Here is a 144,179-nt window from a genome sequence, read left to right as displayed (position 1 = left end):
AACCAGCACTCTTCATCCAGCAGGGCAAGAATGCCAGGGGGCCTGCGTTGAGGGGGACACAGTATCCCACAGATGAGCTTGACCTGCAAACCTACCCATTGTCACCAGAAACTCCAGATTTTCACCAGAATGTGGGCAGTTCTTCCCTCACCAAGGGAGAAAAAAGAAACATTACTGAAAGCACTCAGTTTAAGAGCTCTAGTTTAAAAAGGAACTTCTGGTATCCAGGCTACAGCCAACACAACTGAACCCAATGATCCATGACAGTGGTTCTCCAGTGAGTGCACTGGAAATCCTCTGGTGGGGTTGACTGGCTGTGAGGACCCCTGACCTATGTCCAGAGACTGCCCTCAGTTGGTGCTCCAGGCCCTGGAGTTCCTCTCAGACCCCCTGCCACAAGCTCTATGGCTGCACAACTATGTGGTAAGTGGTGACATTAGAACAAAATTCTGGAAGTGCCCCAGAGCCCCAGAACCTTCTGTGCATGGAGTTTACAAGACAAGAGACCGACTCAGACAATGTGGGGACTGGCTGACAGGCCAGGAGCCACATGGGTTCTTAAAAAGACTCATCAGAGAAGTGAATCATTCCATGTTAGGACTGTGGGCAGTTCCAGCCCCACCCTCACCCTTATCCCACCTCAGGTAATGTTACCAAAAGGTATGTATGGGAGGGTCCCTCTGCTCGCCACTCAAAAGCCAGTAAACAGGCAATTTGGTGGAAAGGAAAGTTTGCTTTATTTCAGATGCTGGCAACTCCAGGGGAGGGTGGTGGACATCTGTCCTGACTCCCCACACCCCCCTGACAAGCAGGGGGTGAGAGCATTTATAGACAGAGTTGGGGGGGGGTGGGGTTACATGCAGAAACAGCACAGTCATCTCTAACAGTCATCTTCAATTGGTCATCAGTGGTCTGGCTTGCATCATCTTGGTTGTTTTAGGTACAGTTAATCTTCAGTTCCAGGGTGCACTTGTTCCCGTTTCTTTGTGGTCAGTTCTCGGAATTGTGGCAGCTCAAGTCCTGGGTATAGCCTGGTCATCATGTAGTTAACTTCTCCACCTGGTGTTTTAGTATCTGTAAGACAGCTCACAGGATAAGGCTTAGAATATTATCTATAGCCCTTCAGAAAGAACTAAAGGTCCTTGAAAATCCTTAATGACTACATTATCTATCTCCTTATTTTGTTTTCCTTTGTTTCAGCATTTCTCACTTCTCTGATGAAATGTATTCACTGATTAAGTTTTCCACAGGCAAAAGGTAGCAGAGGATATATTGGGGCGTGGGGGGATGGGGAGTGGGAGGCAAGGACCATAGGGTCCTGTTCCATTTCAGTAATACTTCAAAATGCACGAACTCTTCCTAGGCCACCTGATTAACTAACATTCAGTTCAGTTCAATTCAGTTTAGTCGCTCAGTCATGTTCGACTTTGCGACCCCATGGACTGCAGCACGCCAGGCTTTCCTGTCCATCACCAGCTCCTGGAGTCCACCCAAACTCATGTCCATTGAGTCAGTGATGCCATCCAACCATCTCATCCTCTGTCATCCTCTTGTTCTCCTGCCCTCAATCTTTTCCAGCATCAGGGTCTTTTCAAATGAGTCGGCTCTCCGCATCAGGTGGCCAAAGTATTGGAATTCCAGCTTCAGCATCAGTCCTTCCAATGAACACCCAGGACTGATCTCCTTTAGGATGGACTGGTTGGATCTCCTTGCAGTACAAGGGACTCTCAAGAGTCTTCTCCAACACCACAGTTTAAAAGCATCAATTCTTCTGTGCTCAGCTTTCTTTACAGTCCAACTCTCACATCCATGCACAACCACTGGAAAAACCATAGCCTTGACTGACCGACCTTTGTTGGCAAAGTAATGTCTCTGCTTTTGAATATGCTTTCTAGATTGGCCATAACTTTCCTTCAAATGAGCAAGTGTCTTTTAATTTCATGGCTGCAATCACCATCTGCAATGATTTTGTAGCACCAAATATAAAACCAACCCATGTTTCCACTGTTTCCCCATCAATCTGCCATGAAGTGATGGGACCAGATGCCATGATCTTCGTTTTCTGAATGTTGAACCTTAAGCCAACTTTTTCACTCTCCTCTTTCACTTTCATCAAGAGGCTCTTTAGTTCCTCCTCACTTTCGGCTATAAGGGTGGTGTCATCTGCATATCTGAGGTTACTGATATTTCTCCTGGAAACCTTGATTCCATCTTGTGCTTCATCTAGCCCAGCATTTCTCATGATGTACTCTGCACTCTGCATAGAAGTTAAATAAGCAGGGTGACAATATACAGCCTTGACGTACTCCTTTTCCTATTTGGAACCAGCCTGTTGTTCCATGTCCAGTTCTAACTCTTGCTTCCTGACCTGCATACAGATTTCTCAAGAGGCAGATCAGGTGGTCTGGTATTCCCATCTCTTTCAGAATTTTCCACAGTTTCTTGTGATCCACACAGTCAAAGGCTTTGGCATAGTCAATAAAGCAGAAATAGATGTTTTTCTGGAACTCTCTTCCTTTTTCCAGCAGATGTTGGCAATTTGATCTCTGGTTCCTCTGCCTTTTCTAAGACCAGCTTGAACATCTGGAAGTTCATGGTTCACGTACTGCTGAAGCCTGGCTTGGAGAATTTTGAGCACTACTTTACTAGCATGTGAGATGAGTGCAATTGTGCAGTAGTTTGAACATTCTTTGGCATTGCCTTTCTTTGGGATTGGAATGAAAACTGACCTTTTCCAGTCCTGTGTCCACTGCTGAGTTTTCCAAATTTGCTGGCATATTGAGTGCAGCATCATCTTTTAGGATTTGGAATAGCTCAACTGGAATTCCATCACCTCCACTAGCTTTGTTGGTAGTGATGCTTCCTAAGGCCCACTTGACTGCACATTCCAGGATGTCTGGCTCTAGGTGAGTGATCACACCATCATGAATATCTGGGTTGTACCTTTTTGGTATAGTTTTTCTGTGTATTCTTGCCACCTCTTCTTAATATCTTCTGCTTCTGTTAGGTCCATACCATTTCTGTCCTTTATTGAGCTCATCTTTGCATGAAATGTTCCCTTGGTATCTCTAATTTTCTTGAAGAGATCTCTAGTCTTTCCCATTTTATTATTTTCCTCTATTTCTTTGCACAGATCACTGAGGAAGGCTTTCTTATCTCTCCTTGCTATTCTTTGGAACTCTACATTCAAATAGGTATATCTTTCCTTTTTTCCTTTGCTTTGTGCTTCTCTTCTTTTCACAGCTATTTGTAAGGCCTCCTCAGACAGTCGTTGTGCTCTTTTGCATTTCTTTTTCTTGGGGATAGTCTTGATCCCTGCCTCCTGTACAATGTCACAAACCTCAGTCCATAGTTCATCAGGCACTGTACCAGATATAGTACCTTAATTTATTTGTCACTTCCACTGTATAATCATAAGGGATTTGATTTAGGTCATACCTGAATGTTCTAGTAGTTTTCCCTACTTTCTTCAATTTAAGTCTGAATTAGGCAATAAGGAGTTCATGGTCAGAGCCACAGTCAGCTCCCGGTCCTGTTTTTGCCCAGTGTATAGAGCTTCCCAACCTTTTGCTGCAAGGAATACAATCAATCTGATTTCCGTGTTGGCCATCTGGTGATGTCCATGTGTAGAGTCTTCTCTTGTGTTGTTTAAAGAGGTTGTTTGCTGTGACCGGTGCGTTCTCTTGGCAGAACTCTGTTAGCCTTTGCCCTGCTTCATTCTGTACTCCAAGGCGGAATTTGACTGCTACTCCAGGTGTTTCTTGACTTCTTAATTTGCATTCCAGTCCCCTATCATGAAAAGGGCATCTTTTTGGGGTGTTAGTTCTAAAAGGTCTTGGAACACAAAGTGATGTTGCTGTCAGGGTTTTCTGACCTGTAGCAAAGGAAGTCTGGCTTGGTTCTTATCTCTAAGGAAAGAACTTTGATCCCATCTCTTCACAACAAGTTTTTTAAAAGTTAGCATTAATTGAGCGCCTACTCTATGTCAGCCATCATGTGAAGCACTTTGCATGCATGATCTCAGTGTTCTCCACAATAAAATTGAACAGATGAAGAAACTAAGGCCAAAAGTAGTTCAATAACTTGTCCAAGGTCATGTAACCTGCCCCTTCCTTACAGGTTTCATCTCTTCTCAACCTGAGGCCGTTCACTGCCAGCAAATGACATGGAGGAAACATTCCTGATGGGATCTTGAGAAGGAATAACCTCGATCCCAACCTTAGGATCCTGCCTGGAGGAGGTGTGTCTGCCAGGAGAAAGCTAGCCTGGGGGGATCTTCCCAAGAGGATCTGGGTAAAATTCTTGGCACACTTGTGTGGTTTACCTGGACAATTTGGCCTCAGCCACAAAACTCTCCCAGGCATTGTCTTCAGTGAGCAGGAACTGCAGTTCCTCCCTGTTACTCTCTCTGGGAAATGATCACTGACGATGTCAGTAAAGTTTTGACTCTCTACACAGGAAAAAAGGAAAAAAGATTGCAAGAAATTATGGTGGAACATAAACGGTATTGATTTTCAAATGGCTCATCAGTAAAGCATCTGCCTGCAATTCAGGAGACACATGAGACGCAGGTTCCATCCCCAGGTCAGGAGTATCCCCTGGAGGAGGAACTGGCAGCCCACTGCAGTATTCTCGACTGGAGAATCCCATGGAGAGAGGAGCCTGGCAGGCTACAGTCCACGAGGTTGCACAGTTTGGACACGACTGAGTGACTGAGCAAGCAAGAACTCACATAAAGTGGCTCAGGTTCACCTTCCTGAGCAAAAGTCATCTGGGGTACTGTTAATGGATTCACCTGGGCTTACAGGTAGACCGTTCCCCTGCTCCTAATTCATAAGTTGAAATCCTGATGCATCCTTCCCCCTGCAATGACTGTATTAGGAGATAGGGCCTTTAAGGCAGTAATTAGGTAAAAAGAGACCATAAGTGCAGAGCCCTAATCCAATAAGATTGGTGCCCTTATTAGAAGAGACATCAGATTTCTTTCTCTCTCTCTCTCTACCCCCTCAGCAGGAAGGCTTCTAAATTTTTCCCTTTTTCCTGCATCACTTAGGGAGAAAGGAAACGAACTTGCCTAGGGGGAACCCACAGAAGTAACTCTGTATTGATTGATTGGGTGGGGGGGCGGTGGCTGCGGGAAACAAGGGAACTTCTGGGTATCTGCAGGGGTGCTTGAGATCAATAGGAGCAGTATCTGCCTGAGGCAGTCACACCTGGTAAGCATGTGTTTATATATGGGAGCACTGGGCAAATGCCCTAACACAGCATGGGGGAGGGGCGATGCTAGAGAAAGAGGTTTCCACCTGAAACTAACACATTCCAGGTAGAGGGGACAGCAGCACATTGGGCAGGACCTACTGTGTGGCAGGCACTGGCCCAGGACATGGACACACATGATATTTCACCCTCATGAACACATAGGGAAACATTTATTTCCATTTTACAGGTGAAGTCAGTTAAGGAGCTCCAGGTCACACAGGTGGGATGCGGCAAAGGTCAGGGGTTTAGTTCAGGGTCCGCTGACCCTTGCAGAGCAGCTGGGTGGACAGCAGGGCAAGAGCTGGAGGAAGCACCCTCTGTGGTGACGCCCCAGGGCCTGGGAGCAGGAGGAGGCTGAAACCAAGGGAGAGAGTATGAGAAGCTCCGGGATGCTGGGAGGCCACCTTCCCTGCCCCTCCTGGCCTTGGGGACTCCCCCTGCTGTCCCCCCTCCCTGTCCTGCCCGCACTTCTGGGTCAGTTGCTAATGACAGTGGGAGAGGAAGTGAGCACCTTAACTGATGCTCTCTTGAGAGAACCAACCGTATTTCCTTGTAGGTTCCCCAGAAAAGAGTCATCATGGGAGAGGAAACAGGGTTGGCCCTCTCTTGTAGACTTTCCTGAGTTACTAAGACTCTGGACTTCCTATCAAGTCCTCCAAAATAGACCTATTGTCAAGTGGAAATAAGTTGAGGTAGAAAAGAGCAGTGTGCTCTCAGCCCTTCCTGGGAACTCTGCATCCATCCAAATGGTCTTGATCACCCAGCCTGGGCCACTGGGACCAAAGTCACTGGTGTCATTGTTTCCTTCATAGACAAGACTAGAGGGACCTAGACATCACCAACTCAATGGACATGAGTTTGAGCAAGCTCCAGGAGTTGGTGATGGACAAGAAAGCATGGTGTGCTGCAATCCATGGGATTGCAAGGAGTTGGACACACGACTGAGTGACTGAACGGAACTGAACTGAGACTATAAGGGTTGTAGGTGACATGCACAGAATGGCTAAGCAGTGGACTTAGGGCCCTCTCCAAGGTACCACAGGAGCAGAGCAGGGGACTTCCTGGGGATTTCTCAGGCCAAGTGTTGCCAGGATTGGGCTTTGAAAGATGAGCATAACTTTGCTATGTGGTAGGAGCAGGTGATTCTGGAAGAAGGATCTGAGGGAGGAAGCGCCTGGAACCCACATGAGTGTGCTCCTCAGCAGCAGGAGTATGACCAGTATTCAGTGAGCAGCTGGTATCTTCTGGGACTGTGCCAAGTGCTGGCTTGTGAGGTTGGATGGATTGGGTGGAGGGGCTGGGAAGAAGGCCATGGAGTAGACGGAGCACTATTGGCAAAGGCCCTCACAGTCTATTGATGGCGGGTCGTCCTTCACAGAGCCCAAGGCACAATGTACTCAGCCATGAGGACTCCACAGGATAGGACTGGGTTTGTTTATCTAAAGGAGTCAACAGGGAGGATGGGATTAGCTCAGGGTGGGGCCCAGTGGGCAGGTTGTGGGTTTATCTGAGCAACCCAGATGTAAGGGCATTCACTTTCCCTTTTGCTTCTCCAGGTATATCTGGGCCCAGAGGGGGTGTGTGGTTTATTGCACAGCTGGTGGCTGCATCTGCAGAGCTGAGAACAAGTGGATCTTGTTCACACTCAGCCAGAGGAAGACTCCTGGGTGAGCAGGGGAGTAGGACCCCGCCCATCTCCCTATCCTCAGGACAACTGCCTGAGAAAAGGATGATTGTCACTAGTTGAGAGAAGAAGGAAACAGAAGCTCAGAGAGATAGGTCATGGCCAGAGGGGCAAGTTAAGCAGGGGCAGAGCCTGGATGTGGGGGCAGGTGTATCTGAGGGCTTCCTCCCACCCCTGAGACCCCTAAATGGTGTAGAGGGAGGGCGACACTTGCTCAGGTGGGCTCAGCTCAGGAAGTGGACTCCTGAGATGTGAGCGGTGACCCCAGAAGGAAGGTGGGTGTTGGGGGTGCTCAGCCCTTTGGGAAATCTGGAGGAAGCAACTGGGGTAGAGGACAGGAGAATCAAAGCCTCTACTCCTATGGCCTGGCCACCTTGAGGCTGCCCCCAGGGTGCTGTGCTGAGGCTGATGGGGTAAACGGTTCCTTTTGAGATACAAGGATTCCAGGTTCATCACCACCCTGTCTCTGAGTGCCTGCTCAGTGCCAGGTCCTAGAGGGAAACTGAGGCCTGACATGGGAAGGGCAGGAGAGCAAGTGGGGAAATGCAGGGCATTGCCTTCCTCTGCTCTCTGGGCCTTCAGCTCAGGGCTGCCCATGATGGTTGATCATGTCTGAGGAAGATGGTCCAGATGGAGGAAGTGAGAAGGGCTTACTACGCAATGTCTGTATTATGATCCTGGTTTTGCAATATTAAGATACAAAGTCAAACTGTAGACACTTTAGTGTAACAGGAGGGGTGTAGGCTTAGATCTATGTGTTTAGACAGGCAGAGATAAACTTAGGAACTTTGGAGTTATTAAAATCATATTCCTGGGACTTCCTTGGTGGTCCAGTGGTTAAGACTACCTGCTTCCACTGAAGGGGTTGTGGGTTCAGTCCCTGGTTTGGGAATTAAGATCCCACATAGTGGGCAATGCAGCTAAAAAAAGAAAAAAATAAATAAAAACAGAGTGTACATTTGAATAGTTAAAATAAAATAAAATAAAATAAAATCACATTTCCTACTTACATACCATTGTCAGAAGGCCTGGAGTTGGCCTCTACCCTGCCCATGGAGAGCTGTGTGACCCTCGACAAGCCACCTCCCCAGGGAGTGTTTGTTCAGTTCTCTTACCCATTTTTAAAAGCTGGTTTCAGTCTGTTCATATGGGTTTGTAGCTCCTCTGTGTGTTGGGGACATTCTCCTTTGTCTTCTCTAAGTATTGCAGACATTGTCTCCAGATCTCTGGCATTTTGATTTGGTTTACGGTGTCCTTAGCAACTTCTAATTTTTAAGAGGTCCAATGATTTCTGGGATTTGTGTCTTGGTGAGACAGTTTTCCTCAAGTTAGCAGTATTTTTCCAGTATGTTTTACATAATGTTTTCATTCCTTCCAGTACGTTTGTAGGTTTTTTTTCATTCTGCTTTACCTTTAGATCCCTTTAGGTTTCACTAATTGATTAGAGCGTTTTGTTTCTTCTTCCTCCTTTTCTTCTGCCTTCTACCTTCTCCCTCTTTCCTTTTTTCTCCTCCTCCTCTCCTGCTCTCCCAGACTCCCTACCTTCCTTCCTGCATGTCTGCTGCTTTATCTCCTTAAAGCAGGATTTACTTAACAGGTACCTACTGCAATAAAAAAGGAATACACTGTTTTTTCCTGCCTTTAAAGGAGCCCCCAGTGCAGTAAGGCATTACTCAGATTTTAGCAGGAGCCCATGTCTTTCCACAATTCTCTCTTCCTCTTTCTCCTGCTGTAAAAATATGGCTGGAGTAAGGAAACATGAGGAAGTACAGGTGTTTCCTGCCACCTGAAAGTACAGCTTTCCTACAAAAGCTTTCCTCAACCAAGATGGCCTAGTGTGAAGACGATATAGGCCTCACTTCACAGTTTACTGGCAGAGGGTGATTTTTTGGAAAGCAAGGGACACCCATAAATAGAAATACTCAGAAATCTGATGGAACTCTCTGTCAGAAAGAGCTTCTATCAAGACAGATAAGGAAAACAATTGGAATTACCCAATTGCAGGTAAAAGAGGTGTGGTGCTGTGTCTTCACGAAGCTGGTTGCTTCATGTCCCAGTAATGGGTCCCGCACCTCGTATTCTAGCCAGGCTGTGCCTGGGAGGGTGAAGGGAGCCCCGGAGGCCCTGGAGCAGGAGGAGCAGCAGAAAAGAAACAGGGCACCTGCCCAGTGCTAGGAGTTGTAGAATCTGCACACAAACAGATCCGCAACTAGGAAAGTGCAAGATTCCAGGGGGGCCTGGAGAGGAACTGGGGAAGACAGCAGGGGGAGGAGGCTTTGGAGTGGGAACTCTAATTACAGGTAACATTTCACCTGGTGAGGCAGGTGGGGAAAGGCCTTGCAGGGGGAGGGGCAGCCTGAGCAAAGGCCTGGAGGCTGGGGGGGAATCAGAGTCCAGGCATCTGGGAGTCCTCCAGGACCCCTGGTCCAGGCCCCATGGAGTCAGGAGGGTGAGGAAGACAGGAGTAGGAGCATCAGGAGGGCCTGGCGATGGGCTAAGGACTCTGCACTTGGTCCTGCCCTAACCCCTCCTTTCCCTGCCCAAGGTGGATAACTTGCAGCCACATGGAGCGAGATGTTTGGTGAGAATCTCTGCCCACATAGAGAGGAGGCCTCTGCATCTGGCCATATAGTTGGGCGGGGAGTCTTTTCAGGGTTCTCCTTGCTCCCACTGATAGGCTTTTTGGGCAGTGACCTATCAGAGGCTAACAGAGGAGGATGCCCTGGATACTAATCCAGCAGTGGAAGCACTGTCCAGCATCCACACCCAGCTGAGGCCCCAGACCAGAGTTAGGACCAGGACAAGAATGGCAGAGAAGGATGGAAGGATGAGGTGGAGGGTCCAAATGCATTTTCAAGTGTTTGGCATCATCCAGGATCAGCCCTTTCTGCCCAAGCTCTCCTCCTCTCTCTGCCTTGGCCCTTGGTCCTTGTGTTTCCCAATTTCAATTGGCTGCCCTGGCTCCTGGGGTCCTACAGTTTTGAGGCAGAGAAAGAGGCAGGGGACCAGCCAGCTCTCCTCTCCCACATGCCTGGAGATGGGTCTTTCTATGTAAATTCTCTCCCATCCACACAGTCAGTGCCCACAGCCTTCACCACCTGGCATACTCGCTAGTAATCACGCTGATGGTTACTATTCTTGAGGGGGACCCTGGGCATTGCAGAGGGAAGGTGATAGAAAGATTCTAGGATCAGGGCTCAGGTTAGGGGGTTTGGGGGAAACTCTAAGGAAGTTGGGCCACTCTAGACTGGGTGCTGTAGAGAATAGCAGGGGTGGTTTTACCAGTGACTCTATCTACTGAGAGGAGAGACAAGAGCAAGGATAAAGGTGCAATTGGTAAATAAAAAGCAGTCATGATTTTCAGCCAAGGGAGGGAGTGTGAAGATTCTGGGTTCCTGTTGCCACCATCCCTGCTCTTTATTTATTATTACTGTTAGCAGCAAAGTGAGAAGAAGCTGGGTATGGGATCTTAAGCCCAGAGAGTGGGGTGGAATCCAGTTCTCCATGAAGAAGGTTTCTGACCTTGAGCAAATCACAGAACATCTATGCTTCAGCTTCCTTAGCTGTAAACGGGGATAAAGTGGTACACACCTCCTGATTATCAGAACAATATGGATTATAATTTATAAAGTCTTAGAGTAACTACCAGTGCAGAGCAAACTCAGAAATACAAGCCACTCTCACGAGTAGCAGTTACTGTAACTATAAGGACCTTTACTATCACTTCAGTCAGGTCTCAGCAAGAATACTTAAATAAGTATTCTTTTGCCTTCTTAAAATACTGCCTTAGTATAATTAACACGCTTATTTTCTCATCTCCTAACACAAGATAGTCACAACCGGAACCAAAAGAAGTTTTCTCTATATAAGGATCTGCGGTTTAAAAAAATAACAGAGAACTGGCAAAACAAAGGATAGACACCATCGCATATGATACGTGTGAATGTAAATTTCTACAGTTTCTTTGCATAACGAAGTAGCTTAAGTATGAAAAAATGTTAGGTGCTGATACCCTTGGATCCAGTCATTCTACTTCTAGAAATAGCTTAATGAAAGAATCTTAAATGGAGGCAAAGTTTTATGCAAGAAGAGTGTTCTTTGCACTACTATTTACATAAAAAATTAAAAACAGCCTGAAGTCCAACAATCAGGAGTGGACAGCAAAGATGACACCATTCAGGTCCTCAACTGACCAAGTCAGGGCTGCAGGGATTGGAGTGTGGCTGGTGGGAGTCCAGAAAAAAGGTTTGTGGGATAAAGGCTATTGCAGAAGCGAGGAAGATGTGGGCTGTGGGAGCTACAGCACTGGGAATTTTATCAGGGCAGAGACTCGAGCACAGGGTGCATGACATCATTTTACAATAAAAAGAGTCATTTTCTGATTAGCATGCATCCACAAAGAGACATTTTTGTACATCAAAGCAAGTAGAGCATAGTCATCAGAAACCTGGAATTTGGATCAGAAAGACTTGGGTTCAAGGCTGGGCTCCAGCAGAATGTGAAAACTTGGACTGACCTAAGTTTACGTGAGTTTCAGGAGCCTGCATGTCATAGACAGTGGATCAATATCACCTATAATCAATTAGTAACACAAGCGTTCCAAACCTCATATAATTTCCAGAGGATTCCCTTCCTACCTGATCTTCTGTCTCTGGTTTTATTGCTCCTATAACTTCACAGATGGCTCTCTTCTGTCTGATTATCCTCTCTTGTACCCCAACAGGAGAGCAGAACTCTGACTGGGGAGGACGGCGGGAGGACGAGTAACTTTCCTTAACATGTGATCTGCAGAGCCCAGGGGACAGAGAACCACGCTGGGTTAAATCCATGGTGACACTGGTGGCTGTCCCAAGCGACACCACCCAGGACCTCGCCCCTCGCTGCCCCCTCAGCCACTGCTCACGCGTGATCAAGCCCACAATCTGTTTTCTCTTCCCCAGGGTGAAACGACACCTCCTTCCAGCCTGACATGGACGGGTGAGCTGAAGGGAGATCTCTGAGACCCTGCTGCTGCCACCATGAGCTCAGAAGATCCCAGGGACCGCTCAGATAGTCAGCCACCTCGTCTCTGGCAGATTCCTACTTGTGACCCAGAATTGAGGCCAAATTAACCTGCCAAGTAATCAAGAACCAAGAAAGGCGTGGATAAGCATCCCCCAGAGAGGCAATGGGGAGTCCCCTAACATTTGGTGGTCTGTCCCCACAGCCTCTTTCCTGGTCCTCTCCTCAGGGAGCCACAGACAAGATGCTAACTTCCTCCCCCTGCCTCCTGACCTCCAGCTAATGACTCAGAAATGTGGCAGGGCAGCCCATGATGGGGGGCCGGCACAGCAGAGCAAGTCCCCAAGGCCAGGTGGGACAGAGAGAGGAGGTCCCCTCGAGCTTCTCCTGCCCTCTCCCTTGGTCCAAGCCTCCTTCTGCTCCCAGACCCTGGGGTGTCAACACAGAGGCTGTTTCCTCCACCTCTTGCCCTGCTGCCCACCCAGCTGCTCTGTGAGGGTCAGTGGACTCTAAACTGAACCCCAATCTGGCCTTTGCCGCCTCCCACACCTGCCTCCGAGATCTGGAGCACCTTACCTGACCTAACCTGTAAAATGAGAGGAATATTTCCCTATGTTGTGATGAGGACCAAATATAATGTGTGTCCATGGCCTGGGCCAGGGACTACCACATAGTAGGTCCTGCCTAGTGCCGTGCTGTCCCCTCTACCTGGAATGTGTTAGTTCCAAGTAGAAACCTCTCCCCTTCTCTAGAATCCCCTCTCTCCTGTGCTGTGCTAGGGCACCTGCCCAGTGCTCCCATATATAAACACCTGATTACCAGGTGACTGCCTCAGGCCGGTAGCAGTTCTCCTGTTCTCAAACGCCCATGCAGACACCCAGGTGCTCAGTTATTTCCTCCACCCACACCACCCTAATCAGTCAACACATAGATCTACTGCTGTGGATTCCCTCCATGTGAGCCCTGAGTACATTTCTCCCTTCATGATGCATGAGAAAAAGAAAACCTAAGAACACTTAATATTTCAGGGAAGAGAGAGAGAGGAAGAGATCTGACATCTCTTCATTTAATAAGGACAGTGATATTACTGAATTAAGGCCCCACACTTAAGTCCTCATTTCACCTAATTACTGCCTTAAAGCCCCCAATCTTCTAATACAGTCATTGCACAGTGGGTGGGTCTGGGCATTAACTTATGAATTGGGGCTGGTGCACACAGTCCACCTGAGACCCCAGATAAATCCATCAACAGCATGCCAGATGAATGCTGCTCAGAAAGGTAAACTTTAACCACTTATACTCGATATCATTTACATCACACCATAGATTACTCGAATCTTCAATTTTTATTTTCCTGTCTAGAGAGCCAAAGCTTTTTTGAGGATGTCATTGAGTATTTCCAGGGCAGTGTGAGATGGGAACACTTGCAATTCCTGCTCAGTGAAGACAAACCCTGGGAGAATTTTGTGACCGAGGCCGATTTGTCCAGGTAACCGTGCAGGTACACCAGGAATGTCACCAACATGCCCCCAGGAAGATTTTCCCAGGCTACTTTCCTCCAGGAAGATCCTCTGGTTAGGCGCAAGGATGTTCCTCCTCAAGATCCTATGTGCAATGTTTCCTCTGTGTTATTTGTTGGCATTGATGGCGCTGGGTTGAGAAGAGACAAAACCTGCAAGGAAGGGCAGGTTATATGACCTTGGACAAGTTACTGAACTACTCTCTGCTTCATCCTCTGTTCAGTTTTATTGTGAGGACACTGAGATCATGCACGCAAGTGCTTTTCATGATTGCTGACACAGAGTAGGTGCTCAGTCAATGTTAATTTAAAATAAGCTTGTTGGGACGAATTAGGGACCTTCTTCCTGGAGATGAGAACGAAGAAGGACTTCCTTTAGGTCAAGTCAGAAAATCCTGACCCAAACATCATTTTGTGTTCCTGGGAATTTTGACTAAAACTCTTTCATTCCCCATCTTAGGAATTATACCAACACTGCAGCTTCCTGCTAGCCATTAAGGCATAGAGGCTGGAGGGGAACTGGTTGGACCTGGTGGGATCCTGGATCTAGCCCTGCCCAACTCTGGGCCTGTGGGTTTCAGACTTTGAGTCTCAGATTTGTTATGTGTTATGTCTCCAGTGGGAATACCAGTTTAAACTGATGGATTGTAGTGATGGCCTCAGAGTGAACTGCAGAGTCAGAGGTGGCGAACCAAGTGCAATCATCTCGTCCAAAGGCCTAGGGAGGCCTGGACTAGGGTCAGACCTAGGGGTCAGGGTGGAGCAGAGGGTCCAGGTTGGAGGACTAGTAGGCAGGCTTGGGCAGCAGGCCAGGACTAGAGTGAGGAGAGTGGGCCCTAAGGACACAGAACTGAACGGGCAGTGACTCTAACACAGGTCCTGTGAGTGGGAGAGGGAACATTTTTTCCCTTCCTGATGGGATCCCCTCAAGCTGGGCTAGAGGGCCCTGGGTGACCATGTCCTCCACACCCTGCCTGGGACCTGGCTTCTCACTCCATCTGGGACCCTCTTCTAGTCTACATAGAGCTGCCCTGACAGTGGGAAGGCCATGTGGCTCAGTGAGCCCTCCAGGGTCATAGTAAGTGGCTGCAACTGTGTGTCATTTGAGGGATCCTGAGGAGCCTCAGGCATCCCAGTAAAGAGGAAAACACTTCCTCCACCAGCTGTGCAAGTGCCAGTCTCTTCAGGCTTAGCCATTCAGATGGGTATTTCCTCAAGTCTCTTGACTCTTTAGAGGTTCCATAAAGTTGCACACAGCCTTGGGGTGCAGGCTCATGAAGCTGTCACAAATTAACATGTGACCCCTGAGAGGTCAGGGGCCCTGGGTGCTGGGTCAGGAGTCAATGAGGTGGGCTGGAGGGCCCACAAGGAACAGGGCTCACAGCACATCTCCTGCTTCCTAGTCAATATGGGCAGTGGACAGACCCAGTGTCCTTTTGCTGAGAAGGCCAAGGGTATCAGGCTTGGGTGAGAGAGCAGATGCCAGACAAAATGATTGTTAAGGGTTCTAGCTGAGCTTTGATTAAAAAATAAATAAAATTCTAGGTGCACAGTTAGCCAATCTCAAAAGTATGAGGGCACAGTCCTGGGACTGTTCTTACATTTCCCATCATGGGCAAATTTGGGGTATCCCACAACCACCCTCAGATTCTAGAACTCTGTAGAAGGATGCCCAGACTCACTTAAACCTTCAGGATCCCAGCTATGGTTTATTACAGGGAAGGATGCAGTTTCCCATCAGCCACAGGGCAGATCTGGGCAGGTTTCACACACGAAGCTTCCACTGTCCCCAGGATGCATTACTGTCCTGGATCCAGTGTGGCAGGACACATAGAGCACTGCCCACCAGGGTGCTCACCCTATTTAACAAAAAATTACCCTGACCCGTCATCTCCAGCACCTCCCAGAGCTCAGACTATTGTCCTAGAGCCCAGCTCCTCCAGAGGTCAGAACTGATACCACATGACCCAGAGACCCACCACATGTCAACTTGTCAGACTCTCCAGTGACCAAAGTCCCAGGCAGACGAGGACATTCTTATCAGCCAGAGTATTCTTGGGGCCTAGGGACCACATCCTAGCAGCCAAGAGCAAAAACAAGTGAACTCTTCACTATACATTAAGGTCCCTGAATGAAGGGTTTTCTGCTCTAATACCAATTCTCTTTGTTTATCTGTGAAGTTCCCATTTTACACACAGTCTGGAAGTGACAGTATTGGTCTGCTTTGACGTGTCTTTATCAAATATCTCTCTTAAGTTATAGGTATCTGAAGATGGCCTTTGCTTATGTATTCCATGTTTGAATAAGTACATGGAGCACTAACAATATACAAATGAGTGTTTAAGGTTGGAAAAAATTTTACATTAGTAAACTTGTGATTTACAATAAAATCTCTGCGGTTTATGCAGGATAGAGCTTGTTGAGCCTGTTTCATAGACAAGCAAACTGTCTTTCTAAGGCTTTAATGTTCATTGTTACAGGGAAGAGGCAGATGTACTCCGTGAATGTCTGATCAAGCTGCAAACAGACTTGGCTGGGGAGGACCAAGACAGGCTCCAAAAATACCAGCAGGAAAAGGAGAGGTTTTTGAAGGAGTTTCCTCAGGTAAAACAGGAGCTGAAGGAGAGCATAAGAAAGCTCCATGAGCTCGCAGACAATGTTGACAAGGTGCACAGCGACTGCACCATCTCCCATGTGGTAGCTTCCTCCACCGGCATTGCGTCTGGCACCCTGAGCATCCTTGGGCTGGTTCTGGCACCCTTTACAGCAGGCCTCAGTCTGGGACTCTCAGCCGCTGGAATAGGGCTGGGAGCAGCAGCTGCTGTAACAGGTTTGTCCACCATGGTGGTAGAAAACGTACACATGTCATCAGCAGAATCCCAGGCCAGTCTCCTTGACATAGCCAAAATAATTTCCTATGTATATGATCTCTACCAAGTTAAAGTCTTTGGGAGCCATATCCGTGCCATCAGGGTGGCCAGAGGCAACCCTTGATTAGTAGCCACTGCTCAGCGCTACATAACCACTGGGCGAGTCTCTCTCCAAAGTGCCCGGCAGGTGAGAAGACATTTCAGAGGCAAACCTCTGGCAATGACTAGAGCAGCTCGCATCAGGAGAGGAGTCCTGTCAGGTTTATTCATGGGGCTGGACGTGTATTCCCTGGTGAAAGGCGCACAGGACTTGCAGGAGGGTGCAAAGACAGCATTGGCTGAGAACATGAGGCAGAAAGCCTGGGAGCTGGAGAAGAAGTTGGAGGAGCTCACCTGGATCTATGAGAGTCTGCAATAGGGCCCGACTGGGCAACCCCTAGGACAATGCAGGGACCAGGGACATGTGCAGGGTCAAGGGGAGAAAGCACTTATTTTGGACTGAAGAAGACACTGAGGGCAGAATAAGGGAGAGACAGGGAGACTAGCAATGAGAGGCCAGGAATAGGGGAGCTTTGAAAATGGGAGAAAGCCAAAGTAATCCAGCACAAGTAGCAGAGCTCCTCTATCGCCCTCCCCGGGGTCTGATATTCCAGCAAGAAGGGTTTCCCCTGGTGATGGTCTCTAACTCTACTTCTCCAGCATCAACTCACCTTTGAACTCAGTGGGTAGTGACTTGTTTGTTCCCATGTTTTATTAAAGTATAGTTGATTTACAATATTGTATTAGCTTCAGGTGTGTGGCAAAGTGTTTCAATTATATGTGTATCTGTGTTCATATTTCTCCCTTTTAAATTTTTTATAAGTTCTTCAGTTCAGTTCAGTCGCTCAGTCATGTCTGACTCTTTGAGACTGCATGCACCACAGCATGCCAGGCCTCCCTGTCCATCACCAACTCCCAGAGTTTACTCAAACTCATGTCCATTGAGTCGGTGATGCCATCCAACCATCTCATCCTCTGTCGTCCCCTTCTCCTGCCTTCAATCTTTCCCAGCATCAGGGTCTTTTCAAATGAGTCAGCTCTTCACATCAGGTGGCCAAAGTATTGGAGTTTCAGCTTCAGCATCAGTCCTTCCAATGAATATTCAGGACTGATTTCCTTTAGGATGGACTGCTTGGATCTCCTTGCAGTCCAAGGAACTCTCAAGAGTCTTCTACAACATCACAATTCAAAAGCATCAATTTTTCAATGCCCAGCTTTTCTTATGGTCCAACAGTCACATTCGTACATGACCACTGGAAAAACCAGAGCCTTGACTAAACGGACCTTTGTGGACAAAGTAATATCTCTGCTTTTTAATATGCTGTCTAGGTTGGTCACAACTTTCCTTCCAAGGAACTAGGGTCTTTAATTTCATGGTTGCAATTACCATCTGCAGTGATTTTGGAGCCCAGAAAAATAAAGTCAGCAGCAGTTTCCACTGTGTTCCCATCTATTTGCCATGAAGTAATGGGACCGGATGCCATGATCTTAGTTTTCTGAATGTTGAGCTTTAAGCCAACTTTTTCACTCTCCTTTTTCACTTTCATCAAGAGGCTCTTTAGTTCTTCTTCACTTTCTGCCATAAGGTTGGTGTCATCTGCATATATGAGGTTATGGATATTTTCCCAGCAATCTTGATTCCAGCTTATGCTTCTTCCAGCCCAGCGTTTCTCATGATGTACTCTGCATAGAAGTTAAATAAGCAGGGCAACAATATACAGCCTTTGTATATTTGTATATCCCCAAAAGTACTGCTTTCCGGATTTGGAACCAGTCTGTTGATGCATGTCCAGTTCTAACTATTTCTTCCTGACCTGCATACAGATTTCTCAGGAGGCACGTCAGGTGTTCTGGTATTCCCATCTCTTGAAGAATTTTCCACAGTTTGTTATGATCCACACAAAATTTTTGGCATAGTCAATAAAGCAGAGGTAGATGTTTTTCTGGAACTCTCTTGCTTTTTCAATGATCCAACAGATGTTGGCAATTTGATCTCTGGTTCCTCTGTCTTTTCTAAAACCAGCTTGAACATCAGGAAGTTCACATTTCACATATTGCTGAAGCCTGGCTTGGAGAATGTTAAGCGTTACTTTCCTAGCCTGAGAGATGACTGCAATTGTGTGGTAATTTGAATGTTCTTTGGCATTGCCTTTCTCTGAGATTGGAATGAAAACCAACTTTTTCCAGTCCAGTATGAAAAGGCAAAATATAGGACACTGAAAGTTGAACTCCCCTGGTTGGTAGGTGCCCAATATGCCTCTGGAGATCAGTGGAGAAATAACTCCAGAAAGAATGAAAAGGTGGAGCCACAGCAACAACAACACTCAGTTGTCGATGTGACTGTTGTTGGAAATAACGTCCGATGCTGTAAAGAGCAATATTGCATAGGAACCCGGAATGTTAGGTTTATGAATCAAGGCAAATTGTAAGTGGTCAAACAGGAGATGGCAAGAGTGAATGTCGACATTTTATGAATCAGCGAACTAAAATGGACTGAAACGGGTGAATTTAACTCAGAGGACCATTATATCTACTACTGTGGGCAAGAATCCTTTAGAAGAAATGGAGTAGCCATCATAGTCAACAAGAGTCTGAAATGCAGTACTTGGATACAATCTCAAAAACAGTAGAATGATCTCTCTTCATTTCCAAGGCAAACCATTCACTATCATAGTATCCAAGTCTATGTCCTGACCAGTAATGCTGAAGAAGCTGAAGGTGATCGGTTCTATGAAGACCTACAAGACCTTCTAGAACTAACACCTAAAAAAGATGTCCTTTTTATTATAGGGGACTGGAATGCAAAAGTAGGAAGTCAAGAAATACCTGGAGTAACAGGCAAATTTGTCCTTGGAGTACAGAATGAAGCAGGGTGAAGGCTAACAGAGTTTTGCCAAGAGAACACACTGGTTTTACCAAACACCCTCTTCCAACAACACAAGAGAAGACTTTACACATGGACATCACCAGCTGGTCGATACAGAAATCAGATTGATTATATTCTTTGCAGCCAAAGGAGAAGTTCTGTACAGTCAGCAAAAACAAGACTGGGAGCTGACTGTGGCTCAGATCATGAACTCCTTATTGCCAAAATCAGACTTGAATTTGCAGAAAGTAGGGATAACCACTAGACCATTCAGGTATGACCTAAATCAAATCCCTAACGATTATACAGTGGAAGTGAAAAATAGATTTAAGGGACTAGATCCGATAGAGTGCCTGATGAACTATGGAAGGAGGTTTGTGACATTGTACAGGAGATAGGGATCAAGACCTTCCCCAAGGAAAAGAAATGCAAAAAGGGAAAATGGTTGTCTGAGGAGGCCTTACAAATAGCTGTGAAAAGAAGAGAAGCAAAAGGCAAAGGAGAAAACGAAAGATATTTAAACTCTGCACTAAAGGGAGGAGGAGAATTAATATCTCAGTTTACAATGCTAAGAATCAAGAAATGGTGGGACCAGTTGAAAGCATAAGAAATGGAGATGTAAATAAGGTGCTTACAAGTACAAAGCTTCCTAATAGGGGATATCAAATTAGTGAAATAATGATATAAACAGACGATGGGGCAAGGTATAAGAAAAAGTAAAAAATAAATGAAATCCTTATTTTTCCCAGTCAGAAGTAATTAAATAATATCAAAATTTTAAGTCAAGAGAAGGAAAAATGCTATCCTAAATATTGATTAGCTATTGTTGTTGATGACTCCCCACTTAGCACCAGGCACCTTCCCAATTGCATGGTAGGCATTCACTTCCTTTTAGTTCTCACAATGATCCTGTAAGAAAATAAACTGAAGCTCAGAGAGGTGAAGCAATTTACTCAAAGCACACAGCTAGTGCTAGAGCCAGACTCCAAGTCCAGGTTCCTGTCTCCTGAGCACACATTCTCACACCATTCCAGCTCCCAATGTAGTAATATCACTTAAAGACATTGATTAACTATCTAAGCTTTTCCTTGGGAAGGAAAGAGCAGAACCCTCTGTACAAATTGATCTGTTTTAACCATATGCACTTAGGACTGGATTGTTTTAACTCTAAGACAGCAGCAGTCTTTATAGCAGTCAGTAATCCACAAGAATGGGGTGGTTTCTAGTGCCAGCACCCTCAAGATGACGGAAGCGGTTGAATTTAATGCCAACAAGAAATAAGTGTGACTCCTGTGTGACAGATTTCAGTATGGGAGACGTGTTCGTTTTGATGAAACCAAGTTCTCTAAGAAAGCGAAGGTGAAAGTGCAAGTGTTAGTCACTCAGTCGTGTCTGACTCTGTGACCCCAGGGACTCTAGCCCTCTAAGCTCTTCTGGAGGAAATTCTCCAGGCGAGAATACTGGTGGGCATTACCTCCTCCAGGAGATCTTCCCAACCCAGGGATGGAACCAGGTCTCCTGCATTGCGAGCAGATTCTTTACCTTCTGAGCCACTAAGGAAGCGCTCTAAATTCTCTAAGTAGGGATGGTAACTGGGGCTTAACCAAAATAATCAGAATGAACAGTAACCCTAAACAGACACACTGTCCAGCAGCATCTTGCCCACCCACATGTGCACCCATGGGCTTCTGTCCACTCACAGGAAGGAAGACCCCTTGCAGGGGAGGTGAATCCCACAGGCTGGCATCTCTGCTCCAGCAAAGGCAAGGATGCTCTTGAAGATGATCAGAGAAGAGGTCAGAAGGGACACCTACATAAATAACAATAATAAAAGATAATGATTACTATAAAGGTGTTTCATTGGGCCAAGCTAAGTCTGTGAAAGGCCATGAGTTCAAAACAATATTACATTGAGAGGACTTTAAATAAAGTGTGGTCAAAAAGGGAGACATAAGGGTTAAAAAGTGTGCTAGTGGAAATGCAGGTGATGCAAGACTCAAGAGACAGGGGTTCAGTCCTGGGGTTGGGAAGATCCCCTGGAGAAGGAAATGGAAACCCACTCCAGTATTCTTGCCTGGGAAATCCAATGGACAGAGCAGCCCGGTGGGCTACAGTCCATAGGGTCACAAAGAGTTGGACACGACTGAGTCGATATCTTTCTTTTCTTTCTATGTTGCCAAGAAGAGTAAGTATAATGGGAAATATTTCATTGTTAACTAAGTTTAAAAAGAAGAGGAGTCTTGATGTCCGTAGGTATATTCCTTTCTGTTTATTTACATGAATGTTTATAAAGGATTGAGAAAGAAAGAACAAGCCCTGACATCCTGAGGCTGGCCTGGTATCACAACAGGGTGCTGCTCTTCTCCCGCTGGATGTAAAGGCTCTCACAGAACTCCAGCCTCACACAGGGTCACCCTGAGAGCAGGAGCAAAGGAGACAACAAACACCCGTCACTACTCCCCCACCAACACCACACCCCCTCCCCTGGCTGAAAAGCAGGACTGCTCCTTCTTACCAATCACACCTTCATCCTCGCTCTGGTCTCCATACAGGGAGTTACTGAGACTCACACTGGTAGAACTGACCCCAATTCTCTGCAGCACCCAATCTAGAGTGGCCCCATTTCCTTAGAGTCTCCCTCAAATCCCCTCACCTAAGCCCCATCCTAGCATCTTTCTTTCTAACAGCTTCTCTCTCCGGTCCCCAGGGTTGTCCCTCAGGAAGAGCGACAATCAGGTTGCTCAATAGGGAGTGTGCCCAGTGGCAGAGGCTGGAGGCACTGACTGTGTGGGTGGGAGAGAATTCACACAGGCAGACCCACCTCCAAGTAGGTGAGAGAGGAGAGCTCACTGGTCTCCTACCTCCTTCTCTGCCTAGAAGCTGCAGGAGCCCAGGAGCCAGGGCAGCCAATTGCAATCATGAAACATGAAGATGAAGAGTCAAGTCAGAGAGAAGAGGTCGGCTCGGGCAGAAAGGGCTGCATCCTGGATGATGCCAAACACTTCTAAGTGCATCATGACCCTTGACTTATTCTTCCGTCCTTCCCTGCCATTCTTGTCCTGGTCCTGACCCTTGTCTGGGGCCTTAGCTGGGTGTGGATGCTGGATGGTTCTCCCTTCTGCTGGATTACTATCTGGATGTCCTCCTCTGTTAGCCTCTGATGGGTCACTTCCTGGAAAGGCTGCCAGTGGGAGAGGGGAGGACCCTAGAGAAGCTGTCCCTGCCCAACTGCATGGCCAGACACAGAGACCTTCCCTCCATGTGGGCAGACAGAGATTCTACCAAACCTCTCCCTCCACATGGTACAGCTCATACTCTATGGGCAGGGACAGCAGGGGTAAAGGCAGTGTCAGATTCAAAGTCCGTAGCCCATCGCCAGGCCCTCCTGATGCTCCTACTCCTGTCTTTCGCACCCTCCTAACTCCACGGGCCCTGGACCAGGGGCCTGGAGGACTCCCAGCTGCCTGGACTCTGATTCCCACCCAGCCTCCAGGCCTTCGCTCAGGCTACCCCTCCAAGGCCTTTCCCCACCTGCCTCACCAGGTGAAATGTTACTTGTCCCTGGAGGCCCATCTCAAAAGCTTCCTCCGCCTGCTGTCTTCCTCTAATTCCCTTCCGGTCTCCCTTGGAATCTTGCACTTTCCTGCCTGTGGGTCTGTTTGTGTGGAGTTTCTGCAGCTCCCAGCACCGGGCGGGGGCTCTGTCTCTTCTCTGCTGCTCCTCCTGCTCCAGGGCTTCTGGGGCTCCCTCCACCCTCCTGGGCACAGCCTGGCTAAAACATGAGGTGTGGGACCTGTTACTGGGGCATGAATCAACCATATTCTCAAAGACATAGCACTACACCTCTTTTACCTACAGTTAGTAATTCCATTTATTTTCCTTGTCTGTCTTCATAAAAGCTCTTTCTGATAGTGCCATCAGATTTCTGAGCATTTCCATTTATGGGCATCCCACGCTTTTCCAGAAGATCACCCTCTGCCAGTAAAAGAAGATGTGAGACCTACATGGTCTATGCTGTCCACCATCTTGGTTTAAGAAAGCTTTTGTATGAACACTGTACTCTCAAGTAGCAGGAAACACCTGCATTTTTTCATGTCTCCTTACCAGAGCCATGATATTTTTATAAGAGGAGAAAGAGGAAGAGAGAACTGTGGAAAAACATGAGGCTTACCTAAAACCTGATATACTATCCTGAGACTTGAAGACTTGAGCAGGACATTCCTAAACCTCCCCTCCCACAGGATGTCCAGTCCAGGTCTGGTCGGGGTGTGGGGCCCAGCTTCCTCCAGCCTCTCGCTCTCTGCTCCCAAACTGCTGCCTGGGACTTTGAGGGGAAAAGCGTGGAGTTATTTCCTGACTGCAATGGAGGCACTTTTGAAAGCACAGAAATGGGTGTGCTACTCTTGAACTGAAAAAGTACCACTTAAACATGTCCTGCTTGAATGAGAAGAAGGAGAAGGAAAAAAGGAAGGGGGGATGAAGAGAAAGAGGAAGAAACAAAAAGAGTCTAATCAATCTATCAATTCCAAAGGATCTAAATGAAAATGGAGAAGAAAAAGAACGAGAAACATATTATAAAAAATGTTAAAAATAATTTTGAGTTGGGGAAATCATTCTCATCAAGACCAATTGCCGGAGCCATAAGGAAGGTCTGATTTATTTGACCTCTTGAAAACTAAATATTTCAAAAGGATGCCGCAAACCAAATCAGAAAAGAATGAGAGACCGGAAGACACTGTTTGCAATATTTATAGTAGACAAAGATGAACATTCCCAACACAGAGAGAGCCTAAAATCCACATGAAAAGACTGAATGCCATTTTCCACAAATGGGTAAGAGATGTGAACGAACAATTCCCGGGGAGGCAACTTGCCCAGGGTCACACAGCTCTCCGTGGACAGAGTGGGGCCAAGTCCAGACCTTCTGACATGTGTATGTAAGGGAGGGGAATGGAATGTGATTTAATAACCCAGAAATTTCTAGGATGCCTCTACCTTTATAAACACATAGATCTAATCTCATGCCCCTGTTGTTATACTTATGTATCTACAGTTTTGTTAGGGGAAGCACACTGATTGAAACCGCCCACTCTGGCCAGGCACCATAGTAACCATTTGCATGAGTTGTTTCATGAGAGGAGATCCTTATAAGGAATACGGAACTAATAAGCCACCACCAACCGAAGAGCTCGAGAACGGTCTAAAGCGGACACTGCGTGTCCGTCCACTTCCCAGAATCCCTCTCGCTAGCATCCATCTTGGCTGAGCGATGCGTGCGCCACCACAAAAGATGCTGAATTAGAATGATTGGCCAAAGACCACCCAGAAACTAATCCCATCACCATAAAACCCGAGACTGTGAGCCCACGTACGTGGCAGAGCAGTTCTCCTGGGTTCCCTTACCCTACTGCTCTCAACCCGGGTGCCCTTTCACAATAAAATCTCTTTGTCAGCACATGTGTCTCCTCGGACATTCATTTCCAAGTGTTAGAAGAGCCCAGTTTTGCGCCCTGGCAGGGGTCCTCCTTCCTGCAACAGTTTGGCCTCTTGTCTTAAGATCATAAACCCTGTAATATCATGTGGGCGTTGCACAGCAGGGCCTGCGTCTTGTCACTTGGTCTCCTGTCCTTCCTCTCTCAGGCCTTCATTTTTCCCCAGGACCTGGCACTGAGCAGGCACTCAGGACAGCATGGGTGATGAAACCTGATTCTTTGTATCTCAAAAGAAACTTTTTACCGCATCAGGCCCTGCACAGCACCCAGAGGCAGACTCAAGGCGGCCAGGCCACAAGGAGGAAGGACTCTAGCCCCCCTGGCCTTCTCCATCCCCGCAGTTTTCTTGAAATTTCCCAAAGGACTGAGCACCCACAACATACACCTTCCTTCTGGGGTCGCTGCTCTTGTCTCAGGGGTCCACATCCCAAGCTGAGACCACCTGAGCAGGCGTCTACCTCCCTCTGCACTGTTTAGGGGTCCCGGGGGTGGGAGGAAGCCATCAGAAACACCTGCTTCCACATCCAGGCTCTGTCCTTCGGGGCATGGTCTCACGTCTCTGAGCTTCCATTTCCCTTCTTTTGTCAACTAGTGACAATCAAGGTTTTCTCAGACAGTTATCATGAGGATGGGGAGATGGGCGGGGGTCCTACCCACCCTGCTTACCCAGGAGTCTTCCTCTGGCTGAGTGTGAACAAGATCCAGCTGTTCTCAGCTCTGTAGATACAGCCACCTTCTGTGTGTCTCTGCAATAAACTACGCACACCTTCTGGTCCCAGATATATTCAGAGAACCAAAAGGGAAGTGGAACCCTCACTTCTGAGTGGCTCAAGTTACCAACATCCTGAGCACCAGGCCCCGCCCAGAACTATTTCCACCCTCCTGCTGTCCCCTTAGAGAAACAACCCCAGCCCTGACATCTAACGTCCTTCTGACACAGCCCACCCTGCCTTGGCTCCTTGAAGGAGACCTGCCACCAACACACCATGAGCCCCTTGGCCAACCACTCCCCCACCCCATGGCCGTCGTTCCACCCCCTCAGCCCTCTCCACCCACCCACTCACAAGCCTGCCTGCTTTATTCACCCTCATGCCACCAGCAAGTGGCACAGTTGCACAACACACCAGCTCTAGAAGAACACACCAACCCTAGAAGCCATGTGGATGTGACCCTCGGCAGCAACATACTGGTCATATTGCTGCTGCCGAGGGTCACATCCACGTGGCTTCTAGGGTTTGTTCATGCAGGTCCTTCTGCCAGGGACACCTGCTGCATCGAACCTGGAGAAATCCTACTCACCCTGTAAAGCCAAAGTCTGGCATCACCTCCTCTGAGAAGCCCTCAAGGACCTCCCCTGCAGAGTCCCCTGTCCCTGCTCTGCTCCCTTGGTACCTGGAAGAGGGGCTAAGGTCACCCCTCAGCCTCTCTGTCCACACCACACCCAACTCCTTTTGATCAAGTCCTTCTGGACTTGGCCCTGATGACAGGCACAGAACTAGTGCCTTCAGGTCCAGCAACTCGCCTGAGGAGGCCCAGCCTTGGTGGTCAAGGTCATTTGGATGAATGCCAAGTTTGTGGGAAGGGCTGAGACATGTTGCTATTTTCTACCCTGGATTATTTCCAGTTGCAGTTTCTTTTGTCGAAATGGAGGACCTTTACAGGAAGGCTGATGATCTGGCAACTCAAAAGTCAACAACAGAAAACCAGTCTTCTTTTCTGTTTGGTTCCTGAGCAAAGAGCCACCGTGTATGGAGGGCTGAGCATTAGCCACCCTCTGTGCAGGCTCTGTCCATACCTTTCCTGTTGTACTCTCACATCAGCTCTAGGAAGTGTCGGCTCCATTTCTCAGATAAAGAAACAGAAGAAAAGGTCTTAGAGCCTGAGAGTCCTGGTGGTCTTTTCTTTTTTGCCCCCACCACAAGAGGCAGCAGTGGGGCTGGACCCCTATGGAGGCCCACCTGCCCTTCCATCAGGGGTGCTTCATCCCAGAAAATGGCCCTGATCATCATGGTCACCTTCCCCTTCCAGAGGGAGGGACAGAGGAGTGATGGGTATTACTCCATGAGGACCACACTCTACAGTTTGGTCTGACAATTACCCTGGAACGCTGACCAGGAATCTGACCTGATTTTTGCAGTAAGGTAGCTGATGGCAGGGGCGAGGAGGGGGCTTTCTTCTAGGGAAGAAACTCAGGGGAGGAACCAAGATTCAAACCAAGTTTGTCACTGCCTATTGTAAACGTCACTCCTTGTTTAAAGTTCCTTTTTTTCCCCTTTAAATCATTTTTCCCCAGTAAACTCCCTCCTACTGATTCTTCTCTCTTCCACTAGCATGAGTTTATCTGGAAGTTAAACAAAACCACCCTGAGATGCAGGACTCAGCTAATCCAGAGGAGCTGTGTCCAGTTGTCATGAAGGTCCTCTGCTGAGAATGCCTAATAGATGCCAGACCATCATGGACTCAATAACACAAGCTCATGGGAGAGCAAGCAAGGGAGCTGCAGACTCAAATCAAGGTGAGGATTCAGCAAGACTTAAATCCAGGGACGTGAGCTGAGACCACCCCATTTGGATATCCTAAAGATTCAATGAAAATAAAATTGGGCTCCACTTGACCCCAACATCACAAGAGAAGTACCCCAGGATGGCTACAGCGACCCACCTGCCTGTCCTCCTCCCTTTGTATAGGATCAGTGGGAGTGAGTAGGGAGCTTCAGACTGAGCATGTGACCCGAGGGCTTTACAGTCATCAGAGTTGCTGATGGAGATGGGCACCAGGGGGCAGAGCACAGGGGATCCCCTCCAGGCTGACAGCACAGGTGACCTCAGGGGAACTGGTCTCGGCCACTCACTGCCAGGCTGCTCTCATCACAATGGTCAAAGTGTGGAAGAAAGGAAAATAATATAAGAAAAATCCTGTCTATACATACCACAGACTACTACTTAAAAAAGGAAGAATGTTCTTTAAAAAATTATTTTAAAGGGAAGAAAATTCAGAATCATGCTATAGCCTGGATGCGCCTTGAAGACAATGTGTTCAGTAAAATAAAAATTACAAAAAACTTATTCTATTTTCTGTTTTTATTAGGTTTCAGAGTAGGCAAATCGATAAAGACAGAAAGCAGGGTGGTGGTCGTCAGGGGCTGTGGGGGGGGGAGGGGAGCTGCGGGCCAGCGGAGTCTCAGGTTTCAGGAAGAAAGAATGTGGAGATGCACGGTGGTGATGGCTGCAGAATAGATGAATGTATTCGATACCACTCACCTGTACACTTGCAAACGGTTAAGTGGTCAATTGTATGCTGTGTATATTTTACCACAGGAAGTAAAAAAGAAAGAAAAAAATCCCGTCACAAAGGACAAATATTGTATGATTCCACTCACATGAGGTCCTGAGAGGAGGCAAATTCATAAAGATCAGGGGTACACTGGTGCTTGCCAGGGGTGGAGAGGAGGGAGAATGAGGTATTAGTATATAATTGAGACAGAGTTTTATTTTTGATATAAAACATTCTGTGGATGGATGGTGATGCTGGTTGTACAATGACGTGAGTGTCCTTAATACCACTGAACTGTACACTTAAAAGTGGGTAAAATGGTACATTTGATGATTTTCAAAAATTGAAACAAATTGTTAAAAAGCTGAACCTTTGTAGGAAAACATAGCAGCACCTGAACGCTTTACAGTCTGTAAAACACTTTCACACTCAACATCGTGCAAGCTACCACAGCCCTGCGATGGAAGCATTTACTATCCTAATGGCACCTGGGAAAACTAAGGTTCAGACTAGCCCCAAAATGGGAAAACTGGCAGGTCTGTTTGTTTTCTGGACTATGCTATTTCCTTAGAGGAAGAGAAATCCTTCAACCTTCCAGTAGTCTAAAAATGTACTTTCCTTCCATAAATGCTCCCTGTTAGCTCAAGATGAGTCATAAACATCAATTACCACTTGTCCAAGAAGTGCGCTCAAGGCCCAAGTCCCTAGGGGCCACAGGGAGCTGAGTCTGGCGGGGCCAACGGGGACCCTCTGAGACTGGCATCAAGTGTAAACTCCCTTCTGGAACAGCCCCACCTCAGGGGGAAAGCTGCCTGAACTCTTCCTTCACAGAGACTCTGGGACCCACTCTGCTGTGTCCACGTCTCTCTGTCTTCCATGAGTGGGGAGAGAATTTGGCATCATGAAGCCCTCCTTGATGGGGATAAAATGGAAGTAGTGCCAGACTTCATTTTCTTGGGCTCCAAAATCACTGTGGTTGGTGACCGCAGCCATGAAATTTAAAGACATTTGCTTCTTGGAAGAAAAATTATGACCAACCTAGATAGCATATTTGAAAGCAGAGACATCATTTGCTGACAAATTCTGCTATAGTCAAAGCTATGATTTTTCCATTAGTTATGTACGGATGTGAGAGTTGGACCATAAAGAAGGCTGAGCACTGAAGAAGTGATGCTTTTGAACTGTGGTATTGGCAAAGACTCTTGAGAGTCCCTTGGACAGCAAGGAGATCCAACAGTCCACCCTAAAGGAAATCAGTCGTGAATATTCATTGGAAGGACAGATGCTGAAGCTGAAACTCCAATACTTTGGCCACCTGATGCAGAGAGCTGACTCATTTGAAAAGTCCCTGATGGTGGGAAAGATGGAAGGAGAATGGGACGACAAAGGATGAACTGGTTGGATGGCATAACTGGCTCAATGGACATGAGTTTGGGTAAACTCCGGGAGTTGGTGATGGACAGGGAGGCCTGGCGTGCTGCAGTCCATGGGGTTGCAAAGAGTCGGACATGACTGAACAACTAACTGAACTGAGCTGAAGAACTTATACAAAATTTTAAAAGGATAAATATGTACATAGATACACGTATAATGGAATCATTTGCTATACACCTGAAGCTAATACAATATTGTAAATCAACTATACTTTAATAAAACGTGGAAACAAACAAGTCACTCCCTACTGAGTTTAAAGGTGAGTTGATGCTGGAGAAGTAGGGCTAGACACCATCACCAGGGGAAACCCTTCTTGCTGGAATATTGGACCCTGGGGAGGGCAATAGAGGAGCCCCTGCTACTTGTGCTGGATCTCTACAATCCTAACTCTTTGGCTTTCTCCCATTTTCAAAGCTCCCCTATTCCTGGCCTCTCATTGCTAGTCTCCCTGTCTCTCCCTTATTCTGCCCTCAGTGTCTTCCTCAGTCCAATATAAGTGCTTTCTCCCCTTGACCCTGCACACGTCCCTGGTCCCTGCACTGCTCTAGGGGTGGCCCAGTCGGGCCCTATTGCAGACTCTCATAGATCCAGGTGAGCTTCTCCAACTTCTTCTCCAGCTCCCGGGCTTTCTGCCTCATGTTCTCAGCCGATGCTGTCTTTGCCCCCTCCTGCAAGTCCTGTGCATCTTTCGCCAGGGAGTACACATCCAGCCCCATGGATAAAGCTGACAGAACTCCACTCCTGATGTGGGCTGTTCTAATTGCTGCCAGAGCTGTGCCTCCGAAATGTGTACTCACCTGCTGGTCACTTTGGACAAGGACTTGCCCGGTGGTTATGCAGTGCTGAGCAGTGGGTAGTAATTCAGGGTTGCCTCTGGCCACCCTGATGGCACGAATATGCCTCCCAAAATCTTTAACTTTGTAGAGATCATTTACATAGGATTTTATTTCGGCTGTGTTAAGGTGACTGGCCTGGGTTCTGCTGATGACAGGTTTACATTTTCCATCACCATGGTGGAAATACCTGTTACAGCAGATGCTGCTCCCAGCCCTATTCCAGTGGCTGAGAGTCCCAGACTGAGGCCTACCATAAAGGGTGCCAGAACCAGCCCAAGGATGCTCAGGGTGCCAGACGCAATGCCGGTGGAGGAAGCTACCACATTGGAGATGGTGCAGTCCCTGTGCACCTTGTCAACATTGTCTGCGAGCAAATGGAGCTTTTTTATCTTCTCCTTCAGCTCCTGTTTTACCTGAGGAAACTCCTTCAAAAACCTCTCCTTTTTCTGCTGTTATTTTTGGAGCCTGTCTTGGTCCTCCCTGGCCAAGACTGTTTGCACCTTGGTCAGATATTCACGGAGTACATCTGCCTCTTCCCTGTAACAATGAACATTAAAGCCTTAGAAAGACAGTTTGCTTGTCTATGAAACAGGCTCAACAAGGTCTATCCTGCATAAACCACAGAGATTTTATTATAAATCACAAGAATTTTACTAATGTAATAATTTTTCCAACCTTCCTGGATTGTGTCACCATGCCTTTCTCCAATATGCATATGATTATACATGCAAAAAATAAATTATTTTCTAAAGATATGCAGACTAGATTGGAGTTTTTACTTTCAGCTTGTGCTTCTGTTTGAATTTTTTTTATCATATACCTTTTTTTTCAAAATCGAAAACAAACTTTAAAAGATTAGGATCCATTATAATTGATTTGACCATTGGATGAGAGCCAGAGAGCTTGTTTTAGTCTGTGACTTTAATTCATAATGTGCTTTTTGGTAAGTCCCTTTCATTTCTCAATTAATAAACTTAAGATAATATAACACAAAAGATAATCTTTGAGGCTTTTGGATGAATAATGACCGATGTATGAGTCTTACACCCCAAAGACTGTTTAAAGCAGTTTGGGAATCCACTGTTTTACTTTCTCAAGGGGAAAATGGAATTTGGCCATGGAACTTTTAGCTACTGACAGATCTGGTGGACCATGATGTTTATAGGCCAATGCAGAAGTCATAAAACGGGTTGTCACCTTTGTTCTTCAATCGACCAAACAAGCAAAAATCACAGCAAATCTTGCCAAAGTTTCCTTTCTAGTTACTCTGAAATATAAAGGGCTGTGTTCCAAAAGAGATTAAAAGCCCTGGCAGTATCATTTTATTTCACAGCAATGAAAAACATCACCATGCTCGTTGTCATTTCTCATTAATAATGTCAGAATGTCATGAAGATATTTTGGCATTTCAACTTTGCTTTTTTTCTATTTTTTTCAAGTAATTATGCAGAACCAGAGTTAGCATTTTTACATAAGTCTATTACTAATTTCAGGAGAAGGCAATGGCACCCCACTCCGGTACTATTGCCTCAAAAAACCCATGGATGGAGGAGCCTGGAAAGCTGCGGTCCATGGGGTCGCTGGGGGTCGGACATGACTGAGCGACTTCACTTTCCCTTTCATGCATTGGAGAAGGAAATGGCAACCCACTCCAGTGTTCTTGCCTGGAAAATCCCAGGGACTGGGGAGCCTGGTGGGTTGCCATCTGTGGGATCACACAGAGTCTGACACGACTGAAGTGACTTAGCAGTAGCAGCAGCAAACCCTCATTTGGATATTGTTAGTGCTCCATATACTTATTCAATCATGGAATAAGTAAGCGAAGGTCATCTTAGGATACCTTTAACTTAAGAGAGATATTTGATAAAGACACCTCAAAGGCAGACCAATACCATCACTTCCAGAATGTGTGTAAAATGGGAACTTCACAGATAAACAAAGAGAATTGATTGGGATTAGAGCAGAAAACCCTTCATTCAAGGACCTTAGTGTATTGTGAGGAGCCCTCTTGTTCTTTGCTCTTGGCTGCTAGGATATGGTCACTAGGCCCCAAGAATATTCTGGCTGATAAGAATGTCCTCTTCTGCCTGGGACTTTGGCCATTGGACAGTATGATGAGTTGACATGTGGTGGGCCTCTGGGCCACGTGGTATCAGTTCTGGCCTCTGGAGGAGCTGGGCTCTAGGGCAATAGTCTGAGCTCTGGGAGGGGCTGGAGATGACAGGTCAGGGTAATTTTTTGTTAAATAGGGTGAGCACCCTGGTGGGCAGTGCTCCATGTGTCCTGCCACACTGGATCCAGGACAGTAATGCATCCTGGGGACAATGGAAGCTTCGTGTGTGAAACCTGCCTAGACTTTGCCCTGTGGCTGATGGGAAACTTCATCCTTCCCTGTAATAAACCATAACTGGAATCCTGAAGCTTTAAGTGAGTCTGTGCATCCTTCTACAGAGTTCTAGAGTCTGAGAGTGGTTGTGGGATCCCCCAAATTTGCCCTTGATGGGAAAAGTAAGAACAGTCCCAGGACTGTGCCCTCACACTTTTCAGATTGGCTAACTGTGCACCTAGAATTCTATTTCTTTTTAATCAAAACTCAGCTAGAAGGACCCTTAACGATCATTTTGCCTGGATTCTGCTCTCACCCAAGCCTGATACCCTTGGCCTTCTCAGCAGAAAGACACTGGGTCTGTCCACTGCCCATATTGACTGGGAAGCAGGAGATGTGCTGTGAGCCCTGTTCTTTGTGGGCCCTCCAGCCCACCTCACTGACTCCTGACCCAGCGCCGAGCACCCCTGACCTCTCAGGGGTTACATGTTAATTTGTGACAGCTTCATGAGCCTGCATCCCAAGGCTGTGTGCAACTTTATGGAACCTCTAAAGAGTCAAGAGACTTGAGGAAACACCCATCTGAACGGCTGAGCCTGAAGAGACCAGCACTTGCACAGCTGGTGGAGGAAGTGTTTTCCTCTTTGGTGGGGATGAGTGAGGCTCCTCAGAATCGCTCAAATGACACACAATCGCAGCCACTTACTATGACCCTGGAGGGCTCACTGAGCCACATGGCCTTCCCAGTGACAGGGCGGCTCCATGTAGACTAGAAGAGGGTCCCAGATGGAGTGAGAATCCAGGTCCCAGGAAGGGTATGGAGGGCAGGGTCTCCCAGGGCCCTCTAGCCCAGCTTGAGGGGATCCCATCAGGAAGGGAAGAAATGTTCCCTCTCCCACTCCCAGGACCTCTGCTAGGGTCACAGCCCCTTCAGTTCTGTGTCCTTGGGGCCCACTCTCCTCACTCTAGTCCTGGCCTGCTGCCCAAGCCTGCCTACTAGTCCTCCAACCTGGACCCTCTGCTCCACCCTGACCCCTAGGTCTGACCCTGGTCCAGGCCTCCCTGGTTCTTTGGACAAGATGATTGCATTTTGTTCCCCACCACTGACTCTGCAGTTCACTCTGAGGCCGTCACTACAATCCATCAGATTGAATTGCTATTCCCACTGGACACATAATACATAACAAATTTGGGACTCAAAGTCTGAAACCCACAGGCCCAGAGTTGGGCAGGGCTAGATCCAGGATCCCACCAGGTCCAGCCAGTTCCCCTCCAGCCTCTCTGCCTTATTGGACAGCAGGAACCCGCAGTGTTGGTATAATTCCTAAGATGGGGAATGAAAGAATTCTAGTCAGAACCCCGGAACACAAAATGATGTTTGGGTCAGGATTTTCAGACTTGACCCAAAGGAAGTCCTTCTTTTTTCTCATCCTCAGGAAGAAGGTCCCTGATCTTCCCAACAAGCTTATTTTAAAATTAACATTGACTGAGCACCTACTCTGTGTCAGCAATCATGAAAAGCACTTGCGTGCATGATCTCAGTGTCCTCACAATAAAACTGAACAGGTGATGAAGCAGAGAGTAGTTCAGTAACTTGTCCAAGGTCATATAACATACTTTCCTTGCAGGTTTTGTCTCTTCTCAACCCAACGCCATCAATGCCAACAAATAACACAGAGGAAATATTCCACATAGGATCTTGAGGAGGAACATCCTCGCTCCCAACCAGAGGATCTTCCTGGAGGAAAGTAGCCTGGGAAAATCTTCCTGGGGGCATGTTGGTGACATTCCTGGTGTACCTGCCTGGTTACCTGGACAAATCGGCCTCGATCACAAAATTCTTCCAGGGTTCGTCTTCAGTGAGCAGGAATTGCAGTTGTTCCCATCTCACACTCTCCCGGAAATACTCAGTGACATCCTCAAAAATGCTTTGGCTCTCTAGACAGGAAAATAAAAATTGAAGATTCGAAAAACTATGGTGTGATGTAAACAGTATCAAGTATAAGTGGTTAAGGTTCACCTTTCTGAGCAGCATTCATCTGGCATGCTGTTGATGGATTTATCTGGGGTCTCAGGTGGACCGTATGCACCAGCCCCAATTCATAAGTTAACGCCCAGACCCACCGACTCTGCAATGACTGTATTAGAAGATAGGGGGCTTTAAGGCAGTAATTAGGTGAAATGAGGCCTCAAGTGTGGGACCTTAATTCAGTAATATCAGTGTCCTTATTAAATGAAGAGACATCAGATCTCTTCCTCTCTCTCTTCCCTGAAGTATTAAGTGTTCTTAGGTTTTCTTTTTCTCATGCATCACTAAGGGAGAAAGGTGAGCCTCACTCAGGGCTCACATGGAGGGAACCCACAGCACTACATCTGTGTGTTGACTGATTAGGGTGGTGTGGGTGGAGGAAACAACTGAGCACCTGGGTGTCTGCATGGGCATTTGAGAACAAGAGAACTAGTACCTGCCTGAGGCAGTCACCTGGTAATCAGGTGTTTATATATGGGAGCACTGGGCAGGTGCCCTAGCACAGCACAGGAGAGAGGGGATTCTAGAGAAGGGGAGAGGTTTCTACTTGGAACTAACACATTCCAGGTAGAGGGGACAGCACGGCACTAGGCAGGACCTACTATGTGGTAGGCCCTGGCCCAGGCCACGGACACACATTATATTCAGTTCTCATCACAACATAGGGAAATATTCATCTCATTTTACAGGTTAGGTCAGAAAAGGTGCTCCAGATCTGAGAGGCAGGTGTGGGAGGTGGCAAAGGCCAGATTGGGGTTCAGTTTAGAGTCCACTGACCCTCACGGAGCAGCTGGGTGGAGAGCAGGGCGAGAGGTGGAGGAAACAGCCTCTGTGTTGATACCCCAGGGTCTGGGCTCAGAAGGAGACTTGGAACAAGGGAGAGGGCAGGAGAAGCTCCAGGGGACCTCCTCTCTCTGTCCCACCTGGCCTTGGGGACTTGCTCTGCTGTGCCCGCCCCCTCCATGGGCTGTCCTGGCCTCACTTCTGAGTCATTAGCTGGGGGTCAGGAGGCAGGGGGGGGAAGTTAGCATCTTGTCTGTGGCTCCCTGAGGAGAGGACCAGGAAAGAGGCTGCGGGGACAGACCGCCAAGTGTTAGGGGACTCCGCATGGCCTCTCTGGGGGATGCTTATCCACGCCTTTCTTGGTTCTTGATTACTGGGCAGGTTGATTTGGCCTGGAGCCACCACCCTCAATTCTGGGTCACAAGTAGGAACCTGCCAGAGCCGAGGTGGCTGACTACCTGAGCAGTCCCTGGGATCTTCTGAGCTCATGGTGGCAGCAGCAGGGTCTCAGAGATCTCCCTTCAGCTCATCCGTCCGTGTCAGGCTGGAAGAAGGTGTCGTTTCACCCTTGGGGAAGAGAAAACAGATTGTGGGTTTGATGACATGTGAGCAGTGGCTGAGGGGGCAGCGAGGGCGAGGTCCTGGGTGGTTTCCCCTGAGACAGCCACCAGTGCCACCTGGGCCTTAACCCAGCGTGGTTCTCTGTCCCCTGGGCTCTGCAGATCACTTGTTAAGGAAAGTTACTCATCTTCCCTCCGTCCTCCCCAGTCAGAGTTCCGCTCTCCTGTTGGGGTACGAGAGAGGATAATCAGACAGGAGAGAGCCATTTGCGAAGTTATAGGAGCAATAAAACCAGAGACAGAAGAACAGGCAGGAAGGGTTCCCCTGGAAATTACATGAGGTTGGGAATGCTTGTGTTACTAATTGGTTATAGGTGATATTGATCCACTGTCTATGACATGCAGGCTCCTGAAACTCATGTAAACTTAGGTCAGTCCAAGTTTTCCCATTTCTGCTGGAGCCCAGCCTTGAACCCAAGTCTTTCTGATCCAAATTCCAGGTTTGTGATGACTATGCTCTACTTGCTTTAATGTACAAAATGTCTCTTTGTGGATGCATGCTAATTGGAAAATGACTCTTTTTATTGCAAAATGATGTTATGCACTCTGTGCTCGAGTCTCTGCCTTGATAAAGTTCCCGGTGGTGTAGCTCCCACGGCCCACATCTTCCTCACTTCTGCAATAGCCTTTATCTCACAAACCTTTTTTCTGGAGTCCCACCAGCCCCACTCCAATCCCTGCAGCCCTGCCCTGTTCAGCTGAGGACCTGAATGGTGTCATCTTTGCTGTCCACTCCTGATTGTTGGACTTCAGGCTGTTTTAAAATCTTTATGTAAGTAATAGTGCAAAGAACACTCTTCTTGCATAAAACTTTGCCTCCATTTAAGATTCTTTCATTAAGCTATTTCTAGAAGTAGAATGATTGGATCCAAGGGTATCAACACCTAACATTTTTTCATACTTAAGCTACTTTATTATGCAAAGAAACTGTACAAATTTACATTCACAGATATCATATGTGACAGTGTCCATCCTTTGTCTTACCAGTTCTCTGTTATTTTTTTAAATAGCAGATCTTTACATAGAGAGAACTTCTTTTGGTTCCGGTTGTGACTATCTTGTGTTGGGAGATGAGAAAATAAGCGTGTTAATTATACTAAGGCAGTATTTTAAGAAGGCGAAAGAATACTTATTTAAGTATTCTTGCTGAGACCTGACTGAAATGACAGTAAAGGTCCTTATAGTTACAGTAACTGCTACTCGTGAGAGTGGCTTGTATTTCTGATTTTGCTCTGCACTGGTAGTTACTCTAAGACTTTATAAATTATAATCCATATTGTTCTGATAACCAGGAGGTGTGTACCGCTGTATCCCCATTTACAGCTAAGGAAGCTGAAGCATAGATGTTCTGTGATTTGCCCAAGGTCAGAAACCTTGTTCATGGAGAACTGGATCCCACCCACTTTCTGGGCTCAAGATCCCATACCCGGCTTCTTCTCACTTTGCTGCCAACAATAATAATAATTAAAAAGCAGGGGTGGTGGTGACAGGAATCCAGAGTCTTCACACTCCCTGCCTTGGCTGAAAATCATGACTGCTTTTTATTTACCAATTGCACCTTTATCCTTGCTCTGGTCTCCCCTCTCAGTAGATAGAGTTACTGAGACAGTCATTGGTAAAACTGCCCCTGCCATTCTCTACAGCATCCAGTCTAGAGTGGTCCAACTTCCTTAGAGTTTACCCCAAAGCCCCTAACCTGAGCCCTGATCCTAGAATCTTTCTATCACCTTCTCTCTGCAATGCTCAGGGTTCCCCTCAGGAATAGTAACCATCAGCTTGATTACTGGGGAGTATGCCTGGTGATGGAGGCTGTGGGCACTGACTGTGTGGATGGGAGAGAATTTACACAGACAGGCCAGTCTCCAGGCACATGGGAGAGGAGAGCTGGCTGGTCCCCTGCCTCCTTCTCTGCCTCGAAGCTGTAAGACCCCAGGAGCCAGGGCAGCCAAATGAAATTGGGAAACACAAGGACCAAGAGCCAAGGCAGAGAGAGGAGGAGAGCTTGGGCAGAAAGGGCTGATCCTGGATGATGCCAAACACTTGAAAATGCATTTGGACCCTCCACCTCATCCTTCCATCCTTCCCTGCCATTCTTGTCCTAGTCTTGACCCTTGTCTGGGGCCTCACCTGGGTGTGGATGCTGGACAGTGCTTCCACTGCTGGATTAGTATCCAGGGCATCCTCCTCTGTTAGCCTCTCATTAGTCACTGCCCGAAAATCCTATCAGTGGGAGAGAGAAGAACCCTGAAAAGACTCCCCACCTAACTATATGGCCAGATGCAGAGGCTTCCCCTCCATGTGGGCAGAGGTTCTCACCAAACATCTCCCTCCATGTGGCTGCAAGTTATCCACCTTGGGCAGGGAAGGAGGGGTTAGGGCAGGATCAAGTGCAGAGTCCTTAGTCCATCGCCAGGCCCTCCTGATGCTCCTACTCCTGTCTTCCTCACCCTCCTGACTCCACAGGGCCTGGTCAAGGGACCTGCAGGACTCCCAGCTCCCTGGTCTCTGATCCCCACCCCCCCCAGCCTCCAGGCCTTCGCTTAGGCTGCCCCACCAAGGCCTTTCCCCACCTGCTTCACCAGGAGAAATGTTACCTGTAATTAGAGTTCCCACTCCAAAGCCTCCTCCCCTTGCTGTCTCCCCCAGTTCCTCTCCAGGCCCCCCTGGAATCTTGTACTTTCCTGGTTGTGGATCTGTTTGTGTGGAGATTCTACAACTCCCAGCACTGGGCAGGTGCCCTGTCTCTTCTCTGTTGCTCCTCCTGCTCCAGGGCCTCCAGGGCTCCCTCCACCCTCCCAGACACAGCCTGGCTAGAATACGAGGTGTGGGACCCATTAGTGGGACATGAAATTACCAACTTCTTGAAGACACAGCACCACACCTCTTTTACCTGCAGTTGGGTAATTCCATTTGTTTTCCTTATCTGTCTTGATAGAAGCTCTTTCTGACAGAACCGTCAGATTTCTGAGTGTTTCCATTTATGGACGTCCCTTGCTTTCCAAAAGATCACCCTCTTCCAGTAAACTGTGAAGTGAGGCCTATATCTTCACACTAGGCCATCTTGGTTTAGGAAAGCTTTTGTAGGAATACTGTACTTGCAGGTGGCAGGAAACACCTGTACTTCCTCATGTTTCCTTACTCCAGCCATGATATTTTTACAGCAGGAGAAAGAGGAAGAGAGAATTGTGGAAAGACATGGGCTACTGCTAAAATCTGAATAATGCCTTACTGCACTGGAGGCTCCTTTAAAGGCAGAAAAAAACAGTGTATTCTTTTTTGATTGCAGTAGGTACCTGTTAAGTAAATCCTGCTTTAAGGAGATAAAGCAGCAGACATGCAGGAAGGAAGGTAGGGAGTCTGGGAGAGCAGGAGAGGAGGAGGAGAAAAAAGGAAAGAGGGAGAAGGTAGAAGGCAGAAGAAAAGGAGGAAGAAGAAGAAACAAAAAGCTCTAATCAATTAGTGAAACCTAAAGGGATCTAAAGGTAAACCAGAATGAAAAAAAAACCTAAAAACGTACTGGAAGAAATGAAAACATTATGCAAAACATACTGGAAAAATACTGCTAACTTGAGGAAAACTGTCTCACCAAGACACAAATCCCAGAAACCATTGGACCTCTTAAAAATTAGAAATTGCTAAGGACACTATAAACCAAATCAAAATGCAAGAGATCTGGAGACAATGTCTGCAATACTTAGAGAAGATAAAGGTGAATGTCCCCAACACACAGAGGAGCTACAAACCCATATAAGCAGACTGAAACCAGCTTTTAAAATGGGTAAGAGAACTGAACAAACAGTCCCTGGGGAGGTGGCTTGTCCAGGGTCACACCGCTCTCCATAGGCAGGGTAAAGGCCAAGTCCAGGCCTTCTGACACTGGTATGTAAGTAGGGAATGTGATTTTCTTTTATTTTGTTTAAACTGATCAAATTGTACACTCTGTTTTTATTTATTTATTTCTTTTTTTAGCTGCACTGCCCACTATGTGGGATCTTAATTCCCCAACCAGGGACTGAACCCACAACCCCTTCAGTGGAAGCAGGTAGTCTTAACCACTGAAACACCAAGGAAGTCCCAGGAATATGATTTTAATAACCCCAAAGTTCCTAAGTTTATCTCTGCCTGTCTAAACACATAGATCTAAGCTTACACCCCTCCTGTTACACTAATGTGTCTACAGTTTGACTTTTTATCTAAATATTGCAAAACCAGGATAATAATGTAGACATTATGTAGAAACAGTGGAAACAGTGTCAGACTTTATTTTTGGGGGCTCCAAAATCACTGCAGATGGTGACTGCAGCCATGAAATTAAAAGACGCTTACTCCTTGGAAGGAAAGTTATGACCAACCTAGATAGCATATTCAAAAGCAGAGACATTACTTTGCCAACAAAGGTCTGTCTAGTCAAGGCTATGGTTTTCCCAGTAGTCATGAATGGATGTGAGAGTTGGACTGTGAAGAAAGCTGAGCACCGAAGAATTGATGCTTTTGAAGTGTGGTATTGGAGAAGACTCTTTAGAGTCCTTGGACTGCAAGGAGATCCAACCAGTCCATTCTGAAGGAGATCAGCCCTGGGATTTCTATGGAAGGAATGATGCTAAAGCTGAAACTCCAGTCCTTTGGCCACCTCATGCGAAGAGTTGACTCATTGGGAAAGACTCTGATGCTGGGAGGGATTGGGGGCAGGAGGAGAAGGGGACGACAGAGGATGCGATGGCTGGATGGCATCACTGACTCGATGGACATGAGTCTGAGTGAACTCTGGGAGTTGGAGATGGACAGGAAGGCCTGGTGTGCTGCGATTCATGGGGTTGCAAAGAGTCAGAAACGACTGAGTGACTGAACTGAACTGAACTGAATGTAGACATTGTGTAGTAAGCCCTCCTCACTTCCTCCATCTGGACCATCTTCCCCACACATGATCAAACATCATGGGCAGCCCTGAGCTGAGGGCCCAGAGAGCACAGGAAGGCAATGCCCTGGATTTCCCCACTTGGTCTCCTGCCCTTCCCCTCTCAGGCCTCAGTTTCCCTCTAAGACCTGGCACTGAGCAGACACTCAGAGACAGGGTGGTGATGAACCTGGATTCCTTGTATCTCAAAAGGCACCCTTTCCCCACCCTGGGGGCAGCCTCAAGGTGGCCAGGCCATAGGAGAAGAAGCTTTGATTCTCCTGTCCTCTACCCATCTGCTTTTTCCAAATTTCCTAAAGGGCTGAGCACCCCCAACACCCACCTTCCTTCTGGGATCACCGCTCACATCTCAGGAGTCCACATCCTGAGCTGAGCCCACCTGAACAAGTGTCAACCTCCCTCTGCACCGTTTAGAGGCATTGGGGGTGGGAGGAAGCCCTCAGACACACCTGACCCCACATCCAGGCTCTGCTCCTGCTTAACCTGCCCCTCTGGCCATGACCTCATCTCTCTGAGGTTCTGTTTCCTTTTGTCAACTAGTGACAATCATCCTTTTCTCAGGCAGTTGTCCTGAGGATGGGGAGATGGGCGGGGTCCTACCCCCCTGCTCACCCAGGGGTCTTCCACTGGCCAAATGTGAACAAGATCCAGTTGTTCTCAGCTCTGCAGATGCAGCCACCAGCTGTGCAATAAACCACACATACCCTCTGGGCCCAGATATACCTGGAGAAGCAAAAGGGAAAGTGAATGTCCTTACATCTGGGTTGCTCAGATTAAACAAACACTCTGTCCACCAGGCCCCACCCTGAGCTAATCCCATCCTCCCTGTTGACTCCCTTAGATACACAAGCCCAGTCCTATCCTGTTCAGTCCTTCATGACCAAGTACATTGTGCCTTGGGCTCTGTGAAGGACGACCCACAACCAACAGACTGTGAGGGCCTTTGCCAATAGTGCTCCGTGTACTCCATGGCCTTCTTCCCAGCCCCTCGACCCTCTCCATCCACCCTCACTCACCAGCCTGCCTGCCTTATTCACCTTCGCACTGCCAGCACTTGCACAGTCCCAGAAGATACCAGCTGCTCACTGCATACTGGTCATACTCCTGCTGCTGAGGGGCACACTCATTCAGGTTCCAGGCACTTCCTCCCTCAGATCCTTCTTCCAGAAACACCTGCTCCTACCACATGGCAAAGTTATGCTCATCTTTCAAAGCCCAATCCTGGCAAGACTTCGTCCAAGAAATCCCCAGGAAGTCCTCTGCTTTGCTCCCATGGTACCTGGGAGAGGGCCCTAAGACCACCACTTAGCCATTCTGAGCATGTCACCTACAACCCCTATAGTCTCAGTTGAGTTCAGTTCAGTCACTCAGTCGTGTGTCCCACTCTTTGCAGTCCCATGGATTGCAGCACGCCAGGCTTCCCTGTCCATCACCAACTCCTGGAGCTTGCTCAAACTCATGTCCATTGAGTTGGTGATGTCTAGGTCCCTGTAGTCTTGTCCATGAAGGCAACAATGACACCAGTGACTTTGGTCCCAGTGGCCCAGGCTGGGTGATCAAGGCCATTTGGATGGATGCAGAGTTCCCAGGAAGGGCTGAGAGCACACTGCTCTTTTCTACCTCAACTTATTTCCACTTGACAATAGGTCTATTTTGGAGGACTTGATAGGAAGTCCAGAGTCTTAGTAACTCAGGAAAGTCTACAAGAGAGGGCCAACCCTGTTTCCTCTGCTCACGATGACTCTCTTCTGGGGAACCTAAAAGGAAATAGGATTGGTTCTCTCAAGAGAGCATCATTTAAGGTGCTCACTCCCTCTCCCACTGTCATTAGCAACTGACTCAGAATTGTGGGCAGGACAGGGAGGGGGGACAGCAGGGGGAGTCCCCAAGGCCAGGAGGGGCAGGGAAGGTGGCCTCCCAGCATCCCGGAGCTTCTCCTACTCTCTCCCTTGGTCTCAGCCTCCTCCTGCTCGCAGGCCCTGGGGCATCACCACAGAGGCTGTCTCCTCCATCTTGCCCTGCTGTCCACTAAGCTCCTCTGTGAGGGTCAGCGGACCCTGAGCTAAACCCCAGTTTGGCCTTTGCCGCATCCCACCTGTGTGACCTGGAGCTCCTTAACTGACTTCACCTGTAAAATGGAAATAAATGTTTTCCTATGTGTTCATGAGGGTGAAATATCATGTGTGTCCATGTCCTGGGCCAGTGCCTGCCACACAGTAGGTCCTGCCCAATGTGCTGCTGTCCCCTCTACCTGGAATGTGTTAGTTTCAGGTGGAAACCTCTTTCTCTAGCATCGCCCCTCCCCCATGCTGTGTTAGGGCATTTGCCCAGTGCTCCCATATATAAACACATGCTTACCTGGAGTGACTGCCTCAGGCAGATACAGGTCCTATTGATCTCAAGCACCCCTGCAGACACCCAGAAACTCCATTGTTTCTCCCACCCACCTCCTCCCCAATCAATCAATACAGAGTTACTTCTGTGGGTTCCCTCCAGGCAAGTTCTAGTTTCCTTTCTCCCTAAGTGATGCAGGAAAAAGGAAAAAAATTAGGAGCCTTCCTGCTGAGGGGGTAGAGAGAGAGAAAGAAATCTGATGTCTCTTCTAATAAGGGCACCAATCTTATTGGATTAGAGCTCTGCACTTATGGTCTCTTTTTACCTAATTACTGCCTTAAAGGCCCTATCTCCTAATACAGTCATTGCAGGGGGAAGGATGCATCAGGATTTCAACTTATGAATTAGGGGCAGGGGAAAGGTTTACCTGTAAGCCCAGGTGAATCCATTAACAGTACCCCAGATGACTTTTGCTCAGGAAGGTGAACCTGAGCCACTTTATGTGAGTTCTTGCTTGCTCAGTCACTCAGTCGTGTCCAAACTTTGCAACCTCGTGGACTGTAGCCTGCCAGGCTCCTCTCTCCATGGGATTCTCCAGTCGAGAATACTGCAATAGGCTGCCAGTTCCTCCTCCAGGGGATACTCCTGACCTGGGGATGGAACCTGCGTCTCATGTGTCTCCTGCATTGCAGGCAGATGCTTTACTGATGAGCCACTTTAAACTCAATACCATTTAGGTTCCACCATAAGTTCTTCTAATCTTTTTTCTTTTTTTTATGTGTAGAGAGCAATAACTTTACTGACATCATCATTGAGTATTTCCCAGAGGCAGTAAACAGGGAAGAACTGCAGTTCCTGCTCACTGAAGACAATGCCTGGGAGAGTTTTGTGGCTGAGGCCAAATTGTCCAGGTAAACCACACAAGTGTGCCAGGAATTTTATCCAGATCCTCTTGGGAAGATCCCCCCAGGCTAGCTTTCTCCTGGCAGACACACCTCCTCCAGGCAGGATCCTAAGGTTGGGATTGAGGTTGTTCCTTCTCAAGATCCCATCAAGAATGTTTCCTACATGTTATTTGCTGGCAGTGAACGGCCTCAGGTTGAGAAGAGATGAAACCTGTAAGGAAGGGGCAGGTTACGTGACCTTGGACAAGTTACTGAACTACTTTTGGCCTTAGTTTCTTCATCTGTTCAATTTTATTGTGGAGAACACTGAGATCATGCATGCAAAGTGCTTCACATGATGGCTGACACAGAGTAGGTGCTCAATTAATGCTAACTTTTAAAAAACTTGTTGTGAAGAGATGGGATCAAAGTTCTTTTTCTTAGAGATAAGAGCCAAGCTGGACTTCCTTTGGGATATGTCAGAAAATCCTGACACCAACATCACTTTGTGTTCCAAGACCTTTTAGAACTAATACTAAAAAAGATGTCCTTTTCATTGTAGGGGACTGGAATGCAAAGCTAGGAAGTCAAGAAACACCTGGGGTAACAGGAAAATTTGGCCTTGGAGTACAGAATGAAGCAGGGCAAAGGCTAACAGAGTTTTGGCAAGAGAACGCACTGGTCATAGCAAAACCCTCTTCCAACAACACAAGAGAAGACTCTATACATGGACATCACCAGATGGTCAACACCGAAATCAGATTGATTATATTCTTTGTAGCCAAAGATGGAGTTGCTCTATATAGTCAGCAAAAACAAGACCAGGAGCTGACTGTGGCTCAAATCATGAACTCCTTATTGCCAAATTCAGACTTGAATTGAAGAAAGTAGGGAAAACCATTAGACCGTTCAGGTATGACCTAAATCAAATCCCTTATGATTATACAGTGGAAGTGAAAAATAGATTTAAGGGTGTAGATCTGATAGAGGGCTTGATGAACTATGGACAGAGGTTTGTGGCATTGTACAGGAGACAGGGATCAAGACCATCCCCAAGAAAAAGAAATGCAAAAAAGCAAAATGGCTGTCTGGGGAGGCCTTACAAAAAGCTGTGAAAAGAAGAGAAGTGAAAAGCAAAGGAGAAAAGGAAAGATATACCCATTTGAATGCACAGTTCCAACGAATAGCAAGGAGAGATAAGAAAGCCTTCCTCAATACAATATTGTAAAGTAATCAGCCTCCAATTAAAATAAATAAATTTTAAAAAAAGAAAGCCTTCCTCAGCGATCAGTGCAAAGAAATAGAGGAAAACAATAGAATGGGAAAAACTAGAGATCTCTTCATGAAAATTAGAGATACCAAGGGAACATTTCATGCAAAGATGGGCTCAATAAAGGACAGAAATGGTATGGACCTAGCAGAAGCAGAAGATATTAAGAAGTGGTGGCAAGAATACACAAAAGAACTGTACAGAAAAAATCCTCACAATCCAGATAATCATGATGGTGTGATCACTCACCTAGAGCCAGACATCCTAGAATGCGAACTCAAGTGGGCCTTAGGAAGCATCACTACGAACAAAGCTAGTAGAGGTGATGGAATTCCAGTTGAGCTATTTCAAATCCTAAAAGATGATGCTGTGAAAGTGCTGCACTCAATATGTCAGCAAATTTGGAAAACTCAGCAGTGGTTACAGGACTAGAAAAGGTCAGTTTTCATTCCAATCCCAAAGAAAGGCAATGCCAAAGAATGCTCAAATTACCACACAATTGCACTCATCTCACATACTACTTAAGTAATGCTCAAAATTCTCCAAGCCAGGCTTCAACAGTATGTGAACCGTGAACTTCCAAATGTTCAAACTGGTTTTAGAAAAGGCAGAGGAACCAGAGATCAAATTGCCAACATCTGCTGGATCATGGAAAAAGCAAGAGAGTTCCAGAAAAAATATCTATTTCTGCTTTATTGACTATGCCAAAGCCTTTGACTGTGTGGCTCACAATAAACTGGAAAATTCTGAAAGAGATGGGAATACCAAACCACCTGATCTACCTCTTGAGAAACCTATATGCAGGTAAGGAAGCAACAGTTAGAACAGGACATGGAACAACACACTGGTTCCAAATAGGAAAAAGAGTACCTCAAGGCTGTATATTGTTACCCTGCTTATTTAACTTAACTGCAGAGTACATCATGAGAAACACTGGGCTGGAGGAAGCACAAGTTGGAATCAAGATTGCCAGGAGAAATACCTATAACCTCAGATATGCAGATGACACCACCCTTATAGCAGAAAGTGAGGAACTAAAGATCCTCTTGATGAAAGTGAAAGAGGAGAGTGAAAAAGTTGGCTTAAAGTTCAACATTCAGAAAACTAAGATCATGGCATCCGGTCCCATCACTTCATGGAAATAGATCAGGAAACAGTGGAAACAGTGGCTGACTTTACTTTTTTGGGCTCCAAAATCACTGCAGATGGTGATTGCAGCCATGAAATTAAAAGACGCTTACTCCTTGGAAGGAAAGTTGTGACCAACCTAGACAGCATATTAAAAAGCAGAGACATTACTTTGCCAACAAAGTTCCATCTAGTCAAGGCTATGGTTTTTCCAGTGGTCATGTATGGATGTGAGAGTTGGACTATAAAGAAAGCTGAGCTCCAAAGAATTGATGCTTTTGAACTGTGGTGTTGGAGAAGACTCTTGAGAGTCCCTTGGACTGCAAGGAGATCCAACCAGTCCATTCTAAAGGAGATCAGTCCTGGGTGTTCATTGGAAGGACTGATGCTGAAGTTGAAACTCCAATACTTTGACCACCCGATGTGAAGAGCTGACTCATTTGAAAAGACCCTGATGCTGGGGAAGATTGAGGACAGGAGGAGAAGGGGACAACAGAGAATGAGATGGTTGGATGGCATCACCGACTCAATGGACATGAGTTTGGTAAACTCTGGGAATTGATGATGGACAGGGAGGCCTGGCGTGCTGTTGTTCGTGGGGTCGCAAAGAGTTGGACACAACTGAGCGACTGAACTGAACTGAACTACAACAAGGAGGGAAGATTAGGTAAAATTTATAAACAATTGTTGTGTATTAAAGTACTCAGATTTATGAAGAAGTTTAAAAATGAAGCTATGATGTCTCTACTGTATTGATATAATATGTCTATGTGTACAGTATAAATACTATGTTTTATTTGGACTATTGTTGTTGTTGTTCAGCTGCTCAGTCATGTCTGACTCTTTGCAGTCCCATGGACTTCAGAACCCTGGGCTTCCCTGTCCTTCACCATTTCCTGGAGTTTGCTCAATCTCATGTCCATCAAGTTGGTGATGACATCCAACCATCTCATCCTCTGTCATCCCCTTCTCTTCCTGCCTTCAGTCTTTCCCAGCATCAGACTCTTTTCTTTGGGCAGTTTTTACCAAAATTAACTTTTAAATGAGCTCTGTTTAACTGGTAAAGAAAAGTAAAAGCATGCAAATCAAACATTTTTAAATATAATAGAAACTAATGCAAATGAATTTTAGGTTTTTGTGACCTGAACAATATTCAGGATTAAATTAATCTCTGGTACTAAAGCTAAAGGTTGTGGTTTGTTAATTAATAGACACATTTTTAGAGTCATCAATATTAAGTATAGTACTTCCCCATCAGCATACTTCTGTACTTGTTTCCTATGTCTGATTAATTTTCCCTAAACATGGATAATTAAGCAAATATATACATATAAATAAAAAGTAGGCCTAACACCAAGGAATATGATGGACTCATGGAAGGAAGCAACCACTCTGGTAACGAGGAACAAATATATTGATTATCAGTGCTTTCTATGGAAAAATTTGCAATCAAAAGGGCAAAATGATGGGGGAAATGTTCACATACTTGAGTATGGGAAAAACTTTCTGGCTTATACAGAATTTAATTTAAACTTTAGGCTAAACAAAACAGCAAGCTTGTGACCTATTAAACATACATTGTATATTCTTTAACCATTAAAGGAAAAAAAATACATTTAAAAGTTAAAATGGAGTAACTGTGGTTCAGACATCGAAAATGGAGCTAATGGCCATTGTGGACATGGTTTTAGACATATTATTACTAAGAACTTGAGGTTCCTAAACTGTAACAGATTTAAAGATACCACCATCTGTTCTCAAAACAATATCTGCTAGTAGCTGCCAACTGCAACCTGACAGCCTCAAGATCTTGTCTTGTAATTATAAAAACTTTCTCTTACTTTAGGAATGGTAATGGCAAATGAAATATATCAAGCTACTGCCTCCAAGAAGAAGACACTAGATTCTTTAGCCAGAATAGTATAAGATAATAAAATTGCTTTAAATTGTATTTTTATTTTTGAAAAAGAGACATGTGGAGTGGCCAATAGCTCCTGTTATAGATGATTAATACTCCTAAAAAAGTTAAAACCAAAATTTAGACTATATGGTTTTTCCAGTGGTCATGTATATGGATGTAAGCGTTGAACTGTGAAGAAAGCTGAGCACCAAAGAATTGATGCTTTTGAACTGTGGTGTTGGAGAAGACTCTTGAGAGTCCCTTGGACTGCAAGGAGGTCCAACCAGTCCATCCTAAAAGAGACCAGTCCTGGGTGTTCATTGGAAGGACTGATGCTGAGGCTGAAACTCCAATACTTTGGCCACCTCATGCGAAGAGTTGACTCATTGGAAAAGACCCTGATGCTGGGAGGGATTGGGGGCAGGAGGAAAAGGGGACGACAGAGGATGAGATGGCTGGATGGCATCACCAACTTGATGCTCATGAGTTTGGGTGAACTCCAGGAATTGATGATGGGCAGGGAGGCCTGGTGTGCTGCGATTCATGGGGTCGCAAAGAGTTGGACATGACTGAGCAACTGAACTGAACTGAACTGAAGATGTTACTTGGTTACTAGAAGGTGCATAAAGAGAAAATACTGAAAAATTACTTTCCTGGTTGACATCTAAAATAGAAGAATAAATTTAGAAAATAACATATAGTGCATTTTGATCATTATCCTTATCTTACCTACTAATTTTCAAATATTTGTTCAGGTGCTATAACAAAGCAATCAAAGAGAAATGTATTTTGTTTTTATGATACAAAATATTGGTGCTAAGCTTGGGTCTAGGGACTATTTCCAACACTGTGTCCATTCCCCAAATTGAGGCAGGACCACACCGCATTTCAGCAGGAAGCAGCCAAAGCGGTCATTGCTTTATTACCTCAAAATTTGGGGGAAGGTGAGAAGAGAATGGAAACTAAAAATGAGTTCCTTGGCAGGTTTATAATTAACTTCTATTTCTAAAATTTTATTCCCTTTCCTGTCCCATTCCTGTTCCTCGTCACAATTGAGGAGTATTGAAAAAGGGGGCAGGGGACAGAGGGACGAGACCAAGCAGGACCCAAAGACACCTTCCCAGGACAGAACTCTCCTCCACCCTATGTCCTCTGCCTACCTTATTTACCTAAAAAAAATGTTAGCATCCTAGGCCTTCCCCAAGTTCCAAAGAATAAATTAATTCAGAGAAGTGAGAAAATGTAGAAACAAACAAAACAAAAGAGTTAGCAAGACAAAATAATCATTGTGTAGCCATTAAACAAATTCAAGAACTTTTATTTCCTTCTCAAGAGCTATGGATAATATTCTGAATCATGTCATTTGAGCTGTGTTGCAGATACCAAAAGTACCACCAGATGGAAGAAGTTTACTGCAAGTATGTTAACTGCAAGGATGTAGACCCCAGACCAGTTGAAACCAGAAGCTTGATGATTTTGATCCTGGTTACCTCATCACTTACTCATCAAAAGAATATCCATGAGCTGATCACACACTCACAATGCTCTCCCTACCCTGTTTCTGAAAACCTTTTTTGGGAAGGTATTCAGGAATTTGGGCCCTTTAAGCACTAGCTACCAGGACTCCTGTGGAAAATTCTTAAAGAGATGGGAATACCAGACCATCTTAACTGCTTCCTAAGAAATCTGTATGCAGGTCAAGAAGCAACAGTTCGAACTGGACATGGAACAACGGACTGATTCTAAATTGGGAAAGGAATACATCAAGGCTGTATATTGTCACCCTGCTTATTTAACTTATATGCAGAGTACATCATGCGAAATGCCGAGCTGGATGAAGCACAAGCTGAAAACAAGATTGCCGGGAGAAATATCAATAACCTCAGATACGCAGATGACACCACCCTTATGACAGAAAGAGAAGAAGAACTAGAGAGCCTCTTGATGAAAGTGAAAGAGGCGATTTAAAAAGCTGGCTTAAAACTCAACATTCAAAAAACTAATATCATGGCACCCAGTCCAGTCTATTTGCCATCAGTTGATGGCAAATAGATGAGGAAACAATGGAAACAGTGACAGAGTTTATTTTCTTGGACTCCAAAATCACTGTAGATTGTGACTGCAGCCATGAAATTAAAAGGAGCTTGCTCCTTGGAAGAAAAGCTATGACAAACCTACACAGCACATTAAAAAGCAGACACATTACTCTGGGGACAGTGGTCCATCTAGTCAAAGCTATGGTTTTTCCAGTAGTCATGTATGGATGTGAGAGTTGGACCATAAAGAAAGCTGAGCTCCAAAGAATTGACAATTTCAAACTGTGGTGCTGGAAAATACTCTTGAGAATCCCTTGGAAGGAGATCAAACCAGTCAATCCTAAAGGAAATCAGTCCTGAATATTCATAGGAAGGACTAATGCCAAAGCTGAAGCTCCAATACTTTGGCCACCTAATGAGAAGAACTGACTCACTTGAAAAGACCCTGATGTTGGGAAAGATTGAAGGCAGGAGGAGAAGGGGATTACAGAGGGTGAGACAGTTGGATGGCATCACCGACTCCATGGACATGAGTTTGAGCAAGCTCCGGGAGTTGGTGATGGATGGGGAAGACTGGTATGCTGCAGTCCATGGGGTCACAAAGGGTCAGACACGACTGAGCTGCTGAACTGAAATGAACTGACAGGACTCCTTGCTTGGTGCCCCTCAATAAACATTGCAGTTTCCTATACCACAACCCAGTGTCAGTAGGTTGGCTTGAAGGTGCATGGCTGAGAGGACCCAAATTGGCTTGGAAACACTCTATCTGGGTTGTATTCCCCACATAGGACCTCCCATCACTCAAAACCACATCCTGAGCAGAGGACCCAGCAAGTGTAGAAAGGCAAAGCCCTGCATCTCCCTGCTTGGTCTCATGTCCCTCTTCAGAGACAGGGTGTGTGAATAAACTGTTATTCCTTGCATTTCAGAAGCAACCCTTTTCCCCACATCAGCATCAGCACAGCACCCTGAGAGTAGCTTCAAGGTGGCCACAGGAAGAGAGGGTGTGATGCCCTCATCCTCCTCCACCCCCTCTACTTTCTCCAAATTCCTAAAGGGCTGAGTACCTGGAACATACACCTTCCTTCTGGGGTCGCCGCTCATGTCTCAGGAGTCCACATCTTGAGCTGAGCCCACCTGAGCAGGTGCCGCCCTCCCTCTGCTCTGTTTAGGAGCCCCAAAGGCGGGAGGAAGCCCTCAGACACACCTGCCTCCACATCCAGGCTCTGCCCCTTCTTAACCTACTGCCTAGGGCCATGGCCTCACCTCTCTGAGCTTCCAGTTCCTTCTTCTGTCAATTAGTGTCAATCATCCTTTTCTCAGACATTCATCCTGAGGATGGGGAGATGGGTGGGGATCCTATGCCACCTGCCTACCCAGGAAACTTCCTCTGGCTGAGTGTGAACAAGATCCAGTTGTTCTCTCCTCTGCAGATGCAGCTGCCTTCTGTGTGTCTCTGCAATAACCACACACACTCTCTGGGCCCAGATATACCCAGAGAAGAAAAGGGGGAAGTGAACACCCTCACATCTGAGTCCTCATATCAAACAAACATCCTGCCCACCACGCCCCACCCTGGCCTAATCCCACCCTCCTGCTTGTCCCTTGAGAAACAAGCCTAGCCCTGACACACCAGATCCTTCCTGGCTCAGCACATCCTGTTTTGGGCTCCTTTGTTAGGAAGCATTTAACAGGAGGCTTCCTGTGTGCTGTTTTGGATCTGTCAGGAATCTCTGTTCCTTATCAATTCCTGAATATTCAAGAATTAAGAGGAGAGGCAAGCCTCTCCTGGGGCTGAAGAATCCAGGCATTTCCTTCATTAGTTTTTCAATACGGTGATAAGTACCCTCTTCCTTCTTATGAACCATATGGTAAAAGTGATTGTTTACAACTCTCTCTCTTTTATATGCATCACCTATGTTTTGTAAGTCTGGAATTTTAATCTTTATCTTTGCTGAGAATAACTACCTTGTAAGACAGTATATATGGCCACACCATGTTGATTAAAACACCTTTGCTCCATCAGAGCTTTGGTCCCCGTGTCTTTCTTTCTCTCTCTCTCTCTCTCACTCTCTCTTTTTCAGGCTAATTTCTGGAGTGCAGAAGCTCTCTGGGTTCACTTTTCTGCCCGGGCTTCTAAGACCCTCTCAAGAAGGCACTCTGCACCCTCACCCCCTCGAGAGGGCACCTGAGGCCTTCGTGAACAGAGCAAGTCCCATGTCAGGGACTTTATTGGCTGTCTGTGTAAACCAAGGAATACCAACCTCTTTCTCTCTCCTTTACTTTCTTATTGTTGACTCCAGACCACCAAGTTCCGGTCCATTAAAGGACCTCTACACTCCCTGAACGAAGACCTGTCACCAACACACTGTGAGGCCCTTGACAAATCACTCCCCTACCCCATGAGTGCCTTTCAAGGCCCCTTTGCCCTCTGCTCTCATCCTTACTCACCTCCTGCCTGCCTCATTCACCTTTGTGCCACCAGCACATGGCCTAGTCCCCAAACATACCAGCTGCTCATTGTGTACTGGTCATACTGCTGCTGCTGAGTGCCATATCCATGCCAGTTCTAGACATTTTCTCACAGAGGTCTTTCTGCCAGACACACCTGGCCCTACCAGCTGAAAAGTGACACTCATCCTGTAAAGCCCACATCTGGCATCACCTCCTCTGAGAAGCCCTCCAGGACCCTCCCATGCATAGACCACCATTCCATGCTCTGCTCCCATGGTACCTGGGAGAGGGACCTAAGTCCACCTCTCAGCCACTGGGTCCATGTCCTTCCACTTGTTTTGATCAGATATCTCTAGGCTTGTCCCTTATATCAGGGTCATCAGAACCAGTACCTTCAGGTCCCTGTGCCTCACCCGAGGCTCAAATCCTTGGTGGTTAATGCCATTTGGTTCCATGTAGAAGCTTGTGGGATAGGCTGACAGCATGTTGTTCTTTTAGACCTTGGTTTATATTTCCTTGAAAACAGATCTCACAGAAAACCTTAAAACAGAAAGTCAGTCCTGTGTGCTGTCTGGTTCCCAAGCAAAGAGCCACCATAAACAGAGGGTTGAGTGTGTGTCAGGGTCTGAGTTGGCACTGTACACACATTTCCTATTTAAGTCTCACATCAGCTCTAGAAATTGTTGGTTTCATGTTGCAGTTAAAGAAACTGGGTTGAAAATGTCCATACCTTATAAATCATGCAGGTGGACTGCCATTACTTTCATGCTTTGCCTCAAAAAGATGGGGCTGGAGTGGGCCTGGACCCCCATGGAGGTCAACCTGACCTTTCATCAGGGCTGCTTCATTCCAGGACATGACCCTGGGGCATTGTGGCTCCCTCCCATAATGCAGGCCAGGAACCTGATCTGATTTTGCAGATAAGACAGCCAAAAGGAAGGAAGTTGAGAGAGGAGCCAAGATTCATACCAAATTTGACATTGGACATTTAACACGTTGCCAACAAATGGTCATATAGTCAAAGCTATGTTTTTTTTCCAGTATTTATGTGTGGATGTGAGAAATGAGGCTGAGCACCGAAGAATCAATGCTATCAAACTGTGGTGCTTCAGAGTCCCTTGGACAGCAAGGAAATCAAATCAGTCAATTCTAAAGGAAATCAATCTTGAATATTCACTCCAGTGAACTGATGCTGAAGTTGAAGCTCCAATACTTTGGCCACCTGATGGGAAGAGCCGACTCATTGGAAAAGATCCTGATGCTGGAATCATTGAAGATTGAAGGCAAAAGGAAAAGGTTGCAGTAGAGGATGAGATGGTTAAATAACATCACTGATTCAGTGGACATGAACTTGAACAAACTCCAGGAAATAGAGGACAGGGAATCCTGGTGTGCTGCAGTTCATGGCATTGCAGAGTCGGACACCACTGAAGGACTGAACAACAACCTTTCACCTGGGGAGGCAGGTGGAGAAATGCAATGCAAGGGAGGGGCAGCCTGAGCAAAGACCCGAAGATTGTGGATAGTGCCTGCAGCCATGAAATTAACAGATGCTTTGGTGCGGTCACCGCAATGATCTGAAGGGGGTCTTGGGCAATCATGTGGGAGCACGAAAGTGCGGGGAAGAGGAGGGCTGACTGTGAGCCTAGTGGAAGCAGCTGCCTGTCAGAGCTCTTGCCCAAGGGTTCCAGGCTGAGACCCAGTCTTTGCTTTGCTATAAAGAGTTTGCTGTGGTGATTTTGGAGCCCAAGAATATAAAGCAAGAAGTCCTCCAGGCCCCTGGATCAGGCCCAAGAAAGCAGGAGGGTGAGGAAGACAGGAGCTGGAGCATCAGGAGGGCCTGGGCCTGGGCGTGGTGTTTGCAAGTGTTAAATGTCCAATGTCAGATTTGGTTTGAATCTTGTCTTTTTTTTTTTTTTCCTGCAAATTTCTTTCTTTCTAATTTTTCTCCCTAGTTAAAAAAAGATTTTGGATCCTAAAAGACAGGTAATTGAGTAATTGATTTGGATTAGAGGTTTGAAGCTGAAAGGTACTCTGCTAGGTTCTAAAGATATTGCAAACAAGCTTTACCTGGAGAGAGGAAGCAGATTCAAGTCAGCAGATCCCAAAACAAGAGGGGTGAGGAGTAGTGGGTGGGGGTGGAGCAGGAGCCCCGAAAGCCACACCAGACATTCTGGGACATGTGCCAGGGGGCACCAGCCACTTCTGTCCTTCTGGCGATCAGGAGACCAAGGGAATTCTTGTCTGCTGTCACTGTTGTGCTAAGATACGGTCTTAAAAAATAACATCTAGCCACTGTGGAAAACAGTGTGATGGTGCCTTAAAAAATTAAATTTGGTATCAGCCTATGATCCAGCAACTTCAGCGAAAGAACTGAAAAAAGACTCTGGACGAGATGTTAATACACTCCTGTTCATAGCAGCATTATTCACAATGACCAAAAGGGAGAAGCGCCCGAAGCGTCCATCAGTGGGTGAATAGGTAAGAAAAAAAGCCATATATACATACAATGGGAAGATCCCCAGGAGAAAAAGCCTTCCCACTCCAGTATTCTGGCCTGGAGAATTCCATGGACTGTATAGTTGATGGGGTCACAAAGAGTCGGACAATAATGGGTGACTTTCTCTTTCAAATACATACAATGGAATTTTAGTCACACTGAAGAAGAAGGAAATTCTGACATGTGCCACAGCATGATGAAATTTTAGGACATTACACTAAGTGAAATGAGACAATCACAGAATGATAAGCACAGTATGAATCTGCTTATATGAGGTCCCAAGAGTAAGCAGGTCCAAAGAGAAAATTAGTATGGTAACTTCCAGGAGTTGTGGGAAGGGGAAAGAGGGGGTTAATGTTTAATTGGGGCAGTGTTTCCATTCTGCAAAATGTAATATGTTCTGTGGAGGGGTGGTGGGGCTGGTTGCTGAGCTGTATACTTTAAAATGGCTAAAATGGTAAATTTGGTGTTATGTATATTTTATCATAATCAGACTTATAAAAAAATCCTTGAAAAGCTCAACATTTGTGGAAAAATACAACAGCACCTCAACCCTTTACAATTTGCAAAACATTTTCACACACATAATGATATATCATACAACATCCAGTGGTGGAAGCATTTATTAGTTCTGTGTCACAAGAGAAAACTAAGGTTCAGACTTGACCCAGTCTGGAGGATTCAGTCATTGAATCATTTGTGCCCAAAGTCACAAAGCTGGACTCACCACCTCCCCTTCTTTTACCCACTAATTCTCACCACCATCATTCAGCTCTTGAATCAGAGACATCTAAAAAGTAGCAATTGCAGACTCATAAGACAAAAAAGCACAGTTGCAAAAATACTCCAGACAGTAGTCATCAAGTCCATCTGTCAACTGCAGCTCCCCACCCTTGTGCCAGCCACAACCTCGGGGCTTTTGCTTGGCAGCAGAACTTGTCCTGCAAACATCAGCATCAGCAGCTCATGTCCTGCAAGTGGATGCAAATATCCATTTGGCCAAATACTGCACACTCACATTCCGTCCCCCAGCACTCAGAGTTCAGGCTGGAATAGATGCCCCTGAGCACAGATACAGGGGGTCAGGGGGAAAATATTCAGCTGCACCCCCCCACTCCCCCCAGCCCTGTCTTGTAGTCCCTGACCCCACAGGAGCTGCTGGGACTCAAGGATGCCTCCTCCTTGGAGCTTGGGGTCCTCTGGACACAGCCAGCTCTGGGTATCATCCCTAAAAGAGGGACAGTGGTGGGCAGGTGCTTTCTTGTTGGGAAATTCTAGCATAGTCACCCCTCCCACCCACTCACTTTATTTGTTTTTTTTTTTTTAAAAATTTATTTAAATATATAAAAAAATTTTTTTTGCAATGTTGTGTTGGTGTCTGCCATTCAACAATGCAAATCACCATAATTAAACATACATCCCCTCCCCCCATCCTATCCCTTTAGGTCAACACAGAGTGCCAGACTGGGCTCCCCATGCTATACAGCAACTTCCCACCACCTATCCATCTTATACCTGATAGTGTACATATGTTAACACTATTGTCTCCATTCCTCCCACTTACTCCCTCCTCCACTGTGTCCACAAGTCCATTCTTTACATCTGTGTCTCCATTCCCTCCCAGTAAGTAGGCTCCTCAATACCATTATTTTTTAGGTTTCATATATATAAGCATTAATATATTATATTTGTTTTTCTCTTTCTGACTTACTTCACTATGTATAACAGGTCCTAGGTTCATCCACCTTACTAGAACTAACTCAAATTCACTCTTTTTTATGGCTGAGTAATATTCCATTGTATATATGTACCACATCTTCTTGATCCATTCATCTGTCAATGGACATCAAAGTTGCTTCAATGTCCTGGCTATTGTAAATAGTGCTGCTATGTACCCTAGGATATATGTGCGTTTTTCAATCACCGTTTTCTCAGGGTGTATGCCCAGTAGTGGGGCTGATGGGTCATTGGTTGTTGTTCAGTTGCTCAGTTGTGTCTGACTCCTTGCGACCCCATGGACTGCAGCACGCCAGGCTTCCCTGTCCATCTCTACGTCCTGGAGTTTGCCCAAACCCATGTCCATTGACTCCAAGATGTCATCCAACCATCTCATCCTCTGCTGCACCCTTCTCCTCCTCCCTTTCCCAGTGTTAGGGTCTTTCCCAATGTGTTGGCCCATCAAGTGGCCAAAGTATTGGAACTTTAGCTTCAGCATCAGTCCTTCCGATGAGTATTCAGGGTTGATTTCCTTAAGGATTGACTGGTTTGATTTCCTTGCTGTCTAAGGGATTTTCAAGAGTCTTCTTCAGCACCACAGTTCAAAAGCATCAATTCTTTGGCACTCAGCCTTCATTATGGTTAAACTCTCACATCCATATGTGACTAGTGGAAAAGCCATGGTTTTGACTATACAGACCATTGTCAGCCAAGTGATGTCTCTGCTTTTTAATACACTAAGTTTGTCATAGCTTTTGTTCCAAGGAGCAAGCTCCTTTTAATTTCATGGCTGCAATCACTATATGCAGTGATTGTGGAGCCCAAGAAAATAAAGTCTGTCTCTATTTCTACTTTTTTCCCTATCTATATGCTATGAAGTGATGGGACCAGATGCCATGATCTTAGTTTCTTGAATGTTGAGTTTTAAGCCAGCTTTTTCACTCTTCTTTTTCACCTCATCAAGAGGCTCTTTAGTTCCTCTTCAATTTCTGCCATTAGGGTGGTATCTGCATCGTTCAGGTTATTGATATTTCTCCTCAGGGATCAAACCCACATCTCCTGCATTGGTATGCAGATTCTTCACTACTGAGCCACCTGCGAAGCCCATGTATACAGATACAGGTACATGTAAAACTGAATCACTTTACTGTACATGTGAAAGTAACAGAATATTGTAAATCAACTATACTTCAATTGGAAAAAAAAGAAAGAACGAAGACACTGCTTAATTAAGATAAACCTGCTGGGATCAAAGGTGAGCTGATTCTGGTGAAGGAGGGCTAGAGACCACCACCAGGGGGAGACTCTTTTTGCTGGGACAGCAAACCCTGGGGAGGGCAATAGAGGAGCCTCAGATGCTTCTCCTGGACCTCAATAATCTTAACCCTTTGATTTTCTCCCATTTTAAACCCTTTCATATTCCTGGCCTCTCGTTGTTAGTTCCCCTGCCTCTCTGTTCTTCCCCAAGTGTGTTCTTTAGTCCAAAATAAGTGGTAACTCCCCTCCTGTCACTCTCCTCCCTTAGTCCAGGCTCCAGGCTCCTTCCTTCTTTCTCCCCATCTTCCACCTGTATGCATTCCTCCCCTGCTGTGCTCAGCTGCAGAAATGCCAGATTCCTAGCACCCAGCTCCATCAGTATTGTCTCCCCCTCCTTTTCCTTCTAACAAGGCGCTCTGAACCTTCACCTCACATGTGTGCCTGGTCCCTGCAGTGTGCTAGGGTGGGGGTGTCAGGCCCTACTGCAGGCTCTCAGAGGTGCGGGTGAACTCTTCCAAATTCTTCTCCAGGACCTGCTCCTGCTGCCTCAGCCTTTCAACTGACTCTGTCTTTGACCTCTCATGCAAGTGCTTTGCCTCTTTGACCAGGAAGGACACACCCATCAAATGGAAGACATCTACAGTGACTGCATGCACCATCTGGGCTCCTTTGGACATCGCAAGAGCTATGCTTCCAAAAGCTTTCCTGACTTTGCCAATTTGGACTGAGACTTGGTCATGAAGCACTGAGAACTGGCTGCTAAGTGAGGGTCAGCTTTGTCCAGCTTGATGTTTTGGACTTTCTTCCCAATGCCTTTCATGGATTGGTAGAGTTTCTTTGTAGAGGAAACAATCTGGGGTGTGACCTTATGTAGAAGCCCCAAAGTCACCTCCTTTTCGGTGATGCCAGTTGACACAAGGTGACTGGCTTCAGTTTCTGCTGATGACCTGTTTTTACTTTCCACCATGATGGTGGACACACCAGTCACAGCAGCCACTTCTCCCAGCCCTATCCCACCAACACAGTGTCAGACTGGCCCCCGCTGACATGGGTGCCAGAGCCAGGCCAAGGATGCTCAGGAAGCAAGACATAGAGCCAGCAGAGGCGGTTGCCACCTTGGAGATGGTGCAGTCCCTGTGCGCTTTGTCAACTTTGTCTGCCAGCGCACGGAGCTTTTTTATGCCCTCCTCAAGTTTCTGTTTCACCTGAGGAAACTTCTCCAAAAACCTCTTTCTGTCCAACTGGCCTCGTTGGAGCCTGTCTTAGTCCCTCATGGCCAAGTTTCTGTGCAGTTTGTTCAGATATTTACCTAGTGTATCTGCCTCTTCCCTGTAACAGTGAATGTCAAGGTATTAAGAAAGCCTATGTTAGTCTGTAAAATAGGTTCAGCAAGAGCTATTCTGAATAAGCTGCAGATTTTATTATAAATCACCAGGAAAGAATTTTACAAATGCAAACATTTTTTTCAACATTAAACACATATTTGGGCATTGTAGATGCTCCATGTACATAGTCAATCCTGGAATAAAGCAGCAAAAGTCACCTTCTCTTAAGAGAAGTATTTGATAAAGACATCTCCCAGGCAGATCAACGCCATCACTTCTCAAGTGTGTTTAGAGTGGGAACTCCACAGATAAACAAAGGCAAGTAGGATTAGAGCAGAAAAACTGTCACTCAAGGGCCTGAGTGTGCAGTGAGGAGTCAACATTTTTTTGCCCTTGGATACTGGGAAGTGGTTCCTAAGCCCCTAGAATATTCAGGCTGATACAAGTATCCTTGTCGCCTGGGCCATTGGACAGTCTGACAGGGTGATGAGTAGCCTCTGGGTCACGTGCTCAGTTCTGACCTCTGGAGAAGCTGGACTCTGGTGCATTAGTCTGACTTCCAGGAGGGGCTGGAGACCACAGGTCAGGATAATTTTTTAAACAGGGTGAGTGTCCTTGGAGGGCAGTGTTCTGTGTGCCCTGCCGCATGCTGAATCCAGGACATTAATGTGTCCTGAGGACAATGGAAGCTTCGTGTGTGAAACCTGCCCAAACTCTGGCTTTTGGCTGATGGGAAACTGCATCCCTCCATGTAATAAACTGTAACTGGGATCATGACAGCTTTCAGTTCTTAAACTTGAGGTAAGTTGTGGGAATCTCCCAAATTTGCCATTGATGTCAAATGTAAGGACAGTCCTGGGAATTGTGCCCCAGAGTTTTCAAATTGGTTAACTCTCTGTACTTGGAATTTTTAAAAATATCAAAACTCAGAACTAAAAGGACCCTTAATGATCATTTTGCCTGGCATCTGCTCTCCCCCAAGCCTGATTTCCATGACCTTCCCAGAGGAAGATCACTGGGTCCATCCACTGCCCCAGTTGACAGGGAAGCAGGAGATGTGCTATGAGCCCTGGCTCCTCTTGGACTCTCCAGCCCACCTCCCTGACTCCTGACCCATCACTCAGCACCTTGACATCTTGGGTATCACCAGCCTAACTCATACTTTACCTGTGACAGCTTCACCAGTCTGCCCTCCAAGGCCATGTGCAACTTTGTGGAACCTCTAAAGATTCAAGAGACTTGAGGAAACACCCATCTGAATGGCTGAGCCTGAAGAGACCAGCACTTGCACAGCTGGTGGAGGAAGTGTTTTCCTCTTGTTGGGGATGCGTGAGGCTCCCCCGAATCCCTCAAATGACACACAATTACATGACCCTGGAGGGCTCCCTGAGCCACACAGCCTTCCACTGTCAGGGCGGCTCCACGTAGACTAGAAGAAGGTCCCAGATGGAGTGAGAAGCCAGGTCCCAGGCAGGGTGTGCAGACATGGTCACCCAAGGCCCTCTAGCCCATCATGAGGTGATCCTGTCAGGGAGGGAAGAAATGTCCCTCCCCCTACCCCCACTCAGGGGACCTCTGTTAGAGTCACAGCCCCTTCAGTTCTGTGTCCTTAGGGCCCACTCTCCTCACTCTTGTCCTGGCCTGCTGCCCAAGCCTGCCTACTAGTCCTCCAACCTGGACCCGCTGCTCCACCCTGACCCTGGGTCTGACCTTGGTGCAGGCCTCCCTGGGCCTTTGGATGAGATGATTGTACTTGGTTCCCCACCTCTGACTCTGCAGTTCACTCTGAGGCCATCACCATAGTCCATCAAATTGAATTGCTACTCCCATTGAACACAGGACAGACCTGGGGCTCCAAGACATTAGCCCAGAGCCCCAGAGCTGGGCAGGGCTAGAGCCAGGATCCCACCAGCTCCACCCAGTTCCTCTGCAGCCTACCTGCTTTATGGGCCAGCAGGATCCTGCAGGGTTGGTACAGTCCCTAAGATAGGGAATGAAAGCACTCTAGTCAGAATCCCCAGGAACAGAAAGTGATGCTGGTATCAGGATTTCCTGACTTGTCCCAAAGGATATCCTTCTTGGTTCTCATCTCCAGAAAGAAGGCTCTTGACCCCTGTGTCTTTCCAACAAGCTTTTAAAATTTAACATTAATTGAGTATCTACTCTATACCGGCTATCGTATGAAACACTGCATGCATGATCTCAGTGTCCTCACAATAAAACTGAGCAGATAAAGAAACTAAAGCACAGAGTAGTTCAGTAACTTGCCCAGGTCACATAACCTGCTCTTCTCGCAGGTTTCTATCTCTTCTCAACCTGAGGTTATATACTTCCAGCAAATGACGTGGAGGAAATATTCCTCATGCATTCTTGAGATGGAACATCCTCAACCCCATTCATAGGATGCTGCCTGGGGGAGATGTGCCTGCCAGGAGGAAGCTAGCCTGGGTGAGATCTTTGGGGGATCTGGGTGACTTAGGTGACGTTCTTGGCACACCTGTGTGGGTTACCTGGACAAATCAGCCTCAGCCACAAAACTCTCTCAGGGTTTCTCTTCAGTGAGTAGGAAATGCAGTTCTTCCTTGCTCATTCTTTCCGGAAATTTTCAATGACATCCTTAAAAAAGCTTGTGCCTTCTAGACAGAAAAATGAAAAGATCAGAAGAAATTATGATGGAAGGTAAATGCTACTGAGTTTAAAGCGGTTAAAGTTTATCTTAGGTACTGATGATGGATTCACCAGGGGCTTTGGGTGGACTGTTCTTCCTCCAAAATTCATAAGATGAAGCCCTGAATGCCCCTCCACTCTTGCAATGACTATATGAAGATAGGGACTTTAAGGTGGTAATTATAATGATATGACGCCATCCATAAGTGTATGGCCTTAATCCAGTAAGATCCGTGTCCTTATTAAAAGAAAAACCAAATCTCCCTTCCTCTCTCTGTCCTGCACCATGAAGACTTTTAATTTTTCTCTTTTTCCTGTGTCACTAAGGGAGAAAGGAATACAGGGCTCACGTGGAGGGAACCCAAAACACTAAATCTGTGTATTGACCGATTGGGGTGCGGGTGGTTGGGGGAATAACTGAGCACTTGGGTGTCTGCAGGGAAGCCTTTGAGATCAATAGAGTCAGTACCTGCCTGAGGTATCACACCTGATAAGCAGGTGCTTATATATGAGAGCACTTGGCAGGTGTCTAAACACAGAACAGGGAAGGGAGGATTCAGGAGGAGGGGAGAGGTTTCCACCTAAATGAATACATTCCAGTTAGAGGGGATAGCACCACACTAGGCAGGACCTACTGTGTGGCCCAGGCCATGGATTTGATCCTCATTACAACATAGGGAATTTTCCAATTTTACAGGTGAGGTCAGGTAAGGCACTCCACATCACACAGGTGACAGGAGGCAAAAGCCAAACTGGGGTTCAGTTCAGAGTCTGCTGATGCCTGCAGGGCAGTTGGGCTGGAGGTAGGAAGAGAACTGGAGGAAACGGCCTCGGTGGTTACGCTCCAGGATCTGGGAGCAGGAGGAAGCTTGGACAAAGGAAGAGAACAGGAGAAGCTCCAGGGATGCTGGGGAACTTCCTCTCCATGCCCCACCTGGCCTTGGGGACTCCCTCTGCTGTCCCCCCTCCCGATGGCTGTCCTGGCTTCACTTCTGAGTCACTTACTGGACAACAGGGTAAGAAAGTGAATACCTTAGACTTGGCTCCCTGAGTAGAGGTCCTGGAAGGAGGCCTTGTGGATGGATCCCTGGGTGGGGGAATCCCCTGACTCCTCTGGGGGGGCCCGAGGATGCTTATCCAGTCCCTTCTTGGTTCTTGATTCTTCTCTAGGTTAATTCAGTCAGTTGGCACCACCTCAGTTCTGGGTCACAAGTAGGAACCAGCCAGATAAGAGACTGCTGCCTACCAGAGTAGTCCCCAGCTCTTCTGAGCTCATGGTGGCAGCAGGGGGTCTCAGAGATGTCCCTTCAGCTCCTTATATGTGTCCAGCTGGAAGGAGGTGTGGCTTCACCCTTGAGGAAGAAAAAGCAGACTGTTGGCTCAATCGTGAGTGAGCAGTGACTGCAGGACGCAGTGAGGGGCGAGGTCTCCAATGGATTTCCCTGGGACGGCCACGAGTGCCACCAGAGACTTGACCCAGTGTGGTTCTCTGTCTCCTGGGCTCTGCTGGCCACTAGTTAAGGAAAGTTACTCATCATCCTACCAGCTCCCTCCAGGCCAAGCCAGAGTCCTGATCTCCTGTTGGGGCACAAGGAGAAGGTAATAAGACAGGAGACAGTCATCTGCAAAGTTATAGGAGCAATAAAACCAGAGAAAGAAGAACAGACAGGAAGGAATACTCTGGAAATTGAGACTGGGAACACTGTGTCACTGACTGGTAATAGGTAATATTGATCTAGCATCTATGATGTGCAGACTCCTGAAACTCACCTAAATTTAGGTCAGCCCAAGTTTTCACACTGATTCCAGAGCCTGGACTTCAACCCAAGTCTTTCTGATCCAAATCCCAGGTTTGTGATGACTATGCTCTGTCTCCTTTTATATACAAAAATATATACTTGTGGATATTTGTTTGTCAGTAAATAACTCTTCTCATTCATTCTAAAAGGATGTCTTGCTCCCTGTGCTCAAGTCTCTGTCTTGGTAAAATTCCTGGGGCTTCAGCTCCTACAGCCCATGTCCTCCTTGTTTCTGTAAGAGTCCTTATCCCACAAGGGCCTGGAGTCCCACCAGCCCCACCCCATCCCTGCAGCCCCGCCCTGGGTGGCTGAGGACCTGAATGGTGCTCCATTCTCTCTGCTGTCCTCCCCTGACTGTTAAATAATAGTGCAAAGAACACCCTTCTTGTGGAAAACTTTGCGCGCATTTGACTGCTTCCTTAAGTTATTTCAGAAGTAGAATAACTGTGTCTGAGTGGATCAACATCTAAAATTCTTTTATACTTAGAGCCACACTGCTTTGGAAAGAAACTACACCAATTTACATTCACACTCATGTGTCCAGCCTTTCAGTCTTGCCAGTTCTCAGTTGTGTAAGTAGCAGATCTTTATATTGACAGAATCTCTTTTGATTCTGGTTGTGACTATCTTGTGCTGGGAGAGAAGGAAAGAAAGCAAATGTTGCTTATGTTTATGTGCTAATTTAAGAATTAAAAAAAGCACTTATTAACTACCCCTTCTGAAACCTGGCTGAAATGATAGTAAAGGTCCTTAGAGTTACAGTAACAGCTATTGATGAGAGTGGTTTGTGTTTCTGATTTTGTTCTGCACTGGTTATTTGCTCTAAGATTTCACAAATTATAAAGCATATTTACTGATAAGCTGAAAGTCTGTACCCATGTATCCCTGTTTATAGCTAAGGAATCTGAAGCATAGATGCTTTGTGATTTGCCCAAGGTCAGAAACCTTGTTCAGCATAGATTGGGTTCCAACCCACTCTTGGGCTCAAGAACCCATACTCTGCCTTTCCTCAGTCTGTGGCTAATTAAAAAAAAAAGCCTGAATGGTGGCAATAGGAGCCTAGAGTCTTCAACACATATTTGAGGACTGAGTGAATGGAGAAGTGATAGCTGAATAGAGAACAGTAGAGGGAGAGAAACAGCAAGAGTGAGTAGAAGCAAGAAAAATGGTCTGCTGGGCAGAGTCTCAGAGAGGGACCAAGATGAGAGGGAGCCAGAGGGGAGATCAGGGGACAAGCTCACCAATCCCATGGTGTATCCCATATTCACAGCAGCCTTAAGTCTGCAACAAAGTGGGGAAATCAGAATGGAAAGACACCAGAATAAAACTTCTGTTTTATGGAAATCACAGGTCCTCATCCAATCACTTTACAAAAATGCTCCCATCAATCCTTCTCCATCTTAATTTGAATGGGCAATCCAGGATCAGACATATGAGAAATATGACAACCTGGAAAAAAAGATAAAAATGACATCAGAAGAAACAGATAATTTAAAAAAATTATTTATTTATTTGGCCAAGCTGGATCTTAGTTGTGGCACGTGGGATATTTTAGCTGTGGCATATGAACTCTTTGTTGAACTTGTGGAATCTAGTTCCCTGACAAGGGATGGAACCCGGGCCCCCTGCATTGAGAGCATGGAGTCTTAGCCACTGGACCACCAGAGAAGTCACAAAACAGAGAATTTTGAAAACTGAAAAATTTTGAAAACTCAAACCCATGTCTCAAGAAGATCAGAAAGACATTTTATTCATAAAATGAGAACAAGATGCATGGGAAGGGGAAATAAATAATGAAATAAACAAAAATAGATCTTGGAAATTAATAAAGTGTTTACAAAATAACCGTAAAGAAAGGATGGAAAAGAAAATCAAAGACAGCTCACAGAAAATTGAGCAAACAAATGACAGAACAAACGGAGCTAAATGGGGAATAGAAAGGCTACCATCATAGTTGTTCCTGAGAAAGTTATTTGAGAATGAGCTGCAGGGGAAAAAAAGGTGTGTGTGTTTTTATAGAGTGAGATAAGACATAACCATGAAAGATGTGGATCCAGGAATCAGGAACATCAACCAGAGAGAAGGGAATCCAAGGATCCGAGCTGGGCACGCAGCAGACCTAGAGAGAAACCAGTTGAGAACGGGATAAGAAGTGCAGAATCTGTGGGGACAGGGGACACGATATCACATGAGGAGTAGTTTAAAAGAAATGGAGGAAATATTGGAGATAAAAAATGTTAACACTCTTGTTTGATTTTTAACTTTTTGAACAAAACTGAGCATTTACATATATATATATATATATATATATATGTATGTATGTATATATATATTGGATGCACTGTATGGCTTGTGGGATCTTAATACCATGACCAGATATCAAACCCTGGTCCATGGCAGTAAAAGTGGACTTAACCATTGGACTGCCGGAATATCCCCAAAACAGAGCATTTAAACATGAGAACTAATGGATTTGTTGTCGATCAATATGAAAATTAAAGTACACTGCTAGAAGTTGGGAGATGAAGCCCTGAAGGAAAGAAAGGATTAACATTTCCTTTTCTTGTTTGTTTCTTATTTATCTTCCTTTTCCATGCATCTTGTTCTCACTTTATGAATAAAATATCTTTCTAATCTTCTTACGACATGGGTTTGAGTTTTCAAAAATTTTCCATTTTCATTTAGAAAGATGTTAACGACAACCCTGTATGCGAGACAGCAAAAGAGACACTGATGTATAGAACAGTCTTTTGGACTCTGTGGGAGAGGGAGGGGGGGATGATTTGGGAGAATGGCATTAAAACATGTATAATATCATATAAGAAACGAATTGCCAGTCCAGGTTCGATGCAGGATACAGGAAGCTTGGGGCTGGTGCACTGGGATGACCCAGAGGGATGGTATGGGGAGGGAGGTGGGAGGGGGGTTCAGGATGGGGAACACGTGTACACCCGTGGCGGATGCATGTTGATGTATGGCAAAACCAATACAATATTGTAAAGTAAAAAAATAATAATAATAATTGAAAAAAAAAGAAAAATAAGGAGAAAAAAAAATTTCCATTTTCAAAGTTCTTCCACCAGAGGGGAGTCAGGAAATACTGGCTGCACCTGAGGACCCCAGAAATAAAAGTTTAAATAAAGTGCTTATAACTACAAAGATTTCTAATATAGGATATGAACTTAGTAATAAAATGATATTATGAGGAGATGGGGAAAGGTATGAGAAAATGGGTTAACATAGCTGAAATTCTTTCCTGGTAAGTAATTAAATATCAAAAATTTTAAATCAAGAGAAAGAAAAATGCAATATCTAGCATTTATTAGCTATTGTGGTTGATGACTCCCCTCTTTGCACCAAGCAAAATTCCAAGGGCTCGGTAGGCTTTCACTTACTTTTAGTTCTCACAATGACCCTTTAAGAAAGGAAACTGAAGCTCAGAGCAGTTAAGTAATGTAGTCAAAGTGCCCAGCTGGTGTCACAGCCAGAATTCGAGGTTCCTGTCTCCGGAGCAAACACTCTCACACTATTCTGTCCCCCAAGGTAAGAATATCATCTAAAGACATTACTTATCTAAAGAAAGAAGCGTTTCCTTGGGAAGAAATGAGCAGAATTCTCTGTAGAAATTGATTTATTTTAACAATATGCACTTAGCACTGGGATTTTTTTAAACTTTAAGACAGCAGAAGTCACTTTATAGTAGTTAGTAATCCACAAGAATGGGGTTGTGTCTGGTGCCACCACCTTAAAATGGTGGGAGCAATCAGATGAAGTACAAATAAGAAGCAACAGTTATGCTGCTGTGGCAACTGCCAGTGTAGGAGACGTGTTCATGTTGATGAAACCAAGTTCTTTAAAAACATAGGGATGATAACACACAGAAACCAGAATAATAAGAGTGAACTGCGACCTTAAACAGATATTGTCCAGCAGCATCTTGCCCACCCACATGTGCATCCATGGGCTTCTGTCCACTCAAACAAAGGAAGGAAGACCCCTTGCAGGGGAGGTGAATTCCATAGGCTGGCATCTCTGTTCCCGCAAAGGCAAGGATGCTCTTGAAGATGCTCAGAGCAGTGGTTACCAGGGGCACCCACATAGAATCGTAACGGAAAATAAATATTGTTATCTTGTTTAATTGGACCAGGCCGAGTCTGTTAAAGGACATTAGTCTATTATAATATTAAAATTAGAACGTTTTAGAAAAAATATATCCAAAAAGGATTCACATGTACACACTACTAAATGTAGAATAGATAGCCATCATGGACCTACTGCATAGCACACACAGCTCCGCTCAGTGTTCTCTAGTAACCTAAATGGGAATAGAATTTGAAAAAGAATAGATACATATATGTGTATAACTGAATCACTTTGTACACCTGAAGCTAACAATACTTTTAATCAACTGTAGTCAATACAAAATAAAAATTATATATATATATATATCACCAAACTTAGATATAAAATAGTAGTTTTGTTGCAAATAAGAATTAGTATAATGTGAAGTATTTAATTCTTAATTGAATTTAATAAGAAGAGGAGTCTTGCATTCTATGGCTATTTTCCCTTCTGTTTATTCATGTGAGCATTTATAAAGTTTTGAGAAATAAAACAAGAAAAATACCTGACATCCCAAGGCTGGCCTGTTGTCACAACAGGGTGCTGCTCTTCTCCCGTTGGACGTAAGGGCTCTCACAGAACTCCAGCCTCCCACAGGGTCACCCTGAGAGCAGGAGCGAAGGAGACAGCAAACACCCGTCACTGCGCCCCCCAACACCACACCCGCTCCCTTGGCTGAAAAGCAACACTGCTCCTTCTTTACCAATCACACTTTTATCCTCACTCTGGTCTCCATACATGAAGTTACTGAAACTCATTGACTCTCCCCGCGTCCCCACTGCCGCCATTCTCTGCAGCACTCAACCTAGAGTGGCCCTGTTTCCTTAGAGCCTGCCACAAATTGCCTCACCTGAGCCCCATCCTAGAATCTTTCTTTCTACATCTTCCTCTGCGATGCCCAGGGTTCTCCCTCAGGAAGAGTAACCTAACCGTCAGCTTGTTCGCTAGGAAGTGTGTCTGGTGGCAGAGACTGGAGGCACTGACATGCGGATGGAAGATAATTCATACAGGCAGGCCCGCCCCTTGAAGCACATGGGGGAGGAGAGTTGGCTGGTCCCCTGCCTCCGTCTCTGCCTGGAAGCTTTATGAGCCCAGGAGCCAGGTAGCCAACTGAAATCATGAAACACGAGGACCAAGTGCCAAGGCAGAGAGAGGAGGAGGGTATCAGCAGATGAGATTGCACTTGGATCATGCCAAACACTTGTAAATGTGGCTGCACCCTTGACCTCATCCTTCTGTCCTTCCCTTCCATTCTTGTCCTGGTCCTGACCCTTGTCTGGGGCCTCAGCTGCCTGTGAATGCTGGACAGTGCTCCCTCTGCTGAATTAATATCGGGAGTGTCCTCCTCTGTTAGCTTCTGATTGATCGCTTCCTGGAAAGGCTATTGGTAGGAGGGAGAAGGGAGGAGCCTGGAGAAACTTGTCTCCGCCCAACTGTATGGCCAGATGCAGAGCCTCACAAAAGAAGAGTGTGTTCCTTTTTGACTGCAGTAGGTACCTGTTAAATATGTCCTGCTTTAAGGAGAAGAAAGAGACAGGCAGGGAGGGAGGGAGAGCAGGAAAGGAGGAGAAGGCGAAGGAAGGAGGGGGAAGGTAAGATGTAGCAGAAAATTAGGAAGAAGAAACAAAAGAATTATAATCAATCCTGAATCCCAAAGTGACCTAAATGTAAACCTGAAAGGAAAAAAAGAAAAAAGCTAACTATAAACGTACTGGACAAAATGAAAACATACTGGAAAAATACTGTTGAGTTGAGGAAACTTCTCACCAGGACACAAATCCCCAAAACCACTGAACCTCTTAAAAATTGAAAATTGCAAAGGACACCATAAACCAAATCAGAATACAAGAGACCTGGAGACAGTATTTGCAATATTTATAGTAGATACGGGTGAACATCCTCAGCACACATAGGAGCTACAAACTCCTGTGTGTTGAGGAGGCTACAAACCCACACGGGAAGACTGAAATCAGCTTTTAAAAACAAGAAATCAGAACAAACGATTCCCCGGGAGGTGACTTGCCCAGGGTCACATAGCTCTCTGTGGGCAGAGCGGAGGCCAAGTCCAGACCTTAAGACATGGGTATATAGGTAGGGAATGTGATTTTATTATATTTTTTTAAACTGATCAAATTGTACGTTTTATTCTTTTTTAAATTTTTTTCTTTATTTTTTGTTTCAGTTGGGCCTCTTGGCATGGGATCTCAGTTCCCTGACCAGGGATGAAACCCACAATACCCTCAGTGGAAGCATAGAGTCTTAACCATGGGACTTCCAGCAAAGTCCTAGGAATGAGAATTTAAAAATCCCAAAGTTTCTAGGTTTGGTCTCTGCCTGCCTAAACACATAGATCTAAGGTCATGCCCCTCCTGTTATATTGACATGCCTACAGTTTGGCTTTTTTTAAATCTTAATATTGTAAAACCAAGATCATAACACAGACAGTGCAGTAAGCCCTTCTTACTTCCTCCATCCGGGCCGGCCTCCCCTGCACAGATCCACTCATCACCCACAGTCCTGAACTGAGGGCCCAGAGAGCACAGGAAGACAAAGCCCTGGGTCTCCCCACTTGGTCACCTGTCCTTCCCCTCTCAGGTCTCAGTATCTCCTCAGAGCCTGGCACTGAACAGGCCCTGAGAGACAGGGTGGTGGTGAACCTGGATTCCTTGTATCTCAGAAAAAACCCTTTCCCCATCAGCCTAAGCACAGCACCCAGGGGCAGCCTCAAGGTGGCCAATACACAGGAGGAAAGGGTCTGACCTCCTCCGTCTCCTCTGCCTCCTACAAATTGCCCAACAGACTGTGCACCCTCAACACACACCTTCCTTCTGGGGTCACCACTAACATCTCATGGTTGCTCAAGAGAGCTGCAAGCTCCTAGACAGAACACTTGCCAGGCTTCCAGCAGCTGACCTGTCCAGCTTCCAAGCAGGTGCACATTCAGGCCCTTGGGAGGGAGCAGCAGGAGGTGATGGGAGAGGTGGGGGAGCCAGTGCTGGAGTCTGGGGTGCTGCCTCCTGTCAGCAGGGCCCACTCCCACAGAAGTTCTGGGGGGAGGGGGGTGCTTCCCTGCCTCTCCCAGCTGGTGGTGGCTACAGCATTCCCTGACTTGTGGTTGCATCCATCCCTGCATCCTGCCTCTGTCTTTTCATGGCTTTCTCCCCCTTTCTCTTTCACAGAGTCTCTGTGTGTATCTTACAAGGATGCTAGTTGATTTAGGGTCCACCCAGATAAGCTGCAATGATCCCATTACAAGATGTTTCACTTAAAGGATTTTCAAAGACCCTTTTCCTCATAAGGTCCCATACACAATTGCAGAGATTAGGTCATGGACATACTTTTCAGGGGGCCACCAATTAACCCACTACAGTACCCACAAATATCAGTTCTCCCCCTTAAGGTCCTGTGGATTGACTGTTGACCTTGTGCAGGAGCAGTGCTGGAGGGTGCCCATGTCTGCCCACCAAGTGGGAGGGAGCAGTCCCCAGGGCTGCCTGACTGCCCACCACACGTGAGCACGAGAGCCCAGGGGCCACTGATCGCAGAGTCCCTTTTGGAAGGGAGGGGTCCTTGCTCCCTCTCCAGCCATCCACGTGTGTCTTTGGAGCCTAAAGCATGCTAATACCACTCCTCGTCCAGCCTCTCTTGTTCCCCCTGCTCATTCCTCCTCACTGGCCCCTGAGGTGGGCCGTCCACCCTGGTCCCAGCAAGTGCTCACCCCTTCACTTGCCTCCACTGAGCTGTCAACTTTCCCACTGGTCTCTGACTGCTGGCATTAGACACCCCCTCATTCCTAATTCTGCCCTGTTGCTTATTCTTCCGAGTAATTCCAAATCTTACTTTCAGATTGCGGTTGTGAATACAAAACCCAGAAATGTCTATGATCACTTTCTGGCTGTGATGGTGAGCTGCTCAGAGGGGCTCCATTGAGATTAAAGAACTGTAAGAGACTGAGAGAGGTCACATCTGATGCTGTGTCACAGCGTCGCCCCTGTACATGGCAGCAACGGGCATTTAGAGACAGAGGACAAGGTGGCGGCAGATCACTGAACTTTACTATCCGACTGTTGGGCAAATTAAAAAGCTTGTTTCCTATAAGGTTTTAAAAATATTGAATAGAGATTAATCTAGAGAGATCCGCAAAAAAGGTGACACTTATTCTGTGCTTTTTGAATAATTTTTGAGCAGTGACCAGGTAATATCGTGTAGTTTTTTTCCCACAAAAATGCCATGCGTTTTCTGCATTGGTGGTGTAGAAGAGACTAATAATTGTCCCCAAATTTCATCCTTCCCTCCTTTTTAAAAAAATAAAAAAGCTTAAAACTTTTCCCTTAATGTAGTAAAATATACATAACATAAAATTGGCCACTGTAACCATTTTTAGTGTCCTTATTTTTTATAGAGAAGACCCTGAATTTTTGGTGGGTTCGTGGCAGCCCAGACTCTCTTTGTAGCTCCATGTAACCTCATTGCTAAATTCTGACTAATCAAAGGTGAGGGAAATGATGTGTGGATCTTCTAGGACATGTCATTGAAGGGAAATTCCTGTGCTCCATGTCCTCCTTTGTCCTTCCTTTGGGCTGGAATGTGTGATGAGAACCAGCTTCCATGTACAATCCCCTGGGAATGATGGCAGAGCAGTAACAGTCAACCTACCTTCCACCTACCTCCCAAATACCTAGCAACTTGGATTTTCATATCTGAAATGAAAAAAATCTACATTGTTTGTTGATAATACCAATATATTTTGTGAGCTCTTCGTTACAGCAGCTCAGCATCCCCATCCCAACCAATACAAGACCTTGCCTAGGCTTCATCCCTCCTCTAGGCTTAGAGTCTTCTCATCCTTTCAGAACTCTGTCTCTCTGTTCAGACCCTGTGAGTTGACCACTGCTTGGATCATATGTGGCTGTGACATTGACTTCTCCCAGGTCCCACGTCTGGGCCCTCCCCTGTCCTGGAGAGCCCAACACTGTGGCCTGTGAATCAGTGACCTCTTCAGGCTTCCAAGACTCAGTTCCTAGACTGGCCCAGCCTAGCCATGGTATCAAACAAGATTAAGAACCAATCCCTACAAACTCCCATCCCTCAGCCTTCCCAAAGCAAGGTGGCAGGAGGAACTAGGACTAACTTGTAATAAGTATGGGCATGCTTTCTGGGGTGATGGAAAAGTTCTGGAATTATGTAGTGGTGATATTTAGACACATAGTGAATATACTAAAAACTACTTTTCAATTGTGATTGTATGTTATGTGACTTATATTTCAATTTTTTTTAAATGTTACATTTTAGAAAGCTGTGGAGATGATAGGGGAAGAGATTCAGAAGAGTACATCTTGAGAAGGGACAGGGAGTGAGAGGGTAACAGGCAGGAAGGCTAGGGGTCTCCAAATGGAGGAAATAGGCTGCAAGTGTCAGACATTTTTTAAATTAAAAGTATCAGATTTTTTCCCTTCTCTCTACAAATTTAAAAGGAGGTTTCTTTTAAAATTCTGTGTTGCCATGACGATGCCTGGTTCCACCTGAACTTAACTTTTCTCAAACCTTGAACTAACCAGTTCATTTTTCTCATGGAAATGTTTTTCTTAAGCTCTATTAATGAAGCATGTATTTACCCTAGACTCTGTCTTTCTTCAAATCGGTTCCAATTCCGGTTCACCTAAGCCTCAAAATGACATTACAAACCAGTATGTTTTACTCATGCGAATGTTCTCTTAAGCTATGTTAATGAGACTATGTCTTTGCTTGGAAAACTGCCTTTCTTCAAGATTCATGTCAATTGTTTTATGGTCCAGGACAACTCACCTTGTGCCAATGTTATCTCAAAATGCATGTTGTAGGTGAGGGGCCTAGTGCCAATCTCTGAGTTTTGAGACATTTCCTTTCTCTATTAGCAGCCTACTAGTAGGTATATAACTTCCTACTAAAGACTAGCAGGAAGGTACTACTTCTGCCCCCTTCTGATGTCTATGTTGGAAGCTTTCTCTATCTCTTTTATACTTTAATAAAACTTTATTACACAAAAGCTCTGAGTGATGAAGCCTTGTCACCTGCCTCGGCTTGAATTCCTCTCCTCTGGAGGCCAAGAATCCCAGTGTCTTTCATGGCTCAGCAACAACCTTTCAGGAGGGTCAGATGGAGAGAGGACAGGGCAGAGACGAGGAAGCCATGACCAAATCTCTGCCTGCAGAAAGCAAAGTGACAAGTGACAGGGGTCATGCGTGGAGCTGCTGGTTCCTGAAGGTTAAGCACATTCAGGGGCTCTGGAGGGGACCCTGGCAGAGTGGACGAGTTGGGAGAGGTCTCCAAGATCCTTTCTTATGGGTCTAGGATCACCTATCCACAAAAAGCAATGAACTACTGATACTCGCAGACATTTGGGTGGGTCACAAGGACAGTTTTGTTAAGTGAATGTTTTAAAAGGTCAGTCTTAAAGTGTTAAACACTGCGTGAGGCCGCTTATAAAACATTCTTAAAATGCCAAAATTCTAAGGATGGAGAACAGACCAGTGGTTGCCAAGAGTTAGGGAAGACCCAGGAAGGGCGACCGTAAAGGCCCAGCACAGAGAGTTTCTAGCGACAGAACACTCTGTATGTCAATTGTCATTTTGGTTAAATGGGGAATGTGCACATATGATAAGATGCCATAGGATCATCCCCAAAACATAAAAACAAGAGCCTGCAGCAACTGGTGAAATTCAAGTGAGGTCTGTAGTCTAGTTAGTTGTATTCTGATAGTGACTGTAGCTGTATAAGTTATCAGCACTGTAGGAAAAGTGGGTGAAGGATACACAGGACCTCTCTGTAGTATTTTTGCAACTGTGTGGTTTTCTCTATGAGTCTAGACTTACTATATTTTTTGTTAAGTCTCTGATTCAAGAGCTGAATTTTGGAGGTGAGGATCAGTGGGTAAAAGAAGAGGAGGTGAGGCCAGCTTTGTGGCCTTGGGAAATGAATGAATCCTCTAAGTCTGTTTCTCATCTATGCACAGGAATGATGAGAACAGCAGACAACTCACCAGGGCTTTGAAAGAGAAGAGGAGGTAATGCCGACACAGTGAGCCCAGAAAACAGCTGCCCCTGTTGACTGAGCACCTACTCTTCGCCAAGCCCAGTCCCTGCCTTGTCTCATTCATCCTCTCAATGACTCTGCAGGCTACACACTCTTTCTATGAGCAAGGACACCAAGTCACAGCAAAAAGGTAGAGGAGATGAATTCCAGGAGGGCTGCATGATGGCAAATCCTCTTGTCACTCACAGAAGATGGGGAGACATGCACACAGCAGAATGGGGCTCAGAGCCTCTGTGACGGAAGAGTTCAGACAGCTTTCTCCCTGAGGTGGAGTGTTCCAGGAGTGAGTTAACACTTGGCACCAGTCACAATGAGTCCCTGTGGGGCCAGCCAGACTCCCTATGCCCACTAGGGACTAGGGTCTCTGGACTCACTTGTTAGACCAAGCAGTATTTGATGTTTATGACTCATCTCAAGCTAATAGGGATCATTTATGGAAGAAAATTACATCTTTTAGACTACTGGAGGGTTTAAGGATTTCTTTTCCTCTAAGGAAATGACATAGTCCAGAAAATAGACCCAACAAGAGGCAGAAAGACCAGCCCAATTTCTCCATTTGGAGGGCAAGTCTGAACCTTAGTTTTCCTGGGTAATAAACAGGGATAATAAATATTTTTATCACAAGGTTGTGGTAGCTTCCACGATGATGTGTGTGAAAGTGTTTTGCAGACTAGAAAGGGTTCAGGTGCTGCTATGTTTTTCCACAAAGTTTCAGCTTTTTAACAATTTTTTATTAATTTTAAAAGTCATCAGACTTACCATTTTAGCCATTTTTTAAGTGTTCAGTTCAGTGGTATTAAGGACACCCACATAGCTGTACAACTAGCATCATCATCCACAGAATGTTTTACATCAAAAATGAAACTCTGTCCCAATTATACACTAACACCCCATCCCCCCTACCCTCCATCCCTGGCAAGCACCACTGTACCCCTGGTCTCCGTGAACTTGCCCCTCTCAGGACCTCATGTGAGTGGAATCATACAGTATTTGTCCCTTGTGATGAGATTTTTTTTCTTTCTTGTTTACTTCCTGCAGTGAAATATATACCACATAAAATTTACGACTTAACCATTTTCAAGTGTACAGGTGAGTGGTGTCAAATACATTCAGATGTTGTGCAGCCATCACCACCACCCATCTCCATATTCTTTCATCCTAAAAACCTGAAACTCCATTAGACCGTAATGCCCCACTCCCCCTCCCACCACCCCTGGCAAACATCCTACTTTCTGTCTTTATCAATTTGACTACGCCGCCTACCTAATTAAAACAGAAAATACAGTAAGTCATTTGTGACTGGTTTATTTCACTGAGTATAATGTCTTCAAGGCACATCCAGGCTATAGCATGTGTCAGAATTTTCTTCCTTTTAAAATAAAAGAAAAAAAAATTCTTCCTTTTTAAAGTGAATGACATTCCATTGTACCTATAAACCACATTATTCTTATATTATTTTTCTTGCTTCCGCGTTCTGGCTATGGTGACAAAGGCAGCCTGGCAGCGAGTGGCCGAGACCAGTTCCCCTGAGGTCATCTGTGCTGTCAGCATGACCTCAGGTATCCCCTCTGCTTGGATGACTCTAAAGCCTCTCTAGTCACATGCTCAACCTGAAGCTTCCTACCCACTCCCAGTAATCCTATAAAAGGGGACAATGACAGGCAAGCAGGTCTCTGTAGCCATCCTGAGGGACTTCTCTTGGGATGCTGTGGTCAAGCGGAGCCCAATTTTATAGTCACTGAATCTTTAGGGTCTCCAAACGGGTGGTCTCAGTTCATGTCTCTGGATTGAAGCCTTGCTGAATCCTCACTTTGATTTGAGTCTGCAGCTCCCATGGTTGCTTCCCCATGAGCTTGTTTTACTGAGTCCACGTATGTCAGGCATCCATTCTGCATTCTCACAGAGGAATTTCATGACAACTGTATGCAGCATGTGGATCAGCTGAGTTCTGCACCTGGCAGTGGTTTTATGGAAAGTAAAACTTCCCTAGACAGGGAAGTAAAAAAGATACACTTGTGCTAGTGGAAGAGAGAAGAATCAGTAAGACAGAGTTTACTGGAAAGAAAAAAGGATGAAAAACAAAAAGTAACCTTAAAGAAGGAGTGGACTTTACAATAGGCAAATGACAACCTTGGTTTGAATCTTGGCTCTTCCCCTGAGTTGCAGGAAGAAAGCTCCCACCTTGCCCCTCCCCTTGGCTGCCTTATCAGCAAAATCAAATCAGATTCCTGGTCTAATTTCCAGAATGATTGTAAGACCCAACTGTAGTGTGTGGTCCTCATGGGATAACACCCATCACTCCTCTGTCTCTCCCTCAAAAGCTGAGAGGAGGTGACCATGATGACCTGGGCATTTTCTAGGATGAAACAGCCCTGATGAAAGAGTGGGTGGGCCTCCATTGAAGGTCCAGACCCTCTGCTGCCCTTTCTGCTTGGGCACCAGCAGTCCACCAGGACTTATGGTGGCACCACTTAGGTCTACCAGGAGTCTAGCTGCAAGAGGCACAGGCTGTGAGACCTTTCCTTGTTTCTTTATCTGAAAAATGGAGCTGATGCTTCCTAGAGTTGATGTGATTAAAACAGGAATGGTGTGGACAGAGCCTGCACACAGTCTGTACACTCTCATCCTTCCATACACTTCAGCTTTTTGATCAGGAACCAAAAAGGAAATAAGACTGGTTTTCTGTTGTAACTTTTCTGAGTTGCAAGGTCACTAGCCTTCCTGTAAAAGTCCTCCATTTGAAGAGAAATAGATCTATGGTCAAGTAGAAATAAGCCAGGGTAGAAAAGAGTAGCATGTTCTCAGCCCTTCCCACAAACTTGGCATCCATCCAAATGGCCTTGACCACCAAGGCTGGGCCTCCTCAGGCAAGTTGCTGGACCTGAAGGCTCTGGAGTTGTCCTTGTCAGCAGGGCTCAGTCTAGGCGACTTGATCAAAAGAGTGGGGGCGGGCATGAAGAGAGTGGCTGAGGGGTGGCTTTAGTCCCCTCTCCCAGGTACCAAGGGAGCAGAGCAGGGACAGGGGACTCTGCAGGGGAGGTCCTGGAGGGCTTCTCAAAGGAGGTGATGCCAGACTTTGGCTTTACAGGATGAGTAGGATTTCTCCAGGTTCGATGCAGCAGGTGTCCCTGGCAGAAGGACCTGCATGAACAAATCCTAGAAGCCACGTGGATGTGACCCTCAGCAGCAGCAATATGACCAGTATGTGGTGAGGAGCTGGTGTGTTGTGCAACTGTGCCACTTGCTGGTGGCATGAGGGTGAATAAAGCAGGCAGGCTGGTGAGTGGGTGGATGGAGAGGGCTGAGGGCTGGAAAGACGGCCATGGGGTGGGGGAGTGGTTGGCCAAGGGGCTCACGGTGTGTTGGTGGCAGGTCTCCTTCAAGGAGCCGAGGCAGGGTGGGCTGTGTCAGAAGGACATGAGATGTCGGGGCTGGGGTTGTTTCTCTTAGGGGGCAGCAGGAGGGGGGAAATAAGTCTGGATGGGGCCTGGTTGGCAGAGTGTTGGTAACTTGAGCCACTCAAAAGTGAGGGTTTCACTTCCCTTTTGGTTCTCTGAATATATGTGGGACCAGAAGGTGTGCGTGGTTTATTGCAGAGACACACAGAAGGCAGCTGCATCTGCAGAGCTGAGAACAGCTGGATCTTGTTCACACTCAGCCAGAGGAAGACTCCTGGGTAAGCAGGGTGGGTAGGACCCCCGCCCATCTCCCCATCCTCAGGAAGACTGTCTGAGAAAAGGGTGATCTTCATTACAGAAGAAAGGAAATGGAAGCTCAGGGAGGTGAGGTCATGGCCTGAGGCACAGGTTAAGCAGGGGCTGCTGCTGCGGCTGCTAAGTCATCTCAGTCGCATCCCACTGTGCGACTCCATAGACGGCAGCCCACCAGGCTTCCCTGTCCCTGGGATTCTCCAGGCAAGAACACTGGAGTGTTCTTTTTCCTTCTTGAGTGCCATTTCCTTCTTGAATGCATGAAAGTGAAAAGTGAAAGTGAAGACGCTCAGTCGTGTCCGACTGTAGCGACCCCATGGACTGCAGCCTACCAGGCTCCTCCGTCCATGGGATTTTCCAGGCAAAAGTACTGGAGTGGGGTGCCATAAGCAGGGGCAGAGCCTGGATATGGAGGCAGGTGTGTCTGTGTTCCTACAAAAGCTTTCCTAAACCAAGATGACATAAAGCATAGACAGTGTAGGTCTCATATTGCAGTTTACTGGCAGAGGGTGATCTCTGGAAAGTGCAGGATGCCCATAGATGGAAACACTCAGAAATGTGATGACACTGTATATCAGAAAGAACTTTTATCAAGACAGACCACGAAAACAAATCTAAGCACTCCACCCAGGTAAAAGAAGTGTGGTGCTGTGTCTTCACAAAGCTGGTTGCTTCATGTCCCAGTAATGGGTCCCACGCCTTGTATTCTAGCCAGGCTGTGCCTGGGAGGGTGGAGGGAGCCCTGGAGGCCCTGGAGCAGGAGGAGCAGCAGAGAAGAGACAGGGCACCTGCCCAGTGCTGGGAGCTACAGAAACTCCATACAAACAGACCCGCCACCAGGAAAGTGCAAGGTTCCAGGGGGGGCCTGGAGAGGAACTGGGGGAGCCAGCAGGGGGAAGAGCTTTGGAGCGGGAACTCTAATTACAGGTAACATTTCACCTGGTGAGGCAGGTGGGGAAAGGCCTTGCAGGGGGAGAGGTAGCCTGAGCGAAGGCCTGGAGGCTGGGGCGGAATTAGAGTCCAGGCAGCTGGGAGTCCTTCAGGCCCCTGGTCCAGGCCCCATAGAGTCAGGAGGGTGTGGAAGACAGGAGTAGGAGCATCAGGAGGGCCTGGCGATGGGCTGACTTTGAATTTGACACTGCCTTTACCCCTCCTGTCCCTGCCCATAAAGTGTGAGCTGTACCATGTGGAAGGAGATGTTTGGTAGAATCTCTGTCTGCCCATGGGAAGATAAGGGCTCTGTGTCTGGCCATGCAGTTGGGCAGGGACAGGCTTCCCCACAGTCCTCCCTTTTCCCAGAAACAGCCTTTCCAGGAAGTGACCTGGAGGCTAACAGAGGAAGACACTCGCAATAGAAATCCAGCAGAAGGGAGCACCATCCAACATCCATACCCAGCAGAGGCCCAAGACAAGGGTCAGGACCAGGACAAGAATGGGAGGGAAGGACAGAAGGATAAGTCAAGGGTCATGATGCATTTACAATTCTTTGGCATCATCCAGGAGCTGGCCCTTCTGCTGGAGCCCTCCTCTTCTTTCTGGCTTGAATTTTCCTTCTCATGCTTCATGATTTCGATGGGTGGCCCTGGCTCCTGGGGTCCTGCAACTTTGAGGCAGAGAAGGAGGCAGGGGAGCAGCCAGTTCTCTTCTCCCACGTGCTTGGAGGAAGACCTACCTCTGTGAATACTCTCCCATCCACTAGGTTAGTGCCTCTAGCCTCTGCCACCAGGCCCACTCGCTAGTGGACAAGCTGATGGTTACTCTTCCTGAGGGACAACCCCAGGCATCACAGAGAGGAGGTGATAGAAAGGTAGATTCTAGGATGGGGCTTAGGGGAGGGGATTTGGGGGAGGCTCTAATGATATGGGGCAACTCTAGGTTGGGTGCTGCCAAGAACTGGGGTCAGTTCTACCAGTGTGAGTCTCAGTAACTCCATCTGTGGAGTTGGGGACCAGAGTGAGGATAAAGGTGCAATTGGTAAAGAAGGAGCAGTCTTGCTTTTCAACCAAGGGAGGGGGTGTTTTCTTGGTGGGGACGCAGTGATGTGTGTTTGCTGTCTCCTTCACTCCTGCTCTCAGGGTGACCCTGTGTGAAGCTGGAGTTCTGTGAGAGCCTTTACATCCAAGAGGAAAAGAACATCACCCTGTTGTGATACCAGGCCAGCTTTGGGATGTCAGGGGTTCTTTCTTTCTCAATCCTTTATAAACATTCATGTAAATAAACAGAAGGGAATATCCCCACAGACTTCAAGACTGCTCTTCTTATTAAATTTATTTCATAACAAAATATATCCTATTATACTTACTCTTCTTTACATCATGAAAAGAAAAGAAAGAAAGATACCAGCTCAGTCCTGTCCAACTCTTTGTAGCCCCATGAACTGTAGCCCACCAGGCTCCTCTCCATGGGGTTTCCTAGGCAAGAATACTTGAGTGGGTTGCCATTTCCTTCTCCAGGGGATCTTCCTGACTCGGGGACTGAACCCACATCTCTTGTGTTTTTCATCTCCTGCATTACCACTAGTGCAGTTTTTAAACTTTATGTCTCCCCTTTAGGCCACACTTTATCTAAAGTCCTCTCATTTGATTATTATTATGAACTCATGGCCTTTCACAGACTCAACAAGGCCCAATGAAGTATATTTATAGTAACATTACTTTTTATTATTATTATGATTTTACTGTTATATGTGGGTGCCCCCTTATGACCACTTCTCTGATCATCTTCAAGAGCATCCTTGTCTTTGCAGGAGCAGAGATGCCAGTCTCTGGAATTCCTCTCCCCTGCAAGGGGTCTTCCTTCCTTTGAGTGGACAGAAGCCCATGGGTGCACATGTGGGTGGGCAAGATGCTGCTGGACAATATCTGTTTAAGGTCACAGTTCACTCTCATTATTCTGGTTTAATCCTGTTTTCATGCCTACTTTTCTAGAGAACTTGGTTTCATCAACACAAACATGCCTCCTACATTGAAAGTTGTCACAGCAAGAGTCACAGATTTCTTGTTGGCACATAATTCAACTGCTTCCATCATCTTTAAGGTGGTGGCGCTAGAAACCACCCCATTCTTGTGGGTTACTGAATACTATAAAGTGACTTCTGCTATCTTAGGGCTGCCCTGGTAGCTCAGACAGGAAAGCATCTGCCTGCAATGTGGGAGACCTGCGTTTGATCACTGGGTTAGGAAGATCCCCTGGAGAAGGAAATGGCAACCCACTCCAATACTCTTGGCTGGAAAATTCCATGGATGGAGAAACCTGGTAGGTTATAGTCCATGGGATTGCAAAGAGTAGGACACGACTGAGCAACTTCACTAGTAGCTGTCTTAGAGTTAAAACAATAAAAAATCTTAAGTGCATCTGGTTAAAAAAAATCAATTTGTACAGAAGGTTCTACTCATTCCTTCCAAGGAAAAGCTATTTCTTTCAGTTCAGTTCAGTCGCTCAGCCGTGTCCAACTTTTGCGACCCATGGACTGCAGCACGCTAGGCCTCCTTCTCCATCACCAACTCCCAGAGTTTGCTCAAACTCACCTCCATTGAGTTGATGATGCCATCCAACCATCTCATCCTCTGTTGTCCCCTTCTCCTCCTGTCTTCAATCTTTCCCAGCATCAGGGTCTTTTCCAATGAGTCAATTCTTCTCATCAGGTGGCCAAAGTATTGGAGTTTCAACTTCAACATCAGTCATTCCAATGAATATTCAGGACTGACTTCCTTTAGGATGGTCTGATTGGATCTCCTTGCAGTCCACAGGACTCTCAAGAGTCTTATTCCACACCACAGTTCAAAAGCATCAATTCTTCGGCGCTCAGCTTTCTTTATAGTCTAGCTCTCACATCCATACATGACTACTGGAAGAACCATACCCTTGACTAGATGGACCTTTGTTGGCAAAGTAATGTCTTTGCTTTTAAATATGCTGTCTAGCTTGGTCATAACTTTTTTTCCAAGGAGCAAGTGTCTTTTATTTATTTATTTATTTTGGATATTATTTATTTTTTGTTTGTTTTAATTTTATTTTATTTTTTAACTTTACAATATTGTATTGGTTTTGCCATATATCAAAATGAATCCACTACAGGTATACATGTGTTCCCCATCCTGAACCCTCCTCCCTCCTCCCTCCCCATTCCATCCCTCTGGGTCGTCCCAGTGCACCAGCCCCAAGCATCCAGTATCGTGCATCGAACCTGGACTGGCGATTCGTTTCATACATGATATTATACATGTTTCAATGCCATTCTCCCAAATCATCCCACCCTCTCCCTCTCCCACAGAGTCCAAAAGACTGTTCTATACATCAGTGTCTCTTTTGTTGTCTCGTATACACGGTTATTGTTACCATCTTTCTAAATTCCATATATATGTGTTAATATACTGTATTGGTGTTTTTCTTTCTGGCTTACTTCACTCTGTATAATAGGCTCCAGTTTCATCCACCTCGTTAGAATTGATTCAAATGTATTCTTTTTAATGGATGAGTAATACTCCATTGTGTATATGTACCACAGCTTTCTTATCCATTCATCTGATGGACATCTAGGTTGTTTCCATGTCCTGGCTATTATAAACAGTGCTGCGATGAACGTTGGGGTACACATGTCTCTTTCCCTTCTGGTTTCCTCAGTGTGTATGCCCAGCAGTGGGATTGCTGGGTCATATGGCAGTTCTATTTCCAATTTTTTAAGGAATCTCCACACTGTTCTCCATAGTGGCTGTACTAGTTTGCATTCCCACCAACAGTGTAAGAGGGTTCCCTTTTCTCCACACCCTCTCCAGAATTTATTGCTTGTAGACTTTTGGATCGCAGCCATTCTGACTGGCATGAAATGGTACCTCATAGTGGTTTTGATTTGCATTTCTCTGATAATGAGTGATGTTGAGCATCTTTTCATGTGTTTGTTAGCCATCTGTATGTCTTCTTTGGAGAAATGTCTATTTAGTTCTTTGGCCCATTTTTTGATTGGGTCATTTATTTTTCTGGAGTTGAGCTGTAGGAGTTGCTTGTATATTTTTGAGATTAGTTGTTTGTCAGTTGCTTCATTTGCTATTATTTTCTCCCATTCTGAAGGCTGTCTTTTCACCTTGCTAATAGTTTCCTTTGTTGTGCAGAAGCTTTTAAGTTTAATTAGATCCCATTTGTTTATTTTTGCTTTTATTTCCAATATTCTGGGAGGTGGGTCATAGAGGATCCTGCTGTGATGTATGTCGGAGAGTGTCTTGCCTATGTTCTCTTCTAGGAGTTTTATAGTTTCTGGTCTTACGTTTAGATCTTTAATCCATTTTGAGTTTATTTTTGTGTATGGTGTTAGAAAGTGTTCTAGTTTCATTCTTTTACAAGTGGTTGACCAGTTTTCCCAGCACCACTTGTTAAAGAGATTGTCTTTAATCCATTGTATATTCTTGCCTCCTTTGTCAAAGATAAGGTGTCCTTAGGTGCATGGATTTACCTCTGGGCTTTCAATTTTGTTCCATTGATCTTTGTGCCAGTACCATACTGTCTTGATGACTGTGGCTTTATAGTAGAGCCTGAAGTCAGGCAGGTTGATTCCTCCTGTTCCATTCTTCTTTCTCAAGATTGCTTTGGCTATTCGAGGTTTTTTGTATTTCCATACAAATTGTGAAATTATTTGTTCTAGCTCTGTGAAGAATACCGTTGGTAACTTGGTAGGGATTGCATTGAATCTATAAATTGCTTTGGGTAGTATACTCATTTTCACTATATTGATTCTTCCAATCCATGAACATGGTGTATTTCTCCATCTATTAGTGTCCTCTTTGATTTCTTTCATCAGTGTTTTATAGTTTTCTATATATAGGTCTTTAGTTTCTTTAGGTAGATATATTCCTAAGTATTTTATTCTTTTCATTGCAATGGTGAATGGAATTGTTTCCTTAATTTCTCTTTCTATTTTCTCATTATTAGTGTATAGGAATGCAAAGGATTTCTGTGTGTTGATTTTATATCCTGCAACTTTACTATATTCATTGATTAGCTCTAGTAATTTTCTGGTGAAGTCTTTAGGGTTTTCTATGTAGAGGATCCTGTCATCTGCAAACAGTGAGAGTTTTACTTCTTCTTTTCCAATTTGGATTCCTTTTATTTCTTTTTCTGCTCTGATTGCTGTGGCCAAAACTTCCAAAATTATGTTGAATAGTAATGGTGAAAGTGGGCACCCTTGTCTTGTTCCTGACTTTAGGGGAAATGCTTTCAATTTTTCACCATTGAGGATGTTTGCTGTGGGTTTGTCATATATAGCTTTTATTATGTTGAGGTATGTTCCTTCTATTCCTGCTTTCTGGAGAGTTTTTATCATAAAGGGATGTTGAATTTTGTCAAAGGCTTTCTCTGCGTCTATTGAGATAATCATATGGTTTTTATTTTTCAATTTGTTAATGTGGTGTATTACATTGATTGATTTGTGGATATTGAAGAATCCTTGCATCCCTGGGATAAAGCCCACTTGGTCATGGTGAATGATCTTTTTAATGTGTTGTTGGATTCTGATTGCTAGAATTTTGTTAAGGATTTTTGCATCTATGTTCATCAGTGATATTGGCCTGTAGTTTTCTTTTTTTGTGGCGTCTTTGTCAGGTTTTGGTATTAGGGTGATGGTGGCCTCATAGAGTGAGTTTGGAAGTTTACCTTCCTCTGCAATTTTCTGGAAGAGTTTGAGCAGGATAGGTGTTAGCTCTTCTCTAAATTTTTGGTAGAATTCAGCTGTGAAGCCGTCTGGACCTAGGCTTTTGTTTGCTGGAAGATTTCTGATTACAGTTTCAATTTCCGTGCTTGTGATGGGTCTGTTAAGATTTTCTATTTCTTCCTGGTCGAGTTTTGGAAAGTTGTACTTTTCTAAGAATTTGTCCATTTCTTCCATGTTGTCCATTTTATTGGCATATAATTGTTGATAGTAGTCTCTTATGATCCTTTGTATTTCTGTGTTGTCTGTTGTGATCTCTCCATTTTCATTTCTAATTTTATTGATTTGATTTTTCTCCCTTTGTTTCTTGATGAGTCTGGCTAATGGTTTGTCAATTTTATTTATCCTTTCAAAGAACCAGCTTTTGGCTTTGTTGATTTTTGCTATGGCCTCTTTTGTTTCTTTTGCATTTATTTCTGCCCTAATTTTTAAGATTTCTTTCCTTCTACTAACCCTGGGGTTCTTCATTTCTTCCTTTTCTAGTTGCTTTAGGTGTAGAGTTAGGTTATTTATTTGACTTTTTTCTTGTTTCTTGAGGTATGCCTGTATTGCTATGAACTTTCCCCTTAGGACTGCTTTTACAGTGTCCCACAGGTTTGGGGTTGTTGTGTTTTCATTTTCATTTGTTTCTATGCAAACTTTGATTTCTTTTTTGATTTCTTCTGTGATTTGTTGGTTATTCAGCAGTGTGTTGTTCAGCCTCCATATGTTGGAATTTTTAATAGTTTTTCTCCTGTAATTGAGATCTCATCTTACTGCATTGTGGTCAGAAAAGATGCTTGGAATGATTTCAATTTTTTTGAATTTATCAAGGCTAGATTTATAGCCCAGGATGTGATCTATCCTGGAGAAGGTTCCGTGTGCACTTGAGAAAAAGGTGAAATTCATTGTTTTGGGATGAAATGTCCTATAGATATCAATTAGGTCTAACTGGTCTACTGTATCGTTTAAAGTTTGTGTTTCCTTGTTAATTTTCTGTTTAGTTGATCTATCCATAGGTGTGAGTGGGGTATTAAAGTCTCCCACTATTATTGTGTTATTGTTAATTTCCCTGTTCATACTTGTTAGCATTTGTCTTACATATTGCGGTGCTCCTATGTTGGGTGCATATATATTTATAATTGTTATATCTTCTTCTTGGATTGATCCTTTGATCATTATGTAGTGACCTTCTTTGTCTCTTTTCACAGCCTTTGTTTTAAAGTCCATTTTATCTGATATGGGTATTGCTACTCCTGCTTTCTTTTGGTCCCTATTTGCATGGAAAATCTTTTTCCAGCCCTTCACTTTCAGTCTGTATGTGTCCCCTGTTTTGAGGTGGGTCTCTTGTAGACAACATATGTAGGGGTCTTGTTTTTGTATCCATTCAGCCAGTCTTTGTCTTTTGGTTGAGGCATTCAACCCGTTTACGTTTAAGGTAATTACTGATAAGTATGATCCCGTTGCCATTTACTTTATTGTTTTGGGTTGGAATTTATACACCCTTTTTGTGTTTCCTGTCTAGAGAATATCCTTTAGTATTTGTTGGAGAGCTGATTTGGTGGTGCTGAATTCTCTCAGCTTTTGCTTGTCTGAAAAGCTTTTGATTTCTCCTTCATATTTGAATGAGATCCTTGCTGGGTACAATAATCTGGGCTGTAGGTTATTTTCTTTCATCACTTTAAGTATGTCTTGCCATTCCCTCCTGGCTTGAAGAGCTTCTATTGAAAGATCAGCTGTTATCCTTATGGGTATTCCCTTGTGTGTTATTTGTTGTTTTTCCCTTGCTGCTTTTAATATTTGTTCTTTGTGTTTGATCTTTGTTAGTTTGATTAATATGTGTCTTGGGGTGTTTCGCCTTGGGTTTATCCTGTTTGGGACTCTCCGGGTTTCTTGGACTTGAGTGATTATTTCCTTCCCCATTTTAGGGAAGTTTTCAACTATTATCTCCTCAAGTTATTTTCTCATAGTCTTTCTTTTTGTCTTTTTCTTCTGGGACTCCTATGATTCGAATGTTGTATCATTTAATATTGTCCTAGAGGTCTCTGAGATTGTCCTTATTTCTTTTAATTCGTTTTTTTTTTTCCTCTCTGATTCATTTATTTCTACCATTCTATCTTCTAATTCACTAATCCTATCTTCTGCCTCTGTTATTCTACTATTTGTGCTTCCAGAGTGTTTTTGATCTCATTTATTGCATTATTCATTATATATTGACTGTTTTTTATTTCTTCTAGGTCCTTGTTAAACCTTTCTTGCATCTTCTCAATCCTTGTCTCCAGACTATTTATCTGTGATTCCATTTTGATTTCAAGATTTTGGATCTATTTCACTATCATTATTCGGAATTCTTTATCAGGTAGATTCCCTATCTCTTCCTCTTTTGTTTGGTTTGGTGGGCATTTATCCTGTTCCTTAACCTGCTGAGTATTCCTCTGTCTCTTCATCTTGTTTATATTGCTGAGTTTGGGGTGTCCTTTCTGTATTCTGGCAGTTTGTGGAGTTCTCTTTATTGTGGCATTTCCTCGCTGTGTATGGGTTTGTACAGGTGGCTTGTCAAAGTTTCTTGGTTAGGGAAGCTTGTGTCGGTGTTCTGGTGGGTGGAGCTGGATTTCTTCTCTCTGGAGTGCAATGAAGTGTCCAGTAATGAGTTATGAGATGTCTATGGATTTGGAGTAACTTTGGCAGCCTGTATATTGGAGCTCAGGGCTGTGTTCCTGTGTTGCTGGAGAATTTGCTTGATGTGTCTTGCCCTGGAACTTGTTGGCCCTTGTGTGGTGCTTGGTTTCAGTGTAGGTATGGAGGCATTTGATGAGCTCTTGTCAATTAATGTTCCCTGGAGTCAGGAGTTCCCTGGAGTCAAGGTTTGGACTTAAGCCTCCTGCTTCCAGTTATCGGTCTTATTTTTACAGTAGTCTCAAAACTTCTCCTCCTATACAGCACCATTGATAAAACGTCTAGGTTAAAGAATGAAAAGTGTCTCCACCGTGAGGGTCACCCAGAGAGGTTCACAGCGTTACATGGAGAAGAGAAGAGGGAGGAGGGAGTTAGAGGTGACCCGAATAAGATGAGGTGGAATCAATAGAGGAGAGAGCGGGCTAGCCAGTAATCACTTCCATATGTGCACTCCACAACTGGACTGCTCAGAGATGTTCACGGAGTTATACAGAGAAGAGAAGAAGGAGGAAGGACACAAAGGTGACCAGGAGGGTAAAAGAGGGGAATGAAAAGGAGAGAGACAGATTCAGCCAGTAATCAGTTCCCTAAGTGTTCTCCACCGTCTGGAACACACAGAAATTCACAGAGTTGGGTAGAGTAGAGAGGGGTTAGGGAGGAGACACAGGCGACCTGGTGGAGAAAAAGGAGAGTCCAAAGGGTGAGAGAGCAGTCAAGCCAGTAATCTCGCTCCCAAGTAAAAAATGGGTACTGAAGATTGGGTTCTTAAAGGTACAAAATTGGTAACAAATACCTAAAAGCAAAAATTAAAAATCTAGAGTAGAGTTTGTAATTTCAAAAATACAATGTTAAAGAAAAGAAGAAGGAAAATAAAGAGAAAAAAAAAAAACAAAGTCACAAAAATTATAAAGAAAATGTAGGTACAAAATTGATAACAAATACCAAAAAGCAAAAGTTAAAAATCTAGAGTAGAGTTTGGAATTTCAAAAATACAATGTTAAAGAAAAGAAGAAGAGAAATAAAGAGGGGGAAAAAAAAAGTCACAAAAATTATTTTTTAAAAAAAAGGTACAAAATTGATAACAAATACCAAAAAGCTAAAACTAAAAATCTAGAGTAGAGTTTGGAATTTCAAAAATACAATGTAAAAGAAAAGAAAAAAAAAGAAAGGAAGAGAAAAAAAAAAAAACAAGGTCACAAAAATTATAAAATATATATATATGAAGTTTGCTTTTAAAAGAAAATAGGGTCTTTTTTTTTTTTGCAAAGTAATAGTAGGTTATAAAAGTGAAAATTAAAGGAGTAATAGAGGACTTAAAATTTTTTAAAAATAAAAACAAAAAAAAGAAAGAATGATCGTAAAAATAGTTAAAATATATCTAGGACTTTCTCTGGTGTTGTTGTGGGTATTGTGGGGTCAGTTCATTTTCGGCTAGTTCCTTGGTCTGGCTTATATTTCTCAAGATCTATAGGCCCCTTCCTATGCAGTTGGTACTAACGACAGGGTTTTCATCTACTGCCTGTTACTTCCAAGGCGGTTCCCTCTGTTATAGCTGCTTCTGTTTGCTGGTCTCTTCAGTGTCTGGTTTCCGCCCTGACACAAAGGGTGCGGTGGTGGACACTTTTTTTTTTTTTTTCAGGCTCACTTGTTCAGTCGCGCTGTGGGGAGGGAGGGATGCTGCAAACAGATAACACTGGTGTGTGCTCGCAGTGCCTCAGCCACACTGGGCCTGCCCCCCCCCCTCCAAACACACACACACAGCGCGTGTAGCCTCCCTGCCCACACTGCTCAGGCTCTAGGTTGCTCTGCCGGGAACCATCCGAGGCCGGCCCTGGGCTGCCTGCACCTCCCAGGTCTAAGCCACTCAGATTCCAGCACTCGGGTAATCCTCAGAGGCGCAGACTCGGTTGGGCCTGCGTTTTGTGCCGTTCCCAGGTCCAAGCAGCTCAGGTGATGAGGTGTTGGGCGAGCGTGGTTGCTGCGACTTATCGCCTCCCCACTGCTTGGTTTTCTGGGTGTACAACCGGCGCACCTTCTCAGGTGAATGTTGACTGTCCAGAACCCCAAGAAGTCTTAGTTAGCAAAGAAACCTGCTTACAGTTTTGTAGATAATGTCTCTCTGGGGCTGCGATTGCCCCCTTCCGGCTCTGGCTGCCTGTCACCGGAGGGGGATGGTCTGCAGCCGGCTCTCTCTGTTCAGTCCTTTGTTCCATGCGTGGGCCTGGCAGTGTCTTAGGTTAGGGCTGGGTTTTCGCGTGGTAGATATCCCACAGTCTGGTTTGCTAGCCCAAATTAGTTCGCTCAGATAGCGCTTGGGGCATTCAGGCCAGATCCTTACTCTAAGCGATGCAGCCCACTCCGCGCCTCCCTGCCCAGCCCCTGCTTGCTAGTGGCGGGCGCAGGCAACCGCGCTGCTTCTCTGCTGGGGGAGTTACAGTTGGGCTCGTAATCTGTGGGTTTTAATTGTTTATTTATTTTTCCTCCCTGTTATGTTGCCCTCTGTGCTTCCAAGGCTCGGCACAGACTCGGAAGTGAGAGTGTTTCCTGGTGTTTGGAAACTTCTCTCTTTTTAAGACTCCCTTCCCGGGACAGAGCTCCGTCCCTCCCTCTTTTGTCTCTTTTTTTGTCTTTTATATTTTTTCCTACCTCCTTTTGAAGACAATGGGTTGCTTTTCTGGGTGCCTGATGTCCTCTGCCAGCATTCAGAAGTTGTTCTGTGGAATTTACTAGGCGTTTAAATGTTCTTTTGATGAATTTGTGGCAGAGAAAGTGGTCTCCCCATCCTATTCCTCCGCCATCTTAGCTCCTCCCCCCAGCAAGTGTCTTTTAATTTCATGGCTGCAGTCACCATCTACAGCGATTTTGGAGCCCAACTAAATAAAGTCTGTCACTGTTTCCATTTCTTGCCCATCTATTTGCCATGAAGTGATGGGACCAGATGCCATGATCTTAGTTTTCTAAATGTTGAGTTTTAAGCCAACTTTTTCACTCTCCTCTTTCACCTTCATCAAGAGGCTCTTGAGTTCTTCTTCACTTTCTGCCATAAGGATGGTATCATCTACATACCTGAGGTTCTTGATATTTCTCCTGGCAATCTTGATTCCAGCTTCTTCTAGTCCAGCATTTCTCATGATATACTCTGCATATATGTTAACTCAGTTCAGTTCAGTCGTTCAGTCGTGTCCGACTCTTTGCAACCCCATGAATCGCAACATGCCAGGCCTCCCTGTCCATCACCAACTTCCGGAGTTCACTCAGACTCACGTCCATTGAGTCAGTGATGCCATCCAGCCAACTCATCCTCTGTCATCCCCTTCTCCTCTGCCCCCAACCCCTCCCAGCATCAGAGTCTTTTCCAATGAGACAACTCTTTGCATGGGGTGGCCAAAGTACTGGAGTTTCAGCTTGAGCATCATTCCTTCCAAAGAAATCCCAGGGCTTATCTCCTTCAGAATGGACTGGTTGGATCTCCTTGCAGTCCAAGGGACACTCAAGAGTCTTCTCCAACACCACAGTTCAAAAGCATCAATTCTCTGGTGCTCAGCCTTCTTCACAGTCCAACCCTCACATCCATACATGACCACAGGAAAAACCATAGCCTTGACTAGGCAAATCTTTGTTGGCAAAGTAATGTCTCTGCTTTTGAATATGCTATCTAGGTTGGTCATAACTTTCCTTCCAAGGAGTAAGCGTCTTTTAATTTCATGGCTGCAGTCACCATCTGCAGTGATTTTGGAGCCCCACCCCCCCCCCCAAAAAAAATAAAGTCTGACACTGTTTCCACTGTTTCCCCATCTATTTCCCATGAAGTGATGGGACCAGATGCCATGATATTCTTTTTCTGAATGTTGAGCTTTAAGCCAACTTTTTCACTCTCCACTTTCACCTTCATCAAGAGGCTTTTTAGTTCCTCTTCACTTTCTGCCATAAGGGTGGTGTCATCTGCATATCTGAGGTTATTGATGTTTCTCCCGGCAATCTTGATTCCAGCTTGTGCTTCTTCCAGTCCAGCGTTTCTCATGATGTACTCTGCATATAAGTTAAACAAGAAGGGTGACAATATATAGCCTTGACGTACTCCTTTTCCTATTTGGAACCAATCTGTTGTTCCATGTCCAGTTCTAACTGTTGCTTCCTGACTTGAATACAGGTTTCTCAAGCAGCAGATCAGGTGGTCTGGTATTCCCATCTCTTTCAGAATTTTCCACAGTTTATTGTGATCCACACAGTCAAAGGCTTTGGCATAGTCAATAAAACAGAAATAGATATTTTTCTGGAACTCTCTTGCTTTTTCCATGATCCAGCAGATGTTGGCAATTTGCTCTCTGGTTCCTCTGCCTTTTCTAAAACCAGCTTGAACATCAGGAAGTTCATGGTTCACATATTGCTGAAGCATGGCTTGGAGAATTTTGAGTATTACTTTACTAGCATGTGAGATGAGTGCAATTGTGCGGGTAGTTTGAGCATTCTTTGGCATTGCCTTTCTTTGGGATTGGAATGAAAACGGACCTTTTCCAGTCCTGTGGCCACTGGTGAGTTTTCCAAATGTGCTGGCATATTGAGTTCAGCACTTTCACAGCATCATCTTTCAGGATTTGAAATAGCTCAACTAGAATTCCATCACCTCCACTACCTTTGTTTGTAGTGATGCTTTCTAAGGCCCACTTGACTTCACATTCCAGGATGTCTGGCTCTAGGTCAGTGATCACACCATCGTGATTATCTGGGTCGTGAAGATCTTTTTTGTATAGTTCTTCTGTGTATTCTTGCCACCTCTTCTTCATATCTTCTGCTTCTGTTAGGTCCATGCCATTTCTGTCCTTTATCGAGCCCATCTTTGCATGAAATGTTCCCTTGCTATCTCTAATTTTCTTGAAGAGATCTCTAGTCTTTCCCATTCTGTTGTTTTCCTCTATTTCTTTGCATTGATCGCTGAAGAAGGCTTTCTTATCTCTTCTTGCTATTCTTTGGAACTCTGCATTCAGACGCTTATATCTTTCCTTTTCTCCTTTGCTTTTCGCTTCTCTTCTTTTCACAGATATTTGTAAGGCCTCCCCAGACAGCCATTTTGCTTTTTTGCATTTCTTTTCCATGAGGATGGTCTTGATCCCTGTCTCCTGTACAATGTCATGAACCTCATTCCATAGTTCATCAGGCAGTCTATCTATCAGATCTAGGCCCTTAAATCTATTTCTCACTTCCACTGAGTAATCATAAGGGATTTGATTTAGGTCATACCTGAATGGTCTGATGGTTTTCCCTACTTTCTTCCATTTAAGTCTGAATTTGGCAATAAGGAGTTCATGATCTGAGCCACAGTCAGCTCCCAGTCTTGTTTTTGTTGACTGTATAGAGCTTCTCCATCTTTGGCTGCAAAGAATATAATCAATCTGATTTTGATGTTGACCATCTGGTGATGTCCATGTATAGAGTCTTCTCTTGTGTTGTTGGAAGATGGTGTTTGCTATGACCAGTGCATTTTCTTGGCAAAACTCTATTAGTCTTTGCCTTGCTTTATTCCGTATTCCAAGGCCAAATTTGCCTGTTACTCCAGGTGTTCCTTGACTTCCTACTTTTGCATTCCAGTCCCCTAAAATGAAAAGGACATCTTTTTTGGGTGTTAGTTCTAAAAGATCTTGTAGGTCTTCATAGAACCGTTCAACTTCAGCTTCTTCAATGTTACTGGTTGGGACATAGATTTGGATTACTGTGATATTGAATGGTTTGCCTTGGAAATGAACAGAGATCATTCTGTCATTTTTGAGATTGCATCCAAGTACTGCATTATGGACTCTTTTGTTGACCATGATGGCTACTCCATTTCTTCTGAGGGATTCCAGTCCACAGTAGTAGATATAATGGTCATCTGAGTTAAATTCACCCATTCCAGTCCATTTGAGTTTGCTGATTCCTAGAATGTCGACATTCAATCTTGCCATCTCTAAGCAGGGTTAAATATATAGTCTTAATGCACTCTTTTTCCGATTTGGAACCAGTCTGTTGTTCCATGTCCAGTTTTAACTGTTGCTTCCTGACCTGCACACAGATTTCTCAGGAGGCAGGTCAGGTGGTCTGGTATTACCATCTTTTAAGAATTTTTCACAGTTTGCTTGATCCACACAAAGTCTTTGTCGTAATCAATACAGCAGGAGTGAACTCTCTTGCTTTTTCAATGATCCACAGATGTTGGCAATTTGATCTCTGGTTCCTCTGCCTTTTCTAAATCCAGCTAGCTTCAGATAGTTAATCAATGACTTTAAATTATATTTGGAGACGGAAACGGCAACACACTCCAGTATTCTTGCCTGGAGAATTCATAGACAGAGGAGCCAGGTGGGCTACAGTCCAAGGGGTCACAAAGAGTCAGACACAGTGAGGGACTAAAACACACAGAAATGGTATTACTACATTGGGAGGTGGAATTGTGTGGGAATGTGCTCAGGAGACAGGAAACTGGATTTGGATTCTGACTCTAGCTCTAGCTGTGTGCTTTGAATAAATTACTTAACCTCTCTGAGCTTCAGTTTCCTTTCTTATAGGATTATTGTGAGAACTAAAAGGAAGTGAATTCATACTAAGCAATTGGGAAGGTGCCTGGTGCAAAGTGGGGTGTCATCAACCACAATAGCTAATCAGTATTGGGTATTGCATTTTTCATTTTCTTGATTTAAAAATTTGTACATTATTTATTTATTTATTACTAGGAAAAGTAAGGATTTCATTTATTTTTATACTTTTCTTATACCCTTCCCCATCTTATGCTTATATCATTATTTCTCTAGTTTTATATCCTTTATTAGGAAGCTTTGCCCTTGTAAACATTTTATTTACATATTTATTTGTTACACTCTCAACTGGAGCTACTATTTCTTTACTCCTAGCTTTGTAAACAACTCTTCCCTTCATAGCTTCAGCTCCCAAGTTCTAGAAATGTATTTTAATTTTTATATTGATTAACTGAATTGTTAAATATTACATATATCAACAATACTTCAGTTTTAAAACAGCAGCCAAAATAGTCAAAACAGGAAAACCAGGACTTGGACATATATTAATTTATCTTAGTTTTTTTTTTTTTTTTTTAAATCAAACAAAAGAGTTTACATATTTGTGACACATTAATACATTTTTTTTAGAGCTAACTTGTACCAAATAGCTGCACATGCTTCTGGGCAGATCTTTAGTTTTTCCTGGTGTTTCTAATTGGCTTCCTTTTCACCCTTGCACTGTTTATCTTCAGCATTTCCTCCATTTCTTTCCGATGGTGCCTCATGTGATACTGAGTCCCCTGTCCTCACAGACTCTAGACTTCTTATCCCATTCTGGACTGGTTTCTGTCTAGGTCTGCTGTGCACCCAGCTGGGATCCTTGGATTGCCTTCCCATGGCATTGATGTTCCTGATTCCTGGGTCCCATGTCTATCTCTCTCATGGGTATCCTTTATCTTCTTCCATAATTAAACAAACACATAATCTAATTTTTTCCTGCATCTCATTCTCAAGTAACTTTCTAAAAGTCTGGTGAAGGGTGAAGGCTGCTGTGAATATGGGATGGGATGTGGGGTTGGGGGGCTTGTCCCCTGCTCTCCCTTCAGCCTCCCTCTCATCTTGCTCCCTCTCTGGGGCTCTGCCCAGCAGACCATTCTTCTCTCCTGTGAACATGCTCCCTGTTTCTCTCCCTCTACTGCACTCCTCTTTTTCATCAATCACTTCTCCGTCCAGTGACTCTTCAGACATTTGTTGAAGCCTCTGGTCTCCTGTTGCCCCCATGTTTGACTTTATTAGCAGCAGAGGGAGGAGAGGGAGGCTATGATGAGTGGGGTGAGCCCAGTGAGTGGGGTGGAATCCAGTCTACCAGGGACAAGACTTCTGACCTGGGCCAAATCATATAACTTCTGTACTTCAGCTTCCTTATCTGTAGATGTGGATACAATGTACACATATCAAATGTTAATGGAATAGCATACAAATTATCATATGTAAAGTTTCAGAGCCAATACCAATGCAGAGCGATGACCACAAACACAAGTCACTCTTATCAGTAGCTGTTATTATACCTGTAAGTACCTTTACTATCATTTCAGTCAGGTCTCAGGAGGAGTAGTTGACAAAGGCTCATTTGCTTTGTTAAAACAATAGCTAGATGTAATCAACATCTGCTTTCCTTCCTCTTCTCCCATAGCAAGATAATCACATGCAGAACCAAAATAATTTTTTTTTTATAAAGACCTGAGCTTTAAAAAAAAAAAAAAAAAAGACCACTGAGAATGGGAAAGTCTGAAAGGATGGACACCCTCATATATTACGAGGGTGAACATAAATTATGACAGTTTGTTTGGATAACAGTGTGGCTCTAGGTATGAAAATTTTTTAGGTATTGATGCCTTGTGATTTAGTAATTCTACTTCTAGAAATAGCTTAAGGAAACAGTCTCAAATGTGAGTGAAGTTTAATACAAGGAGAATGTTCTTTATTATTTACATATGATATTAGAACCAACCTAAAGTCCAGTAGTCAGGGAAGGACAGCAGAGAGGACCGGGCACCGTTCGGGGTCCTTAGCCACGCAGGGTAGGGACACAGGAAGTGCGGTGGGGCTGGTGGGACTCCAGGCCCTTGTGAGATAAAAGGCTCTTGCAGAAGCAAGGAAGACCTGGACTGTCGGAGTTGCACCACCAGGAACTTTGTCAAAGCTGACTCGAGCCTGGGGAGCAAGACATCGTTTTAGAATGAGAAGAGTCACTTACCAATAAACATATATCCACAAGTAATTATTTTCATATATTAAATGGAGTAGAGCATAGTCATCACAAACCTGGGATCTGGATCAGAAAGTCCAGGCTCTGGCACCAGTGTGAAAAACTGGGCTGACCTAAAGTTAGATTAGTTTCAGGAGCCTGCACGTCATAGACACTGGGTCAACATCACCTATTACCAGTTAGTAACAGAGTTGGTCCAACCTCATGTAATTTCCAGAGTATTCCTTCCTATCTGTTCTTTTGTCTCTGGCTTTATTACTCCTATAACTTCACAGATGGCTGTCTCCTCTGTTATTATCTTCTCCTTGTACCCCAACAGGACTATGACTTGGAGGAAGTTGGAGGGCGGTGCGGAACTTTCCTTAACTAGTGACCTGCAGAGCCCAGGAGACGGAGAACCACGCTGGGTTAAGTCCCCGGTGGCACTGGTGTCTGTCCCAGGGGAACCCACCCGAGGCCTTAATCCTCGCTGCTCCCTCAGCCACTGCTTACTCGTGATCAAGCCCACGTTCTGTTTTCTCTCCCTAAGGGTGAGGTCACACCTCCTTCCAGCCTGACAGGAACAAGGAGCTGAAGGGAGATCTCTGAGACCCTGCTGCCATCATGAGCTCAGAAAACCTCGGAGACTGCTTAGGTAGGCAGCTGCCTCTTTTCTGGCCAGTTCCTACATGTGACCCAGAATTGAGAGTGTTTCCTCCAGGCAGAGTTAACCTACAGAGGAATCAAGAACCAAGAAGAGGATGGATAGGCATCCTGGAGCCCCTCAGGGGGGCCATGTGGAGTTCCCCCACAGGAGTGTGTCCACAGACCCTCTTTCCCAGCCCTCTTCTTGGGGAGCCGCTTGCTAGGTGCTCACTTCCTCCCCCACTGCCCTCTAGCAAGTGACTCAGAAGTGAGGCCAGGACAGCCCGTGGGGAGGGGGACAGCAGAGAGAGTCCCCAAGGCCAAATGGGGCAGCAAGAGGAGGTCCCCCAGCATCCCTGGAGCTCCTCCTGTCCTCTCCCTTGGTCTGAGCCGCCTCCTGCTCCCAGACCCTGGGGCATCACCACAAACACCATTCCTTCAGCTCTCACCCTGCCACTTACCCAGCCATTCTGCAAGAGTCAGCAGACAGTGAACTGAACCCCAGTCTCCCTTTGCCACCTCCCACCTGGAGGGGAGGGGTGACGGGGTTGTTCACAGGGTCACACCTGGCTCCACCCCTCCTCGAGCTGGTTGATGCCCTCCCCTGCCCATTCTGAGCGTCTCTGATTAGGATCCTCTCACATAGTAGTTACTCAATGGTAGATGGTCCTGAACCCTTTTTAAATCAGGTAACACATAAGTTCCATGTGAACAACGCTGTGCTTCTACTTCTGCACATGCTGCAGTGTGCTGCTGTGGTCTGTGCTTAGTTGCTCAGTCGTTGTCGACTCTTTGCGACCCCCATGGACTGAAGCCCACCAGGCCACTCTGTCCATGGGATTCTCCTGGGAAGAATATTGGAGTGGGTTGCCATGCTCTCCTCCAGCTGCAGCGTACTCACTACCAAAATTTAGTTGGAAAAATCCCTGTGTGGCGGAATGAAGAATCACAGGACTTTAAATTAAGGAGGATTCAAAGTCATGTCCAAGAAGTGTGTGACACTTGACCTTGGGTTCCACCTCTGAGCTTTCTGCTCACTGGCCTCGGGTTGTCCCTTCTCCTGTCTGAGTCTCACTTTCTTCTTCTGTGAAATAATAATGCCTCTGTGTGTTCATGTACCAGGAAACACATCTCACATCATGTCCCAGCCCCTCCCATATATATAAATCCTAGTTGCCTATGTCTTACCTGCAGTTCTGTAACCTCTAGATCCCTGAAATCACACAGGGATTTTGGTCACTCATTTGAGCAGTGATCTTGCCCTGTACTGATCCGAGGTTAATTATTTTGATTATACTCTTTATCCCATTTAATGTGAATATTCTTTTGTTTCACTGCTAAAACATGGAAGCATTCATTTACCAGGTGCTGCCCGTCTCTGCTGGAAGTAGTAAGTCACAAAACACACGTGCCCTGTACTCTTTCTCTCTGTGTGAGTGCATGTGCTCATTTGTTCAGTCGTGTTCAATTCTTTGCGACCTCATGGACTGTAGCCCACCAGCCTCCTCTGTTCTTGAGATTTTCCAGATTTTACTGGGAGTGGGTTGCTATCTCCTATTCCAGGTGATCTTCCCAACCCAGGGATCGAACCCACAACTCCTGTGTCGCCGGCATTGGCAGGCGAATTCTTTACCACTGTACCACCTCGGAAGCCCTCGTTCTCTTTCTAAAAATTAAAATTGTAGATTCCTGAAGACATCTAAATCCCAGGATTAGATAATGACTCTGGAGGGTTGGAAGTCCAAGATCATCAAGGTAGAGACGGTTTCTGGTGAGGCATCTCCGCCTGCTTGCATCCTAGCTGCCCTCTAACTGTGTCTTCACATGGCCATTCCTCCGGAGGAGGGGGCAGGAAGAGAGAGAATCTGGTGTCTTCTTTTCTAATAAAGACAACAATCTTATTGGATTAGGGCTTCACATGACTTCATTTTACCTCAATTGCCTCTTCAAAGGCCCAATCTTCAAATACAGCCACTGGGGGTTAAAGCTTCAGCATGTGAATTGGAGGGTGAGGGTGGGAAAAGCAGTTCCGTCCATAACCCCCGGTGGCTCTACCAACAGTGCCCAGGTGATCACTACTCAGGAAGATGAATTTTAACAATTTATACTAAAGAGCATTTTTAAAAATTTTGCTCTAGAATTTGTTGCAGTTATCATATTATGATAAAAAAGCAGATCATTCTTAAGGCATAAACTTTGTTCATTAATTTAAATAAAAATATATGGTCATTGATTAGTTCTAGTAATTTTCTGGTGGAGTCTTTAGGGTTTTCTATGTAGAGGATCATGTCATCTGCAAATAGTGAAAGCTTTACTTCTTCTTTTCCAATTTGGATTCCTTTTATTTCTTTTTCTGCTCTGATTGCTGTGGCCAAAACTTCTAAAACTATGTTGAATAGTAATGGTGAAAGTGAGCACCCTTGTCTTGTTTCTGACTTTAGAGGAAATGCTTTCAATTTTTCACCATTGAGGATAATGTTTGCTGTGGGTTTGTCATATATAGCTTTTATTATGTTGAGGTATGTTCCTTCTATTCCTGCTTTCTGGAGAGTTTTTATCATAAAGGGATGTTGAATTTTGTCAAAGGCTTTCTCTGCGTCTATTGAGATAATCATATGGTTTTTATTTTTCAATTTGTTAATGTGGTATATTACATTGATTGATTTGCGGGTATTGAAGAATGCTTGCATCCCTGGGATAAAGCCCACTTGGTCATGGTGTATGATCTTTTTAATGTGTTGTTGGATTCTGATTGCTAGAATTTTGTTAAGGATTTTTGCATCTATGTTCATCAGTGATATTGGCCTGTAGTTTTCTTTTTTTGTGGGATCTTTGTCAGGTTTTGGTATTAGGGTGATGGTGGCCTCATAGAATGAGTTTGGAAGTTTACCATCCTCTGCAATTTTCTGGAAGAGTTTGAGCAGGATAGGTGTTAGCTCTTCTCTAAATTTTTGGTAGAATTCAGCTGTGAAGCTGTCTGGACCTGGGCTTTTGTTTGCTGGAAGATTTCTGATTACAGTTTCAATTTCCGTGCTTGTGATGGGTCTGTTAAGATTTTCTATTTCTTCCTGGTCAAGTTTTGGAAAGTTGTACTTTTCTAAGAATTTGTCCATTTCTTCCATGTTGTCCATTTTATTGGCATATAATTTTTGATAGTACTTTTCACACCAGTCAGAATGGCTGCGATCCAAAAGTCTACAAGCAATAAATGCTGGAGAGGGTGTGGAGAAAAGGGAACCCTCTTACACTGTTGGTGGGAATGCAAACTAGTACAGCCACTATGGAGAACAGTGTGGAGATTCCTTAAAAAACTGGAAATAGAATTGCCTTATGATCCAGCAACCCCACTGCTGGGCATACACACTGAGGAAACCAGAAGGGAAAGAGACACGTGTACCCCAATGTTCATCGCAGCACTGTTTATAATAGCCAGGACATGGAAGCAACCTAGATGTCCATCAGCAGATGAATGGATAAGAAAGCTGTGGTACATATACACAATGGAGTATTACTCAGCCATTAAAAAGAATACATTTGAATCAGTTCTAATGAGGTGGATGAAACTGGAGCCTATTATACAGAGTGAAGTAAGCCAGAAAGAAAAACACCAATACAGTATACTAATGCATATATATGGAATTTAGAAAGATGGTAACAATAACCCTGTGTACGAGACAGCAAAAGAGACACTGATGTATAGAATAGTCTTATGGACTCTGTGGGAGAGGGAGAGGGCGGGAAGATTTGGGAGAATGGCATTGAAACATGTAAAATATCATGTATGAAATGAGTTGCCAGTCCAGGTTCGATGCACCATGCTGGATGCTAGGGGCTGGTGCACTGGGACGACCCAGAGGGATGGAATGGGGAGGGAGGAGGGAGGAGGGTTCAGGATGGGGAACACATGTATTCCTGTGGCAGATTCAGTTTGATATTTGGCAAAACTAATACAGTTATGTAAAGTTTAAAAATAAAATAAAATTTAAAAAAAAATTAAAAAAAAAAAAAAAAGAAAGCTGTGGTACATATACACAAAGGAGTACTACTCAGCCATTAAAAAGAATACATTTGAATCAGTTCTAATGAGGTGGATGAAACTGGAGCCTATTATACAGAGTGAAGTAAGCCAGAAAGAAAAACACCAATACAGTATACTAACGCATATATATGGAATTTAGAAAGATGGTAACAATAACCCTGTGTACGAGACAGCAAAAGAGACACTGATGTATAAAACAGTCTTATGGACTCTGTGGGAGAGGGAGAGGGTGGGAAGATTTGGGAGAATGGCATTGAAACATGTAAAATATCATGTATGAAACGAGTTGCCAGTCCAGGTTCGATGCACGATACTGGATGCTTGGGGCTGGTGCACTGGGACGACCCAGAGGGATGGTATGGGGAGGGAGGAGGGAGGAGGGTTCAGGATGGGGAACACATGTATACCTGTGGCGGATTCATTTTGATATTTGGCAAAACTAATACAATTATGTAAAGTTTAAAAATAAAATTTAAAATAAAATAAAATAAAATTAAATTAAAAAAAAAAAAAATATATGATCCCCGTCACACACAGATACAATTCTGAAAGGTTACTTCCATGAGCTGTGAGCGAATCTGGTATCCTTGGCCTCAAAGGAGAAGACGTCAACCTGGAGCCAGAGACAAGGCTGGATCACTCAGAGCTTTTTGTAGTAGAGTTTTATTAAAGTGTAAATGGGGGTAGAGAAAGCTTCTGACATAGACTTCAGAAGGGGACAGAAAGAGTGCCCCCTTGCTAGTTTTTAGTTTTTAGCAAGGCATTATATACCTGATAGCAAGCTGCTAATTGGATAAAAGAAATGCCTCAGACAGAGAGTGTTATACCAGGCTCCTCTCCCACAATATGCATTTTGAGATAGAATGGCACAAGGGGACTCACCTCTGGCCATAAAACAATTGACATGAATCTTGAATAAAGGCATATTTCCAAGCAAATGAATAGTTTCATTAACACAGCTTAAGAAAAACATTTCCGTGACAAATACACATTAGTTAGCTCAAGGTTTGAGAAAAAGTTAAGTTCAGGGGGCACCAGGTGTCATCATGGCAACACAGGATTACAAGGAACCTTTTAATCTCATGTAGATAAGGGGAAAAAAACGTCTGCCACTAGCAATTTATTTCCTTTTGCCACTTGGGGACCCCTGTCCTTCCTCCCTGACTGTAATCCTTTATTTCTCCCCTTTTCATTTAGGAGAATATGGCCACTAGGGAAAAGGGCTGGCAATTCTGTTCAGACTGCTTCGAGCTGGCCAGAGACACAGACCCTAAATTGTTTTTTTTGTTTGTTTTTGTTTTTAATCAATTTTATATAAATGCTTTTATTTGACATATCAATATTTGAGGCAGCATGTTCTGCTTACCCTCATATTGAGGATCTTTGATCCAGGGGGCCCCAAGTAATAGTTGGAGAAGGCTGTGGCACTTGGAGGAGCTTGAACAACCATTTGTAACTTAAAAGCCTTCACGCGGCTAGTTGAACAAGTTGAACCAATCAATGCATATATATTTGGAAACCATGCACCTGATGTGCTAAGTCACTTCATCATGTGCGACTCTTTGCAGCCCTGTGTACTGTATGTACCCGCCAGGCCCCTCTGTCCATGGGATTCTCCAGGCATGAATACTGCAGTGGGTTGCCATGCCCTTCTCCAGGGGATCTTCCTGATCCAGGGGTCCAACCCACATCTTCTACACTGGCAGGCAGATTCTGTACCACCAGCGCCTCCTGGGAAGCCCAACTCTGCACCTGGTATCATATTATCCCAGAGATAAGGCTGATGTCCTCAGAGAGCACATGGATAATTGGTAGTCAATGATTAACCCAGAAAAAAGCATAAAACACTGGGGAATATTGGGAAACTAACAGATTTCTCTGGACATGGTTTATCTTGCCCTTCTGAGAGACCTGTAGATCTAGATGAGATTAGTTTAGAAAAGAGGTCTCATTGAGTTCAGAGAATCGTCAGAGTCCAGTATAGTTCTGGGCTAATCAGAGACTAAAGAACCTTTGTAAAGAGAACTAGGCTTGGGAATCAAGCAGTCCTATTTTGAATTAGCATGTTTTAGTCAAAGGTATGGAATTAATGATAAGCATCTGTTAGGGATTTCTATAATGTCCTCCAATGCCAAGTGACCACTAACATCGTATTTCCCACTATTCCTTGATGAGAGGTAGAAGGCATAAAGAATATTCCCAGCTATAAAATAAACTGCACTCCAATGCCTATGAATCCTAAGATAAATATTTTTTTAAATAGAAGAAACTCACTGAATCAAATGATTGCTAAGCAGAGCAAATGCAGTGTACATAAAACTACGGTAGGAAACCTTTTAATTACACAGGAAATCAATGGAAGGATTAATGATTTAAGAGAAGAATCATTTTTCCTGTGGTCCCACTGCTGTGAATGATATCTTCATGAGCCTGGGCCACCTTTTGTAGTGAATACCGGGGACCTATTACTCGTCTCAACTAACCAATTCATTCCGGCTTGAAGAGCTGCTGCAAACTGCTGAAATTCCTCCTTGGAGGATGAAGGGAGAGCTACTCCTTTTATGCTATATTCCCTTGTCATGGATCCTGTGGGTTTATTTCAATAGGACCTCTGTGGCCAACAACTATTACTCGTCCTCCATGTGACAAAAAATTTAAATCTTTGCTAAGGCTGACATTAGCAAACATTTCAATAATCACATCAACTCTTTTTTCACCAACAGATTTCTTAGTTTTATCAATATTATTAGCTTCTTTGTGATTAAACACTTCATGTGCTCCCTTTTGCAAAACAATCTTTTGTCCTTCCTCAGTAGTGAAGTGAAGTGAAGTGAAGTGAAGTGAGGTGGCTCAGTCGTGTCCAACTCTTTTCGACCCCATGGACTATAGCCTACCAGGCTCCTCCATCCATGGGATTTCCCAGGTAAGAGTACTGGAGTGGGTTGCTATTTCCTTCTCCAGGGGATCTTCCCGATCCAGGGATCAAACCCGGGTCTCCTGCATTGTAGGCAGACGTTTTACCGTCTGAGCCACCAGGAAAGTAGTAACTGCGTCCAAAATCTTTAAGCCATAAGCTCTGACCATTTGGCATGCTGCTCTTCCAGCTCCTCCACCTGCCCCAGAACACTTTTTCCAGCTTTCACACGGACACTGGGGAGCAGAGCTCAATAAGCATTAAAACATGAGATGCTGATGGCAGCTTCTTGTTTAAAGTCCAGTTTTTTGCGGAAGTGTGTAAACAATGTGATGGGCTTCCAGAACAAACTCGGTGTAGCCCCCAGAGACCATCCTGGTAGTGAATATCACCTTTCTTGAAAGATACATTCTCTCCAGCAGCTTCTACTACCCCAGCCACATCTCAGCTAGGAGTATAAGGTAGAAGTGGTTTTCTACTGTGAGTGCCAGAGCGGATATATATGTCCACTGGGTTTACACCACATGCTTGGACTTTGTTGGAACCTGGTGGTCTTTAAGAATTGGTACAGCAACATCCAACTGGAGTATCCGCACTTTGGGTCCACCAAATTAAAAAACTCAAATAGTTCTCTTCAACTTCTGTCGCCATGGTGATCTAGATACCTGTTCTAGAGTGGATTGTCAAAATCTGTGAGCCCTCCCCCAGGTTACACAGGGTTAAAAAAAAAATCTACCCAATACCATTTATAATCCACCACAAAATCTTCTGCGCTTTCCCAGTGACTCAGACAGTAAAGAATCTGCCAGCAATGTGGGAGATCTGGATTTTATCCCTAGGTTGGGAAGATCCCCTGGAGGACGGAATGTCTACTCACTCCAGTATTCTTGCTTGAAGAACCCCATGGATAGAGGAGCCTGGCGGGCTACAGCCCACGGGGTCACAAAGAGTCAAATAGGACTGAGCGACTAACACTTTCCCTTTTTCTCTTCACAAATTCCTATAACCGCACTCCCTTTCCTTTCATCTAGATATTGAGATCTTTTTTGAAGATGTTGCTGAGTGTCTCTGGGACATACTGAGCAGAGAGGAACTGCTTCTCCTGCTGACTGAATTCCTGAAGAAAATTGAGGCTAATGCTGGTTTGTCCAGGTAACCTGTACAGGTGTATTGGTGTGTCAGGAAGGTCACCCACATCCCGCAGCACCAGACTAGATTTTTGCTAGCAGGCACACCTCCTCCAAGCAGGACCCTATGGTGGGGGTTGAGGATGTTCCTTCTCAATATCTCATGAGGAATGTTTCCTCCATGTCATTTGCTGGCAGTGAACAACCTCAGGTTGAGAAAAGATGAAACCTGCAAGGAAGGGGCAGGTTATGTGACCTTGGACAAATCACTGAGCTATTCTCTGCCTTAGCTTCATCATCTGTTCAGTTTTATTGTGAGGATACTGAGATCATGCATGCAACGATCTTCCCGTAATGACTGATACAGAGTAGGTACTCAATCAATATTAACATTTAAAAAGCTTGTTGGGAAGAATTTTCTTTCTGGTGATGAGAATCAAGCAGAATTTCCTTTGGGGCAAGTCAGAAAATCCTGACGCCTTCATTTGTATTACTCGGGCTTCTACCTAGATAAAGCCTTTCTAGTCCCCATCTTAGGAACTGTACCAACCCTGCAGGATCCTGCTGGCCCATACAGCAGAGAGGCTGGAGAGGAACTAGGTGGAGCTGACGGGATCCTGGATCTAGCTCTGCCCAGCTCCTGGGTTCTGGGCTTATGTGTCAGAGTTTCAGATTTGCATGTGTCCAATGGGAATAGTAATTCAATCTGAAGGACTATGGTGATGGTCTCAGAGTGAACTACAGGGTCAGAGGTGGGGAACCAAGTGCAATCATCTCATCCAAAGGCCCAGGGAGGCCTGGACCAGGGTCAGACCCCAGGTCAGGGTGGAGCAGAAGGTCCAGGTTGGAGGACTAGTAGGCAGGCTTGGGCAGCAGGACCAGGACTAGAATGAGGAGAGTGGGCCCTGAGGACACAGGACTAAAGGGGCTGTGACCCTAGCAGAGGTCCCCTGAGTGGGAGAGGGGATATTTCTTCCCTCCCTGATGGGATCCCCTCATGCTGGGCTAGAGGGCCCTGGGTGACCATGTCTGCATACCATGCCTGGGACCTGGATTCTCACTGCATCTGGGACCCTCTTCTAATTTACGTGGAGCCACCCTGACAGTGGAAGGCTGCATGGCTCAGTGAGCACTCCAGGGCCACAGTGAGTGGCTGCGATTGTGTGTCATTTGAGGGATTCTGAGGAGCCTCGCGCATCCCCAACAAGAGGAAAACACTTCCTCCACCAGCTGTGCAGGTGCTGGTCTCTTCCGGCTCAGCCATTCAGATGGGTGTTTCCTCGAGTCTCTTGAACCTTTAGAGGTTCCATAAAGTTCCACATGACCTTGGGGTGCAGGCTCGTGAAGCTGTCACAAATTAACATGTGACACCTGGGAGGTCAGTGGTGCTGAGTGCTGGGTCAGGAGTCAGTGAGGTGGGCTGGAGAGTCCAAGAGGAACCAGCAACACATCTCCTGATCTCCAGGCAGCTGGGGCTGTGGATGGACTCAGGGACCTGCTGCTGGGAAGGCCAAGGACACAAGCCTTAGAAGACAGCAGATGGCAGACTAAAGGACTGTTAAGGTGCCTTTAGTTCTGACTTTGGGGTGTTTTTTCTATTTTTACAAATTCTAAGTCACAGAGACAGCCAATCTGCAAAGGATGAGGGCATAGTGCTCAGGACTATGCTTTCATTTGAACCAATGGCAAATTTAGGGGATCCCCAAAACCACCCTCAGGTTTGAGAATTCCCTATAGAGCAGACAGGACTCACTGAGAGCCATCCTGACCCCAGTGTATTACAGGAAGCCTGTGGGTTTCCATCAGTCACAGGGCAGAGTCTCGGTGGATTTCACACCTGAAGCTTCGATTGTCCCCAGGATGCGTTACTGTTCTGGAACTTGGTGTGTGGCAGGGCACACGGAACACTGCCTGCCAGGGACACTCACCCATTTAAAAAAAAATTATCCTGACTTGTGGTCTCCAGCCCCTCCCTGAGGTCAGATTAATGTCCTAGAGTCCAGCTCCTCCAGAGGCCCCATCACATGTCTCCTTGTCAGACTGAACAGTGGCCAAAAGGCCCAGGCAGACAAGGACACTCGTATCTGCCAGAATATTCTAGGGGCTTAGGGACCACTTCCCAGTAGCCAAGGGCAAAGATCAGGTTGACCCCTCACTACACACCGAGGCCCTTGAATGCAGGCTTTCTGCTCTAATCCCACTTCTCTTTGTTTCTCTGTGGAGTTCCCACTCACCAACTCTTTCGAAGTGCTGGTGTTGCCCTGCCTCCGAGACATCTCTACCAAATGCGTTTTTGTTTTTTTTTTTTTTTTTGGCTGAGCCGCATGGCTCGTGGGATCCTTGGCCCCTGACCAGGGACTGAGTCATGCCCGAGGCAGTGGGAGTGCAGAGTCCTAACCTCTGGACCACCAGGGAATTCCATCAAATATCTCTCTTAAGTTATGAGTATCCTAAGGTGACTTTTTTTTTATCTGTTAGAGGATTGAAGAAGTATATGGAGCATCTACAAGGTATAAAACCTGTGTTTAATGTTGAAAGAGGAAATTTTACTTTTGTAAATTTCTTTTCTAATTGATTTATAGTACTATCTCTGTATTTATGCAGAATAGACATTTTTGAACCTATTTTACAGACAAGCAAACTGCCTTTCTAACCCCTTGACCTTCACTGTTACAGGTAAGACATGAATGCACTACACGAATATCTGAATGAATTGAAAAGAGACTTGGCTGGGAAGGAGCAAGAAACGGTCCCAAAAGAGCAGCTGGATAGGAAGAGGTTTCTGAAGAAGTTTCCTCGGGTGACACAGCAGCTGGTGGAGCTTAAAAGCAAGCTCCAGGAGCTTGCAGACAATGTTGACAAAGTCCACAGGGACTGACCATCTCCAATGTGGTGACCCACAGCACTGGCACTTTATCTGGTGCCCTGACCATCCTTGGCCTGGTTCTGGCACCCGTGACAGCGGGGGCCAGTGTGGCACTCTCAGCCACTGGGATAGGGCTGGGAGCAGCGGCTGCTGTGACCGCTGTGTCCACCAGCATCGTGGAACATGTAAATAGGTCATCAGCAGAAAACAAAGCCAGTCAATTGATGTCAATTGGCATCAAGAAATGGAAGGTGCTCCTAGAGGTACTCAAGAGTAACCCCCAAATTGCTGACACAACAGAGAAATTGGCAAAAGCCGAGAAACACCTTGAAATAAATATACATGCCATGGAGACAGGTGAAGCCAACCCTGACTCTGCAGTCAATTCAAACATCTACCTGAGCCCTGGGAGAATAGCAGCCCCAGCCATCCAGCAGGTAGAGGCAGGTTTCAAAGGCACGGCTGTGGCAGTTACCAAAGGAGCCCGAATCGCGGGGGCAGCCACTGCAGGGCTCTTCCTCCTGATGGATGTGGGCTTCCTGGTGAAGGAGTCAATACACCTGCACGATGGTGCAAAGGCAGCATCAGCTGAAAACCTGCGGCAGCAGGCCAGGGAGCTGGAGAGGAAGCTGGAGGAGCTCACCCAGATCTATGAGAGTCTGCAGGGGGACCCAACTCCACCACCCCCAGAGCAGTGAGGGTCCAGGGACACATTGAGGGTCAAGGGGAGCTGAGGGTTAGGAAACTGGCGTTTCTGCGGCTGAGCACAGGAGGGGAGGGGTGAATGATGGGGGAGAGAGGAGGAGCCTGGATTAAGGGAGGAAGGGGGACTAGAGAATGGGTGGGGGCCGAGGGAGAAACCTCGTATTTTTTTCACCCTATGAACTTTCTATTTGTATTGAGGAATAGTCGATTAACAGTGCTGTGATAGTTTCAGGTGAACAGTGAAGGGACTCAGCCATACACATACATGTATCCATTCTCCCCCTAACTCCCTTCCCATCAGAAACCACTTACTTTGAACTAAAGACAACACTGGGTGCAGAATACAGGGAGAGGCAGGGGAACTAGCAATGAGACACAGAAATATAAAAGGGCTGAAAATGGGGGATAGTCAGAGAGGCAGGATCTTGGGATCCAGGGGAAGTAGCAGGGGCTGCTCTATCGCCCTTCCCGGGGTCTGATGCCCCAGCAAGTAGAGTCTCCCCCTGGTGGTGGCCTCTAGCCCGACTTCTCCAACAACTCATCTTTGATCCCAGCATTTTATCTTAATTAGGCTGTGACTTCTTTTGTCTGCTTCTTTAATTGAAGTAGAGTTGATTCACAATATTCTGTTAGTTCAGGTGAACATTGAAGTGATTCAATTATACATAATCTATGTATATATCTATATTCTTTTAAATTTTTTTCATTACAGATTATGATAAGATACTGACTATTTTTCCCTGTGTTATACATAAAGTCCTTGTTTTTTTAATCTATTTTATGTATGGTAGTGTGCATCTGTTAATCCCACACTCCTAGTTTACCCCTGTCTCTCTTTAGTAACAACAAGTTATGTTTTCTATGACTATGAGTCTGTTTTGGTTTGTTCATAAGTTCATTTGGACTCTTTTCTTTTGGCCATGCCAAGCAGTTTGTGGGATCCAAGATCCCCGACGTGGGATAAACGTGGCCATAGCAGCAAAACCACTAAATGCGAACCACCAGAGCACCAGAGAACCACATAGACTATTTCTTAGATTCTTCGTATAAGTGATATTATGTATCTGTCTTTTCTGCCAGACTTACTTCACTTAGTATGATCACCTCTAGATCCATACATGTTACTACAAAAGGCATTGTTTCATTCTTTTTATGGCTGAGTCATATTCCATTGTTTGTATGTACCACATTGTCTTTATCCCTTCATCTGTTGATGGACATTTAGGTTGCTTCCATGTCTTGCCTGTTGTAAATAGTGCTGCTATGAACATGGGGTGCATGTATCTTTTCAAATTGGAACTTTTTCTTTTCCAAATATATGCCCTGAAGTGGGATCGCTGGATCACCTGATAGCTCGATTTTTAGTTTTTAAGGAACTTCTTTACTGTTTTCCATAACAGCCACACCAATTTACATTCCAGGCAACAGTGTAGAAGGCTTGCCTTTTCTCCACATCGTCTCCAATATTGATTGTCTGTCGATTTTTACTTGATGGCCCTTGTGATTGGTAGGGGGTGATCTCTTATTGTAGTTTTGATTAGCATACACAGAGGATGAGATGGTTGGATGGCATCACTGACTCAATGGAGATGAGTTTGAGTGGACTCGGGAGTTGGTGATGGACAGGGAGGCCTGGTGTGCTGTGGTCCATGGGGTCGTGGAGTCGGACACGACTGAGCGCCTGAACTGAACTGAATGAATAATTAGCAGTGTTCAGCCTCTTTGCATGTGCTGGCTAGCCAGCTGTGTATCTTCCCTGAAGGATGGTCTGTGTGGAACTTCAGGCAGCGGCTTCTTGACGACAGTGGTGGTGGTGGTGGTGGTGGCGGCAGCGGTGACGACGACTCAGGGGACGGAGCATCTGACACGTATCCAGGCGCCCTTTGAGTTCAGGCTGCACCGAGACCAGCGAAGTTCCCGTGGAATTCCCAGTGTTGTGTAGGAACAGAGATTGATTTGGGAAAAAGAGAAAGAAAGATGAAGCAGAAGGCATCAACAGGTCAAGGAACTATGCGGTGTGTCAAGGAGATCAACCAGCCTGGGGTCAACAGACAAGGCCTCTCTGACCCTCAGTTTCCTCCTCAGTTGGGAATGAGCAGAACAAAATACCCTAGGACCATCTGCTTCTGTCCACATTGTGTTCTACAGACTTTAGTTCAATAAATATGAACTGATTGACTGAGGCTTCCTTGCATTGATTGATGAGCTCAGCTGGGCTCCGGGTACCTGACCTCCTTCCCCATGAGCCCATCTCCCAGGGTCTCAGGAAGCATGTCCTCCATGGCTCCTCCTGCCTGCCCGCTGGGCTCCCATAAAGTTGTTTCCCTCAGACCCTGGAGCCCCGCAGACCCCATGGGACACCAGGGGGAGCCCATGTCGTCTAACTTGGGCTGAGCACGAGGATATTCCTACTCCAGCCCCAGGGACAAGGATGGACATGGGGCACCCGAGGGTGATTGAGAGCAGAGGGCTTGTGTGCAGGTGTGAGGAGGGGCGTCAGCCATAAACAGAGGGGCAGAGAGAGAGCACACGCCTCACCCAGGCTGCCTTCACGTTTCACCAGGACTTCTGTAGGAACCTCCAGAATGGTCTTCCTGTGTTTACCTTGGGACACTGCTCTGCCTCACCTGTCTATTCGCCACATGGGGCTAGAATGACTCTTAAGAATATTGATCTTAGCTCTACCTGCTTCCCCTCCTCCACAGCTGCCTATGACTCTGAGCACAGACGCTCAAAGCCTTGCTGCAACCTAGCCTGCTGGAGCCTGTGGACCTTCCTAGGGCAGAGCTGGATGCCAGGCTCACTCCATACCCAGGAGCTGGACTGAGTGGCTTGGGGAAGTGGGCAGGGAGGAGGGAAAGTCCATCCAAGGCCATGTTCTGACCTGGCCACCCATCTGGGATTGCACCTGCCTGGACCTTCTGAGGAGTCTTCATGGGATGCCTCAGGCTCCTCCTCTCCAGGGAGGAGAGGGGAGCATCTGGGTGTGGCTGTCACCCCCATGGGCCTGCTCCACATGGGCACCGACTCTCTGAGTTTCCACGTGTGGAGCATGTGAGCACCTAACAGTTTCCCACGCCTGGAGCCCAGGGCAGGAAGCCAGAGACCTGGGACCTGGAAATGATCCCAGGACATCTCCTAAGTCCCTCCCCACGTGCTGCAGAGCTTTCTCCACACTTTTGTCCAAACCTCCCTCGGAAGAATGTCCTCACAGCCTCGGACTCCCTCTCAGCCCATGTTATCCTGAGGCTTCAACCGGTCCTCTCATTCCTTCTTGAAGATGTCAGCAGTCATGGCCATCGCCTGCCTGACCTTCAGAAATGTGAGTTCATTCCTTCATCGGTTCTTCATCAGTTCCTGGAGAATTCCCATCCTGCACAGACTTCTCTGGGCAGGGTTTCAGGCACTGGGTACAGAACCATCCTGTGTCCACGCCATGTCCCCCCGAACCCTTAGAGCTGGACTTCATTGAGCTCAATGTGCAGCTGAGGCAATTCCACGGTGACCCGAGTCAGGTGAGATCCTTGTAGTTCTGAGCAACAGAAACTGCATCTGGCTAAGTGAGCACAGAAGAGCGTACACTGAGAGGGAAGAAGTCCAGGTCAGAGCATAGAAAGAAGTCCGAAAAGTGCACAGCTCAGGGAGGACAGGAAGCAGGACATGTCCCGCTCCAGAATCCCACAGTCTGTCCCCGGAGGTCCCGTCAGCAGGGGGCTTAGGTCCAAACACCTGGAATGTCAATGTCAAGTTCCCAAGAGACAGAATAACTTGGGCCTGGGGACAGTATCCTTGGACTAATAGTTCAGGCTGAAGGATGAGGAGGATGAATGAGTAACAGGGACCCGAACCCTGGGGGAAAGTCTCAGGTAGAGAGGCTCCAGATTGAGTGCTTCCTGGATGCACACGTGCCCTCTTCCCAGACCAACAGACATGACTCTCCTCACTCTTCTGGGTCCAAGCACCCCACACATGACAGTAAGTGCACCGCCCACTTCCCCAGCTGCAGACTAATACGAATCCCCTCCACCTGCTGCATCTTGCAGTGATGTCATGCGTGAAGGGCCCCAGCGCGATGCCAGAGCATCTCCTGGTCCTTCGGGCTCCTTTCTCAGTCTTCTGCATGTATATCATATATGTGCAGGCAACAGGGAGGTGCAGTGAGACCCCGACCCCCAGGAACATTGCTCTCCTGATACCAGTCTTCACTGGGATCCCACTCCCTGTTCCTCTCTCCTGCGGGAAATTCTCCCCTGTGCAGCCTGGGCTGGGCCATCGCTGTGTCAGCACTGTCACCTGGGTCCTAATCAGGACCTCACTGCACCTCTGAGAGCAGGTGCTTGTCACCCCAATGGAGAGCAGGAGGAAGCAGGGCCCAGGGACCAGGAGAGTGGCTGAGGCCCCTGCCTGGGAAGGGCCATCCTGGGTGGGCCTACTGGGTGCCTTGATCCTCCTCCCTGATCCATGTTGAGCTGATTGGTCGGGAGAACGCAGGGTGTTCTGTTCCAGGAGGAAGTGAAGCAAGCATGTGGTGTTTCTGTAACACAGCTTATCCTGGGTCCAGTGCAGAGTACCCACCCCACTGGGAGCCCAGACCATGCAGCTGTCTGTCCCCACCTGCTGTCCTGTCCCCCGTGGGGAGAGGTGGGCAGGGATGTGTGCGGCATGTATGTGTCCGCCACCCAGGACCTGAGTTCCTCCGGGCAGATCCTCTGTGGACAATTTCATGTTTCTCTCATGCCTTGGTGCTGGGCATCTTTAAGATCCTGCTCCCATCTCTCAAAAATGCCTGGAAGGACACATTAAGTTGTTCTTTTTCAAAGGGTGCTGTCCTGGACCTCATACCGGTGATGACCGCTGAGTCTGGGCAGAGCCCTCCCTCCAAAGATAGGGACATTGTTTTTGAAAGACAGCAGACGTGTTATGCCCAACCACTCTTTAACCTGATAATTAAAGAAGCTGTATATTTCATTATGAAAACACTACAACTAACGGTTCAGATTCAGAAAATGGGGTAAAACCTGCTAAGCCACTTCAGTCGTGTCTGACTCTGTGCGACCCCATAGACAGCAGCCCACCAGGCTCCGCCGATCCTGGGATTCTCCAGGCAAGAATAATGAAGTGCGTTGCCATTTCCTTCTCCAATGCAGGAAAGTGAAAAGTGAAAGTGAAGTCGCTCAGTCGTGTCCGACTCTTAGCGACCCCATGGACTGCAGCCCACCAGGCTCCTCTGTCCATGGAATTTTCCAGGCAAGAGTACTGGAATGGGGTGCCATTGCCTTCTCTGGGGTAAAACCTAGAGAGGTAAAATAATCCCCCCAGTAAGATTATTGGGCATCTCCCTACAGTGCAGCTATGTTTTTAGAAGCAAACCTCAAAAATCTTGTCATTTCTAATGTACATACTTCTGTTCATCCCTGTATTTTAAAAAGGTCTCTGCCTGGTAACTTTCCTGGTGGCTCAGAGGTTAAAGCGTCTGCCTCCAATGTGAGAGACCCGGGTTCGGTCCCTGGGTTGGGAAGATGCCCTGGAGAAGGAGATGGCAACCCACTCTAGTATTCTTGCCTGGAGAATCTCATGGACGGAGGAGCCTGGTAGGCTACAGTCCATGGGGTCGCAAAGAGTCGGACACGACTGAGCGACTTCACTTGACTTGCCTGGTGGCCAGACCCTAAAGAATCTGCCCGCAATGCGGGAGACCCGAGTTCATATCCCTGGGTCGGGAAGACTTCCTGGAGAAGCGAATGGCAACCCACTCCAGGATTCTTGCCTGGAAATTTCATGGACAGAAGAGTCTGGCGAGCTACAGTCCATGGCTTCACAAAGACTTGAACACAACTGAATGACTAACACATCGCAAATGCCTAAGTTCGCTCTGCCCATATTGTTGGAATTTAGGCTCTTGCAACTTCCTTCCTTTAAATAACACTGCAGTGAACATATTTGTGTATGAAGTTTCCCCCTCATCTTTGAGGCTGTTTTTCTGGGGGTGGGCCCTGCAGGTGACATTGTTGGGGTAAAGGGAATGAGCGCTTAAAGGCTCCCTGTGTCTGACCCATCCCCCACCACCGCCCCCGGCCCCAGGTGTCCCTGCAGGCTGACTTCGCCATTGAGGTGTGGCCAAGGCCACCTATGAGCGCATGTTCACACCACCTGGCGCACAGTCTCCAGTGGCTGGATCCCAGGGCATGGACCTAATTGAACGGGGGTGTCCTCAGTCTGTGGAGGTCCTGGCTTAGACGAAAGCTGGTTCTTCTCAGCAAATTGTGTTGCTTGCACAGAGTATCTAACAATTGGTTACACTCGGATGCTGGGTTACACCCAGTCTGGGCCCAGCCTCCTCGTCAATGACAGTTGTTGATGAGAGTCTTGCCCTGTCACAGAGCTGCTACCAAGTCACTTGTGGCCCTTGTGCCCATCCTGCACCTGGCCCCAATTTCTTGGCTTTCCCTGCTTCGTTCCTTAGGTTCCTAAGTATGTCGAAGCCCCTCTAGACTTTACCTGTTTAAAGAAACACTCTTTCTCTAATTACCTAGGGTAATGTACCAGAGCCCCGATATCCACTGCCACCTTTGTTAGAAATGCATGGGGACAGAGATGCCAGCAGGTAAAATCCCTTCAGGGCCCAGGTTCTGTGTTTCTCTGCAAGTCTGACTCCTTACCTGTCCCATGCTGGCCCCCACGTGCCCCCTTCCTGGCATCCCTCCACCCCGCTTTCCCTGCACCAGGAGAAGCAGGAGAAGTCTGTGCGCAGAGCGTTAAGACCGATCCAGGGCCTTGGTCTTTCTCTAGGACTCCGTGGTGGATGGGGCGGCATGTGGTCAGCGGCCAGCTCTCCTCTTCTACATCAAGGTCCTGGAGATCGAGAGCAATGTGTACCACATGGCCAGAGCAAGGTTTTCTTTGGGATACTGTGCTAGCCCACCTGGAGGAGGAGCGGGACCTGAAGATCACTGACGTCATCATCGGCTTCCAGGCCTGATGCAGGGGTACCTGGCCGGGAAGTGAGTCCTGGGACGCCCACCACCAGCTCAGGGCCCCCAGCTGTCCTGTGTGGAGGCACTGAGGAAGCAGGGCCTGGCCGCCCTCACCCAGGCAGGTGTTCCCCAGGGAGGCCCACATGGCTTTCCCGTGCCCCTGCTTCCTGGATTTCTGCCTGAGGTTTAAAGTGAGCAGGTGGGAGGGGTGACTGTGCTCCGATTTTCCCTACAGAAAAACCCCTGCCTCCCACTCTTCCTCCCTGTGTCCCTTCTGTAGATGAGACACCCAGATCTGGCTGTCCCCAGAGGACCCCGAGCTCTGGGAAAGAGGCATCTTTGAGTTCCAGCAGTTCCTGTGGGGTCAGAGGCAGACTTGTGCAGGTCAGTGGGCAGGGCAGCTGCCCGTTTGCCCCTTGACTCCTCTGTGTCTGGGCTCTGGGGCTTGTGTCCTGGCCTGAGCCCTGAGCTCTGGGAACAGGGTGTCAAATGAATGTTTGCAGGATGTGAGCTGCTGACATTCTCCCACCAAACACAAGTCCCTGAGTTGCTGGAACAAAGTGCCCACGTCTCCCCTCCTCTCAGCTCCCTTATCTGCAAAACACATCAGATACATAACAGTTGGCTTTAAGAACAAACTATGGTTGGCTATCCTCATGGAATAATCTCCTGTCCCTCCCTCAAAACCCGAGGGGTGGGGACCATAATGGCCCAGGGACATTTCCAGGGGTGAAGCAGCCCTGAGGGAAGGGCAGGCGGGCCTCCATGGGGCATCCAGGTCCATTGCAGTCACTTCTGCTTGAAGCAAACCAAGAAGTTCACCAGCAGTCCAGCTACAGGACTCCCAGACTATGGGAACTTGACCTCCATTTCTTCATCTGTGAAACGGAGCCTGCACTCCTAGACCTGAGGGAGATTCAACAGGAAAGGCGTGGACGGTGAGAGCACAGCGCCTGCCACATGTTCATCCCCCATCCACAGAGGATCTTTGCTCAGAAACCAAAGGGAGACAGGGCCAGCTCTCCATTGCAGACCTCTCTGAGTCGCCAGGACACTGGTTTTCTGATAAAAGTTCTCCATTTGGAGAGAAAAAAATCTGTTGTCAGGTGGAGATAAGCCAAGATAGAAAAAGGCAGCGTGCTCTCAGCCCTTCCCACGAACTTCTGCATCCACCTTATGGCAGTGACCACCAAGGCTGGGCCTCCTCATGTGGACTCAATGCACTAGTTCCGTCTCTGCCAGCAGGGCTAAGTCTAGAGGGATCTGATCAAAAGGGATGGGGGGAAGCGCATGGACAGAGTGTCTGAGGGGTGGCCTTAGGCCCCTCTTCTAGGTACCATGGGAGGAAAACAGGAAACAGTGGACTCTAAGGCGAGGTCACGGAGGGCTTCTCAGAGGAGGTGGTGCCAGATTTGGGCTTTGCAGAAAGCATTTCTCCCAGTTGGATGCAGCAGGTTTCCCTGGCAGAAGAACCTAGAAGTGTGAGTGAATCCTAGAAGCCACCTGGACCTGGCCCTCAGCAGCAGAGTGTGAGCAGTATGCACTGAGCAGCTGGGCTGTTCCAGGACTGTACCTCATGCTGGTGGCACGAAGGTGAACGAGGCAGGCAGGCTGGTGAGTGTGGGGTTGGAGGGGTGAGAAGATGGAATGGGGGGGGGGTGGTAGTGATTTGCCAAGGGACGCACGGTGTGTTGGTGGCAGGTCTTTGTTCATGGACCTGAGACCGAGTGGACTGTGTCAAGAAGGATGTGGAATGTCAGGACTGGGCTTCTTTCTCTAAGGAGGTGGAAATAGTCCCAGGGTGGGGCCTGGTGGGCAGGGTGTTTGTTTGACTTGAACCACTAACAAGTGAGGGTTTTGCTTTCACTTTTGCTTCCCAGAGTATATCTAGGCACAGAGGGTGTGTGTGGTCATTGCAGAGATGCACAGCTGGCGGCTGCATCTGCACAGCTAAGAACGTCTGGATCTTGTTCACACTCAGCCAGAGGAAAACCCCTGGGTAAGCAGAGGGGAGGGACCCTGCCCATCTCCCCATCCTCAGGATGAATGTCTGAGAAAGGATGATGTCACTAGTTGACAGAAGATGGAAACTGGAAGCGCAGAGAGGTGAGGTCATGGCCGAGGCAGCAGGTTAAGCAGGGGCAGAGCCTGGATGTGGAGGCAGGTGTGTCTGAGGACTTCCTCCCAGCCGAGGGCCCCTAAACAGAGCAGAGGGAGGGCCACAGCTGCTCAGGTGGGCTCAGCTCAGGGTGTGGACTCCTGAGACAAGAGCGGCGACCCCAGAAGGAAGGTGGGTGTTGGGTGTGCTTAGTACTTTGGGAAATTGGAGGAAGCAGAGAGGGTAGAGGAGGACAGGGGAGTCAGAGCCTCCCCTCCTATGGCCTGGCCACCTTAAAGCTGTCCCCAGGGTGCTAGGCTGGGGCTGATGGGGGAAAGGGGAATTTTTTCAGTTACAAGGAATCAAGGTTTGTTGAAAAACCTTGCCTCTGAGAGCCAGGCTCAGTGCCAGGCCCTGGGGGACATTGCGGCCTGGAAATAGACAGGAAACCAAGTGGGAAGTCAAAGGGCATTGGCTTCCTGTGTTTGCCAGGCCCTCTGTTCAGGATGTGGGTGATGGGAGGTCCTGTGTGGGGAAGGTGGCGCTGCTGGAAGATGTGAGAAGGGCTCACTGCACAAGGTCCACATACATCCCGCTGTTGCAATGTTAAGATAAAAAGCCAAACTCTACACACATCAGTATAACAGGAGGGGCATGAGCTTAGATCTATGTTTTTTACCGGCAGAGACAACCCTAGAAACGTTGGGGAATTAAAACCACATTCCCACCCTGCCCTTGCACCCATGTCCAAAGGCCTGGACTTGGCCTCCTCTCTGCCCACAGCGAGCTGTGTGACTCTGGGCAAGCTACCTTCTGGGGAATTGTTTGTTCTATTCTCTTACTAAGTTTTTTAAAGCTGATTTCCATTTCCTCTGTGGGTGCAGATGTTTTTTCTGACCTGGTTTATGGGATCCTTGGCAATTTTAATTTCCAAGAGTTCAGTAGGTCAGAATTTCCATTATATCTTGTGGAATGTGTGTATTTAGAAACGTTTTCTCAAATCAATGTTATTTTTAATGCTTCCTTCAGTCCCTTCAGTTTCTTCTCTCTGGTGCACGTTGGATCCATTTGAAAGATTGATTGATTAGGATCTTTAGTTTCTTCTCCATTCTCTTCCTCTTTCTCCCCTTCTCCCCTCCCTCCCTTTCTAATTTTAACAGGGGGAACTGGGGTTGTGCTGTGTCACCGAGAGGCTGCTTGTTTCATGTCCCCATAAGGGGTCGCACCCCTCATATTTTGGCCAGGCTGTGCCCAGGAGGGAGGATGGTGTCCAGAGGCCCTGGACAGGAGGAGCAGCAGAGAAGAGACAGGGCCCCTGATGATGCGGGAGGGTTCTCAGACCTGGAGAAACTGAGCAAAAAGGGACCATGACCAGGAAAGTGAGGCCTTCAAGAGGAGCTGGAGAGCAACTGGGGGAAGGTGGCAGAGGGAGGCTAGGAGCTGGGCCGCCAGGGACAAGTACCCCATCAGGCGGTGAGGCCAGTGGGGAAGAGCATGTCGTGGGAGGGGCAGCCTGTGCCAAGTGAGGTGTCAGTCTCGAGCAGCAGGCCCTGTGGATACAGAGAATATGAGGAAGACAGGAGCTGGGGAATCGGGAGGGTCCGGGTGCTCGGCTAGGGACTTTCCTAACGCCCCTTTCCCTTCCCAGGGAGGGTGACTGCAGGCACAGGAGGGAGATGGTTGGGGAGAATCTGTCTGCCCACGAGGAGGGAAGGGATGCATGACTGGCCATGCAGCTGGGCAGGGACAGGCTTCTCCAGGGTCCTCCCCTCTCCACCAACAGCCTTTCCAGAAAGGGACCAATCAGAGGCTCACAGAGGAGGAAGCCCTGGATAGGAATCCAGCAGAGGAAGCACTATCAGCATCCACACCCATCTGAGGCCCCAGACAAGGGTCAGGACCAGGCCAAGAATGGGAGGGAAGGATGGAAGGATGAGGTCGAGGGTTCAGATGCATTTACAAAGTTTTGGCATCACCCAGGATCCAGCCCTTTCTGCCCAAGCCCTCCTCTTCTCTCTGCCTTGGCTCTTGGTCCTCGTGTTTCATGATGTCATTTGGCTGCCCTGGCTCCTGGGTCATGCAGCTTCCAGGCAGAGAGGGTGGCGCAGGCCCAGCCAGCTCTCTTCTCCCACCTACTTCAAGGTAGACCTGCCTGTGTGAATTCTCTCCCATGCACATAAACAGTGCCTCCAGCCTCCACCATCAGGCACACTCCATAGTGAACAAGTTACTCTTCCTGAAGGACAACCCCAGGCATCACAGAGAGAAGGTGATAGAAAGATTCTAGGATGGGAGCTCAGGTGAGGGGATTTGGGGGAGGCTGTAAGGAAATGGAGGCTTCCCTAATAAATCAGTTGGTAAAGAATCTGCCTGCAATGCAGGAGACCCCAGTTTGATTCCTGGGTTGGAAAGATTCCCTGGAGAAGGGAAAGGCTACCCACTGCAGTACTCTGGCCTAGAGAATGCCATGGACTCTATAGTCCGTGGGGTTGCAAAGAGTTGAACATGACTGAGAGACTTTCTCTCACTCACTAAGGAAATGGGTCCACTCTAGCTTAGGTGACACAGAAAATGAGGGGCACTTCTATCAATGGGAGTCTTGGTAACTCATCTTTGGAGAGGGGAGACCAGAGTGAGCATAAAGGTGTGACTGGTAAAGAAGGAGCAGTCATACTTTTCATCCAAGGGAGGGGGTGTGGTGTTGATGGGACGCAGTGATGGGTGTTTGCTGTCTCCTTCGCGCCTGCTCTCAGGGTGACCCTGTGTGAGGCTGGAGTTCTGTGAGAGCCTTTACATCCAACGGGAGAAGAGCATCACCCTATTGTGATACCAGGCCAGCCTTGGGATGTCAGGGGTATTCTTTCCTTCTCAGTCCTTTATAATGGTCACGTAAATAGACAAAAGGGAATATATCCATTGATTTTAAGACTCCTCTTATTATTAAATTCAATAAACAGTGAAATATTTCCCACTACACTTACTCCTCTTTGCAGCATAGCTACCTTTTGTAAGCTTTATGTCTCCCTTCTTAGCCACACTTGATATAAACTCTTCTCATTGAATTTTTATGAACTCATGGCCTTTCTCAGACTCAACTTGGCCCAATGAAACATGATCATAGTATTCACTTTCCATCATCAGCAGCATTATTATATGTGAGTTACATTAAAGTTGCTCAGTCGGGTCTGACTCTTTGTGATCCCATGGCCTGTCAGAGGAGCCTGACTCCTCTGTCCATGGAATTCTCCAGACCGGAATACTGGAGTGGGTAGCCATTCCTTCTCCAGGGGATCTTCCCAGGGCTCGAACCCAGGTCTCTCACACTGCAAGCAGATTCTTTACCATCTGAGCCACCAGGGAAGCTCATTTTATGTGGGTGCCCCTTCTAAATGCTGCTCTGAACATTTCCGAGAGAATCTTTGCCTTTGGGGGTGTATAGTTGCCAACCTGTGGATATAGATGCCGACCTGTGGAACTGACCTCCCCTTCAAGGAGTCTCGCTTCCTTTGAGTGGACAGAAGCCCATGGGTGCACGTGTTTGTGGGCAAGGTGCTGCTAGATGATGGATCTAAGGCCACAGGGCACTGTGATTGTCCCGGTTCACGTGTATGGTCATCCCTCTTTTCCTGAGAGCTTGGCTTCCTCATCACACACATGTCTGCCGCCCTGACAGTTGTCACATCGGGTGTCGGCTTACTTCTTATTGTCTCTCAATCCAATTGCTTCCACCAGTTTATGTGGTGGCGCCAGAAATCAACCCATTCTCATGGGTTACTAACTACTATGAAGTGACTTCTGCTTTTATAAAATTAAAAACATCCAAAATGCTAAATGCATATGTTTAAAACAAATCCGTTTATACAGAGGGTTCTGCACACCGTTCGTAGTAAAAATCACTTTCAGTTGTTTGCTTTTTCTTTAGTTAATTAAGCAATATCCTTAGATAACATCCTTACTTACAGGGTCATTGAGAGAAGTAAAAATAAGTGAATGCTTGAGAAGCACTTAGAATGCTGCCTGGTGCAAAGTGGGAAGTCGTCAACCACAATAGCTAATAAACATTAAGTATCATATTTTTCTTTTCCTAATTTAAAAAGTCTGATACTCTTTACTTACTTCTTACCAGGGAAGATAATGTTTTCAGTTATTCTTATACTTTTTCTTATATCCGTCCCTTACTTCTCCTAATATCATTATATCACTAATCTTACATCTTCTCTTAGAAAACTTTGTGGTTATATGCACTTTATTTGTGCCATTGTTTCTTAGGCCCTCAGGTTCAACTGGTGTTTCTTGATTCCCCACTGTGTAAAATGAGACTTTCTCTTTCTCCCTTCAGTGCTTCAGCTCCCAACTTCTAGAAGTGTGATTTAATGTTTATATTGATTGACAGCAAATAAATTAAGTTCTCATATTTAAATGCTTTGCTCTAAAAGTTAAAAGTCAAAGAAGAGAATTTACATTTTTGTGATGTTTTAAATATTTTCTCTTGAGTAACTTGTATTAATACTATGTATTTGCACATACATTTTGGCATAGCTTCAGTTTTTTCTGATGTTTCGAATTGCCTTTGTTTTCACCCCTTGCACTGTCTATCTTCAAATTTCCTCCATTTCTTTGCACAAGTGCCTCATATGATACCGAGTCCCCTGTCCCCACAGACTCTGGACTTTTTACCCCATTCTGAACTGGTTTCTCTCTAGATCTTCCGTGTGCCAAGTGTGATCCTTGGATTCCCTTCTCTCTGGGTTGATGTTCCTGATTCCTGGATCACATTCAGGAATCTTTCTTTCTCTTGGTTATCCTTTTCTTCATCACACACACACACACACACACACACATTTCTTTCCCTTTGCATCTCACTCTCAAGTAACTTGCTAAGGAACGATTGTGAATAGCAGCGTTTCTATTCTCCATTTAGCTCCATTTCTTCTGTCATTTTAAAAGAATTTCTAGAAGCTTTTTTTGACCTTCTTTTCCAATCTTTCTTTAGACTTATTTGGTAAACACTTATTAATTTCCAAGATTTTTTTTTGTCTGTTTCAATTTTTCCCACTTCTCAGTGCATCTCATTTTATGAATAAAAATCCTTTCTAATTGACTTAACGACCTGGGTTCAAGTTTTAAAAATTATTTTCTTCCTTCAGAATTGTCCAACCATCTCTTCTGGTGTCATTTCTCATCTGTTAGTCTAAGTCATCTTTTCCACATTGTCATCGTTTCCATGTATCTAATCCTGGATGACCCATTCATATTTAAGAGGGAGTAGAGTTGACTGGTAAGCTGCCCTGTAGAGTGCTTGCCTGAGGACCCCTAAATTCCAGAATACAGAAATATTTTTTCTGGAGTCTCTGAATTAAGATTTTCCTCCATCTGGTGTGGATTTGGGTGAATATGTGATGGGATGCGGGTTGCTGGGACTATCCCCTGCTTTCTCCTCTGTGTCACTCTCATTTTGCTCTAAGCAAGCATTCCTCTAGCCTGTACACCTTCTCTCCATTTCTTTCCTCCACTCCTCTTTATTCAGCAGTCACTTCTTCATCCACTCAGTCTTCAAACTATTGCTGAAGACTCTGGGCTCCTGTTGCCCACAGTCCTGGCTTTATATTAGCAGCAGAGCACTGAGAGGCGAGGTATGGGCTCTTGAGCCCAGTAAGTGGGTTGAAACCTAGTCTGTCATGGACAAGATTTCTGACCTTGGGCAAGTCACATAACATCTATGAAAAAAGGAGGGGAGTTGGTGTACATACCTCAGGGGTTACTGGAATAATCCAAATTATATTCAGTGAAGTCTTAGATCAACTATCCGTACAGAACGGAGACCACAAGCACAGAGACGCCTCCTATCAGTAGCCATTATTACAGCTGTAAGCATGTTTCCTATCATTTCGGTCAGGTCTCAGGAGGAGGAGCTGGTAAATGCACTTTTGTCTTCTTACAATACTGCTGAATGTAATCAACATTTGCTTTCTTCAATCATCTACCAAGACAATGTAATCCCAAACAGAATTAAAAAATTGTCTCTCAGTTTTGAAGTAGAGACTTCTGAGAATTGGCAAGATTAAAAGAATTGACACCGTCATATATGAATATAACTGTAATCAATTGGTGCAATTTTTTGGCACAACAGAGTGACTCTAGGTATGAAAATATTTAAAATGTTTAGAGCCCTGACCAAATCATTCTACTTCCAGAAACAGCTTAAGGACACAGTCTCAAGTACAGGCAAAGTTTCATACAAGAAGAGTGTTCTTTACACTATTATTTAGACAAACAATTAGAAACACCCCAAAGTGCCACAGTCAGGGGAGGACAGCAGAGAGGACTGGGCGCCTCCAGGTCCTCAGCTGCCCAGGGCAGGGCTGCAGGGAGGGGGCTTGTGGGAGAAAGGCTTGTGGAGAAGGAAGGAGGATGTGGACTGTGGGAGCTGCAACACCAGAAACTTTATCAAGGCAGATATTCAGGCACAGGGAGCAAGATATCATTTTGGAATAAAAAGAGTCATTTACCAATTAACATATATCCCCAGGTAAGTATGTTTGTATATTGTTGAGAGTACAGCATAGTTATCATTAACCTGCTATTTGAGTCAGAAAGACTTGGGTTCAAGTCCAGACTCTGCACCAGCATGAAGTCTTGGGCTGACCCATGTTTAGGTGAGTTTCAGGGGCCTGCACATCACAGACACTGAATCAATAGTAGTTACTACCAGTTAGTGACACAGGTGTCCCAACCTCACATAATTCCCAGAGTATTCCTTTCTATGCTCCTTTCTATGTGTTCTGTCTCTGGTTTTACTGCTCCTATAACTTCACAGATGGCTGTCTCCTGTCTGATTACCTTCTCCCTGTGCCCCAACAGGAGAGCAGGACTCTGACTCAGCTTGGAAGGAGCTGTAGGAGGTGAGTGACTTTTCTTAACTAACAGCCAGCAGAGCCCAGGGGACAGGGAAACGCAGAGGGTTAAGTCCCTGGTGGCATTGGTGGCCGTCCCAGGGGAACCCACCAGAGGGCTCCCCCTCGCTGCTCCCTGCAGCCGCTGCTCACTCGTGATGTAGCCCACAGTCTGTTTTCTCTTCCCCAAGGGTGAGGCCACACCTCCTTCCAGCCTGACACAAACAAGGAGTGAAGGGAGATCTCTGGAAACCCCTGCTGCCACCATGAGCTCAGAAAACTTTGGACACTGCTCAGGTAGTCAGCTCTCTCTTCTCTGGAAGGTTCCTGCTTGTGACCCAGAATTGAAGGTGGTATTTCCAGGCTAGTTAAACTACAGAGGAATCAAGAACCATGAAAGGATGGATAGACATCCTTGAGCTTCCAAGAGAGACCAGGAGATTCCCCTTACCCTGGGGTCTGCCCACAGCCTCCTTCCTGGCCCTCTCCTCAGGGAGCCATGACCAAGGTGCTGACTTCCTGCCTCTCCCACCACCCAGCAAGTGACTCAGTACAGTGGCCAGGAGAGCACTCGCTGAGCATGGACCACAGATGGCAGTCCCCAAGGCCAGGCAGGCCTGGGAGAGGAGGTCCTCCAGCATCATTGGACTTCTCCTGCTCTCTCCCTTGGCCCAAGCCTCCTCCTGCTCCCAGACCCTGGGGCATCACCACAGAAGCTGTTTCCTCCGGCTCTTCCCAGCCACCAGCCCAGCCTCTCTGCAAGGGTCAGTGGACCCTGCACTGAACCCCAGTCTGGCCTTTGCCACCTCCCACCTGGAGGGGAGGGGTGATAAGGATCACATCTGGCTCCACCCCTGCTCCACCTGGTGGATCCCCTCCCCTGCCCCTCCTAGAGTCTGTGGTCAGAAGCAGGAATCCTCTCACATGGTAGTTTTGCTCAATGGCATGTGGTCCTAGAGTCTTTTTTAAAATTAGGTAACATGGGTTTCTAATGTTTTCTAAGTTTCGTGTGTACAACATTATATTTCTACTTCTATATACGCTACTGCATGCTCACCACCAAAAATGAGTTGCAATGAATTCCCCTTGTGTGCTATAGAGTAGAATGAACAAATCACAGGAGTTTTAAATGGAAGGAGGATTCAAAGTCTTGTCCAAGAAATGTCTGACACTTGACCTTGGATTCAACCTCAGAGGTTTCAGCTCTGTGGCCTTGGGCTGTCCATTGTGCTGTCTGAGTTTCTCTTCTGTGAAATAAGGATAATGCTTCTTTGTGCAGATTTATCAAGAAACATATTTGATATCAAGTCCCAGCCCACACAAACATATATAACCTGGCCAGCAATCTTACCTACAATTCCATAACCTCCAGATCTCTGAAATCACTCAGGGATTTTGATAACTCATTGAGGACTAATCTGTAGTGATCTGAGGCTATTTGTAGTCATTACATTATTTATCCCATTTAACGTGAGTATTCAATTGTTTCCCTGCCCAAACATGAAAGCATTCATTTATAGAGTGCTGCCCATCTATTCTGGAAAGGGTAACTAACAAATCACACTTGGTGTTTCTTCTCTTTGTCTGTGTGTGTTCAGTTGCTCAGTCATGTCCAACTCTTTGCAACCGCATGGACTGCAGCCTGCCAGACTCTTCTATCCGTGGGATTCTCCAAACAAGAATATTGGAGTGGCTTGCCATGCCCTCCTTCAAGGGATCTTCCTGACTCAGGGATCAAAACCGCCTCTCTTACATCTCCCGCATTGGTGGGCAGGTTCTTTACCACTAGAACTCCCTGGGAATCCCACTATGACCTCAATTTACCTGGGAATCCCACGTAGGATGTCATTTCACCTAACCTCCTTACAATCCCTATCTTCAGAAAGGTCACCAGGGGGTTAACTCTTCAACACAAATTTGGGGGGGGAGGGGGGACAGTCCATCCATAACCCTAGGTGACCTCACCAAGAGTTCCTCATGTGATTGCTGCTCAGCAAGATCAATTTTAACTATTTTATACTCAATAACATTTATGTCCCACCACACATTCTTCTAAACTTATTCCCTTTTCTTTCACCTAGATATTGAGAACTTTTTTGAGGAGGTCGTTCAGTGTCTCTGGGACATACTGAGCAGAGAGGAACTGCTACTCCTGCTGAATGAATTCCTGGAGAGAATTAAGGCTGAGGCCAATTTGTCCAGGTAACCTGCACAGGTGCACCAGGAAGGTCACCCACGTCCCCCAGCACCAGGCTAGCTTCCTCCTGGAGTAACGCCTCCTCCAGGCAGGACCCTACTGTTGGAGACAGGGATGTTCCTTCTCAAGATCCCATCAGGAATGTTTCCTCCATGTCATTTGCTGACAGTGAATGATCGTGGGTTGAGAAGAGACGAAACCTGCAAGGAAGGGGCAGGTTATGTGACCTTGGACAAGTTACTGAACTACTCTCTGGTTTGGTTTCTCCATCTTTTCATTTTTACTGTGAGTACACTGAGATCATGCATGTAAAGTGCTTCCCATAATGACTGACACAGAGTAAGTACTCAGTCAATAGTAACATTTTAAAAACTTGTTGGGAAGAGACAGGGTCAAGGGTCTTCTTTCTGGTGAGGAGAACCAAGCAGAATTTCCTTTGGGACAAGTGGGGAAACCCTGACACCACCATTTGTGTCCTGGGCTTCTGCCTACAGTCTCTCTATTCCCCATGTTAGGAGCTGTACCAACCCTGCAGGCTCCTGCTGGCCCATAAGGGAGAGAGGCTAGAGAGGAACTGGAGGAGCTGGTGGGATCCTGGATCTAGCCGTGCCCAACTCCTGGGCCTGTGGCTTAAGACTTTGAATCTCAGATCTGTCCTGTGTCCAATGGGAATAGCAATTCAGTCTCATGGATTATGGTGATGGCCTCAGAGTGAACTGCAGGGTCAGAGGTGGGGAACCAAGTGCAATCATCTTGTCCAAAGGACCAGGGAGGCCTTCACCAGGGTCAGACCCAGGGGTCAGGGTGGAGCAAAGGGTCCAGGTTGGAGGGCTAGGAGGCAGGCTTGGGCAGCAGGACCAGGACTAGAGTGAAGACAGTGGGCCCTAAGGACACAGAACTGAAGGGACTGTGACCCTTGCAGAGGTCCCCTGAGTGGGAGAGGGGGACATTTCTTCCCTCCCTGTTGGAATCCCCTCATGCTGGACTATCGGGCCCTGGGTGACTGTGTCTGCACACCCTGCCTGGGACCTGGCTTCTCACTCCACTGGGGACCCTCTTCTAATCTACGTGGAGTCCCCCTGACAGTGGGATGGCCATGTGGCTCAGGGAGCCCTCCAGGGTCACAGTAGGTGGCTGTGATTGTGTGACCTTTGAGGGATTCTGAGGATCCTCACACATCCCCACCCAAGAGGAAAACGCTTCCTCCACCAGCCTTGCAAGTGCTGGTCTCCTCAGGCTCAGCCATTCAGATGGATATTTCCTCAAGTCCCTTGAATCTTCAGAGATTCCACAAAGTTCCACATGGCCTTGGGGTGCAGGCAGGTGAAGCTGTCACCAGGTAAATTGTGAGTTAGATTGGTGACCCCTGAGCGGTTGAGGGTGCTGGGTGATTGGTCAGAAGTCAGTGAGGTGAGCTGGAGAGTCCTAGGGAAACCAGTGCTCATAGCACAACACCTGCTCCCCTGTCCACTGGGGCAGTAGGTGGACCCAGTGACCTTCTGCTGAGAAGGTCAAGGGCACAATGCTTAGCAGACAGCAGATGGCAGACCAAATGTTTATAAGGTGTCTTCTAGCTCTGACTTTTGGGGTTTAAAAAATTCTAAGTCATAGAGACAGCCAATCTGCAAAATATAAGGGCACAGTGCCCAGGACTGCCCTTACTTTGACTTCAATGGCAAATTTAGGGGATCCCCAAAACAACTCTTAGGTTCAAGAATTCCCTATAGAATGGACAGGACTCACTGAAAGCTTCAGGATCCCAGGTACTGTTTACTACTGCTGCTGCTGCTAAGTCACTTCAGTCATGTCCAACTCTGTGTGACCTCATAGACAGCAGCCCACCAGGCTCTGCCGTACCTGGGATTCTCCAGGCAAGAACACAGGAGTGGGTTGCCATTTCCTTCTCCAATGCATGAAAGTGAAAAGTGAAAGGGAAGTCGCTCAGTCGTGTCTGACTCTTCGCAACCCAATGGACTGCAGCCTACCAGGCTCCTCCATCCATATGATTTTCCAGGCAAGAGTACTGGAGTGGGGTGCCATCACCTTCTCCTACAGTTTACTACAGGGAAGGATAAAAGTTCCCACCAGCCACAGGGCAGAGTCTGGGCAGGTTTCATATACGAAGCCTCCATAGTCCTCAGGACACGTTACTGACCTGGATTTGGTGTGTGATAAGATGCACAGAGTACTGCCTATCAGAAACACTTACTTGCTTACAAGCCAAATTACCCTGACCTGTCATCTCCAGCCCCTCCTGGAAGTCAGACTTGTGCCCCAGTGTCCAGCTCTACCAGATGGCAGAATTGATACCATGGGACCCAGTGAACCTAGGTCACTTGTCACCTTCTCAGACTGACCAGTGGCCAAAGGCCCAGGCAGGCAAGGACACTCCTAGCAGCCAGAATTCTAGGGGCTTAGGGACCACTTCCCAGTAGCCAAGGGCAAAGGGCAGGGAGACTTCTCACTACACACTGAGGCCCTTGAATGAAGGTTTTGTCCTCCAGTCCTACTTGTCTTTGTTTATCTGTGGAGTTCCCACTCCAAAAACTCTTTCAAAGTGGTGGTGTTGACCCCCTGTGAGACGTCTTTACCACACACCTTTTCTGTGGCTGAGCCATATAGCCTGTGGGATCCTCATTCCCCAACCAGGGATTGAGTTAAGGCCGACAGCAGGAATGCAGAGTTGAAACCTCTGAACCACCTGGGAATTCTCTCAAATACCTCTCTTAAGTTGCCAGTATCCACTGGTGACCTCATTTACCTATTCCAAGTTTAGCTATTTCAAGATGGAGCATCTATAAAATATCAAACATGTTTAAGGTTGAAAGAGAAAAGTTTACATTTATAACATTCTTTTCTAATGATTTATAGTAACATATCTGTATTTATGCAGAATAGATATTATGGAGTCAATTTTACAGACAAGCAAACTGCCTTTCTAATCCCTTGACCTTCGTCGTTACAGGGAAGATGTGGATGAACTACACAATTATCTGAACGAATTGAAAAGAGCCTTGGTTGAGGACGACAAAGAAAGACTCTCCAAAGCGCAGCTGGACAGGAGGAGGTTTCTGAATCAGTTTCCTCAGGTGAAACGGCAGCTGGAGGAGTGCATAAGCAAGTTCCACGAGCTCGCAGACAAGGCTGAGAAGGTCCATAAGGGATGTACCATCTCCAACATGATGGCCCACAGCACCGGTGCTGTGTCTGGTATTCTGACTATCGTTGGCCTGGCTCTGGCACTCGTGACAATGGGGTCCAGTGTGGTGTTCTTGGCCACTGTGACAGGTCTGGGAGCAGTAGGTACTGTGACCAGTGTGTCCACCAGTATCCTGGAACATATAAAGAGGTCTTCAGTAGAAACCATAGCCAGTCGCATGATGTCAACTCTCATCAAGAAATGGAAGGTTCTCCTAGAGATACTCAAGAGCAACCCCACAACAGAGAAAGTCACAAAAGCTGTACAATGCATCGAAATGCACGTCCATGACATGCAGACAGGCAAAGCCTTTTCTGACTCTGCAGCAAACGTCTTCATGAGCTTTCTGATATTATCATCTTCATCCATCCAAAAGAAAGAGGCAGGTTTCAAAGCCCCGGCTTTAACAATTACCAAAGGAGGCCAGATCGTGGGTTTGGCCACTTCAGGGGTTTTCCTTCTGGTGGATGTGGGCTGCTTGGTGAAGGAGTCAATGCACCTGCACAGTGGTGCAAAGGCAGCATCAGCTGAAAACCTGCGGCAGCGGGCCCGGGAGCTGGAGAGGAAACTGGAGGAGCTCACCCAGATCTACAAGCGTCTGCAAGAGGACCTGATTTAGCCACCCCCAGAGCAGTGCGGGGTCCAGGGACATGTGAGGGGCTAAAGTGCAGAGGTACCTAGTTAGAGGGAAGAGAGGGAGACTACATTAATGAAGCTGGGTGTTAGGAATTTGGCATTAGTTGAGCACAGCAGGGAAGGGATGGATGTAGGTGATAGATGAGGAGAGAGAAGGAAGGGGCCTGGAGCCTGGATTAAGGGAGGAGGGGGGACCAGAGAATGAGAGGTGGGGAGAAACCACTTTTTTCATACCAAGAACGTTTTATTTTGTATTGGAGTATAGCTGATTAACAATGTTGTGATAGTTTCAGGTGAACAGTAATGGGACTCAGCTATTCATATACACGTACGCATTCTCCCCCAAACTCCACTCCCATCAGAAACCACTTACTTTGGACTAAAGATGACACTGGAGGCAGAATAAAGGGAGAGGCAGGCGAACTAGCAATGAGAGGCCAGGTATACGAACTCGTTGAAAATGGGAGAACGTCAGTCAGGATTGTTGGGATCCAGAAGTAGCAGGGGCTCCTCTATCGCCCTCCACAGGCTGTGATGTCCCAGCAAGAAGGGTCTTCCCCTGGTGGTGGTCTCTAGACCTCTCCTCCAACATCAACTCACCTTTGGCCCTAGCTGATGTATGTTTCTTAGGCCGTGACTTCTTTCGTTTGTTTGTTTTATTGAAGGATAATTGATTTACAATATCCTGTTAATTTCAGGTATACAGCAAAGTGCTTCCATTATACAGATGTCTACGTATTTATGTGGGCTTTCCAGGTGGCGCTAGTGGTAAAGAATGTGTCTGCTAAGCAAGAGACACAGGTTTGATTCCTGGGTAGGGATTCTCTGGAGGTTGAAATGACACCCCACTCCAATATTCTTGTCTGGGAAATCCCATAGACAGTGGAGCCTGGCATGTTACAGTCCATGGGGTTGCAAAGAGTCAGACAGAACAGAACATCTGAGCATGTGTATATCTATATTCTTTTTATTCCATTACATTATAGTTTATTACAAGATATTGAATACTGTTCCTTTGCTACTACAGCAGGCAGTCCCTAGTTTATTGGTGTGTATCTGTTAATCCCATCTCCTAATTTTTCTATCCCCCCAAAACTTTGGTAAAAAGTTTGTTTTCTATGTCTATGAGTCTGTTTCTATTCATTTGGTCATTTGTATTATTTTCTGGATTCTACATATAAGTTAGTATCACATATTTGTCTGACTTACTTCACTCAGTATGATAATCTCTAGATCCATACATATTGTTAAAGATACTATTACTTCATTCTTCTTTATGGCTGAGTAGGATTCATGGAGTGTATACATGTACCACATTTGCTTTACTCATTAATCTGTCAACAGACATTTAGGTTAATATTGTGTCTTGGCCGTTAAGTACTGCTATGAACATCAGAGTATGTGTATCTTTTCAAATTAGAGCTTTAATTTTTTTGTAGAAATATGTCCAGAAGTGGGATTGCTAAATCATAAGGTAGCTCTATTGTTAGTTGTTTAAGAAAACTCCACATGGCCTTCCATAGTGGCTGCACCAATTTACTTTCCCGCCAACAGTGTAGGAGGGTTCCCTTTTCTCCACAGCCTCCGAGCATTGTAGATGTAGGTGATGGCCCTGTGATCGCTGTAGGGGAGATAACTTATTGTAGTTTGATTGCATTTCTCTAATAACTAGTGACGCTGAGTGTGTTTCCACGTACCCGCTGGCCTTCTGGACGTCTGCATGGAGAATGGTCTGTGTAGACCTTCAGGCAGTGGCTCTTGACGACAGTGGTGGTGAGGCTGTGGCAGCAGCGGTGTGACAGCACAGTGGATGGAACACCTGACACGCTGCCAGGAGCTCTTTGGGGCCAGAGTGCACCGAGACACCAGTGACGTTTCATGAAAATCCAAATGCGGAGGAGGAACAGAGGTTGATTAAAAAAGAGAGAAAGAAGGATGAAACAAGGAGGCGGAAACAGGTCAAGGAACTTTCGGTGTGTCAGGAGATGAACCAGCCTGGGGCCAACAGCCACGACTCTCTGACCCTCGGTTTCTTCTTCAGCTGGGGGTGAGGCTGGATACGATATTTCAGGTTGCTCTGGTTCTCTCCACCTTGTGTTTTCTAGACTCTGATTCAATAAATACGAGCTGATTCACTGAGGCTTCCTTGCATTGACTGAGGGGCTAAGCTGGGCTCCAGATGGCTGACCTTCTTCCCCGGGAGCCTGTCTCCCAGGGTCTCAGGGAGCCCGTCCTCCATGGCTCCTCCTGCCTGCCTGCTGGGCTCCCATCCAATCGTTTCCCTCAGACCCTGGATCGCCACAGGCCCCATGGGATGCCTGGGGATACCCGTATCATCTGACTTGAGCTGAGCTCAGGCATGCTCCTCCTCCAGCCCTGGGACCAGGATGGACACGGGGCACCCAAGCGTGATTGAGAGCAGAGGGCTTGTGTGCAGGTGTGAGAGAGGGTCAGCCATAAGCAGAGGTGAGAGAGAGACAACACACACCTCACCCAGGTGCCTTCATGTTTTACCACGGCTCCTGCAGGAGCTTCCAGAACCACCTTCCTGTGTTTACCTTGGGGCACTGCCCTGCCCCACTCATCTATTTCCCACACAGGGCTAGAATGACCCTTAAGTATATTGACCTTTGCAGTACCTGCCTCCAGCTTTTCTCTGGCTGCACATGACTCGCAGCACAGATGCCAAACCTTAACTGCAGACCAAAGCAGTGTGCAAGTTCCTGGGGGCCCCTGAGGGCAGAGCTGGAAGCCAGGCTCACTCCATCCCTAGGGGTAAGACTGAGGGGCTGGTGGATGGGAGCAGGGATGGAGAGAAAGTCCATCTAAGGCCATGTCCTGACCTGGTCACCCATCTGGGATTGCTCCTGCCAGGACCTTCTGAGGAGCCTTCATAGGATGCCTCAGTCTCCTCCTCTCCAGGGAGGAAAGGGGAGCATCTGGGTGTGGCTCTCACCCCCATGGGCCTGCTCCACAGGGCACCAACTCTCTGTGTTTCCATGTGTGGAGCATGTGAGCACCTAACTGGCTCCAATGCCTGGAGCCCAGGGCAGGAAGCCAGAGACCCGGGACCTGGAAATGATCCCAGGACATCTCCTAAGACCCTCCCCACGTGCTGCAGAGCCCTCTCCCCACTTTTGTCCAAACCTCCCTCGGAAGACTTTCCTCAGTGCCTCTGACACTGACTCCCTCTCATCCAGTGTTACCGTGAGGCTTCAACTGGCCCTTCCATTCCTTCCTGAAGATGTCAGCAAGAAAAAAAGCAAAGTGAAGTCACTCAGTCATGTCTGATTCTTCGTGACCCTATGGAGCGTAGCCTGCAGCCTCTCCCATCCATGGGACTTTCCAGGAAATAATACTGGAGTGGGTTGCCATTTCTTTCTCCAGGGGATCTGGACAACGATCAACTCAGGGATCGAACCATCAGCAGTCATGGCCATCGCCTGCCTGACCTTCAGAAATAGGAGTTCATTTCTTCATCAGTTCCTGGAGAATTCCCATCCTGCACAGACTTCTGGGCAGGTTTCAGGCACTGGATACAGATCCATTCAATGTCCACCCCCATGTCTCCCTGAACCCTTAGAGCTGGACCCCACTGAGCTCAATGTGTGGTGGATGCAATTCCACAGTGACCCCTGTGTCAGGTGAGATCCCTGTGGTTCTGGGCAACAGAAAGTGAGTCTGACTAAGTGAGCACAGAAAAGGGTGCTGGGGGAAGCAGGGCAGGTCCAGGGAAAGAAACCCCCAAACTCGCACAGTTCAGGAAGTATAGGAAGCAGGACAGGTCCCCCTGCAGGAGCTCACGGTCTGTCCCCTGAGGCCCCTGCCAGCAGGGGCCTTAGGTCCAGGCACCAGGAATCCCAGTGTCAAATTCTCAGAACGCAGAATAGCCTGTGTCCAGGGACTATGTTTCTGGACCAGTAGGTCAGGCTGAAGGATGAGGAAGATGAATGGGTAACAGGGACCCTGAACCCTGGGGATAAAGTCTTAGGTCAACAGGCTCCAGATAGAGTGCTTCCTAGATGCACGTGTGCCCTCTTCTCAGACCAACAGAAATGACTCTCCTCACCCTGTTCTGGGTCCAAGCACCCCTCACACGACAGTAAGTGCACCGCTCACTTCTCCAGCTGGAAACAAACATGAATCCCCTCCACCTGGTGCATGTCGCAGGGATGTCAGGGGTGAAGGGCCCCAGCGCGATGCCAGTGCTTCTCCTGCTCTGTTCAGCCCCTTTCTCAGTACTCTGCATGTGTGTTATATATGTGCAGGCAACAGGGAGGTGCAGTAGGGACCCGACCTCCAGGAATATTGCTCCCCTGATACCAGTCTTCACTGGGATCCCACTCCCTGTTCCTCTTTCCTGAGGGGAAATTCACTCCTGTGGAGCCTGGGCTGGGCCATCGCTGTGACGGCACTGTCACCTGGATCCTCATCGGATCCTCACTGCACCTCTGAGAGCAGGTGGTATCAGCCCCACCGAGAACAGGAGGAAGCTGGGCCCAGGGTCCAGGAACATGGCCACGTCCCCTGCCTGGGCAGGACTGTCCGGGGAGGGGCCTCTGTGTGCTTCCAGCCTCTTTCCTGCATCCAGGTTGAGCTGATTGGTCGGGAGGACACAAGGTGTCCTGTCCCAGGAGGAAGTGAAGCAAGCACGTGGTGTTTCTGTAGCACAGCTGTCCTGGGTCCGGGCCAGTGTGCCTGCCTTCCTGGAGCCCAGGTCATGCGGCTCTCTGTTGCCACCTGCTGTCCTGTCCCACGTTGGGAGAGACGGGCAGGGGTCTGTGCCCCACGCACGTGCCCACCACCCAGGACCTGAGTCCCTCCCAGCAGGGCCTCTGGTGTGGTTTCTAGTTTCTCTGCAGGCCCTGGCACTGGGTGGTTTTAAGCTGCTGCTCCCATGTCTCAAAGGTACCTTGCAATTCACAGAGCCGCCATCACACCAGCTGCACACAACCTCCTGTTGGCTTGTTCCTGGGGCTTAAACCTAGCTAAGCAGTGTTGTGCTAAGTTGCAGGGGTCAGTATTTACACTAAAGCTGCTTCTTTTCAGCAAGTTGTGTTGCTTGCACAGAATATCTACCAAGTGTTTACACTCAGATGAGTGATGAGCTGGGCTGGGCCCCGTCTCCCTGTCAGTGACAATCGGTGATGAGAGACTTGTTCTGTCACAGCCCTGCTTCCAAACCACGTGTAGTCCCAGCCGGCCCTCCTGCCTGTGGCTGCACCATGCTCAGCCTCTGCTGCTTAGCTCCTCTGTCTCCTAAGGCTGCTAAACCCACTCTTGACTTACATTACCTGTTAAACATAAAAAATTAGAAAAGCTTTTCTCTATTTACCTAAGGTAAAGCTGCCTGAACTCTGATGTCCACTGTGACCTTTGATAGAAGTGCACGTGGGCAGAGACACCAGATGTAAGATTCTTTCAGGGCTGAGGTTCTGAGTTTGTCTGCAAGTCTAACTCATTACTTCCCCTTTGCTGACTGCAACTTGTTCCCTTCCCAACCCCTTCTCCACTATACCCCCAAGTCCTGCTTTCCCTGTATCTGGAAAAGCCTGCTCATAGTGAAGCAGGACTGACCCTGACTCCAGGCTCCTCGCCCAGCCTTGGCCTTGCTCCAGAGCTCAGTGGTGGGTACTGGTGTGGGGAGTGGTGTGAGCTATGGGGTAAGCATCCAGCTCTCCTCTTCTAGATCAAAGACCTGGACAGCAACCTTTACCCCACTGGCCACAGCAACATCAGCAAGTCAGGCAGGTATCACATGGGAAAGGGGGAGAGAGGGAGGGGCTGGGAAGAAGCCCACGGGGTGGGAGAGTGATTTGCCAAGGGCCTCACACTGTTGGTGGCAGGTCTTCCTTCACAGATCCAGGGTAGGATGTGCTGAGCCAAGAAGGACCTGGCTTGTCAGAGCTGAGCTTGTTTTTTTAAGGGGTCAACAGGGAGGGGGCAATAGCCCAGGGTGGGGCCCTGTAGGTGGGCAGGGCCTGAGTGACTCAGACATGAGGGCTTTCACTTTCCCTTTTGCTTCCTGGTGTATACCTGGGCCCAGAGGGTGTGTGCGGTTTATTGAAGAGATGCACAGCTGGTGGCTGCATCTGCAGAGCTGAGAACAACTGGATCTTGTTCACACTCAGGCAGAGGAAGACTCCTGGGTAAGCAGGGGGTTAAGACTCCGCCTAACTCCCCATCCTCAGGATGAATGTCTGAGAAAAGGATGATTGCCACTAATTGACAGAAGAAGGGAAATGGAAGCTCAGAGAGGTGAGGTCAGGGTCTGAGGCAGCAGGTTAAGCAGGGGCAGAGCCTGGATGTGGAGGCAGGTGTGTCTGAGGGCTTCCTCCCGTCCCCCGGGGCCCCTAAACAGAGCAGAGGGAGGGTGACACCTGCTCAGGTGGGCTCAGCTCAGGATGTGGGCTCCTGAGATGTGACTGGATAACCGAGAAGGAAGGGGATTTTGGGGGTGCTCTAGTCCTTTGGCCTAGAACACACAGAAGAACTATACAAAAAAGTTCTTAATGACCCAGATCTCCATAATGGTGTGGTCACTCACCTAGAGCCAGACATCTTGGAATGTGAAGTCAAGTGGGCCTTAGGAAGCATCACTAGAAACAAAGCTAGTGGAGGTGATGGAATTCCAGCTGAGCTATTTCAAATCCTAAAAGATGATGCTGTCAAAGTGCTGCACTCAGTATGCCAGCAAATTTGGAAAGTTCAGCAGTGGCTACAGGATTGGAAAAGGTCAGTTTTCATTCCAATCAGAAAGAAAGGCAATGTCAAAGACTGTTCAAACTACCACACAATTACACTCATCTCACACACTAGCAAGGTAATGCTCAAAATTCTCCAAGCTAGGCCTCAACAGTATGTGAACAGAGAAAATTCGGATGTCCAAGCTGGATTTAGAAAACACAGAGGAACCAGAGATCAAACTGACAACATTCATTAGATCATAGAAAAAGCAAGAGAATTCCAGAAAACATCTACTTCTGCTTCATTGACTACACTAAAGCCTTTGACTGTGTGGATCACAACAAACTGGAAAATTCTTCAAGAGATGGGAATACCAAACCACCTGACCTGCCTCCTGAGAAATCTGTATGCAGGTCAGGAAGCAACAGCTAGATCTGGACATGGAACAACAGACTGGTTCCAAACTGGGAAAGGAGTACATCAAGGCTGTATATTGTCACCCTGCTTATTTAACTTATATGGAGAGTACATCATGAGAAATGCCAGGCTGGATGAAGTATAAGATGGAATCAAGATTACCGGGAGAAATATCAATAACCTTAAATATGCAGATAACACCACCCTTATGGCTGAAAGCAAAGAAGAACTAAAGAACCTCTTGATGAGAGTCAAAGAGGACAGTGAAAAAGCTGGCTTAAAACTCAATGTTCAAAAAACTAAGATCGTGGCATCCGGCCTCATCACTTCATGGCAAATAGATGGGGAAACAATGGAAACGGTGACAGACTTTAATTTCCTGGGCTCCAAAATCACTGCAGATGGTGACTGCACCCATGAAATTAAAAGACGTTTGCTTCTTGGAAGAAAAGCTATGACCAACATAGACAGCATATTGAAAGGCAGAGACATTACTTTGCCAACAAAGGTCCGTTGAGTCAGCGCTATGGTTTTTCCAGTAGTCATGTATGGCTGTGAGCATTGGACAATAAAGAAGGCTGAGTGCTGAAGAATTGATTCTTTCAAGCGATGGTGCTGGAGAAGACTCTTGAAAGTCCCTTGGACTGCAAGGGACATCAGTCAATCCTAAAGGAAATCAGTCCTGAATATTTATTGGAAGAACTTAGGCTGAAGCTGAAGCTCTAATACTTTGACTACCTGATGCAAAGAACTGACTCATTGGAAAAGACCCTGATGCTAGGAAAGATTGAAGGAGGGAGGAGAAGGGGACAACAGAGGATGAGATGGTTGGATGGTATCACCGACTCGATGGACATGAGTTTGAGCAAGCTCTGGAAGTTAGTGATGAACATGGAAGCCTGGAATGCTGCAGTCCATGGGGTTGCAAAGAGTCAGACAGGACTGAAGGACTGAACTGAACTGAGGAGAGGCCAGGTATGGCATCTTGAGCCCATAGAGTGAATCGGAACCCAGTCTACCATGAACAAGATTTCTGACCTTGGGCAAAACACATAACATCTATGCTTCAGTTTCCTTACCTTCAAACAGAGATACAATAGTACACACCTCAGGGTTATTGGAATAATATACATTATAATTTATAAAATCTTAGAGCAACTGAAGTGTAGAGCAAAATCAGAAACACTTGAGGCTCTCATCAATAGCTGTTGCTATATCAGTAAGGATCTTTACTATCATTTCAGTCAGGTCTCAGGAGGGGTAGTTGATAAATGCTCTTTTGCCTTCTAAAAAGGGATTAAACATAATCAACATTTGCTTTCTTTCTTTACCTCCCAGCACATGATATTTACAACCAGAAGCAAAAGAAAACCTCTCAATATAAAGATCTGCTTAAAAAAAAAAAAAAAAAAAGACAACTGAGAACTGACAAGATTGAAGGGATGGCACTCTCCTATATCATGAGTCTAAATATAAATTGGTAGTTTCTTTGCATAACAGCTATTTGTAAGGCCTCCTCAGACAGCCATTTTGCTTTTTTGCATTTCTTTTCTATGGGAATGGTCTTGATCCCTGTCTCCTGTACAATGTCACGAACCTCATCCCATAGTTCATCAGGCACTCTATCTATCAGATCTAGGCCCTTAAATCTATTTCTGACTTCCACTATATAATCATAAGGGATTTGATTTAGGTCATACCTGAATGGTCTAGTGGTTTTCCCTACTTTCTTCAATTTCAGTCTGAATTTGGCAATAAGGAGTTCATGGTCTGAGCCACAGTCAGCCCCTGGTCTTGTTTTTGCTGACTGTATAGAGCTTCTCCATCTTTGGCTGCAAAGAATATAATCAATCTGATTTCGGTGTTGACCATCTGGTGATTTCCATGTATAGAGTCTTCTCTTGTGTTGTTGGAAAAGGGTGTTTGTTATGACCAGTGTGTTCTCTTGGCAAAACTCTATTAGTCTTTGCCCTGCTTCATTCTGTATTCCAAGGCCAAATTTGCCTGTTACTTCAGGTGTTTCTTGACTTCCTACTTTTGCATTCCAGTCCCCTATAATGAAAAGGACATCTTTTTGGGGTGTTAGTTCTAAAAGGTCTTGTAGGTCTTCATAGAACCATTCAACTTCAGCTTCTTCAGCATTACTGGTTGGGGCATAGACTTGGATTACTGTGATATTGAATGGTTTGCCTTGGAAATGAACAGAGATCATTCTGTCATTTTTGAGATTGCATCCAAGTACTGCATTTCAGACTCTTTTGTTGACCATGATGGCTACTCCATTTCTTCTGAGGGATTCCAGTCCGCAGTAGTAGATATAATGGTCATCTGAGTTAAATTCACCCATTTCAGTCCATTTCAGTTCGCTGATTCCTAGAATGTTGACATTCACTCTTGCCATCTCTTGTTTGACCACTTCCAATTTGCCTTGATTCATGGACCTGACATTCCAGGTTCCTATGCAATATTGCTCTTTACAGCATGGGACCTTGCTTCTATCACCAGTCACATCCACAGCTGAGTATTGTTTTTGCTTTGGCTCCATCCGTTCATTCTTTCTGGAGTTATTTCTCCACTGATCTCCAGTAGCATATTTGGCACCTACTGACCTGGGGAGTTTCTCTTTCAGTATCCTATCATTTTGCCTTTTCATACCGTTCATGGGGTTCTCAAGGCAAGAATACTGAAGTGGTTTGCCATTCCCTTCTCCAGTGGACCACATTCTGTCAAATCTCTCCACCATGACCCGCCCATCTTGGGTTGCCCCACAGGCATGGCTTAGTTTCCTTGAATTAGACAAGACTGTGGTCCTAGTGTGATTAGATTGACTAGTTTTCTGTGAGTATGGTTTCAGTGTGTTAGCCCTCTGATGCCCTCTTGCAACACCTACTGTCTTACTTGGGTTTCTCTTACCTTGGACATGGGGTGTCTCTTCACGGCTGCTCCAGCACAGCGCAGCCATTGCTCCTTACCTTGGACGAGGGTTTTCTCCTCACCGCCGCCCTTCCTGACCTTCAATGTGGGATAGTCCTCTAGGCCTTCCTGCACCCGCGCAGCCACGGCTCCTTGGACATGGGGTTGGTCCTCCTGGCCACCGCCCCTGGCCTCAGTCGTGCGGTTGCTCCTCCCCATCGCCGCTCTTGGCCTCGGGCTTAGGGGCGTGGGGTAGCTCCTCCCGGCCGCCGCCCCTGACCTCAGACGTGGGGTAACTCCTCTCGTCGTCGCCCCTGGCCTCGGGCGTGGGGGCGTGTGGTAGCTCCTCCCGGCCGCCACCCCTGACCTCGAACGCTGGGTATCTCCTCTCAGCCGCCCCCGCTGACCTCGGACGCGGGGTAGCTCCTCTGGGCAGTTCCTGCACCGTCCCAGTCTGGTACTCTCGGCCGCTGCCCCTGACCTCGGACGTGGGGTAACTCCTCTTGGTCACCGCCCTTCGGGCATGGAGTCCTCCCGGCTTCTGCCCCTGACCTCGGATGTGGGGTGGCTCCTCTCAGCTGCACTATGGCGCGCCCGTCGCAGCCGCCTGCACTATGGCGTGCAGTATATGGACTGCAAGGAGATCCAACCAGTCCATTCTGAAGGAGATCAGCCCTGGGATTTCTTTGGAAGGAATGATGCTAAAGCTGAAACTCCAGTACTTTGGCCACCTCATGCGAAGAGTTGACTCGTTGGAAAAGACTCTGATGCTGGGAGGGATTGGGGGCAGGAGGAGAAGGGGACGACAGAGGATGAGATGGCTGGATGGCATCGCTGAGTCGATGGACGTGAGTCTCAGTGAACTCCGGGAGTTGGTGATGGACAGGGAGGCCTGGCATGCTGCGATTCATGGGGTTGCAAAGAGTCAGACACAACTGAGCGACTGATCTGATCTGATCTTGCATAACAGTGTGGCTCTAGGTATGAAAATTTTTTACGTGTTGATACCCTCAGACTCAGTCATTCTACTTCCAGAAATAGCTTAAAGAAATATTATCAAATGAAGGCAAACTTTTCTGCAAGAAAGGTGTTCTTTGCACTATTATTTACATAAATAATTAGAAACAGCCTAAAAGTTCAACGGTCAGGGGATGACAGCAGAGAGGACTGGGCACCATCAGGGGTCCTCAGCCACCCAGGGCAGAACTTCAGGGATTGGGTGGGGTCGGAGGGACTTCAGGCCCTTGTGGGATAAAGGCTGTTGCAGAAGCTAGGAGGGCTTGGGCTGTGGGAGCTGCAGCATCAGGAAATTTATCAAAGCAGAGACTGGAGCACAGGGAGCAAGACATCATTTTAGAATGAAAACACTCATTTGTTAATAAACATATCTACGAATAAATATTTTTATATTAAAAAAGGCATAGGGCATAGTCATCACAAATGTGGGATGTAGATCGGAAAGACCAGGCTCTGGCACCAGCACGAAAACTTGGGCTGACCTAATTTTAGGTGAGTCTCAGGAGCCTGCATGTCATAGGCAATGAATCAATATTAGTTATTACCAATTAGTACACACAAGTGTTCCCTCACGTAATTTCCAGAGTATCCCCTCCTATCTGTTCTTCTGTGTCTGGTTTTATTGCCCCTATAACTTCGCAGATGGCTGTCTCCTGTCTGATTACCTTCTCCTTATGCCCCAACAGGAGAGCAGGACTCTAACTCAGGGTGGAGAGAGCAGTGAGAGGATGAGAACTTTCCTTAACTAGTGGCCAGCAGAGCCCAGGGGACAGAGAAGCACGCTGGGCTAAGTCCACGGTGGCACTGGTGGCCGTCCTAGTGGAAGCCGCTGGAGACCAAACCCCTCGCTGCTCCCTGCAGTCACTGCTCTCTCATGACAGAGCCTGCAGTCTGTTTTTCCTTCCCAAGGGTGAAGCCACACCTCCTTCCAGCCTGACGCAGACAAGGAGCTGAAAGGAGATCTCTGAGATCCTGCTACTGCCACGAACCCAGAAGACCTCCGGGACTGCTCAGGTAGTCAGCTGTCACTTGTTTGGATGGTTCCTACTTACGACCCAGAACTGAGATGCTGCCAACTATCTGAATTAACCTAGAGAAGAATCAAGATCAGAAGGGAATAGATAAGCATCCTCGCGTCCCATGGAGGCCAAGGGGACTTCCCCAACCCTGGGGTCTGTCCCTAGCGTCCTTTCTGGCCCTCTTCTCTGGGAGCCATGGCCAAGGTGCTCAGTTTCTCCCTCCCAGTCCCCCAGATGCCAGCTCATGACTCAGAAGTGAGGCCAGAACAGCCCACGGCCAGAGGGGACAGCAGAGGAGAGGGAGTCCCCAAGACCAGACAGGGCAGGGAGTGGAGGTCCCACAGCATCCCTGAAGCTTCTCCGGCCCTCTCTCTTGGTCCGAGCCTCCTCATGCTCCCAAACCCTGGGGCATCACCACAGAGGCTGTTTCCTCCAACTCTCGCTCTGCCACCTGCCTAGCTGCTCTGCAAGGATCAGTGGACCCTGAACTGAACCCCAGTCTGGCCTTTGTCACCTCCCCCTTGTGTGACCTGCAGCACAGTTATCTGACCTCACCTGTAAAATGAGAAGAATATTTCCCTATATTGTTATGAGGATGAAATGTAATGTGCTCTGTGGCCTGGGCC

General features: G+C 46.4%; 1 protein-coding gene and 6 pseudogenes across 1 annotated transcript; 4 read left to right on the top strand and 3 right to left on the bottom strand.

Annotated features, from left to right (window-relative positions):
- The first annotated feature begins 11,961 nt into the window (after positions 1-11,961).
- On the top strand, positions 11,962-16,751 carry LOC129641472 (apolipoprotein L3-like; annotated as a pseudogene).
- A 13,230-nt stretch (positions 16,752-29,981) lies between these two features.
- On the bottom strand, positions 29,982-35,900 carry LOC129641471 (apolipoprotein L3-like; annotated as a pseudogene).
- A 23,004-nt stretch (positions 35,901-58,904) lies between these two features.
- On the bottom strand, positions 58,905-103,341 carry LOC129643522 (apolipoprotein L2-like; annotated as a pseudogene).
- A 914-nt stretch (positions 103,342-104,255) lies between these two features.
- Positions 104,256-105,416, bottom strand: LOC129643484 (zeta-crystallin-like; annotated as a pseudogene).
- Positions 105,417-105,838: 422 nt separating this feature from the next.
- On the top strand, positions 105,839-111,390 carry LOC129643443 (apolipoprotein L2-like; annotated as a pseudogene).
- Positions 111,391-118,356: 6,966 nt separating this feature from the next.
- On the top strand, positions 118,357-133,660 carry LOC129647217 (apolipoprotein L3-like). The gene is made up of 5 exons (XM_055574409.1): positions 118,357-118,476; positions 125,437-125,477; positions 125,660-125,765; positions 127,550-127,670; positions 130,631-133,660. Exons 3-5 carry the CDS (start codon positions 125,735-125,737, stop codon positions 131,481-131,483), a joined length of 1,005 nt encoding a protein of 334 aa, XP_055430384.1. The 5' UTR covers positions 118,357-118,476; positions 125,437-125,477; positions 125,660-125,734; the 3' UTR covers positions 131,484-133,660.
- Positions 133,661-143,748: 10,088 nt separating this feature from the next.
- Positions 143,749-144,179, top strand: part of LOC129643383 (apolipoprotein L3-like) — a 4,326-nt pseudogene continuing 3,895 nt past the window's right edge.

This window comes from Bubalus kerabau, chromosome 1 (assembly GCF_029407905.1).
Source record: "Bubalus kerabau isolate K-KA32 ecotype Philippines breed swamp buffalo chromosome 1, PCC_UOA_SB_1v2, whole genome shotgun sequence".
NCBI classification, from domain to species: Eukaryota; Metazoa; Chordata; class Mammalia; order Artiodactyla; family Bovidae; genus Bubalus; species Bubalus kerabau.
This window is presented reverse-complemented; position numbering and strand designations above follow the sequence as displayed.

Bases quoted from the DNA above. Each gene is read 5' to 3' on its own strand.
- LOC129647217 (XM_055574409.1), top strand. From the start codon at position 125,735: ATGAGCTCAGAAAACTTTGGACACTGCTCAG. The intron at 125,766-127,549 runs GTAGTCAGCTCT...TCTTTCACCTAG, and splicing joins AAACTTTGGACACTGCTCAG to ATATTGAGAACTTTTTTGAG. The intron at 127,671-130,630 runs GTAACCTGCACA...TCGTCGTTACAG, and splicing joins GCTGAGGCCAATTTGTCCAG to GGAAGATGTGGATGAACTAC.